At 35.9% G+C, this 144,179-nt stretch overlaps 1 non-coding gene across 1 annotated transcript; it reads left to right on the top strand.

Annotated features, from left to right (window-relative positions):
* The first annotated feature begins 111,460 nt into the window (after positions 1-111,460).
* LOC141709420 (small nucleolar RNA R71) lies at positions 111,461-111,565 on the top strand. Its single transcript, XR_012569997.1, has one exon. It is a non-coding gene; the product is annotated as a small nucleolar RNA R71 (small nucleolar RNA).
* The last annotated feature ends 32,614 nt before the right edge of the window (positions 111,566-144,179 follow it).

Genomic DNA, 144,179 nt, shown 5'->3' with positions numbered 1-144,179 from the left:
ATAAAAGCATATAAATCGTGGTAAAAATATAGGGATCGATTACTAACCTTTAATATGCGATCCAAAAGCAACGTTCAGAGATCCTTAGCAGCTGCTCCTCAAATGTGAAGCACTCTGCCGGTATCCACCAAGAAAATGACGTTAAGGAGGAGGAGGAGGTGGAGAGAATTTGGTTTTCTAAAACTTTTGGGTTTTTGGGTTCTCATAAAAATAGGGTCTATAATAGTATATTTATAGGCAAAATTTTCAGTTGAAATTTTCCCATAAATATTATTATTATTATCCCATTTATTATTCTCATTAATAATTAAAACACCTTTTAATTATTAATCCTTTTTATAAACACTTTAGAAATAATTCTCTCTCTTGATTTAATTTCCAAAAATTAAATCCTTAATTAATAATATTAAGAACTTTTCTTAATTAATTTATAATCAATTAAATCTCATTTAATCAATTATTAAATTTGCCAATTAATTATTTATTTTACAAATAAATAATTATTAGCCATTATTAATTAATTCCTCCACCATAAAATCATTCTCTTTTTATGGTGTGACCCTGTAGGTTTAATATTAAGCCGGTAGGAGAAATAAATAATAATAAAACTATTTTATCATTATTTATATAAATTCTCTAATTTATTAAATATGATTAATTAATTAATCACATTTATTCTACATCGTGAGGGATACTTCTCAGCATATCGCAACTATCTGGATAATATGAATTCACTGCTTAGAATACCAAGAACCTATTCAGTGAATAGTTACCGTACAATAAACTCCTTCTACCCTACAATGTCCCGATTAAATACAAGGCATGGATCTCGTGTCAAGCCTATCTAATTCAATCACTTGATTACCATTTACTATGCGTATTTCTATGCAAATTAGAAACTCCTTTCTAATTTCATTCACTCTGGCCAGAGATTCCTGAACTAGCATAATTGGATCAGCCTTGAACATTCGCTTCCTTCACTGGAAGGGGTAGATCCTTTATTGATCATACACTATCTTCGTGTACAAATTCCTATACCCAGTAGAGCCCTAATAATTATCCCTGGAGACTAAGAACTAATCCAAAGCATAGTTCAGTGTACACAAGATGACTATGATGACCTCAAGTCTAAGGATACTTGTACAACTATCACTATGTGAACAACTGCTGACACGTGAGTGAACTCCATCAGTTGTTCAGCTGTGCGAGTCATGTTCAGTGAACTTATTCCATAATAAACACCTACATACTAGCTATAGTGTCACCACACAAATGTCTATGAGAACAGACATCCTTCATAATGAAGCAAGCATAGTATGTACCGATCTCTGCGGATTATTAATTACCAGTTAGTAATCCTACGACCATGAACTATTTAAGTTTAGAGTTAACATCTTTTAGGTCTCACTATTATGATCTTATCATAATCCATAAAAAGCTTTACTCTAAACTATGGTATATCTTATTTAAACACTTAAATAGATAGAGCCCGTAATAAAAACAAAACAAGTCTTTTATTAATATCAATGAAATCAAAACAGATTACACAGGAAGTTATTCCTAAATCCTAATTCATGATTGGACTTAGGACATATTCCTTTCAATCTCCCACTTGTACTAAAGCCAATCACTCTGGTATCTAATACCCATCTTGTCTTTATGACGATCAAAGTGACTTTCATAAAGTAGCTTTGTGAGTGGGTCTGCTATGTTGTTAGTGTCAACTCTAATTCAATACAATATAAGAAATGTTACCGCGCTCCCACTAACCCTTTTGTAGACGCATGGTTCATCTGCGTTTTTGATAAAATCAAACTCTTTGATTGTCTCATCAAAATAAATGTTCCATCTTTCGAGAAGCTTGCTTTAAATCACATATGGTTCGCAGTAGCTTACACACTAGGATTTCATTTCCCTTGGAAAGAAAACCATCTGGCTATATGCCAGATCTCATAGTCGTAGTAAGCAGCAATCGCAAGCAAAATCCGAACTGATTTTAACAGGGCTATAGGTGAAAAGTTTCATCAAAGTCAATCCATTGCCTTTGTTTGAATCCTTTTGCCAAAAGCCTGGCCTTAAAGGTCTCCACCTGGCCATCTGCTCTAATCATTCTTACGTATACCGTATACATAGATTCCATTCCGGATTTCATGGCACTTTGCCATATCTCTGAGTCAACACTACTCATAGCCTCATTATAGGTCACAGGGTCGTCATCATCAATGATCGACAACTCATTGTCATTCTCAATGACAAGGCCATATTACCTCTCAGGTTGGCGAGACACTCTCCCTGATCTATGAATGGGCTGTTCCACAAAAGGTTGTTCAGTCAGAACATGTGTTTCCACTTGATCCGTAGTAGTTTGTGCTTCTTGAACTTCATCAAGTTCAATTTTGCTCCCACTGTTTCCTTCAAGGATAAACTCCTTTTCCAAGAAGGTAGCATGTCTGGAGACAAACACCCGATGATCGGTGTAAAAGTAATACCCTAAAGTCTCTTTAGGATATCCCACAAAACTACATTTTACGGATCGATATTCCAGCTTATCTGGGTCAACTTACTTGACATAAGCTGGACATCCCCAAATCTTAACGTGTTTAAGACTCGGTTTCCTTTCTTTCCACATCTCATACGGAGTTTGAGGAATAGATTTGGAAGGCACCTTATTCAGTAAATATGCTGAGGTTTCCAATGCATAACCCCATAGGAATACTGGAAGATTTGCATAGCTCATCATGGACCGAACTATGTCTAACAAAGTTCGATTTCTCCTTTCAGATACCAATCTGAAGGAGTCCACTGGGAGACTATACCATTTACTTTGAGATAATCTAGAAACACTCCATTAAAGTATTCACCACCTCGATCTAATCGAAGAATTATAATACTATGTTTGGTTTGTTTCTCCACTTCATACTTATACTCTTTGAACTTTTCAAAGGCTTCAGACTTGTGTTTCATCAAACACATATCCGAATCTAGATCTATCATCTATGAAAGTAATGAAGTATGAAAATCCACCCATGGCTTGCGTAGATATTGGTCCACATACATCTGTGTGTACCATTCCTAGCAAATTTGCAGCCCTCTCTCCATGTCTACTAAATGGAGACTGCAGTGCCACAATGAAGTGAGATTTTCATCATCCCTTTTCTTTTATTAGTTTGTTCAATCTGAAGTAAATTATGTCACATTTATACAGACCATTATTTAAAATACCACGTCCATAAAGAATATTATCTCTAAGAATAGAACATTCATTATTCTCAATAATAAATGAAAATCCAGCCAAGTCTAACATGGGAATAATATTCCTCACAATCGAGGGAACAAAATAACAATTATTTAAAATAATAGTCTTGCCCGTAGGCATATGTAAATGAAATGATTCTACATGTTCAGCAGCAACTCTTGCTCCATTTCCCATCAGTAGAATCACCTCCTTTTCCTCAAGAGTCCTACTTCTCCTTGGTCCCTGCAACAAATTGCAGATATGAGAACCACATGCGGTATCTAATACCCAAGTAGAAATTTCATTTAATGACATATTCACTTCTATCATGAACATACCTGAATCAGAAGCGGTAGTCTCACTACCCTTCTTCTTCTTCAATTCTGCAAGGTAAACCTTGCAGTTCCTCTTCCAGTGCCCCACCTTGTTACAGTGAAAGCAAACAACTTTGCTCTTGGGGTCTTCAGCTTTTGGTGGAACCGGCTTTTCTTCACCTACTTTCTTCTTCTGGGAAGGGTTCCTCTTCCTTTTCTTAGGATTTGAACCTTCACCAATTAGAAGAACAGGACTCTTCTTAGGGGGAAAATTCGATTCCGCAATCTTCAACATGTTGTGGAGTTCAGGCAGGCTGACATCCAACTTATTCATGTGAAAGTTCACAACAAACTGCGAGAACGAACTCGGAAGCGATTGCAAGACCAAGTCTTGGCTCAGCTCCCCATCCATGGCAAAACCAAGTTGTCCAAGACGTTCAATCAAATTGATCATCTTAAGTACATGGTCATTCATAGATGATCCCTCAGACATCCTTCAACCGAACAACTCCTTCGATATCTCATATCGAGCTGTCCTCCCCGCCACATCATACAACTCTTGTAGATGCATGAGGATAGTGTGAGCATCTATATGCTCATGTTGCTTCTGTAGCTCAATGTTCATGGAAGCTAGCATGATGCATTGAGCAATATTTACATCATCTATCCACTTACGATACACAACATGTTCATCATTATGTGCATCACTAGCAGGTTCAGTAGGCTTAGGTGAGTCAATCACGTATTCCAACTTCTCAATCCTGAGAACAATTCTCAAGTTTCGAAGCCAGTCAGCATAATTAGGACCAGTCAATTTGTGAGCATCTAGTATGCTCCTGAGTGATAGTATAGAAGACATAATGTATATTGTAAATCTGTAAATGATAAACACATAACAACACTTAGCAAATATTCGATTTCATTTTAAAACACTATATGAATCGGGTCTTTATTCATAAGTGGCTCCCACTAGTTTATCTAATTTATTCAACCCCCTACGTGAAAAATTAAGCATTCATTATGCTAGTGGGAATAGGGATCCTACATTCCATTACACAACCCCGGCTGTGGCACGAAACGCCATGTAATGTTCAATAGGCAGACAACTCTTGTCAATTACATCTAATATTATTCCCTAATCAAACTTTAGCCTCTTGAATAATTCAGTCACGGCTGTGGCACAACAAACTCAATATTCTAAGTCAAGTCTAACCCAACATTCCGTACAATTGAATCAGTCCCCAAAGGCCCACGGCTGTGGCACGTAACGACCTTTAGATTCTTATTCAATGTACACATCTCTATGTAATAGAAAAGTATTTCTTATTTTGAAATCAAAGCCCTCGGCTGTGGCACGAAACGACAATGATTCAAAAATAAGAACTACTTTTCTATCATGTTGGAAGGCTATGACCGACACAAGCCCGTTGTGTCATTGGCCAATGACTACTTGATATTATTTAATTTTAGAGGGATTATATTATGTTAAAATCATCATCATATTATAAAGAGATTCTTCCTTTTAAATTAAATATTTCAAATCAATAATCAATAATCAGATGATTCCCAGATCGGGTGGAGCATTGTCAAGAGGCGTTACTTAATAACCCTTTCTTACAGATAGAAATCTGTTGTTGACAGAATCATCCTTTCTCTCATATCGAAAATTCATATTCAATTACGTGTTTCATAAACACAAGAATCTCATGATTGTATTCATAATATTATTATTAAGGTTATGAAATAATTTCACTATACTAGGTTGTCTAACAAACGCCTTATGTTCATTAAGTTCACCTAAATCTATCATCGCATGATAAACTAAGCATATATCACATATAACAACATGAATAAACATCAAGGTAGGCATGTTATATCATCTAGCACATTAGTATAAGCATTATACATCTCTATGTATCACATGAAGCATTTAAAAGCAGTTAAAACAGTTAAAAACAGCTTTAAAACACTTTCGGAAATATAAACAGTTCAAAACTTTTATATAAACTAAAATTGATCACTCCATTAGATCTGTCTCGGAAAAACGAATCCAACGGTATATTGCACTCCTAAAACGGAGTTACGAAACTCCCAGAAAATCAATTTTAATGTGGACAGTCGGGCTGTAACGCATTACAGGAACGCGTTACAAGCCCTGTAACGCATTCTGGTGATGCGTTACAACCCTTTTTTCAATTAAAAGGTGTAATGCATTCCGTGAATGTGCCACAGGGTGTAACGCATTCCCGGAATGCGCGGCACCCCCCTTTTTTTTTATTTTAAAGCAGCTGCCGCCGCCGCCCATGGAATTCCGTGTCGCCAGACCTGCTTCTGAGTCTTCTCTTCCGTGCATTCAACAGATGTACAACAGACAACAGATGTACATATATATACTTACAAATAATATATATATATGATTATTTAATTATGAATTTTAATTGCAACAACTTCAAAAATTCATAATAAAAAATCTATACATCATAAAATTATGAAAAAAATACCCAGACGATCTACAACACTTGTAGAACCCATATTAACATTCAAAATTATTCTGAGAAAGGATTTCTAATCAGACAAAATTAATCCATGATATAACTTGTAAAAATCATAATTAATTCTTACAAGCACATAAAATTCTGAAATTTTTACCACAAATCTATATGCATACAACCTATGCTCTGATATCAATGTTGGATTTTAAACGCAGCGGGGGCATGGTAAAACACTTTTACACATATAAAATCCAAATAAAAGCATATAAATCGTGGTAAGAACATAGGGATCGATTACTAACCTTTAATATGCGATCCAAAAGCAACGTTCGGAGATCCTTAGCAGCTGCTCCTCAAACGTGAAGCACTCCACCGGTATCCACCAAGAAAACGACGTTAAGGAGGAGGAGGTGGAGAGAATTTGGTTTTCTAAAACTTTTGGGTTTTTGGGTTCTCATAAAAATAGGGTCTATAATAGTATATTTATAGGCAAAATTTTCAGCTAAAATTTTCCCATAAATATTATTATTATTATCCCATTTATTATTCTCATTAATAATTAAAACACCTTTTAATTATTAATCCTTTTTCTAAACACTTTAGAAATAATTCTCTCTCTTGATTTAATTTCCAAAAATTAAATCCTTAATTAATAATATTAAGAACTTTTCTTAATTAATTTATAATCAATTAAATCTCATTTAATCAATCATTAAATTTGCCAATTAATTATTTATTTCATAAATAAATAATTATTAGCCATTATTAATTAATTCCTCCACCATAAAATCATTCTCTTTTTATGGTGTGACCCTGTAGGTTCAATATTAAGCCGGTAGTAGAAATAAATAATAATAAAACTATTTTATCATTATTTATATAAATTCTCTAATTTATTAAATATGATTAATTAATTAATCACATTTATTCTACATCGTGAGGGATACTTCTCAGCATATCGCGACTATCCGGATAATATGAATTCACTGCTTAGAATATCAAGAACCTATTCAGTGAATAGTTACTGTACAATAAACTCCTTCTACCCTACAATGTCCCGATTAAATACAAGGCATGGATCTCGTGTCAAGCCTATCTAATTCAATCACTTGCTTACCATTTACTATGCGTATTTCTATGCAAATTAGAAACTCCTTTCTAATTTCATTCACTCTGGCCAGAGATTCCTGAACTAGCATAAGTGGATCAGCCTTGAACATTCGCTTCCTTCACTGGAAGGGGTAGATCCTTTATTGATCATACACTATCTTCGTGTACAAATTCCTATACCCAGTAGAGCCCTAATAATTGTCCCTGGAGACTAAGAACTAAACCAAAGCATAGTTCAGTGTACACAAGATGACTATGATGACCTCAAGTCTAAGGATACTTGTACAACTATCACTATGTGAACAACTACTGACACGTGAGTGAACTCCATCAGTTGTTCAGCTGTGCGAGTCATGTTCAGTGAACTTATTCCATAATAAGCACCTACATACTAGTTATAGTGTCACCACACAAATGTCTATGAGAACATACATCCTTCATAATGAAGCAAGCATAGTATGTACCGATCTCTGCGGATTATTAATTACCAGTTAGTAATCCTACGACCAAGAACTATTTAAGTTTAGAGTTATCATCTTTTAGGTCTCACTATTATGATCTCATCATAATCCATAAAAAGCTTTACTCTAAACTATGGTATATCTTATTTAAACACTTAAATAGATAGAGCCCGTAATAAAAACAAAACAAGTCTTTTATTAATATCAATGAAATCAAAACAGATTACACAGGAAGTTATTCCTAAATCCTAATTCATGATTGGACTTAGGACATATTCCTTTCAGCTATGACAGGTAATCCAGTTCAACACTCAATGACAAAGCACATCAGCATTATGTACCACTTCATAAGGGAACATGTGGATGAAGGTACAGTGGAATTGCACTTTGTTCCAACAGATCAACAACTAGCAGATATCTTCATTAAACCACTGTGTGAAGCTACTTTTACAAGATTGGTAAATGAACTTGGAATGGTTTCAGGTTCTTTCTCTAAGTCTGCTTAGTTTATGATTCTGTTTCATCAGACTTTATGATCAGTCTTTACATATATTACTATCTTTGTGCTTATAATTGAAAATTGCTTAAGTACTAATTGTTGTCTGATGTGAATTTCTAAACTCTGATAGTGAGATGAATGTTTCTGTGACTATTCAATCCAATGAGGATAACTATGCTAGATGCTGACCTAGTAGTCTTTAATATACTAAAGATCCCATGTTTAAAGTAATTGTTTATGTGGAAATCTTTTAACACAAGCAAATTCTGATATTGAGCTTAGTTAAGTTTACTTTGTCTATCTTATTACTAAGTCAAAAACTAGAATAACGCTTTTTATCTGTTAAAAACTGATGTCAGTAAATCTAGTGAATGTACTAAGTGCTGATAAGCCTCACTTATCAAAAGAAAAAGAAATAAAATCAGGTACTCCTTTGAGATCTAGAGTAAAAATGTGGAAGGGAAGACCCAAGTGCATTGCTGTATTAAGTAATATGCATCAGAAAAGCAACATAAATATTTTCTTGGTGACTTTTCACACTCTATGATTACTGGAGAAATACTCTGATAATAGCATAAATTCTGCTAAGCAGTCGTGACTCACTTACACTGAGAAGCCACTGTAAAATGGAATTTCAAAAGATGCATAAAATGAGCACAAAACAGTTGAGGTGGATTCATGCATGAACTCATTCTAAAGTAGACTTCAGAATTATGACAGATTTTGAGCAAAGTTCTTAGTTATGCCTTATTTCTAAGATGTACTGAAGTGAATCAGACTTTAATCTTTATCTGATATTTAGCTCACTGCACACACATACACTCCATATGAATTATGAAAATTACTGTGGTGATAAATATCGTTTTAGATGAATGTTTAAGTATCAGTTGCATAAATTCTGAGGACAAGTTCTGATGGAAGTTCTGATGATTAAGTTCTGAAGAGACGATATCAGAATTTGTGTGAAGAATTACAGAAATAGGCATTCACCTTTCGAGTTAAGGAATCATGTTCAGATGACTGTTAAGTTCTGATATAAGCCTAAGTTCTGATATTAAATCATGATTCTTTACTTGACTTATTTGTGGTTAAAATCTGAAACAGTCTTATTTAAAAATCAGAATATGTTTGGGTGAGATATTAACAGTCAACATAATTTGGGTTAGTGGTACTCGTCTATGCACATTAATTTTTACTTGTTTCGTTTGCGCATTAAATCCTGTTTTAAGCTTCCAATGGCTGTTATTATTCTCATCAGTCTAGGGAGATGAGGTATAATTATTTCTACCTGTAACCATTCAATTTTCCTTGCGTCTCTTGGTATTCTATTGGTTATATAAACCAACACCTCATTCCAGCCAACACATCTCTCATTTTCTCTCAAACTCATTTTTTTTACTCATAAAAAACATGGTTCATTTCAACTTAGTTCTGAACTATGACACTTTCACTATCGAGTTGAGGTGTACTGAATGGCAGTAGGAATGGCATGTCACTGCTATTCCTGATGATATCTGGGACTCAGTTTCCCAAGAGGTTCTCACAGACCTCTTATTCTTCTACATGGACTATCATCGCCATCTTGAGCGTCAGGAAGAGGAAATTAGAGAAGCTCTCCGACAGCAGGAGCGAATCATTCGTCTTGCTATTCTTTTTGTTGAGAGTAGGAAGAAGAAATAATTGTTATCTATCTGTTTCTCCTCACCGTCAGCTTTGTCTGGCTTCTTAGCTTAGGACTAAAGCTGTTGATGTTCGGATTTGTAGCTTAGGACTAACTTGTAATTTTAAGCATGTAATTTAAATTTCATGAAATGTATTTGCTCAATATATTAATGAAATTTTATATTTTTGCAAGATTTTGTCTCCGAGTCATTTCATATTCTGATAATATTATAAATCCTGATACCAACCATATTCTGATGACCTTTTTAGCTCTGATACAAATCAAGTTCTGATTCTGACGTGACAGTATTTATTTACTTGGTTTATTTATGGTCATTCTCTCATTGGTCATATTTTTACAGAATATTGGTAAAGCAGTAATAATAATTTCTTAAGTGGGAACAGTTTTCAAATTTAAAATAAAACTAAACATCCTTGATTAATGGGATTACTTGGTAAGTGGAACGGTTTTTCCTTGAAAAACTGCATGTGATAAGTAATGATTACTGAATACCCGTGCCCATTAATTATCTTTTACTGCTGCATGTCTGATAGGTGTCTCAACGGTTACTTTTTCTACCGTGTATAAGTAAAAGAATAAGTAAAAGAGAGAAAAGATTGTAAAATCTTTTATTTACTTTCATATTTTATCTCTCTCTTTTTACTTTTATTTTCTCTCATCTACTGACGATTTTTCATTCAGATATTTTCTCAAACACCTTACAGGCAATTTTCTTTCTCACGAATTCTCATGGCACCCAAGGACATAATTTTTGATGGAGCTACGTTTGTTCCTAATAACTTCTCTGCTATTCTTAGCAAGTCAGAAGCCTCATCTGAACTTCACTTCATTCAGGACTTTCTTGCTAGTTATGATATTGGGTATGCTCTGACTGAACCCGAAGCAGTCTCTGGTACTCAAGTACTGAAGTTCTGGAGAAGCGGTGTATATGATGACGGTGGTGCTCATGGGTCCCCAAGTCTTATTTTTTTCATCAGGGGAGGATGAGTATGTTGTGACATTGTCTACGGTTCGACAAGCACTGCAGCTACCTGAGAACTGTGTTTATTCTACTGTTGAAGATCCAGTTCTTCAAAACATGATGGCCAGTCTGGGATATGAGAGGACATTGGCAAAGCTGGGCCAGTTGAAGAGATCTTTCATAAGGAGGGAATGGAGTTTCTTCTTTGATTGCATAACCAAGGCTTTTGCAAACAAATGTTCCAATTTTGATGCAATTCCCATATTCAGCCAACAAATCGGGTATGCTCTTATAAATCAAACTGATTTTGACTATGCAAGTGCTGTCTTAGGTTTTATTGGGGATATAATGAATGAAGATAGATCTAATGTTTATTTTGCTAGATTCCGTCAGCTTATCTATAGTTTCTGTTGTGATAATAAGCCCCAAAATGCTAGTGAATTAATTTCATCATTCAGAATAGCTAAAAGAGCTTTTACTGACTTATTATCTACTGATAATAAGAAGGCTGTGTTACGACTCCTCTTAATTCTTTTATCTGTCAAACAAGCCTTAATAACCTATGATCCCGTTAAATACACTGCACTATATCCTGATGTCCAACCGTCTGCACCTCATCCATCAGCACCTACCACCTCTAATCAATCACCTCAAACTTCTCCACCTCAAACTTCAGAACCTACAGTGCAGCCTTCCTCTTCCAAACCTAAGAGGACTAAGAAAGTACCTCAGACACAACAGAAGAGAAGGATATTCATTATGCGAGATGAATCAGATGTTGAGGAACATGTTCCTGTATCAGAACCTGTTGTTCTAGAAGCTGAGAAGGTCTCTTCTCAGGAGGATGTTGATATTGGGAGTTCTAGGCCCCTAAAAAGGCTTACAAAGCGTAATTCTGATGATATAGCTCCTAAAGTCTCCTTAAAAGCTAAAAGATTCAAAACATTGGCAAAAAGGCCAGAAGATTCTGGTAAAGGAATGGAAGCAGTAGCTAATGAAGGGGGTCAGGAATCTCTGATCTCACAAGACCCTGTTGAAGCTCACAATTCTCCTAGTGCTGATCCAGACCTTCATGCAACTCATCAATCTCCAGTTCATGCTGATACCCAGGGGCCAAGTGATGAAACTGACATACATAACTTGTAAGTGCCTCAGGTTTTGAATCTAGAAGCTCCACCAACTCAAGTCACTCCACCAACAACACCAATTCCTGATGCTGATTTTAATCCAGAATTGCCTACAACACCTTCTCTACATCTAGATACTGAAAATCAGATTTTAGGTGAGCATCAGAATATGGCTGTTGATCCTAACTTAGTTGGAGATCAACACTTAGAGGATGATGTTGAAGCCTCCATAGCCTCTCATACTATTCTTTTATCAGAGGATGCTGAAGATGTTGACTCTGTAAGTTCTGATGCTGCAAATATTGATGATACTGGTAATGCTGCTACAAATATAGATGCTGATGCAGCTGGTCCTTCTGGACATGCACCTCTACAAGCTCCTTCAAAAGCTGAGATAGTCAAAATTTTGTTACAGGGGAAGCACCAGTACCTTGGAGTGAAACTCCTAGAGGACAGGAGTGGACTAAGGAGTGGAACACAGTTACCTTTGTTCCTACTGAAAAGATTCTTGCTGATCACTTGGCAAAAGCTGATGAGATGCTAGTTAATGATGATTTCAAAACACAGCTAAGAGTTACTGCACTTAGTACAAGGCACCTTCTAGGTCAACAATCTGTAACTCAGGCCAAGGTGGACAAGATTCAAGAAACCTTAAATCAGCAAGATACAGTTGTCAAGTTGGACAAGAAAAGGTTTTTCCAACCTTCCTTTGACAAAATTACCAACATTGAGAAAACCCAAGAGAAGCAACAATCTCAGATTGATGAAATTTTGAAGAATCAAGCTTCTCAGCAAGATCAACTCAATGAGATCAAATCCTCAGTGGAATTGCTTATCTCTCTTCTTTTACCCGCTGATTCCAAAAAGGGGGAGAAAGTAATTAAGTCCAAATGCAAACCTGATAAGTCACTGAAGGGAAAGGATGGTAATGACCCGGGAAACTCTGGAATGGGTGGAGGTCATGGTCAAGGTAAAGATCATTCATCAAGTAAAGCTGGAACTACAAGTCATAGAACAAGTTCTGATACTGAGAGAAGAATAACTTCTGATACTGATAAAAGGATAAGTTCTGATGAACTTTTGGTACTTGATGAAGAAATTTCAAGACAGTTATTTCTGAAAGAAAATCCAGGAATGGACTTTGAGAGTCTAAAGGAAGAAGAAGCTAGACTTAAGTTAGAAAAAGTCATCTCAAAATCTGAAGCTTCTGTTGTTGAAAAGAAACTTCCTACGGCTAAAGGCATTGTGATAAGAGAAATGACAAATCCTGTGGCAATCAAGGCCAAATCACAATTGCAGATAGATCCAAGGTCCAAGGGCAAAGAAAAAGTTGGTGAACCTGTAAAGGTTTATGTGCCTCCTATGGATGAAGAAATTTCTGATGAAGATGCTAATCTTACTCTGACTTCAAGGAAGATTTCTAAAACAACTTCTGACATGGCTCAAGTTGTTCAGAGTCAAGATATAGTTAGTTCTGATATAACTATGAAGCAAGCAACCTCTGACATGGCTCAAGTTGGCTTGATATCAAAAGATAAGTCAAAGGAAACCTCTGACATTGCTCATGTTAAATCCTCAAGGTTACTCCTACCAGGATTCACTAAAGCCAAACATACTCAATCTTTGAAGACTGCAGCAAGTGGTTTTGAAGCAAGAGTGGTTACTGGAAAGGAAGCAAGAGATAAATCTGGATTGGGTAGTGCTGATGAAGGAAGAGTGCAAAACACAACCAATGATCCAACTTCCTTAAGTGAACCAGGTGTTGGAGCAACTCCTGAAAGATTGAATCAACTTGAATCTGTACAAATGGTTTATCATACCTTCTTGAAAGAACACATATTGTTATTTCATGACAGATGGAAGGGTTTACTATATAAGGGAAAATGCTATACCACTAAAGTATTTTGAGGAACTAGAACATGTTTTATTCTTACTTCAAGTGAAGGACATATTAACAGAAAGTGCTACAAATTATTTGAGACTCAAATTCAGAGACAGAAGAAGCTTTATTCTGTAAAGTCTGACAGCACATACTGTCCTAAGTACAAAGATCACAAAGGTGATATTGTGGAGATGAAGCCTAACTCTGCTAATATTATAACTACCTTTCTGGGTTATAAGGTTGTGGAATTCAATCTTGAGTCTGACAAGGCATATTTGATCAGACTAGATCAGGAGTTGGGAAAAACAAAAATTAATGATCTCAGATATGCTATCTTCCAAACTGGTGAAGATACTGCAGAGCTTAAAGATGCTAAAAGGAGGATGATTGATGAACTCAGATATGCTGAGAGATGTTTGTTAAAGAACTATCTCAGAACAACTCCTGATATTGAAGAGATCAGAAAGTGAAGCCAAGTCAAGATCTACAACTGCTCAAATTCTGATGTGTGTACAGACTGAAGTTGTTATCAGAAGTTAAAGTTGGTAAAGCTTTAAGGACTGTAAGTTGTAGTTATCTAGTCAAATTCTCATGCATTTGTACTTAATGTTTTTGACATCATCAAATATCTGTTAAACTTGTATATTATGCTAATTTATAAGTTGGGGGAGATTGCTAGATATATTTGATAATGTCATGTCTAATATGATTTGTGTTTAGTTTTCAGGTCTTACTTAAACAGGACAAATAAGTACTTAACTGGATATCAACACTTATACTGAAGACAGAACTTAAGTTATCAGAACTTAAGGTTTAGGAGATATTTATCAGGAGATAATATCAGGACTTAAAGGAAACTTTCAGATAAGGAAGGCGGCTGATTAATGGAAAGAAGATCAAGACAAATGCAAGAAGAGATATGCATGAAGAAGGAATTCTATGAAGAATAGAATACTTGGAAGAAAAGATAACTGGTTGATATATTTTAGGAAGCAGAATTATATTCCATATCAATTAACGATTATCTTGTAACTGTGTAGTATATAAACACAGGCATAGGGTTTACACTATATGTGTTATCATTATCGAGAATAATATTCATTGTAACCCTAGCAGCTCTCGTGATATTTTGCTCATCACTGAGAGAGGACAGTTCTACATTGTAACAGAGTTTAATAAAGTTTATTTTCTGTTACTTGTGTTCTTTGAATTCGATTTGATTGTGCTATACACTGTATTCAACCCCCCTTCTACAGTGTGTGTGACCTAACACACTATAAGAAAATAATCAATATATAACATCTCATGTAAATCGCTGTAAAAACAACGGATGTCAAATATATTTTTAATATCAGTAAATTTGGAAATGATGTTAAGCCTTAAAAGGTATTTTATACATCAGTTGTAAATAAAATCGATGTTCAAAATAATTTTTAAAAAACTAAAAAAAGACGTGAACAGTTTCTCCCCTTGTGATAAACATACCCCCCTTAAAATTTATTTTATTCCCCCTTCCCGATATTTTTCCAATTCTCCCATGTCTCTCTTTCAAATCTTTTTTATCATCTTTCTTTCTCTCGACTTTCTCAAAATACAAACACATTCACATATATTTTTATGATATTATATATCTTTTTTATTGATAATCTGAATTTCTTACACCGAACAATAACTAATGTCTTGGTATGTATAACACATCGTTTCTATCTACATATGTGTTGTTATATAAGCCAATTAACATTTTTTTTATTTACATGTCAACACTTAACTTCTCGAGAGTGTGTTTATACTCAAAAGGAGACATACTTATAGAAATAAGAATTCATACCTGATTGGATGAGTCACCAGCTTCCTCTGATTTTGCCATTAAGGCATAGTTACCATACTCACTATCTTCATCTTCATTAGTATCATCTCAAAATTTTCTTTTACTACATAAGCTTGACTCTCATACTTATTAAGTAGTATCTAGTACTTTGCTTCTAACTCCAGATATGCCATGTCTTTCTTAACTTTCTTTGGCTTTTTGCACTCAGTGTCACAATTATTAAGTTCATTACAGTTAAAACATTTTATCTTATTTTCTACATATATTAATACATATTTATGGCCAACAAGAGGGTGACGTTGAGGGGAGATATGAGTACATATTTTCTACATATATTAATACAAAATAAATATGCTATTATGGTTAGAGCTTTACATGGGTATTTATGTCCAACAAATTGACAACATGTATTTTAAGTGAAGGTATACCAATAAATGAGTATATTGGCTATTTTATCTTATTTTATAAATGGGTTAAATATCAATATGATCACTTAACTCAAGCCAATGTATCAAAAAATACACTCTAGTTATCAGGGCCTTACTTACATCACTCTAGTTAACTATAATGGAAGCCCCGTTAGTTAGAGTCGTTGACTTGACGAGAATCGTTTAATTAATAACGGAAGGTACAACTGTTCAGACGTGGCATCATGTGGCATATTACGTGGCGTATAACTCAGCTGAAGTAAATTATAACATGGGTAAAACATAAAAAAATGGTTTAATATATTCATATCGGGGCATTTGGAGTAAATTATGGTTCCAGAGGCGATTTAGACGAAAAAACCCTAAAAGGCGAAATCGTTTAGTTGATTGGGAGATTCTGCATACATTGTGAAGAGTGCTTTCGTTTATCTTCAATTAGAGGTATATTTAAAAAGCCCTACTATTATTGAGAAGAAATGGTGTCAATTTTGTGTGTATGTATGTTGATATGTTTAGAGTAATGTAATTTATGTTTTTTGTATGAATTTACAGCATGCCTACTACTGTCTACCTTCACGATCACAGTGATTTTACACCGCCTCCTAATATTAATTATATTGGGGGAAGAACAGAGGTTATAAAAGATTTTGATTGTATATTATGTCATTTCGTGATCTTGAAGAATTTGCTGAAAAATATTCATATGATGTTAATGCTTTGGTTGATTTCAAGTGTGATGGTCTTCATTTGAAGAATGGTACTAGGTTGGTTTATAATGATAAATATGTTCTTGATTTGATAGAAATAAATAAGCCTTATGGTAGAATAAACTTGTATGTAGATCATTTTGAGCTTGATGAACTAATTGATGTACCAAACACTCCAAAACAAAATCCAAGTAAGACTGGCCTCCTGTAGATACAATGTTGGAAATTGAAACAATTACGGGAAATAAGTAGAGTGAGCCAGATAATGAGAGTGATGGTCTACTTGAGTGATGATTCAAAGGACCTTGATGATCCAGACTTTAAAAACATGAGTCACAGTGAAGATTCTGAAGAAGAGAGCTTAGTTTCTGATGATTGTGTGAGTAAGGAGGAAGAACAAGTTATAAAGCAAAATGCTAAGAAATTTAAGGATAGTATGTATAATGCTATGAATATACCCACCAAGTCCCCTAGTGAGGAGTCTGAGTTTGATTCTCAAATTATGAGGTCCCTCTCTTCTTCAAGTGAGGATGAGAATGCTAAGATTGGTTATGTAGGTCCACCCAATCCAAAAAAGGAAAAAGTTGAGAAGTAAGAAAAGTACTAGTGGTGTTCTAAAATGGGAGGTTGGTCAAAAATTTGTTAACATGGCAGAGTTTAGGGACCAAGTGAGAACATATGGAGTTGGTGAAAGAAGAGATGTGCAGTTTATAACTAATGATGCACGTAGGTGTTAAGTAAGTTGTGAGGCTAAGTGCCCTTCTATATATAGTGTAGCAGGGACAAGGATGGTCATGCTTGCACAATTAAAACACTGGTGGACACACACTTGTGCACTAAGACATACAATAACAAAATGACAAATGTTCGGTACTTAGTGGAGGTGTTTGGGGACAGAATTAGTAAGAATCCACAATGGAAATGTAAGGAGATGGCAGAAACTATCAAGAATGAATTGGAGATTGAGGTCCCTAGAATTAAGATTCTCAGATTAAGGAAAGCTGCACTTGAAGGAGTTGCAAAGAGTCTTAAGCAGCATTACTCAAGGGTTAGGGACTTTGGCCATGAGGTTTTGCTAAGTAACCCCAAAAAAACTGTGAAAATTTCAACTACAAGGCTGAATCCAGATGACCCTGTCAAATTTAAGAGAATACATGTGTGTTGAAGGCTGAATGGAAGGAAGGGTGTAGACCAGTTATTGGTTTAGATGGTTGTTTCCTCAAAACAGTCACTGGTGGGAAGCTACTAGCAGCTGTCGAAGAGATGGGAACAATCAAATGTTCCCAATATGTTATGCTATTGTAGAATCAGAAAATCCAGATTCTTGGAGATGGTTCATTGTTTTGATAACTGATGACTTAGACTTGAATGATGGGAGGGGCTTGACTATTATCAGTGACCAACAAAAAGGACTTGAAAATGTTGTGTAGGAGCTTCTACCTAGGATAACACACATATTTTGCACAAGACATCTGTGTTCCAATTTCACAAAAAGGTATAACTGACCATTTTATGGATTTTTATGTTTCAATTTTGTGATATTTTGTATAACTGACCATTTGATATTTTGTGTAGGTTCCCTAGCTCTTTGTTGAAGAGGATTTTTTGGAATATTGCTTGGGCTACACACAAGGTGGCATATACCGGATCAATAAAATAATTGGAGAAGCATTCAAAGGCTGCCTATGCACATTTATCTAAATTGGATTCAAAACAATGGTGTAAGGCATATTTTCCGCACATTCCTTGGTTGATAACACAGACAACAACATGTTAGAGAGTTTCAACTCATGGATAATCAATGAAAGGTAAATAGCATTTTATTATGTATTTCATGCATTTTATTATATATTTCATGCATTTTATAATGTATTTCATGCATTTTATAATATATTTCATGCATTTTAATATGCGTAACCATTTGTAGAAGTTATTGCCTCTGGACATACCTAAAAAGCTTAGAGGCAGGCCTAAGAAGTTGACAAGGAGAGAGGCATGGGAAGGAGGGTCAAGGAGTCAAGCAACACCATCTTAAGGTGTTATCTTACAAAGGTTTTTTAATAAAAGGGTGATGCATTGCAACAACTGCAGACAAGAAGTCCATAGAGTGTCAAAATGCCCAGGGAAAGATGAAGCTAAGGACATAGCTGGAAACAATGAAACTACAGAAAATGAAAAACAAAATTCTACTAGTAAAAGAAAGAGCACAACCACTAATCCAAAGAAGAAAACAACCAAGGAACTTAAAATATAGAAACTCACTGTGAGAAGGCCAATGAAAGGGATTAAAATCAATGAACCACAAACACAATATTCACAAACTGGGAAGAGCTAGGTCAAAGAAGCATCTTATACTGGTAAAGGCAAGGCACTAGGACTAGAATCTGAATCAGAAAATGAATCAGATCATAGTGACAATGAGGTGTGGAGACTATTTGAAGATGATTATTTCGGGCATGAAGATCAACAAGGGAAACCATTGGTAGAAGAGAAAGAGATAGATGAACCATTGGTAGTAGATGAACTAAAAGATGATGAGCCATTAACATTTTTCAAAAAAGTTCCGAGGAAGAAAATACCATTGGTGAAGGGTCAAAATGCAGATAAATGGAAGAGAAGTGGCAAAGACTATGTATATTTTAGTGACAAACTTAGGGGGCCTGTAGGCACTAAAATTGTTTTCATGCCTACACCGGGCCTGATTCCTTTTAATCCTCCTAGGGGCACACCACCAGCATCAACTCCCCAGTCAGACCTGTAACCATCAACAACTCAACCAGAAATGCACAACAAAATAACATCAGCAACACTAGAAGGATGATGGGGAATCCTCCAGCTTAGCAAAACCCTCCATCACCTCCTCCTCCTCCTCCTCCCAACAATAGGTATGGACTCAGATTGAGTAATGAGCTCAAAAGGTTGATTAGAATCAAGAACACTCCAGAAGATCCAATTAACCTAGAAGACTGAATTATCTATTAAACGATTATAAAATATCTATTTCCAGACTTCTAAATATGTAATGTTAAGTTCCTCATTCTAAGACTTATGTATTTTGGTTTTTGGTATTGTAAGACTTATCTATTTACCATCCGAATGTAAGACAGGGTATCACTTTTGCTATTTGGTATTGATGGTATTAAATGCAGTTTAATGAATTTGTTTCCATAACCATTCATTTTTTAGTAAACATTATACTTTGCCTATTTATGCAAAGTCAAAATTATGTCTACGTGACCTTTTCATTCATTGCAAAATATACCATACATTCAGTGTTACCAGCCACTACTAAATACCATTCACTACTACAACCTACCATTGCACATCAACAATTACTACACTACAACTATAACAGCATTATCACAAATGCAACCACTATCACAAATAAGAAAATGCAGATCTTCAATTGTTTTTTCATATTTGAATTGTCAGCCTCCAACTGAATTCTTGCATCAATTAACAGCCTCCTTTCCTCCTTCAAGATCTTTCTTTTTTCAACACTTTCTGCTAGATCATCTTCAACATGTTTCAACTTCTCCTCTAGATAGATTCTCATGTGATTTAAGTGAGTAATAAATTCCATTTCCCTGGGACAAAAATCTTCTTCAAACCATTAAAAGAAACGGCATCCTTCTCTGCCTACATTTACAACAAAAAAATTGCTTTTTACAATTACATAAATCTAGTTAAAAAAATAAACAATTACCTTCGTAATTGCACTAGTGTAAAAACGTCTTCTAGGATTTTTTAAGGTCCATAATACACATATTCTAGCTCGTCTCCCACATAAACACATTTGGTGATCTTCCTTTTTCATCGAAGATGAACTATCGCTGCTTCTACCCATGGGGCTTATGTGTGTCGACATGTTACCTTCAATTTTGTGCAATGAATTAAACTGATATATGATGGACTTATATTTCAACTAATTTAAGTTGATGAACCCTAATTTATACATACATACAGAGGTTGTATATCTTATATAGCCGTTGCCACATATCCACGTAGCAAAAATCGGACCGTTATGTCCACTCTGTCCAACTCATGACTGCCACGTAATATTCCCATCAAGTCAACGGCTCTGACTAACGGGGCTTCCATTATCGTCAACTAGAGTGATGCAAATGAGGCCCCGATAACTAGAGTGTATTTTTTGATACATGGGTGTAACACCCCCAAATACGGGGTCGGGGATCCGGGTCGTCACGGTTCTTTCTATGAATATCTCTTAACTTAATTAAAATAAATAACCTCATGCTGTGACCCCACAATAACACAGACCACAACACGTTATAGTCTCAGAGATGAAATTGAAATAAGTACAAGTCCTTGAATCCATAAATTAAAAGTTATTACAACCCAAAATGATTACTTAATAAGTTTATCGTTTGTTTCCATTATCCAACACAAGTTATAATTATACATAATTGATTCCCAAAAGTAGAATGTCTGGTCTACAGATAGATCTACCTCTGCAGCTATGGCAGCTATGATATCAACGGGAAGACGCGAGACGCTTCCCACGCTCTTGCGCTGGGTCTGCTTGAGTCCAGCCATCCTTCCTAACTGTTGTTGTGTGATGAAGAAATGAAGCAAGAGTGAGCATCACATCTCACAAGATATTATATAGTTTTATTCAATAATGCAAGTATCTGGGTTGATAACTTACTGAAAATCTTTATCAAGTGTAAGATAATTACTTACTGGATATAAGCTTAAAAGAAGATGAAGTTACAAAATACTTTAATATACTTATATCATTTTAGAAAACTACTTGAACTACCACTGTTCAAAGTATAATAAGTTTTCAAAGGTTCATCTCATAGACGAGACTACAAGATAAGACTTGAATAGATTCAATCTTTGAAATATCATTTGAAAAGAAATGAAGTTATGAGATACTTTATTAAATCCTGATATATATATACACCTATATATATACATCTCATACACTCTTCTGCTATAAAAAGTATAAGCAGAGTTGTCATTCCCAAGAATTTTGGAAAGAAGAAACTTTGGCATAAACCTGATATCTTGTTGATCAGGCAAAGATACCAATTAAGTCACCTTTTCTACTAGTAGATGGATGAATTCCCCACTGGTCATCACCCTGGACATATTAGGACCTTATGCTGGACTGCCACTCAGCCACTTACGCTTAGATGGACTGCCACTCAGCCAGTTATACTTTGATGGACTCCCTCTGAGCCCATGCCGCTTATGCTGAATCATTTCGATTGGGCTTACTTCCCGAATATTGGGAAAGTAATCAAACTCTTTTATCAAATTAGTAACTTCGTTGCGCCAAAAATACACCACGGAGACAGATCCCTTCGGTTTTGAGCGAGTATTTAAATCCCCTTCAAAAGGAAGATATTAAATTTTATAAAAATGAGTTTTGGGATCCGCTCTAACTTTTTAAAATCATTTTGAAGACTCGAAAACATTTTTAAGAATGTTTGAAGTAATGTTGATTTAATAAAATAAATCAGTCCTGATATGTTAGAAAATATCTGAATATTATTATTTAAATTATATTCCCATAAAGGATAATCTTTATAAAAATAAGCGAAGTAGAAGTTTTAAAACTCATACTTGAAACGTATAATAAATATCGAAAGATATACTTATACGAAAGTAAGATCTTTATTTGAATAACCGAAAATAAGTTTGATTATTATTCAAAACCATCGAATATACCTTATTCGATTAATAGTTATAGAAAACTATATAATATATACTCGGGAACCTCGCCTCTGGGTTTTAGGAAAATATTCAACTTTGGGTCCGCTATACTAAGGGTATATGCAAATAATGCCTATCTGTAGCATAGGTATTATGCAGTTTATAACAATTGAATCGATAATAAAATATCAAGATTATGAAATAGGCATGCATATATATATATATATATATCTTATCATATCAGCATGCTTCAATATATCGCAAGACTTGCTAATAACAACCATTCATTTATCTCAAGATAATGCATAAATATATTTATATCACAACAACAGTATACGGGTAGAAAACTTGCCTGAGTGACTGGGGGTGGTAAAAGGCCTGGGGTGAGTCTGGTAGCCTATAAACAATATATAAGTTGGAATTACACCACGGTCGCTTAAAAAACTAGACTTTAACCAATTAGACCCTAACATTCGCCTTTGCGCTTAACGATTCACATAAGTCGCTCGAGTACCCTCGGCTCCACCATTTTTATAAAATTAACTGTTTAACTTTTTAAGGCGACTCTTTCGCGAATACTCTACGAACTGACCAATTAATCTTACATAATTGTTTCGTATTCCAATTAGTCATTTAAGGACCTTAACCAAGATTTCAAAGTAAAGCGAGGGGTAATAGTTCGCTTGCGAAAAGTCGTTACTTAAAACGGTCGTTTCTCCTAAACCGTACATCAGATCTAAGAAAACCACATACCAAAATGAAGCTTACGACATGATCTAGCTAAACATGATAAAATTACATATTTGTCAGTGAGATTTCTGTCCCGAACACTAAGTACATGCAGTTGAATGAAAATGGGCATTACAACGGCTATGTTTACACGATTACTAATTTTAAACTACACTAACTCCTTACCAATTCACTACAAACCACCAACCATCAACAATACATAAAACACAACTTAGATCAAGGCAAAGTCAGTCCATAATCTCAAGGTTTTCCAACTCATTCAACCACAAACATGATCTACTAACCATAACTTAAGATTCATTAATCATTAACCAAGATTCATATCCAAAATCACTACAAATCCAACCAAACTTCTATCATACATGGATATTGCTATATACACATGGATTTTTCCATATATACATGGATTTTTCTATATATACATTAATCCATTCATAAACTCATCAAAACTCAAAGTTCAAACTATAAGTTAAAGGTGAGAGTTGTTTATACCTCCTTGAAGCTTCCTAACACAACCCAAGAGCTTTGAATGCCTAAAAGAACCTTGATACTTGCTTGTATAACCTTAACATTTCATAAAAATCAAGAAAACTAACATTAGTTCTTGAAAGTTACTATTCATCATCACTTTTGATGATTTGTTTTCCTAGGTTAAGAATGGAATTTGGCTTCCAAACTTCTACCATGCATTCACTAGTAGGTAAGGAAGCTATGGTAATTACCTTGTGATTTTAGAGCAAGAGAAGCTAAGATTTTCTTCTTGAAAAAAACCAGCTGAGAGTTTATGTGGGGAAGAAGAAGAGAGCTTGCTTGATTCTTGAATGCTAAAGTTTGTGAAATGATTTGCTTGGCTAGGATTAATCCTTGATAAATATCTTCCTTTAACTTTAATAAAGTGATGACATCACCTCCATTACATCATTACAAGGACACTTGTCAAAACCTTATGGTTGGATGATGTCACAACCCACTAATCCCCTCTGATTAGTACTTAATTACTTGGCTAATGGCCGCTTATCTATTTTACAGTTCGCTTAACTTTCGTTCTCGTTATCCATTTGAGGGATCATATCCAGGATCTCATTATTTGAGTTTCCCTAAATCTTTCTCAATATTTTATATTCCTTTAATGATCCTCTCTCATAATCCTTCAATTTAAATCCTTTTAATCATGTTACCTTATACTTAATTCTTTCGGTATCTGGTGGATTTTCGGGAAAAATCAAAGTGTTTGAATTTGAATTCTGGTGATCTTTACATACACTCATATACTCTATGGAGTACTAATAAGATCTCAGAATATTAATAAAATAAATCCTACATAGTGTGGCATGAAAAATTTCCTTAATCAGCAAAATCAGCAAAATCACTATTCATAAGGATTACAAAAAGTCCAAAATTTTTGGGGTTATTACAGTCTCCCCTCCTTAAAAGGATTCCATCCCAGAATCAGATAGAAAACAAATGGGGGTACTTTTCTAGCATTGCGCTCTCTAGTTCCCAACTTAACTCCTCTACATTATGATTCTGCCATAGTACTCTGACTAGCTTGATCACTTTGTTCTGAAGCACTTGCTACTATTTATCCATTATCTTCACTGGTTGCTCCACGTAAGTCAGGTCTGGTTTCATGTCCATGTGCTCGTATTCCACTATGTGCCTGGCATCCCGATGATAATCCCTTAGCATTGACATGTGGAACACATTATGAACTTGTTGTAGGTTCGGGGGTAGGGTTAGCTCGTAAGCTAACTTCCCAATCCGTCTTAGTATCTCAAAAGGTCCAATGTATCTTGGGCTTAGTTTTTCTTTCTTTTCGAACCTCATCAATCCTTTCCAAGGGGATACCTTTAGCAGTACTAGGTCCCCTACTTCATACTCCTTGTCCTTTCGGGCTAAATCTGCATACCTCTCCTGTCGGTCTTGGGCTACTACAAGCCGTCCTCTGATTAGATCCACTATGTCTTTGGTCCTTTGGACCACTTCGGGTCCGAGCATCTTGCGCTCTCCCACTTCATCCCAGTATAAGGGAGATCGACATTCTTCCGTACAAGGCCTCATAAGGCGGCATTCCGATGCTGCCATGAAAACTATTGTTATAAGAAAACTCGATCAACGGAAAGTGATCATCCCAACTTCCTTTAAAGTCTATTGCACAGACTCTCAACATATCCTCTAGTGTCTGGATGGTCCTTTCACTTTGCCCGTCCGTCTGGGGATGGTAAGCGGTACTTATGTTTAATTTGGTTCCCACACATTCTTGAAAGCTCCTCCAAAATATGGAGTTGAATCTGGGGTCTCGGTCTGAAACAATGGACGCTGGGACTCCGTGTCGCGTCACTATTTCCTTAAGGTAAATGTCCACCAGTCTATCGACTGTGTATCTCCCATTGATTGGAATGAAGTGAGCTGACTTTGTTAGTCGGTCTATAATTACCCATATGGCATCGTGATTGGCTTTCGTCCTTGGTAAGCCTACAATAAAATCCATGGATATTTGTTCCCATTTCCATTCGGGAATCTCCAGGGGTCGTAAAAGTCCACTGGGTCTCTGGTGCTCCGCCTTTACTCTTTGGCAAGTCAAACATTTGCTTACCCATTCTGCTACGTCCCTCTTCATGTTGGGCCACCAATAATATTCCTTCAAATCCCTATACATCTTGGTGCTCCCTGGGTGAATGGAATACCTTGAACTATGGCTTTCATCCAAAATCTCGTCTTTAAGCTCTTGGACATTCGGAACCCGAATCCTGTAGGAATACCTCATTATCCCCTTATCATCTCTATCGGTATGGATCTCTTCTCCAGTCATTGACTCTATGCCTTCATTCATCACTTTTTCTTGGCACAATCTGATCTTTTCCAATAACTCTGGCTGCATCGCGATCTCAAACATCTTTGGCATACAACTGTTCTAAAAAATGTACTTCATTCCGCCAGAATTCACACTTCGAGAATTTGGCATACAACTGTTCTTCTTTGAGTATTTGTAGAGCTATCCTCAAATGCTCTGCATGTTCTGCCTCGGTCCTTGAGTAGATTAAAATATCATCAATAAAAACTATCACACACTTGTCCAAGTACTTCTTGAATACTTTATTCATTAAATCCATGAAAGCCGCTGAGGTGTTGGTTAATCCAAATGACATTACCAAGAAGTCATAGTGCCCATACCTAATACGAAACACAGTCTTTGGAATATCTTCGGGTTTAAACTTTAGTTGGTGATATCCAGTTCTTAGGTCAATCTTGAAAAAGTAGACATCATCCTTTAGCTTGTCGAATAGATCGTCTATTCTGGGTAACGGGTACCTGTTCTTTATGGTTAGCTTGTTCAACTCTCGATAGTCGATGCACAACCTCATGCTCCCATCTTTCTTTTTAACAAATAATACTGGTGCTCCCCAAGGAGACACACTAGGTCTTATCATACCCTTATCCAAAAGTTCCTGTAATTGGGTAGCTAATTCCTTCATTTCTAACGGGGCTAACAGGTAGGGTGCCTTTGAAACTGGCGCCGTCCCTGGGGCCAACTCAATAGCAAATTCAATCACTCTCTCAGGTAGTAGTCCTGGAAGGTCTTGTGGGAATACATCTTCAAATTCGTTGACTACCGGAATGTCTTGCAAGTTGGGCACTTCCTTCTGCGTGTCCACCACATAGGCTAAGTAAGCCTCATTTCCTTTTCGTAGCCTCTTATTGGCCTGGGCCATTGTCAAAAAATTCCGCGTCTATCTCTTCCCTCTAAATATGACTCCTTTCTTCCCTGGGATATTTAACTTAACTTTCTTTCCTTTACAGTCTATCTGAGCATCATTGCTAGATAGCCAGTCCATTCCCAAAATTACGTCAAATTCCCTTAATTTAAAAGGAATTAGATTAACACTAAAAGATTGTTCCCCTAGGCCTAACTCACAGGCGGGGTGAATCTGGTTAACATGGATAACTTCATGGTTGGCTATTTTTACTTGTAAGGGTTCTATCAAAGGTTCAACTGTAAGTCTTCATTTCTGTGCAAAGTCCCTCGATATATAAGATTTAGTTGCTCCCGAATCAAATAAAATATTTGCATTTACTGAATTTAGAGAAAGGGTACCTGCTATCACATCTTAATCTTTCATAGCATCTTGAACTATCATGTTGAAAGTCCTTGCAGTAGGTGGCTTATTGGAGGAAACCCTGCTTGCTCCTGAAGCTGCTGGTTTGTTCATTGGGCATTCCCTCTTCTAATGACCCGGGCGTTCACACTGATGACAAGTGGTGGTTGGAATGATGGCGGGGGTTGACGAAGGGCACTTGGTTGAATAGTGACCCTCTCTAGCACACTTAAAGCAGGTTACTGGCTTCCCTTTACACTCCCCTGAATGCATCCCTCCACAAGTGTTACATGTTGGTAATGGGGGTTGAGACTGGTTGGAATGGGACATTCCTGATTTCTGGCCGCTCTGGCTCACATTCACACTTATCGGTCGCCTAAACCCAGTACTCCTCCCTGGGAGGGACACTGCTCCTCGGTTAAACCTATTTGGGAAGTTCCCTTCTGTAGAACCTCCACCCATACTTGTGCTCTTCATTTTTATCCCTTTTTTCTCTCTTTCCTTGTGCATCTGTTCACTTCCGGCTTTTGAAATTGTTGCCTTATGCACTAGAGTGGCATAGTCTGTAAGCTCAAGGATTGCCACCCTATTCTGAATCAACTGTTTCAGTCCCTGCTGAAACCTCCTAGCTTTCTTCTCCTCGATATTCACAAACTCTGAAACAAACCTTGATAACTCAGTAAATTTAGCTTCGTACTATGCTACAGATAAGTTATTCTGCTTTAGCTCCAAGAACTTGAGCTCCATCTAATTCTCCATAAACCTCGGGAAATATTTTCTTAAAAACAACTGACTGAACCTCTCCCAGGTTATGATAGCATCCGTCTCCATATTTTTCTTGGCCTCCCACCAGTAGTTGGCCTCTCCCTTCAGAAGGTATGTAGCAAATACCGTCTTCTGTCCCTCATCGGTACTCAGAATCTCAAAGGATTTCTCCATTTCCTTTAGCCATGCTCTTGCCTCAACTGGGTAGGCTGATCCGTGGAACTTAGGGGGCTTAAGGGACTTGAAAGCCCTAAAAGAGTTTTTCACAACATTATTATTTCCTTGAGGGAGTGGGTTTGGTTGACGTTCCAAGTTCTGCATTAGTAGTTGCATGAACTGCCCCATGGGATCCATTTCTGGGTTTGCTACCTGTTGCTCAACCTCAATTTCTCCTTCTTCAACCTCTATTTCAAATCCTCCAACATCAAATGTTTTCTCCTCCGCTCCATACTGGGAGTCATCCTGTTCAACATAATCCTCATCTTCCTCTTCACTGTGCTCTTGGTTTCTACCATCTTGGTTATGGCTTCCTTGGTCCTCAAATCCAGGGTTCACCTGTAATAACCCCAATTTTTGGAATTTTTGCAACCCTTATGAATAGTGATTTTGCTGATTATGCTGAATAAGAAAACTTTTCATACCACACTATATAGGGGTTCTTTTATTGATCTTCTGAGATATTATTAGTACTCTATGTGGTATATAAGTGTATGTAAAGATCGTCGGAATCCAAATCCGAACACTTTGATTTTTCCCGAAAATCCACCAGATACCGAAAGAATTGAGTATAAGGTAACATGATTAAAAGGATTTAAATTCAAGGATTATAAGAGAGGATCATAAAAGGAATATAATGTATTGAGAAAGGTTAAGGGAACCCAAGTAATAAGATCCCGGGTATGATCCCTCAAACGATAAACGAGAACGAAAGTTAAGCGAACCGTATAACAGATTAATGGTCATTAGCCAAGTGATTAGGAGTTAATCAAAGAATTAGTGGAGGGTGATGTCATTTCACCAACAAGAAGAGGACAAGTGTGGGATGATGACATAAGAGGATGACATGAGTAAAACAAAAAGGGAAGGAAGTGTTGGTTGATTCTAAACCACACAAAATTCACCATGGTTAAAAGTAATTAATCAAAACAAAGCAACCAACCAAGGCAAGCAAAACAAATCACAAAAACACAACTTGACTTCCTTTTCTTCAAGAAAGCTCTCGGCTTTTCCATGGAAATCAAGGGAATTTTTTTCAAAACTTAAGCTACACACCTTCAGAATTCAAGAGGTTTGTTTCTTTAGCTTCCATAATTCATAACTTAGATGAGCCATAACTTTAAGCTCAAGATTCCATGATTATCATAGCTAATCAATTCATCAAAGTTCTTGGTGAATAGTGTTTTTCAAGAACTTGAAATTTTGATCTTGTGTTTTTGTTTAGATATAACTTTGGTAAGGATTTTCAAGGGTGATTCCAAGCTCCCTAGTTACTTTTACTCACCAAGGAAGGTATAATATCATACCCTAGCCCTACTTTTGTATAAATTAGAGTTAGTATGTTTGGTATGGTTCATGAGAGGCATGGTTATTGTGTATTTAGAGATTGGTTGGTTTTGTGATGTTTTTGGAATGGTAAATCTTGGTAATTAGTTAATGAACTTAAGTAAACTTTTAGTTCATGATTGAGAAGTAGTATAAAGTGGAAACCTTGAGATATTGGGGCTGTTGTAGTAGTTTATGGATGAAGTTTGGTTGTAACAATGATTGTGGGTTGATTGTGGATTGAATTGGAGTAGTATAAAATTTGGTAATCGCGTATACATAGCCGTCGTAATTCCCGATTTACTTTAGACTGTTTTTGTTCTTAACATCAGGACCCGTGAACTCACTGTTAGGTTTTGACCATTTCCATGATTAGATAGTTCATGTTACGAGCTTCGTTTTGATATGTGGTTCGTTTGAATCCGATGTACGGTTTAGGAGAAACGACCGTTTTAAGTAACGGCGCTTCGCGACCGAACCATTACCCCTCGCCTTACTTTGAAACCTTGGTTAAGGACCTTAAATGACTAATTGGAGTATGAAATAATTATGTAAAGTGGATTAGACAGTTGGTAGGGTACTCGCGAAAGAATCGCCTTAAAATTCTTAATGGTTAATTTATTAAATATGGTGGAGCCGAGGGTACTCGAATGACTTATGTGATTCGTTAGGCGTAGAAGTGACCATAAGCGAACGTTAGTGTTCAATTGGTTAAAGTCTAGTTTCTTAAGCGACCGGGGTTTAATTCTTACTTATGTTGTTGTTCATAGGTTATCGGACCCACTCTAAGCTTAAGTCTATCCGGGAACACTCAGGCAAGTTTTCTACCCGTTATACTGTTGTTGTGATGTAAATATATGTATATGCATTATCTTGTGATAAGTGCATGATTGTTATTAGCAAATTTTACGATATATTGGAGCATGCTGATATGGTATATATGCATGTCTGTTTCGTAATCTTGATATCTAATTGTTGATTCAATTGCTTATAAGTTACATAATACATATGCTAGAGATAAACAGTAGTTGCATATACCCTTAGTATAGGGGACCCAAAGGTGAACATTTTTCTAAACCGGGAGTCGATGTTCCCGAGTATAATATATATATATTTATATATATATATGAATAGTTTTCAAAACCATTAATCGAATAAGGTTTATTCGATAACTTTATTATAATTAATGAATATTACTTTGAATATTCATTCGAGGACTTATGATTCAGTTTATATTATTTAATGAATATTATTTTGAATATTCATTCGAGGAGTTATGACTCCGATTATTTACTAAATAATATTCTTTATTTTATTAAAGAATAATGTTTCGATAATCAAACTTATTTTCGATTATTCAAATAAAGATAGTACTTTCGTATAAGTATATCTTTGGTAATTTAATATTCATTTCAAGTATGAGTTTTAAAAACTTCTACTTCAAATTATTTAAATAGAGATTATCCTTATGGGAATATTATTTAAATAATAATATTCAGATATTTTCTAATATATCGGGACTGATTTATGTCATTAAATCAGCATTACTCCAAACATTCTTAAAAATGTTTTCGAGTCTTCAAAATGATTTTAAAAGTTAGAGCGGATCCCAAAACTCATTTTTATATTTAAGATCTTCCTTTTAAAGGGGATTTAAATACTCGCTCAAAACTTGAGGGATCCGGCTCTGTGGTGTATTTTATAGTCGCAACAAGGTTGCTGTTTTGGTAAATGAATTGATTACTTACCCAACGTTCGGGAAGTAAGTCCATCTATTGAGTCGGCATAAGCAACATGGGCTCAGTGGGCGTCCATGAAAGTGTAAGTGGCTCAGTGGGAGTCCATCAAATGCGTAAGTGGCTGAGTGGCAGTCCAGCATAAGGTCCTATTACGGCCAGGGTGATGACCAGTGGGGAATTCGTCCATCTACTAGTAGAAAAGGTTACTTATTGGTATCTTTGCCTGATCAGCAAGATATCAGGTTTATGCCAAGGTTTTCTCCTTTCCAAATTCATTGGATATTGCAACTCTGTTTATAATTTTCATAACAGAGGTTTTCAAGGAGTGTATGAAATGTATATATATATAGGTGCATATATATATCGGGACTTAATGAAGTATCTCGTAACTTCATTCTTTCAAATGATATTTCAAAGGTTGAATCTATTCAAGTCTTATCTTGTGGTCTCATCTATGGGACGAACTTTTGAAACTAATTCTTACTTGAACGATGGTAGTTCAAGTAGTAATCAGAAAAGATATAAGTATATTGGAGTATCTTGTAACTTCATCTTTGAACTTATATCTAGTAAATGATTATCTTATGCATATCAAAGGTTTTCAGAAAAACTTTGAGACAAGGTTAGATATATGAGATCACCTTACAACGATTTTTTTATACAGTTATAAACTGAAACTTTGTGAATATTTTACATGTCAGAGGATTTCAAAGATAGTGAAAAGTATATATATATATATATATATATAATATTTTGCGACGTGGTCGCATTAAGATATCAGCTTGGTTCATTTCTTCTTGACCAAGACTTTCATGAGTACTATGAGAATGCTCATATATTGTTAATTATTATATATATTATTTCGGTGGGCTTGTTGCTCACCCTTGCTTTCTTCTTTCATCACACAACAATAGATAGAAAAGATGAACAGGACCAATCTCCCAATTCGCAAGCGGTTAGGAAACGTTCCGCAGTTTTCTGGAGGCGTTGATGCCGCAGTAGCTGAGGTAGGAATTACCAATAGGCTAGGCTTTCAACTATTGATGAACCAGACTTATGTATATTATGAATTGTAATAATGGCAAAGAAAATGTAAATTTATTCAGAAACCCTTTTAAGGCGTAATGACATATAATTGTGGAATAAAATGACTCGTGTTATTTTTGGATATTCATCTCTGAGACTATAACTTGTGGTGTGTGTGTTTATTGTGGGGTCACAGTACGGAGTAGTTGATTGTTAATTAAGATTGGGTGTTAATAAGGGAAATGGAACTCGTGACAACCCGGATCCCCGACCCCGGATTTGGGGGTGTTACATCACCCTAGTTCCACTCCTTCTTGGTGGCATGATACTGATAAAATTTGGAGAATTCAACATTAGGTCACAATCATACACATAAGATTGTACCCCGTACATTTACTATAATGGGGAGAACGTATCTCAAAGTTCTATTATAATATGACAGTTCTAATCACAAGAAGTGCAGTAATAATAAAGATAAAAAAACAGTGATCTCGTCACCAAGGAACTGAACTGAAAGGAAAAAAAATATACATAATGCGAGAAATACATAGTTCGATCTGGTCAAAAGTACAATAGTGCTACAATCATCTGCCCAAAAGTGAAATACATGAGTCTATCTGTCTAGTCAAAGAAAGGGATACTATATACAAGTCAACTATCCCGGAAAACTGGCCCTTACTATGGCCTCAACTAAGTAGACGACTAGACTACCACATCACTGATCCTGAATCAATCATGAGAGCGGGTCAACTCCCACACTCTCTCTATCATACGACGGAAAATGTAATCAGCCTGCCTTCTGGATATCCTGTCATGTCTGTCTCCATGAAGTGATCGGAGTCTCGCACGGGCCATAAGCTCTATCCCAGTTAGCTCTCTCCTCAGAGATCGGGGTATGGTAGCTCTAGCCTCATGAGCCCGTGCACGTCTACCAACTCTCTCTGCATCTAACTCTCTCTTAGTCTCATCCAACCGGGCCTCAGCAACAGCCAATCGTGTCCTCAGAACATCTTAAACATAGCCGCGAGCTAACAAAGACTGCCTATGGGCAGGGTCGAGGGGTGGTGAATCTGGATCCGCTGGAGGTGCCTCCTCGGTCTGCCTGGGCTCGAGAGTATGGGTCTCAGAGCCGTCATCATAGGGGCTCCAAGGTAGTGGTGGAGGGGTAGGAGCTCTGTGTTAGTGTTTGTGCCCTAGAGACAACACTATTATGTTTATATTATGAAACATTTGGATTATTAATTCTGATTATATGGATTACTCTTTAGTAATTTATTATATCTTTATTTTCTGCGATAAGATGTTAGATTAATAAATGTCCTTGGAATATGATATATAATTTTATATCTCTAAGTACGTGACTTAAAAATGAGATTATGAGAATAATATCGATATTCCTAAAGATCCCTAGTCAAGTATTATTATTAAGGGATAATAATAATGCATTAAGACTAGTGTGAATGTTGACTGATGATCACATCTCATTGATCATAGGTATAGTGATACTAAAGTCAAAAAATAGGCACATGTATTATATACATGGTACTGGAAGACCCAATATGAGATTCTACATGTCTGTTGTGTCATAAGTAATTCTCACAGTGATAATGATGTATTGGTCCTTAGACTTGAAATCATTATATTTCTATATGAGAATTAATATACTATGGTTGCATTGAAAGTTACCTTTGATTGGGTGATGATAAAAGTGTATATTGGGTATATTATGAATCATACGAGAAATATGAATGATCTAGAAAGGATTTAACCCTCCTATTTTAGGAGTGATATTATTGTCCTCTTGTTTGAGTTAGACTATGAAATGCATGGCCATGCTCAAATGTTGATTTGATGTTATAGTCTACTCATCGATCAAGGAAACCTGTATTAAATTATGAAGAGGATGACACATAACATGCCTCAAGTTTAATCTATAATATATGGTTAAAAGGATTATAGTACATTGTACATTATATACAAAAGGTTTAATCGATCACCGATTTAATTATTATTACTTGGGTAACAATGATGTATTACTAGATGCCGCTCATTGTTTATGATTTTAAATTAGATTTAAAATTGTTGCCAATGTAATAATAACCTAAAGGGTCGCACAGAGAATGATTGGAGGATTATTTAATTTAAATTCGGATTTAAATTAAATGTAAGTAATTCGAATTATTTGTTATTAATTAAGTGTGACTTAATTAATTAAATAAATAGGAAATTCGAATTTAATATTAAATCCGAAATTAAGTTATTGGATGATTAAGTGAGACTTAATAATATAATAATCAGAATTTCGAATTTAATAATAATAATAAGTCTAAAATTAAGTTTAGGGTTGGAGGCCCATTAGCTCTTGCCTATATAATATCTTTTTCTAATAGAATTAGGGTTACATATTTTATTTGATAAAACTTAAACCCTAGCAGCTTGAAGAAAGATAGAGAGAGCAATAAGGCGGCCTCTAGAACATGCTAGTACACACCCATCCTCCGGGCGATCATTCGTGTGGATACCTTCAAGGCGTAGATCGTTCCAGCGATGGGCTACGTGGTGATCATTCAAGACCTCCATCTTTCCATTAACGTAAAGCTTCTTAAGGTAAACATATTGAACTACGAATTAAATATTATTTTCGCATGGATCCTGCGGAGGGTTTCGATTTTTTAAGAATTAAATTTACGTTTTTGTTGCGTTTATGTGCTAAAAACCCTTCAATGGAATTAGAGCTACTTGCGAAAAGTTTTTAATTCGTTTATGTGTTTAACCGTTTTCGATATATGAGCATGTACGTGATTCGCCATGATTTGATGTTGATATAATATGCTTGTATATTTATGATTTTGAATATATGATATTCATGTGAGTTGTATAATCATAAGATGATTATGTAATCTGTATATATACTGATATATACATGATTTATGTTTGTTCTAATTATGAGAATCATATTAGATACGGACTCTGAATTGGCTGCTGCAGATTTGCTGAAATCTGGGCCTGGTATCCGATTTATGCAAACGAATACCCTATTCGATAGGTAAACGAGCGTCTGAACAAAACTGATAGCAAAGCCTATCAACGACTCGTCTGTAAGGCGTTTGACGTTATTTACTGCCCGTAAACAGTGATTCTTGTTTTTCTGAACTGATTCTGATTTTTCTGATTTTTGTCATATTTTTTTTATGATTAGATCATGGATAATATGATATGTTAAGATCAGATTATGTTTTTTAACATGCTTTTATGTGTTGTATGAGCATGGTGGATGGTTATGGCCTTTCGACCTTAGTGTAATGGTTTTGGTTTTGGTTTTAAATACGACTTACATGTCGTCAATCTTTGTAATCATAAATCTCGAATGTAACTCGAGTTATTCTTGTAAGTTCATTAGATTAGTTTTACTTTCAATCATGTAATGTAATTGAAGACTCAAGAAGGCTATCCAATGGAGGTGATTCAAAGAAGAAGACGAGGCATACAAGAAGTCTAAACAAAGAAGAAGACTTATGTAATAAGTAGTTGTATTTATTTCCATCACCACATTAGATTGACCTTGATCTTTATCATGAGCTTGATAAAGATCACATAGGATGGGGCCATAACCAAACACATTTACTTTATTGTACTTTACATATTGATGTATGAATGTATGTATAGAATAGTTAATGATGCATACTTTAATTAGATCAATCATGCATAAATGTATGTATTAGATACGTCACCCATGCCATGCCTAAACAAGATAAAATCTGTAACGACTCAAGATTTTAAAATTTACAAACGATTATGAGATTCTCGTGTTTATGAAACACAGAATGAAATACGAATCTTCTTTATTTCGGACATGGGGCGATTTTGTCAACAACGGGTACATAGAACTTGTAAGGCTGTGGGTTTTAAGCAAGACCGATGTGACTCCTCCACTACCTGGAAATCAAACCATTGACGAGTATTAATTTGAAGTATTTTATTGAAGGAAAAATTGGGAATCTCTTTATGATGGGATCATGATTGTTATAATACTAACAAAACCCTAATGTTTATATTAAGTTATTTAGATGGCTTCCAATATGTCCAATGCGTTAACCCCTAGATCGATAAGGAGTGGGTTCGCCAGAGCGAAGTACTCCCATCTATCGTAGGATGGTGTGTTGAAGTATACGATACTTTTTAGACCTTTGGGTTTTAACTTAACTAAGTTACCATAATAGGATTGTGAACTTAGAGGCATAGAGTTTGGTGAGATTTATTGGATAAATAAGAATAAATGTTGTTCCACTAAACTATCCAAGAGTTATATAGTTGATATAATTGACAAATATTGTCTACCTTATTGAATCATGTTTTAGGAGTAATGCCAAAGCTGAACTAAAACGTTGTGAAAATTTGGATCTTGGCTCACTAGAATGTATATAGAAGATACTCTTTCCGTATTAATAGTTAGGGCTATTAACTTGATAAAATAGTGGGAGATATATATGAATAATCACTTGAACATAATTTAATAATCCTCTGTAAACTAATTTATCTTATGCATTTTAAACATTGTAGATATCAAATGGCAATCAATTCAAACAACTTCTCTGTGCGATCAGTCCTTGAGAAGGACAAGCTGACAGGAACAAACTTCCTTGACTGGAAGAGGAACTCGAGGATTGTCCTCAAATAAGAGCGCAAGCTCTATGTCATAGATATCCCTCGCCCTGCACCTCTCACTGAAGGAGCATCCCGTGCTCAACATAATGTTTATCAGAAACATATCGATGATGACACGAATGTTCAATGTCTTATGTTAGCGACCATGAGTGCTGAACTTCAGAAACAACATGAGAATATGGATTCTTATGATATGATTGAGCACCTTAAACGTATGTTTGAAGGATAGGCTCGTCAAGAGAGGTTTGATACTTTCAAATCATTGCATGCATGTAAGCAGGGAGAACGTGATCCGGTTGGACCGCATGTTCTAAGGATGATTGGGTATATTGAGTACCTTGCCAAGTTGGGTGCCCCGATTGCTGTGGAGCACCAGATTGACCTAATTTTGCAATCTTTAAACAACAATTATTCTCAATTTGTGATAAATTACAATATGAATGAGATAGATAAGAACCCCACCGAACTGTTGGCTATGTTGAAAACTGCTGAGACCAACGTTCAGAGGACATCCCCTGCTCCCATGTTGATGGTGAATAAGGGGAAGGCCAAAGGAAAGGGTAAATGGAAAGGCAAGAGGAAGATGGGATCTATATCGAATGCCAATCCGAAACCTGATCCGACCAAGGCTTTGAAGCCTAAAGGTGGTGTTCCAAAGGTTGGTGATTGTCACTATTGCAAGAAACCAGGTCATTGGAAGAGGAACTGTCATTATTATTTGGAGGATCTGAAGAAGAAGAAGAAGGCTGTTGTTACTGCTTCTGATTCAGGTATTTATGTTATTGAAGTCAATTTGTCTACTTTTACATCTTGGGTATTAGATACTGGATGTGGTTGTCACATTTGTATAAATGTGCAGGAACTGCAGGGAAGTAGGACACCGGCGAAGGGAGAAGTCGACCTACGAGTTGGAAATGGAGCAAAGGTTGCTACTTTAGCTGTAGGGACTTATCATTTATCGTTGCCCACTAGGCTTGTTTTAGAACTAGATAACTGTTTTTATGTGCCTGCGATTTGCAGAAACATTATTTTGGTTTCTTGTTTAGACAAGAAAGGTTTTTCATTTTTGATTCAGAACAATAGTTGTTCCTTTTCGTTCAATAATGTTACCTACGGGATTACACGTTTGTTTAATGGTTTATATGTTCTTGATATAGATACTCCTGTCTATAACATAAATAATGATAATAAACGTATTAAGATGAAAGACTCAAATCAAACTTACCTTTGGCATTGTCGTTTAGGTCACATAAATGAGAAACGCATTTCCAAATTACATAAAGATGGTTACTTGGATAAGTTTGATTTTGAATCATACGAAGAATGCAAATCTTGTCTCATTGGCAAAATGGCTAAAGCTCCTTTTACCGGACAAGGTGAAAGGCCACCGAACGATTAGGACTTATACATAGTGATGTATGTGGTCCAATGCATATGATGGCAAGAGGTGGCTTTTACTACTTCATTACTTTTACTGATGATTTCAGTAGATATGGATATGTGTATCTTTTGAAGAACAAATCCGATTCTTTTGAAAAGTTCAAAGAATACAAGGCTGAAGTAGAAAAGCAAACAGGGGAAAGTATAAAAGTTCTACGATCAGATCGTGGAGGAGAATACTTAAGCCTCGAGTTTAAAGGTTTCTTGAAGGAGCGTGGTATCGTATCACAACTTACTCCTCCTGGAACGCCTCAATGGAATGGAGTTTTGAGAGGAGAAATCGTACCTTGTTGGACATGGTGCGATCGATGATGAGTCTAGCAGATCTTCCAATAAGTTTCTGGGGTTATGCTCTAGAAACGGCTGCATATACACTTAACCGATGTAATAACCCCAATTTTTGGAATTTTTGAAACACTGATGAATAGTAACTTTTTGCTGATGATGCTGATTAAGGAAAATTATCAGACCACGCTATATAGGAGTACTGTTATGGAAATTCTAAGATCGTATTAGTATTTCATAAAGTAAATGAGTGTATGTAAAGATCGTCAGAATCAAAATTCGAACACTTTGATTTTTCCCGAAAATCCACCAGATACCGAAAGAATTAAGTATAAGATAACATGATTAAAAGGATTTAAATTCAAGGATTATAAGAGAGGATCATAAAAGAAATATAAAAGATTGTAAAAGGTTCAGGGGAACCCAAGTAATGAGATCCCGGATATGATCCTTCAAACGATTAATGTGAACGAGAGTTAAGCGAACCGTAAAACAAATAAACGACCAAGGAACAAGTACATACAAGTAGAATGAGTAGGAAGCTTCCAAGAGAAGCTAAAATATGTGGTTAAAAGAGAAGGTGACATCATCACACCATAAGATTTGGATATGTGGCATAGAAGTGATGTCATCTAGGTGATGCAAGCATTTTAATAAAGTAAAATCTAGATAGTTTAGCAAGGATCAATTGCAACCAAGCATTCTTTCACACATTTTAAGAAAAAGCCAAGGGAAAAACTCATCTTCCTCACCCAACCAAAAAGCTCTCGGCCAAAACAAACCCAGCAACTTCAAACTGTCATATCTCCTTTAATACTCACTCAAATGTTATGTTCTATAGCTCGTTGGAAAGGTATTGAGATGGCCTACAACTCTTGTTCACAAGTCTCGTCCAAATAAGTATGGTAAGACCCTCACTTTTACAGTTCTTTCAATCGTACTTTTAGAAACTTCAAAGCCTAACTTTGTGTTCTTTATTTCTTTGGAAAGATCAAGCTTGTAGGAGGCTCCCTAAGGCTTCCTAGCAACTTAACACCTCCCAAGGAAGGTATAAACTTCAAACCCTAGCCTTTAATTTGATTATTAGTGAGTTTGATGGTTAGTTTTCTAAATGAGAATCATGATCTTTGATTATTAGTAGTTTGATTTGAATTTGGAGTGATTTGGTGAATGAATCTTGTAATAGTTAATAGAACTTGATTGTGGTTGGTTGAGATGAAGAATCTAGAGAATAAGGACTGGTATAGTATTATTTAGTTGAGGTTTTGATGTGTTAATAATTGTGGGTTGTTTGGTGAGGTTTTGGTGTAGTGAGAAACTTGGAAAACTCGTAAACATAGCCGTCGTAATGCCCGTTTTCCTTAGACGGTTATACATGAATCTCGGACCCGATATGTAATAACCCCCAAAATTTTGAACTTTTTGTAACCCTTATGAATAGTATTTTTGCTGAATGAGAAAACTTTTCATGCCACACTATGTAGGGGTTCTGTTATGGATATTCTGAGATTTTATTAGTACTCTATATGGTGTATAAGTGTATGTAAAGATCGTCAGAATCCAATTCCGAACACTTTGATTTTTCCCGAAAATCCACTAGATACGGAAAAAATTGAGTATAAGGTAACAGGATAAAAAGGATTTAAATAAAAGGATTATAAGAGAGGATCATAAAAGGAATATAATGTATTGAGAAAGGTTAAGGAAACCCAAGTAATAAGATCCCGGGTATGATCCCTCAAACGATAAACGAAAACGAAAGTTAAGCGAACCGTATAACAGATCAGCGGTCATTAGGCAAACAATTAGGAAGTTAATCAAGGAGGTTAGGGATGATGAGGTCATCCAACCAATAAGGAGAGGGCAAGTAAGAGATGATGACACAATAAGGTGATGCAAGCATGACATAGGGAAGGAGGAGGTGTGGTTGGTTTATAACCACACAAATATAAGGTTAATAAGGTAATTAACCAAAAAATCAAAACAAAACCAACCAAGCTAAGCTAAACAAATCACAAACACAAAAATCTCTCTTTCTTCCAAGCTTGCTCTCGGCTTTTCCCCATTTTCAAGAAGAAGAATTTCAAAATTCAAGTTCCAAGCTTCCTTAATTGGTAAGATAATTATCTAGTACTCCTTATGCATAGATATAGCTATTCCATGAGTTTAAGCTTCAAATTCCTTCACAATCTCTTCCAATAATTCAAGGAAGAAGATGGTGAATAGTAACTTTCAAAGAAATAACTTTAGTTTCTTGAATTTTTATGAAAGTTTAAGGTTATACAAGCAAGGATCAAGGTTCTTTAGGCATTCAAAGCTCTTGTGTTGTGTTAAGAAGCTTCAAGAAGGTATAAACTCCAAACCCGCTTTCGTTTTGAGTATTTAGGAATGGTTATGATTGATATAGTATATGTGAAGCATGAAGCTTGTTTGTTTAGAGTTTGGGTTGGAGTGGTAGTGAAATGAATGTTGAATCTTGTTGATTTGTTAAAGGAATTAAGTATAGTTTAAATTCATGATGAGAATAACATAAATTGGAAGAACTTGAGGTGTTGGGACTGTTGTAGTGTGTTTTGGATGGATGTTGGTTGTATGAATGAATTGGGATTGATTGGTGGTCGATTTGAGATGGTATAAAATTGGGAAATCGCGTAAACATAGCCGTCGTAATGCCCGATTTACTTTAGACTGTTTTTATTCTTAACATTAGGACCCGGGAACTCACCGCTAGGTTTTGACCATTACCATGTTTATATAGTTCATGTTACGAGCTTCGTTTTGATATATGGTTCGTTTGATTCCGATGTACGGTTTAGGAGAAACGGCCGTTTTAAGTAACGACGTTTCGCAAACGAATCATTACCCCTCACCTTACTTTGAAACATAGGTTAAAGACCTTAAAGGACTAATTGAAGTATGAAACATTTATGTAAGGTGTAATAGGCAGTTGGTAAGACACTTGCGAAAGAATCGCCTTAAAACTCGTAATGGTTTATTTATTAAAAATGGTGGAGCCAAGGGTACTCGAGCGACTTAAGTGAATCGTTAAGCCCGAAAGCGAACATTAGGACTCTAAATGGTTAAAGTCTAGTTTCTTAAGCGACCGGGGTCTAATTCCGACTTATGTTGTTATTCATAGGTTATCGGACACACTCTAAGCTTAAGTCTATCCGGGAGTACTCAGGCAAGTTTTCTACCCGTATAACTGTTGTTGTGATGTATATGTGTATATGCATGGTCTTGCGATAAATGCATATTTGTTATTAGCAAATTCTTGCGATATATTGTAGCATGTGATTTGGTATATATGCATGCCTGTTTCATATTCTTGAATTATATATCTGTTGGTACAAATGCTTATTAGTTGCATAATACCTATGCTAGAGATAAGCAGTAGTTGCGTATACCCTTAGTATAGGGGAGCAAAAAGTGAACTTTTTCTAAAACCGGGAGGCGAGGCTCCCGAGTATAATATATATATATATGAATAGTTTTTAAAAATTATTAATCGAATAAGGTTTATTCGTTAAATTTATATTATTTAATGAATATTACTTGAATATTCATTCGAGGACTTATGACTCTTTTATATTATTTATTGAATATTATTTCGAATATTCATTCGAGGGCTTATGACTCAGTTTATTTTATTATTTGAATATTCATTCGAGGGCTTATGACTCAGTTTATTTTATTATTTGAATATTATTTGAATATTCATTCGAGGGCTTATGACTCAGTTTATTTTATTAAATGAATATTATTTGAATATTCATTTGAGGATCTATGACTCCGATTATTTGCTGAGATATATCCTTTATTTTATTAAAGAATAAGGTGTCGATAATCAAACTTAATTTTGATTATTCAAATAAAGATAGTACTTTCGTATAAGTACATCTTTGGTTATCTAATACTCATTTCAAGTATAAGTCTTACAACTTCTACTTCAATTATTCGTATAAAGATTATTTTTTATGGGAATATTATTTAAATAATAATATTCAGATATTTTCTAATATATTGGGACTGATTTACTTGATTAAATCAGCACTATTCCAAACACTCTTTAAAGTTTTTCGAGACTTAAAAATGATTTTTAAAAGTTAGAGCGGACCCCAAAACTCATTTTAATATTTAAGATCTTCCTTTTAAAGGGGATTAAAATACTCGCTCAAAACCTGAGGGATCCGGCTCTGTGGTGTATTTTATATTCGCAACGAGGTTGCTGTTTTGGTAAATAAATTGATTACTTACCCAACGTTCGGGAAGTAAGTCCATCTATCGAGTCGGCATAAGCAACATGGGCTCAGTGGTCGTCCATGAAAGTGTAAGTGGCTCAGTGGGAGTCCATCAAATGCGTAAGTGGCTGAGTGGCTGTCCAGCATAAGGTCCTATTGCGGCCAGGGTGATGACCAGTGGGGAATTCGTCCATCTACTAGTAGAAATGGTTACTTATTGGTATCTTTGCCTGATCAGCAAGATATCGGGTTTATGCCAAAATTCTTTCCTTTCCAAATTTATGGAATATTGCAACTCTGTTCATACTTTACATGACAGAGGTTTTCAGGAAATGTATGGGAGATATATATGAATATATTTATATATCGGGACTTAATGAAGCATCTCGTAACTTCATTATTTATAATGATATTTCAAGGATTGAATCTATTTAAGTCTTATCTTGTAGTCTCATCTGGGTGATGAACTTTTGAAACTGATTATAACTTGAACGGTGGTAGTTCAAGTAGTATTCGGATATAAGTATATTGGAGTATCTTGTAACTTCATCTTTTAAACTTATATCTAGTAAATGATTATCTTGTGCATGTCAAAGATTTTCGGAAAAATGTTGAGACAAGGTTAGATATATGAGATCACCTTGCAACGATATTTTTATACAGTTATAAACTGGAACTCTGTGTATATTATACATGTCAGAGGATTTCAAAGATTGTGAAAAGTATATATGTACATATACTGAATATTTTGCGACTTCATCGCATTAAGATATCAAACTTGGTTCATTTCTTTTGACCAAGACTTTCATGAGTACTATGAGAAGGCTCATATATTTTTAATCATTATACATATTATTTTGGTGGGCTTGCTGCTCACCCTTGCTTTCTTCTTTCATCACACAACATCAGATAGACAAGATGAACAGGACCAAGCTCCCAATTTGCGAGCGGATAGGAAACGTTCCGCAGTTTCCTATAGGCGTTGATGTCGCTGTAGCTGAGGTAGGAACTACCAATAGGCTAGGCTTTCAACTTTTGATGTACCAGACTTATGTATCTTTATCAATTGTAATAATGGCAAAGAAATGTAAATTTATTCAGAAACCCTTTTAAGGTGTAATGGCATATAATTTTGGAATAAAATGACTCGTGTTATTTTTGGATATTCATCTCTGAGACTATAACTTGTGGTGTGTGTGTTTATTGTGGGGTCACAGTACAGAGTAGTTGATTGTTTATTAAGATTGGGTGTTATTAAGGGAAATGGAACTCGTGACAACCTGGATCCCCGACCCCGGATTTGGGGGTGTTACAGAAATGGTATCAGAGCCAAGCGTTATAAACCTCAGAGATGATGTGGCGTTAAGATAATAAGCTCACTAAGATAATAAGAACTCTTGCCAAGTTCATAGTCGGGCCACCTAACGTAGTACTGACAGTTAAAACCCTTATGGGAACCCTTATAAATATCGTGATAGAGGCGTAGTTCGTTATCGTATATGGTAGCGGGACTCCGAACCTTGAGGTTGAGGAGCAACAGCGCGATGATGTTTTATTACTAATTGGAGATCGGATTGTGGATCCGATGGAGCGTCCTAACGCAGGACAGGATGATGTTCATATTTAGGATGTAGCGGTTGAGGATGTTGTCCCAGAAGGGATTGTTGTTGAGAAGGATCTCGTGGAGGATCCTAACAAGAATGAAGAGATGACCGCTGAGGAATTGATAACCATGGTTAGGGCGACTACCAGAGGTAGGATTGGCCGGTCACTGCCGGAGGTTCGTTCGAGTTTGTAAAGATAGTAGCCCCTTTAACGCGGCTTACTCGTAAGGCTGAGAAGTTTGAATGGACAGAGAAATGCGAGAACGGCTTTCAAGAACTGAAGCAAAGATTGGTGATGGCCCCTATGTTGGCATTGCCGGATGGAAAAAAGGAGATTTTGTGATTTGTATTGATGCTTCGCATAAGGAATTAGGGTGCTCTTATACAGCACAACAAGGTACTCGCGTACGCGTCAAGAAAATTAAGGGAATATAAAATTCGATATCCCCACCCATGAGCTTGGGCTCATGGCAATAGTTTTGCCCTAAAGATTGGAGGCACTACTTGTATGGAGAGAAGTGCGAGAATTACCTAAGCCATAAGTGCTCTAGTACATTTTCACGTAGAAAGAGCTCAACATATACCAGAGGAGGCGGTTAGAGCTAATCAAGAATATTGATTGGGAGATTCTTTATCATTCGGGGAAAGCCAATGTGGTGGCTGATGCCCTTAGTAAAAGGGAGAAACTGAAGATGATAATGTCTTTGGGAGAGTTTATAAGAGATTTTGAGAAAATGGAAATAGACGTGAAGGTAACCGGAGCCGGTACCGAAAAGCTGTTTGAGATTGCAATACAGCCCGAATTATTGGAAAAGAACATATTGTGCCAGAAAAAGTGATGAATGAAGGCAGAGAGCCAACAATTAGATAAAAGATTTATACCGAGAAAGATGATAAGGGAATAATGAGGTATTCCTACAGAATTTGGGTTCCAAATGTTCAAGAGCTTAAAGATGAGATCTTAGATGAAAGCTAGTTTGAGGAATAAGATTTAGAGCAAAACCTGAACGTGATAGTCAGGGAGGTTGACATCAAGATAAAAGGAACCCATAGCATAATAAAGTGGAAAATAAGGATTTTAACGTATAAGATAACCCCAAGTATGGGAGAAGGATGAAACATTTTATGCTAAGGAAACAGAAAGTCGAGTAAGGAAAGGAGACCCGAGACGGTATTCCTATATGGTAATTCATGGACCTGTCTAAAAAGAACTTAGACTATTATCCCCAACCACCACCTTGAGGAAACAATACGGTAGGAAATTCTTTCATGACCTTTAAATCGCTAAGCTCTCAGAGTTCCAAGGAACAGGTTGACCCAGTCGAGGAAAGAGCCTGGCTAAAGGAAATATAGGAATCATTTGAGATTCTAAATGATTGACGAATCATAAAAGACTGTTTGTCACTTACCCTCCTAAGAGAGAGGCCACCCGCTGGTGAAAGACCAAGAAAGGCACGGAGCCAAAGGTTAGAATAAACTGATTAAAAGTTAGTCAAGTATTTTCAGGAAAGTACTTCCCAAGGTTATGTAGATAGTGTAAAAGCTTTAGAGCCAGCACAAAGGCAGAAGAGTATGATGAATTATGAATCTAAGTTATAAAAGTTGTCAAGATTCGTTATGAGGACACGAATCCAGAATGACGGGATGTATGAAATCAATGCTTATGTTTTGTTGGTTCATGAAATAATGATAAGAGAAAGGAAAATAAAAAGAAACTGAAGTGGAAAGGAATATAAAGGCAATAGAGTTTGAGGAATGATAAGGGAGTCGGGTATGAGGAAACCCTAAAGACTCGTAGCAATAGAAATAGAAAAGTATATGATCATCAGGATGAGGATGATTTACCATGAGTTAAAGTTGATGGTTGAAGGCATAAGAGATATATATGTTGTACCCCTTCAAGTTGGAAGGATTCGGGGAAACCTTGAGATAGTTCGAAGGATAAATAATGAGACGCGGATAGACTAAGGAGACATGAAAGTAGGAAATTAGGAAAATTAGATGAAGGGAGTGACCTTCAGGAATGTGAAGTGTAAGACCGGTGGCATGATACCCAGAAAGGGAGACGCCAGGCATGAAAGACATCCCAACATTGAGATGACTGTTGAGATAAACAACAAAAGTAAATGAGGAATTATTAAGAAGAAGTTCACGTTGAACACGACCAATATCTTCCAGAACATCCCTGTTGTCATTGCCAAATTAGGAAAGAAAAGCGGGTAACCATTGTTATCTTTTGAAGGCCATATGGGTTGACCTCAGTTTGAATAAGGATGCTATCGTGAAATTGGTATAAACTATCGAGGTGGGAATGATTGAATAAGATAATCTATCAAGGATATAAGACTTGATTTATCAATGGAAGGATGCAAATACCTTTTTAAAGGTGGAATTAAGGATAGAACATCGGTAACTTAAAATGAATCCTAGGGGAATGCATAAAGGTTGGCATTTCACCCTTAATAGGGATAGTATGAGTTTTGACAATATGAATTGGAAAGGATTAAGGTAATAACAACCTGTAAGAATCAGTGGAGAAATTTTTCAGAAGTATATAGACAATGATTCTGGTATTAATAAATGGTATCTTGGTATCCCTGTATCTAGGGAATACAGGAGGAACGATTCAAGGATAACCTTAGAGGTTTTACAAGGAGAAAGGTAATATTCAAAATTCTCAAGAATAGAAATGTTGATAAAGGAAATATGACGTAATTATAATGATGCCAAGTGGGGCACGTGTTCAACCACGAGAAAGTATGGATCGAACCAGTAATGGTCGAAATTGTTCAGGGCAATTAGGACTTAAGATAAAAGATGTTCTAAGTATGATTGAGAGTCAGTCGTGACAGTGATTAACCTCTAAAGACTGAGGCAATAACTTATGGAAAAATGGTGATTTTTTTTTACTCATCAGATTTAAAGAAAAACATCTTCACATAAGCTGTGATTGAAATGAGGTAGAAAATTTATTTGGAGGTGGTTAAAATGACATTGACTGTAAGGAAATTTTACTATCAGGAAAGTCCAAAGAGGTGGCCGACACTTTAAAGGTAAGAGGATAATTATAGGCGCTTGTGCCAAAGGAATACAGCGATGATGGTTAAAGCTATGAAGGTTGTATTATGGTTTGGAAGATTGACATTCCTTCTGATGACTGTGCAATACCCAACCGTAATAGTAGTTGGTAAAGGTTTAATTCGTGTAATCGCCATGAGCGGGCTACCTATCTCAGAAGATACTATCTTGAGATAAGCCAGGACCATGTTTCAAAAAGGACTAGACGAACCCTTGAGTTAAATCTTCTATTTAAGGCATACGATTAAGAATGGTATTAACCTGCTATCGTTGCTTTGACTGAAACTCTTCTGCAATTTTATCTACTTCATGTCATGAAAGTACGTCAGAGTTTGGAGTGTTCTTCATGAATTATGATTGGTGATTATGTTAACTCCTTAGAAGTATTCTATACGACATGTATGGACTCCGTATGGTTAGATATTAAGATTTCATGGAAAGTGAATGATGAAAATAGGTCAGTGGTGGACCATAGTAATGCAGCAATGATTCTGCAAGTAATGAGCTGATTACAACCGTGAGAGTTGTATTGGAATGGATGTTGAGATTGAGTACCACTAATCGGGTCGTGGTAGTGTATAAGTTATCATTGATAGACTAATTAAGTAGAGTATCTACCTATTGAATATTTATTCCCTCTTATGAAAAGAGAGTTGTATTACTATATGAGGAAGGTTGCGGTGCAAGCATAGAATTCTAGTAACGATGATGTCTAGAATGAGATCCCAGATTCGATTTTCGATATCGAGGGAGTTTCAAAGGTAATTGTGTATAAGCTCGAGGAAGAGCATGGGTCCATAGAATGATGGACGGAATAGCAAAAATATTTAGGCATGTGAAATACGATGCTATAATACTTGATGTTGATATAAATACATATATGTTTTGTTCTCCTATGATAAACCTCTATAGTTCAGAGGTAGATTCCAAGCCAGATATTTTGTGGCAGTATATTTTATATATACAATTATCTTCAGTTCGTCCTTTTCTCTTCTTTTCATTTCATGTAAGCTGAGAAGAACAACCCTTCCAGAAGGGGCGGTATTGCCGAATGACTATCTATCTGTGTGATAGAAGCCTAGTAGGATACCACATGTTGTTTAATTGTTTGTCAAGTACTAAAGGCCGACCACCTTTTGTACTAACTATGCAATGAAACAAGTGTTCATGATCATAGTGATCTCTCAATAAATTCCTTTACTTCTATATGATTGATCAAACTTTGGGAAATAGAAACAGCTGAAAAGGAGTAGTAAAGTTGTGGTGGTATTCGGAATGGAAACACATTCGTGATACTAAGGTTGATGTGGTTATTAAAAGGTTATAAAACGCTAACGAGCAAAAGTATAACCAGTATAATATTAGGAACGGAAGGTAGTAGCGATTACGAACTGGAAAAGAATGGGTATTGATAAGTAAAAGCTCTAATGCTAAAAGTTATAATGAGAGTCTGTGCAATACACTTGAAAGAATTTGGAATGATCACTTAACACAAATTGAGTTTTCTTACGACAATAGATCATATGTCAGTATTGAGATGTCGCCTTATGAGATCCTTGAGGGAAGACAATGTCGATCTCCCTTATGTTAGGATGAAGTTGTAGAGCGCAAGATGCTCGGACACGCAGTAGTCCAAATGACCAGGGATGTAATAAGATCTAATCAGAGGACGGTTGGTAGTAGCCCAAGATGGACATAAGAAGTATGCTGATTTGACAATGAAAGGACAAAGAGTATGAAGGAGGGAACCTTGTATTGTTAAAAGTATTCCCTTAAAAAAAAGAATTGATGAGGGTTGGAAAGAAAGGAAAGTATAAGTCCATGAATTGTTGGACCCTTGGATATATTAAGACATATTGGGAAGTTAGCCTATGAGCTAGCCCTACCCCGAACTTGTAGCAAGTTCATAACGTGTTCCACGTATCAATGTTAAGGAAGTGTAATTCGGATGCCAGATAAATAGGGGCATATGAGCGCATAGACATGCAACCCGACGTAACCTATATGGAGCAACCAGGAAGGGTTATAGAGTGAAAAGGAACAAGTGCTTAGGAGAAGGGTTATCAAACTAGGCAGAGTTTGGTGGTAGGACCACAATGTGGGAAAATTTACTCGAGAATTAGAAAGTGCAATGCTAAGAGAGTATCCCTATTCATTTTCTATCTGATTCCGGGACGGAATCCTTTTAAGGAGGGGAGACTGTAATAACCCCCAAAATTTTGAACTTTTTGTAACCCTTATGAATAGTGTTTTTGCTGAATGAGAAAACTTTTCATGCCACACTATGTAGGGGTTCTGTTATGGATATTCTGAGATTTTATTAGTACTCTATATGGTGTATAAGTGTATGTAAAGATCGTCAGAATCCAATTCCGAACACTTTGATTTTTCCCGAAAATCCACTAGATACGGAAAGAATTGAGTATAAGGTAACAGGGTAAAAAGGATTTAAATAAAAGGATTATAAGAGAGGATCATAAAAGGAATATAATGTATTGAGAAAGGTTAAGGAAACCCAAGTAATAAGATCCCGGGTATGATCCCTCAAACGATAAACGAAAACGAAAGTTAAGCGAACCGTATAACAGATCGACGGTCATTAGGCAAACAATTAGGAAGTTAATCAAGGAGGTTAGGGATGATGAGGTCATCCAACCAATAAGGAGAGGGCAAGTAAGAGATGATGACACAATAAGGTGATGCAATCATGACATAGGGAAGGAGGAGGTGTGGTTGGTTTATAACCACACAAATATAAGGTTAATAAGGTAATTAACCAAAAAATCAAAACAAAACCAAGCAAGCTAAGCTAAACAAATCACAAACACAAAAATCTCTCTTTCTTCCAAGCTTGTTCTCCGCTTTTCCCCATTTTCAAGAAGAAGAATTTCAAAATTCAAGTTCCAAGCTTCCTTAATTGGTAAGATAATTATCTAGTACTCCTTATGCATAGATATAACTATTCCATGAGTTTAAGCTTCAAATTCCTTCACAATCTCTTCCAATAATTCAAGGAAGAAGATGGTGAATAGTATATTTCAAAGAAATAACTTTAGTTTCTTGAATTTTTATGAAAGTTTAAGGTTATACAAGCAAGGATCAAGGTTCTTTAGGCATTCAAAGCTCTTGTGTTGTGTTAAGAAGCTTCAAGAAGGTATAAACTCCAAACCCTAGCTTTAGTTTTGAGTATTTAGGAATGGTTATGATTGATATAGTATATGTGAAGCATGAAGCTTGTTTGTTTAGAGTTTGGGTTGGAGTGGTAGTGAAATGAATGTTGAATCTTATTGATTTGTTAAAGGAATTAAGTATAGTTTAAATTCATGATGAGAATAACATTAATTGGAAGAACTTGAGGTGTTGGGACTGTTGTAGTGTGTTTTGGATGGATGTTGGTTGTATGAATGAATTGGGATTGATTGGTGGTCGATTTGAGATGGTATAAAATTGGGAAATCGCGTAAACATAGCCGTCGTAATGCCTGATTTACTTTAGACTGTTTTTATTCTTAACATTAGGACCCGGGAACTCACTGCTAGGTTTCGACCATTGCCATGTTTAGATAGTTCATGTTACGAGCTTCGTTTTGATATGTGGTTCGTTTGATTCCGATGTACGGTTTAGGAGAAATGGCCGTTTTAAGTAACGACGTTTCGCGAACGAATCATTACCCCTCGCCTTACTTTGAAACATAGGTTAAAGACCTTAAAGGACTAATTGAAGTATGAAACATTTATGTAAGGTGTAATAGGCAGTTGGTAAGACACTTGCGAAAGAATCGCCTTAAAACTCGTAATGGTTAATTTATTAAAAATGGTGGAGCCAAGGGTACTCGAGCGACTTAAGTGAATCGTTAAGCGCGAAAGCGAACATTAGGACTCTAAATGGTTAAAGTCTAGTTTCTTAAGCGACCGGGGTCTAATTCCGATGTATGTTGTTATTCATAGGTTATCGGACCCACTCTAAGCTTAAGTCTATCCGGGAGTACTCAGGCAAGTTTTCTACCCGTATAACTGTTGTTGTGATGTATATGTGTATATGCATGATCTTGCGATAAATGCATACTTGTTATTAGCAAATTCTTGCGATATATTGTAGCATGTGATTTGGTATATATGCATGCCTGTTTCATATTCTTGAATTATATATCTGTTGGTTCAAATGCTTATTAGTTGCATAATACCTATGCTAGAGATAAGCAGTAGTTGCGTATACCCTTAGTATAGGGGAGCAAAAGGTGAACTTTTTCTAAAACCGGGAGGCGAGGCTCCCGAGTATAATAGATATATATATATATATATATGAATAGTTTTTAAAAACTATTAATCGAATAAGGTTTATTCGATAACTTTATATTATTTAATGAATATTACTTGAATATTCATTCGAGGACTTATGACTCCTTTATATTATTTATTGAATATTATTTCGAATATTCATTCGAGGGCTTATGACTCAGTTTATTTTATTATTTAAATATTATTTGAATATTCATTCGAGGGCTTATGACTCAGTTTATTTTATTATTTGAATATTATTTGAATATTCATTCGAGGGCTTATGACTCAGTTTATTTTATTAAATGAATATTATTTGAATATTCATTTGAGGATCTATGACTCCGATTATTTGCTGAGATATATCCTTTATTTTATTAAAGAATAAGGTGTCGATAATCAAACTTATTTTTGATTATTCAAATAAAGATAGTACTTTCGTATAAGTATATCTTTAGTTATCTAATACTCATTTCAAGTATAAGTCTTACAACTTCTACTTCAATTATTCATATAAAGATTATTCTTTATGGGAATATTATTTAAATAATAATATTCAGATATTTTCTAATATATTGGGACAGATTTACTTTATTAAATTAGCATTATTCCAAACACTCTTTAAAGTGTTTTCGAGTCTTAAAAATGATTTTTAAAAGTTAGAGCGGACCCCAAAACTCATTTTTATATTTAAGATCTTCCTTTTAAAGGGGATTTAAATACTCGCTCAAAACCTGAGGGATTCGGCTCTGTGGTGTATTTTATATTCGCAACGAGGTTGTTGTTTTGGTAAATGAATTGATTACTTACCCAACGTTCGGGAAGTAAGTCCATTTATCGAGTCGGCATAAGCAACATGGGCTCAGTGGGCGTCCATGAAAGTGTAAGTGGCTCAGTGGGAGTCCATCAAATGCGTAAGTGGCTGAGTGGCAGTCCAGCATAAGGTCCTATTACGGCCAGGGTGATGACCAGTGGGGAATTCGTCCATCTACTAGTAGAAAAGGTTACTTATTGGTATCTTTGCCTGATCAGCAAGATATCGGGTTTATGCCAAAATTCTTTCCTTTCCAAATTTATGGAATATTGCAACTCTGTTCATACTTTACATGACAGAGGTTTTCAGGAAATGTATGGGAGATATATATGAATATATTTATATATCGGGACTTAATGAAGCATCTCGTAACTTCATTATTTATAATGATATTTCAAGGATTGAATCTATTCAAGTCTTATCTTGTAGTCTCATCTGGGTGATGAACTTTTGAAACTGATTATAACTTGAACGGTGGTAGTTCAAGTAGTATTCGGATATAAGTATATTGGAGTATCTTGTAACTTCATCTTTGAAACTTATATCTAGTAAATGATTATCTTGTGCATGTCAAAGATTTTCGGAAAAATGTTGAGACAAGGTTAGATATATGAGATCACCTTGCAATGATATTTTTATACAGTTATAAACTGGAACTCTGTGTATATTATACATGTCAGAGGATTTCAAAGATTGTGAAAAGTATATATGTACATATACTGAATATTTTGTGACTTTATCGCATTAAGATATCAAACTTGGTTCATTTCTTTTGACCAAGACTTTCATGAGTACTATGAGAAGGCTCATATATTGTTAATCATTATACATATTATTTTGGTGGGCTTGCTGCTCACCCTTACTTTCTTCTTTCATCACACAACATCAGATAGACAAGATGAACAGGACCAAGCTCCCAATTTGCGAGCGGATAGGAAACGTTCCGCAGTTTCCTAAAGGCGTTGATGTCGTTGTAGCTGAGGTAGGAACTACCAATAGGCTAGGCTTTCAACTTTTGATGTACTAGACTTATGTATCTTTATCAATTGTAATGTCAAAGAAATGTAAATTTATTCAGAAACCCTTTTAAGGTGTAATGGCATATAATTTTGGAATAAAATGACTTGTGTTATTTTTGGATATTCATCAATGAGACTATAACTTGTGGTGTGTGTGTTTATTGTGGGGTCACAGTACAGAGTAGTTGATTGTTTATTAAGATTGGGTGTTATTAAGGGAAATGGAACTCCTGACAACCCGGATCCCCGACCCCGGATTTGGGGGTGTTACAAGATAACTCACTGAACAATCTGTAACTTTGCCATGTTTAGCTATATTGTGTCGTAAGCATTTTTTTGGTATGTGGTTCGCTTAGATCCGATGTACGGTTTAGGAGAAACGACCGTTTTAAGTTACGGCATTTCGCGAATGAACCTTTACCCCTCGCTTAACTTTAAAACTTTGTTAAGGCCCCTAAAAGACTAATTGGATTAAGAAACAATTATGTAAGGTGGATTAGGAAGTTGGTAAAGTACTCGCGAAAGAGTCGCCTTAAAATTCGTAACGGCTAATTTATTAAAATTAGTAGAGCCGAGGGTACGCGAGCAATTAACGCAAATCATTAAGCGTATAAGCGACCGTTAGGGTATGAGTGAGTTTTGACTAGTTTCTTAAGAGACCGTGGTCTAATTCCAGCTTATGTTGTTGTTCATAGGTTACCGGACCCACTCTAAGCTTAAGTCTACCCCGGAACACTCAGGCAAGTTTTCTACCCATTATACTGTTGTTGTGATGTAAGTATATTGACGCATTATCTTGAGATAAGTGCATGGTTGTTATTAGAAAATCTTGTGATATATTGGATCATGTTGATATGGTATATATATGCATGTTGTGAAATCTTGATATTTTATTATCAATTCAAATGCTTATAAAGTGCATAATACCTATGCTAGAGATAAGCAGTAGTTGCGTATACCCTTAGTATAGGGGACCCAAATGTTAACATTTTTCTAAACCGGGAGGCGATGTTCCCGAGTATATTATATATATATATATATATATAGTTTTCAAAACTATTAATCGAATAAGGTTTATTCGATAGTTTTATATTATAAGTGAATATTATTTTTGAAATATTCATATAAGATTCCTATTATGATCAAAGACTAGTTTAAATATTTGAATAGAGTTTCTACTTATGAAACTTATTCTATATTATTTTATTAAATAAAAATTAGTCTGAATATTCATTGAAGGACTTATGACTCCGCTTATTTTATTAAATAAATATTAGTTTGAATATTCATTCGAGGACTTATGACTCCGCTTATTTTATTAAATGAATATTAGTTTGAATATTCATTCGAGGACTTATGACCCCGCTTATTTTATTAAATAATATTCTTTATTTTCTTAAAGAATAATATTTCGATATTTGCCAAGTATTCGGAAAATAATTGATACTATCAAATCATTCTTACTTTAAATATTTCCAGAGATTATTTTAAAACTTTATCAAAACTATTTTTGGAAAGTTAGAGCGGATCCCAAAACTCGTTTTCAAATTTAAGATCTTCCTTTCGAAGGGGATTTAAATACTCGCTCAAAAATCTGAGGGATCCGGCTCTGTGATGTATTTTTAAAGTCGCAACAAGGTTGCTGTTTTGATAAAAGAGTTTTTGATTACTTACCCAACACTCGGGAAGTAAAATTCTTGGAATAAGTTAATCCATTAACATGCATCGCCTGGGAAATATCGGTGAGTTTTCCTTTCCATCTAGATACGACATCTTGGTGGAGCCGTATCAACAAGTTTCTACTTGGGGAAAGGGGGGACGAGCTTTACGTTTCGGAGTCATGGATTTCATCTGAACTAGGAGTGGCATAAGTGGTCGAGTGGCGCCGGCCCAGCCTTATTATATTGGACCAAATTGCCCGGAAGTTCCGCTAAGATGGTCCATTCCTTAGGAGTCCAGCGTTCGGTCGACAAGTAAATCCGACTGTTCTCCTCTACTTGTAGAAAATGGTGGGTTTGCACTACTGCGACTGATCATCGTGAGTGGTCTTCCTGGCGCGGCAAACTCTTGTAATGAGTTCATCATCCAGTTGGATATTTCTGCAACACTACCCAGAGCACTTCGATAGAAAGGCTACGGCTGGGCGATTGTTGAGTGTTGGCAGGGTCGAGTTTTCAAAATGATGTTTTCATCAAATGAAGTATCTTGTAACTTCATTTCATTTTGATGATATTTCAAAGATTGATTCTATACAAGTTTTGTCTTGTAGCTTCATCTATGGCATGAACTAATTATACCTTGAACGGTGGTAGTTCAAGTAGTATTCAAAAAAAGATATAAGTATATTGGAGTATCTTGTAACTTCATCTTTTCAACTTATATTTAGTAAATGATTATCTTATGCATGACAAAGTTTTTTAGAAAAACGTTGAGACAAGGTTAGATATATGAGATCACCTTGTAACGATATTTTTATATAGTTATAAACTGGAACTCTGTGTATAATATACATGTCAGAGGATTTCAAAGGTTTTGAAAAGTATATATATACATATATACTGATATTTTGCGACTTTGTCACATTAAGATATTAAACTTGGTTCATATCTGCTTGACCAAGACTTTCATGAGTACTATGAGAATGCTCATATATTGTTAATTATTGTACATATTATTTCGGTGGGCTTGTTGCTCACCCTTGCTTTCTTCTTTCATCACATAAAAATAGATAGACAAGATGAACAGGACCAAGCTCCCAATTCGCGAGCGGATAGGAAACGTTCCGCAGTTTCCTGTAGGCGTGGATGCTGCTGTAGCCGAGGTAGTAACTACCAATAGGCTAGGTTTTCAACTGTTGATGTACCAGACTTATGTATATTTATGAATTGTAATAATGGCAAAGAATATATAAATTTATTCAGAAACCCTTTTGAGGTGTAATGACTTATAATTGTGGAATAAAATGACTTGTGTTATTTTTGGTATTCATCTCTGAGACTATAACTTGTGGTGTGTGTGTGTATATTGTGGGGTCACAGTACGTAGTAGTTGGGTGTTTATTAAGATTAAGTGTTAGTAATGGAAATGGAGCTCGTGACAACCCATATCCCCAACCCCAGATTTGGGGGTGTTACAACCGAGTTCCAACTAAATCGGTTCAAAAGACTCTATATGAGATATGGACTGAGAAACGTCACAGCATGTCTTTTATGAAAGTATGGGGATGCGAAGCGTATGTGAAATGCTTGGTGTCTGACAAGCTGGGACCAAAATCGGATAAATATTATTTTGTGGGATATCCTGAAGAAACTAAAGGGTATAGTTTCTATAATCCTACCGAGAACAAAGTGTTTGTTGCTCGAACCGCTGTATTTCTTGAAAGAGATTTACTTTCAAAGAAAATTAGTGGGAGGACTATAGATCTCGATGAAGATCGAGTTGTACAAAATAATATTGAACCAGAGTTGGAAAATGGGCAGGAAGTACATCAAGATGTTCCTGCTCCGGAAACACAGGTTATTCGTAGATCTAGTAGGGCTCGTCATGAGCCAGAGAGATATTATGGATTTCTTTTAACTCAAGATGATGATGTAAACCTATAGGGTGCAAGTGGGTTTTTAAGAAGAAAACTGACATGGATGGTAAAGTACAGACCTATAAAGCGCGACTGGTGGCAAAAGGTTTCAAACAAGTTCATGGTATAGACTATGATGAGACCTTTTCACCAGTTGCTATGGTCAAGTCCATCAGGATTTTTCTAGCAATAGCTGCTTACTATGACTATGAGATTTGGCAAATGGATGTCAAAACCGCTTTCTTAAATGGGAGCCTTGAAGAGGATGTATACATGATACAACCTGAGGGTTTTATCGATCCCAAGTTTGCTAAGATGGTCTGTAAGTTGCTTCGATCTATTTATGGATTGAAGCAAGCCTCAAGGAGATGGAATCGTCGTTTTGATGAAACAGTCAAAGAATTTGGCTTTATTCAAAATGAAGATGAACCATGTGTTTACAAGAAGGTTAGTGGGAGCCACGTGGCATTCCTAGTACTATATATAGATGACATATTACTAATAGGGAATGACATACCTTCTCTACAGGCTGTTAAGACTTGGTTGGGAAATAGTTTCTCGATGAAGGACTTAGGTGATGCTACCTATATATTAGGGATCAAGATCTATAGAGATAGATCAAGGAAATTAATCGGCCTAAGTCAGAGTACATACATTGACAAAGTATTGCATCGGTTCGGGATGCAAGAAGCAAAAAGAGGATATGTCCCAATGTCTCATGGGATATTGATCTCAAAAGACAACTGCCCTAAATCATTAAATGATAAGGGCCGTATGAGCAAAGTTCCATATGCTTCGACAATTGGATTTATAATGTATGCGATGATATGTACTCGACCTGATGTTTTGTATGCCTTGAGCATAACGAGAAGATACCAGTCTAATCCTGGCGAGGGTCACTGGACAACAGTCAAGAATATTCTTAAGTACTTGAAAAGGACTAAAGATTCATTCTTGGTGTATGGAGGAGATGATAAGTTGGTTGTAAAGGGTTACACTGACGCTAGCTTTCAGACAGACAGAGACGATTCAGTATCTCAGTCAGGTTTTGTGTTTTGCCTTAATGGAGGTGTTGTAAGCTGGAAGAGTTCAAAGTAAGAGACAGTAGATGATTCTACAATGGAAGCTGAGTATATTGCTGCCAGTGAAGCAGCCAAAGAGGCTGTTTGGATACGGAAATTCATAACGGGACTTGGTGTGGTTCCATCGATCACAGATCCAGTTGATCTTTACTGTGATAATAATGGAGCCATTGCGCAGGCTAAAGAACCAAGGTCCCATTCTCGCACAAAGCATATACTTAGGAGATATCACCTCCTTCGAGAGATTAATAAAAGAGGAGATATACATATATGTAAAGTGCATACTGATGATAATGTTGCAGACCCACTGACTAAGGCTTTGTCACAGCAAAAGCACGAAGGTCATACTAGTTCCATGGGTATTAGATACATGGGTGATTGGCTCTAGTGCAAGTGGGAGATTGTTAGTGTTTGTGCCCTAGAGACAACACTATTATGTTTATATTATGAAACATTTGGATTATTAATTCTGATTATATGGATTATTCTTTAGTAATTTATTATATCTTTATTTTATGTAATAAGATGTTAGATTAATAAATGTCCTTGGAATATTATATGTAATTTTATATCTCTAAGTACGTGACTTAGAAATGAGATTATGAGAATAGTATCGATATTCATAAAGATCCCTAGTCGAGTATTATTATTAAGGGACAATAATAATGCATTAAGACTAGTGTGAATGTTGACTGATGATCACATCTCATTGATCATAGGTATAGTGCTACTAAAGTCAAAACACAGGCACATGTATTATATACATGGTGCTGGAAGACCCAATGTGAGATTCTACATGTCTGTTGTGTCATAAGTAATTCTCACAGTGATAATGATGTATTGGTCCTTAGACTTGAAATCATTATATTTCTATATGAGAATTAATATATTTTGGTTGCATTCAAAGTTACCTTTGACTGGGTGATGATAAAAGTGTATATTGGGTATATTATGAATCATACGAGAAATATGAATGATCTAGAAAGGACTTAACCCTCCTATTTTAGGAGTGATATTATTGGCCTCTTGTTTGAATTAGACTATGAAATGCATGGCCATGCTCAAATGTTGATTTGATGTTATAGTCTACTCATCGATCAAGCAAACCTGGATTAAATTATGAAGAGGATGACACATAACATGCCTCGAGTTTAATCTATAATATATGTTTAAAAGGATTATAGTACATTGTACATTATACACAAAAGGTTTAATCGATCACCGATTTAATTATTATTACTTGGGTAACAATGATGTATTACTAGATGCCACTCATTGTTTATGATTTTAAATTAGATTTAAAATTGTTGCCAACGTAATAATAACCTAAAGGGTCGCACAAAGAATGATTGGAGGATTATTTAATTTAAATTCGGATTTAAATTAAATGTAAGTAATTCGAATTATTTGTTATTAAGTAAGTGTGATTTAATTAAATAAATAAATAGGAAATTTGAATTTAATATTAAATCCGAAATTAAGTTATTGGATGATTAAGTGAGACTTAATAATACAATAATTAGAATTTTGAATTTAATAATAATAATAACTCTAAAATTAAGTTTAGGGTTGGAGGCCCATTAGCTCTTGCCTATATAATATCTTTTTCTAATAGACTTAGGGTTACATGTTTTATTTGATAAAACATAAACCCTAGCAGCTTGAAGAGATATAGAGAGAGCAAGAAGGCGGCCTCAAGAACATGCTAGTACACACCCATCCTCCGGGCGATCATTCGTGTGGATACCTTCAAGGCGTAGATCGTTCCAGCGATGGGCTACATGGTGATCATTCAAGACCTCCATCTTTCCATTAACGTAAAGCTTCTTAAGGTAAACATACTGAACTATGAATTAAATATTATTTTTCGCATGGATCCTGCGGAGGGTTTTGATTTTTTAAGAATTAAATTTACATTTTCGTTGCGTTTATTTGCTAAAAACCCTTCACTCTGATCACGTGGAGTGAGGGTAGGTGGGTACCAGTATACTCCACGATAGCACCAACATGCTCCTCAGCAGGGGCCACAACCTCCTCACCATTTCTGTAACACCCCCAGATCCGGGGTCGGGGATCCGGGTCGTCACGGTATTTCTTTCCATGAATATCTCTTAACTTAATTAAAATAAATAACCTCATGCTGTGACCCACAATAACACACACCATAACATGTTATAGTCTCAAAGATGAAATTGAAATAAGTACAAGTCCTTGAATCCATAAATTATAAGTTATTACAACCCAAAATGATTACTTAATAAGTTTACCGTTTATTTCCATTATCCAACACAAGTTATAATTATACATAATTGATTCCCAAAAGTAGAATGCCTGGTCTACAGATAGATCTACCTCTGCAGCTATGGCAGCTATGATATCAACGGAAAGACGCGGGATGCTTCCCACGCTCTTGCGCTGGGTCTGCTTGAGTCTGGCCATCCTTCCTAACTGTTGTTGTGTGATGAAGAAATAAAGCAAGAGTGAGCATTAATGCTCGCAAGATAATATATAGTTTTAATTAATAATGCAAGTATCTGGGTTGATAACTTACTGAAAATCTTTATCACATGTAAGATAATTACTTACTGGATATAAGCTTAAAAGAAGATGAAGTTACAAAATACTTCAATATACTTATATCATTTTAGAAAACTACTTGAACTACAACTGTTCAAAGTATAATAGGTTTTCAAAGGTTCATCACATAGATGAGACTACAAGATAAGACTTGAATAGATTCAATCTTTGAAATATCATTTGAAAGAAATGAAGTTACGAGATACTTCATTAAATCCCGATATATATATACACCTATATATACATCTCATACACTCTTATGCTATGAAAAGTTTAAGCAGAGTTTTCATTCCCAAGAATTTTGGAAAGAAGAAACTTTGGCATAAACCTGATATCTTGCTGATCAGGAAAAGATACCAATTAAGTCACCTTTTCTACTAGTAGATGGATGAATTCCCCACTGGTCATCACCCTGGACGCATTAGGACCTTATGCTGGACTGCCACTCAGCCACTTATTCTTAGATGGACTGCCACTCAGCCACTTACACATTGATGGACTCCTACTGAGCCCATGCCGTTTATGCCGACACATTTCTATTGGGCTTACTTCCCGAATATTGGGCAAGTAATCAAACTCTTTTATCAAATTAGCAACTTCGTTGCGCCAAAAATACACCACGGAGCTGGATCCCTTAGGTTTTGAGCGAGTATTTAAATCCCCTTTGAAAGGAAGATCTTAAATTTAAAAAAAATGAGTTTTGGGATCCGCTCTAACTTTTTAAAATCATTTTGAAAACTCAAAAACATTTTTAAGAATGTTTGGAGTAATGATGATTTAATAAAATAAATCAGTCTCGATATATTAGAAAATATCTGAATATTATTATTTAAATAATATTCCCATAAAGGATAATCTTTATAAAAATAAGCGAAGTAGAAGTTTTAAAACTCATACTTGAAACGTATAATAAATATCGAAAGATATACTTATATGAAAGTAAGATCTTTATTTGAATAATCGAAAATAAGTTTGATTATTATTCAAAACCATCGAATATACCTTATTCGATTAATAGTTATAGAAAACTATATAATATATACTCGGGAACCTCGCCTCCTGGTTTTAGGAAAATGTTTAACTTTGGGTCCCCTATACTTAGGGTATACACAAATAATGCCTATCTCTAGCATAGGTATTATGCAGTTTATAACAATTGAATCGACAATGAAATATCAAGATTACGAAACATGCATGCATATATATATATATATATCATATCATATCAGCATGCTTCAATATATCGCAAGACTTACTAATAACAACCATGCATTTATCTCAAGAAAATGCATAAATATATTTACATCTCAACAACAGTATACGGGTAGAAAACTTGCCTGGGCGACTGGGGGTGGTAAAAGGCCTGGGGCTAGTCTGGTAACCTATAAGCAACATATAAGTTGGAATTACACCGCGGTCTCTTAAGAAACTAGACTTAACCAATTAGACCCTAACGTTCGCCTTTGCGCTTAACGATTCACATAAGTCGCTCGAGTACCCTCGGCTCCACCATTTTTATAAAATTAACCGTTTAACTTTTTAAGGCGACTCTTTCGCGAATACTCTACCAACTGACCAATTAATCTTACATAATTGTTTCGTATTCCAATTAGTCATTTAAGGACCTTAATCAAGGTTTCAAAGTAAAGCGAGGGGTAATGGTTCGCTCGCGAAACGCTGTTACTTAAAACAGTTGTTTCTCTTAAACCGTACATCGGATCTAAGCGAACCACATACCAAAATGAAGATTACGACATGATCTAGCTAAACATGGAAAAGTTACAGATTGGTCAGTGAGCTTTCTGTCCCGAACACTAAGTACAAGTAGTTGAATGAAAATGGACATTACGACGGCTATGTTTACGCGATTACCAATTTTAAACTACACTAACTGCTTACCAATTCAATACAAACCACCAACCATCAATAATACATCAAACACAACTTAGATCAAGGCAAAGTCAGTCCATAATCTCAAGGTTTTCCAACTCATTCAACCACAAACATGATCTACTAACCATAACATAAGATTCATTAACCATTAACCAAGATTCATATCCAAAATCACTACAAATCCAACCAAACTTCTAACATACATGGATCTTGCTATATACACATGAATTTTGCCATATATACATGGATTTTTCTATATATACATTAATCCATCCATAAACTCATCAAAACTCAAAGTTCAAACTATAAGTTAAAGGTGAGAGTTGTTTATACCTCCTTGAAGCTTCCTAACACATCCCAAGAGCTTTGAATGCCTAAAAGAACCTTGATCCTTGCTTGTATAACCTTAACATTTCATAAAAATCAAGAAAGTTCTTGAAAGTTACTATTCATCATCACTTTTGATGATTTGTTTGCCTAGGTTAAGAATGAAATTTGGCTTCCAAACTTCTACCATGCATTCACTAGTAGGTAAGGAAGCTTTGGTAATTACCTTGTGATTTTAGAGCAAGAGAAGCTAAGATTTTTTTCTTGAAAAAAACCAGCCGAGAGTTTAGGCGGGGAAGAAGAAGAGAGCTTGCTTGATTTTAGAATGCTAAAGTTTGTGAAATGATTTGCTTTGCTAGGATTAATCCTTGATAAATATCTTCCTTTAACTTTAATAAAGTGATGACATCACCTCCATTACATCATCACAAGGACATTTGTCCAAACTTTATGGTTGGATGATGTCATAACCCACTAATCCCCTCTGATTAGTGCTTAATTACTTGGCTGATGGTCGCTTATCTGTTTTACGGTTCGCTTAACTTTCGTTCTCGTTATCCGTTTGAGGGATCATATCCGGGATCTCATTATTTGAGCTTCCCTAAATCTTTCTCAATATTTATATTCCTTTAATGATCCTCTCTTATAATCCTTGAATTTAAATCCTTTTAATCATGTTACCTTATACTCAATTCTTTCGATATCTGGTGGATTTTCGGGAAAAATCAAAGTGTTTGAATTTGAATTCTGGTGATCTTTACATACACTCATATACTCTATGGAGTACTAATAAGATCTCAGAATATTAATAAAAGAACTCCTACATAGTGTGGCATGAAAAATTTCCTTAATCAGCAAAATCATTAAAATCACTATTCATAAGGATTATAAAAAGTCCAAAAATTTTGGGGTTATTACAATGGGCTTGAGTTAAGTGACCATATTGATATTTAACCCTTTTATAAATAAGTGACAATACAATTAAATGATTATAGAGTTTATTATTACAAAAATATTGTTGTTTGTCATCAATTTCAATGATCGTCACACCCTATCAATGATAATTTATCACACGATTGATGATATATACCGTATATTATATTAATATTAATATTTAGATCCACTATACAGATTTATGAATTAAATATTAAAAAAATATCAACTAAAAAAGTATGTATTAAGCATGCATGTGCACTGCAACCATTATAACCTCTTATTAAAAAAATTATATATAAACATATCATACTTTAGTGGCATTAAATGCTACATAACTCATCAATCACATTTTAACACAGAAACAAACAAAATAATTCCTATCACATTTCTTACATACAAACAAAAATATAATTTTCAACAAATCAGTATTTTATGTATATGTAGATTATTGACATGAATCACATTGGCTAAACATAACACTTCGTCTAACCAGTGAACCTCCATAATTTATTTTTATTTTCCTCTTATCGCCTATATCAATTAGTGCACCATTCGCTTTCCTAAGTGTTGTAACTTATTTTTTTTAAATACATGGTAGGAAATGAATATGTGTGTTTTTGTGTGTGTATGTGTATGATATAGCTTATAGTATTCATAAAATATACGATTATTGTGATTTATATTGGTGTCCGAATGCGTCCTTACATGCCACAATGTGAATGAATGGTATCGATTAAAATGAATAATTATGGTAAAGTTTCTGTTTCAAATGCAACTATGAGGCACATAACATTCTAGAGCTGTGTATTTGTTAATATTGAATGAGGGAGGGGGAGATTTATTAAGGTCAAGAATAAAAATTCAAGAAGGCTTAAATTCAAATAACAATTGTAAAATAAAAGTATATGTGAATAAACTACTATATTATGCAGTAGTTCAAACAACCATTGACATTTTTGCAACAACCCATATGAATCATCCAATGGACAATAAGAAATACAATTACAAATGTTATTTCAGCTTAATATAAATTACCAGCGAACATATTCTACACTGATGTCAATATACCTCAAAAACTACTCATTATATACACAAACAATTAAATCATCTATCCATCGGGAGATAACATGAATATACAATCAACATCTGTAGTTAAAATAATATATTCGTACAATTTAGAACATGTCCGTGCATTGCACCGGTTATGGATCTAGTAAATATATTAAACTCCAACATAACTTACGAGCTTAACTCCTGAGCAAATTAATCTTACCTATCAAACCTCAACTCCTGAGCCAATTTATTAAAAATCTTACAGGCCTGTTTCCGAACCTAATTAATGATTCTTTCATAAAAAAGGTTTTTTGGTTGTTAATAGGAATTGAACCCATAACCACAAGTAACTCAACCCAAGCTCACAACCGACTAACTTAGGAGAACATTTTGCCTTAAGTTATAATTCATTACCTAGGTACATAAAGATTTCTTCGTTAATTTATAATCTCCTTAATAAATATTATACTATTCATTTAAGATACAATAGTTGTAAACTATTGCATGATAATTTGCATATATTGTTTTATTATATGTAAATATATGTAAACCTATACCTATATATACAGTCATTTTGACAATTTATTTTTCTTATAAAATTAGAAAAATTAATTATTATTTTGAGATGTATTATTTTGATCAATTAAAATATACATACTAAGAAAATATAAAAATTTAGATTTTTAAAAAATAATATTTAAATAAATTATGAATTACATATTGATTGTCTTTTAATAATTACATAGAATATGTAGTTCAATAATAAGATGACATTATAAAAAACTTCTAAACACTAAAAAAATATAAAAATCAATAGTAAGAAAAATATGTAACTTTAAATTTTTTTCAGAAATGATTATAAATGAGATTCAGTCTCTTTATATGTTACCGGTTACATATTACATAATTAGATATAAAATTGTATTATAATCAAGATTGTGGATAGTATACAGTAATATATTAAAATTAGAAATATAAAAATTTTAGTGTAAGATGAAAATTTTAATATAATATTTAAAATTGTATATTATGACAAGAGGTATAATAACTTATTAGTAGAAATCGAGAAGTAGTAAAACTAGTTGGTATTGAAAATAAGCTCATTAAAATAAAACAAAAGATTCAATATACAAATTATCTGAATGTTTGGTCAAAATATGCCTTTTGAAAAAAGGATTATATGTAATGTATATTATACAATTTTTTTTAATCGTAGAGAACCCGCAGCCGCTACCCTTCGGGTGCGCACTTGGTAAACCACACGGGCTCACGCAATAGCCTGCAAATCACGTGAACCAAGGTAAACCGCATTTAAGCAACAACCTTTGGCTTAAGAGGCATAATCATTAATTCTCCTCCCGTGGGATTCGAACCTGTGACCAAGATGATAGTTATCCGTTCTTTAACCAACCGAGTCAACCATTGCGGGCTATTATACGATTTATAGTCGTGTCTCACAAAATACACATGAGTCATACATAGTATATGACTTTCGGAACTTGTATAATAGAATACAAAATGTAGAATAGTATGTATTACAACAACGTGTAAAATATCGAATTTAGGATAGTAGATAGCATTTAACGACAAGAGATAATAATATTGAATAGTATATTATATAATTTTAGAATTTAGGATAATATGAAAAAAGGAATTTTTCTATATATTAAAAGTTTATTAATGTGGAAGTTGAGCTACTGATGTTTGATCGCGCAACCAGCTTTAGTCTTGATCAATTTAAAATATACGGTTAAATCTCGATCAATGAATGCCCTTAAGAGCGATTATAATATTTCACTTATTGATATTATTCTTCTATTAATTAAGAATAAAATATATTTCACTACTATATCTGAAACCATACAAATTGTTTATGCAAGTTATTCATTTGATGAAATTATAATTTTATGAACATTCGTTTACCAAGATTGATTTGATAAATTGGTAAACTTAGAAAATTAAAACAAAATGTAAATTAAAAAATTTGTAAATAAGTTTTAGAAAAAAGTTGGGCTAAAGGCCCGGATATCGCACAATATTTTAATAACTAAAAATAATAATGTGCATATACAAAGCTTATTATAGTAAGAATATTGCCAGATGTACGAAAATCGGTACCAAAATAACTTTAGAAAAATTTATGGCATGTTTTAATTGGTGGGATTCATATTAACACATGTGAGTCTATTTTATTTAAGAGAAAATAACCAATAGAAAAGCGACGTCTCATTTTTTTAAAAATTTAAAAAATATATTTTTGGACCTCTCGAATTACTTTTACAGTATATACAAACTCATATCAATGGTTGGTCTATCTATTCACTCCTGTTAGTGAAATACTTCTGTGAATGAAGTTATAATTGATTAAAAAATGAATGCATTTATTATCTAAGGATAGGTAAGACACATGAGCAATTTTAACTTATGATGATGAAAACACAAAAATTGTTTATCAAGTCATAATTGATTAATCTCAAGTCCAGAGGTCGAAAGATGATCATCCTGTAACACAACATAGATCCATTCAAATAATTACTCAAAATTAAATCACTTAACGTCGTGAAAGATATTAAGATATGTAAAAAGAAAGAAAGATAAAAAATATTTAAAAATATTAGAAATTAGTAGAAAAAATAATACGAAATGATTATGAAGAAAGTCTTCAAATATGAGAGCACAAGGATTGAGTAGAGTTTCAAAGATTTTTAAAGATTTTTGAATAAAACTAAAACTAGAACTTAAACTTTTAGGACGTGACATTTGTAAACTATTCAAATTTTATCAGGAAGATTGTTGTTGAGTTAAAATTTATTTAACATCATTCTTGAAGAATTGGAAGTAAGTTATGAGTATAAATATTCTGAAAAATCATCTTATTTAGATGACACCCAAAAAACACTATAATTATATTCACAAATCATGACAAAGTTAAAGAATTTTGTGCACGCTATCAGTACTACTCATATCAGATTCCAAATTACAAACTTCTTTAAATAATATTGTTCATACATAATTTTATTTAACACACATAATTTAAGTTACTGGCCCGTGCCTAGCACGGGCTTTTATGCTAGTATCTTTTCTTATCTTTTAGAGATGAAGTAGTTGAATCGGAATGTTAATCAGATTAAAATCGGCTATAATTTAATATCATTTTTAATATATATAAAATTTTATCTTGATGTTTGCGAGGGGAAGAACCCCAAATAGAAAAAAGCTAATTAGATATTAAACAAGGTCACGAGACTCTAACTAGATCTTCATGTATACTATACCCAACTTTTGATGTGGCACTTGAGTCATTTATAATTTTGCAGTTTAAATTACTTCATGTTTTTTTTGACAAACAGATAAGCAGTTTTCATTAAATAAAACTTAACACATCCAGGACAAATCCTCAACTGTCGATACAACCATGTTAAAAAATAAATAATGTACTAAAAACAATTAGATGACTTGTTTCTGATCGTTTAATACACAGAATTTAAAAATGCTTAAATTAATAAAACTTAACACATACAACCAGTTTCATTAAATAAAGCTTAACACAGCCGGGATAAACTCCCAACTGTCGATACAACCAGTTAAAAAGAAATAACATATTAAAAACAATTAGATGATTTATTTTCTGATCATTTAATACATAAAATTTAAAATTTCTTGAAGTTAAAAAACAAAATCAATGATATCCCAAATGATCCAAATTGCACCAACATCCCTGAAAGCAACAATATCACAATTGACCTTATCACGTAAAAATCATTGTGTAATAACCCAATTTTTTGGGACTTTGTAAAACATTCGATGAATAGTAACCCTAACGATCGGGGAAAACTTTTTAGCCCACACTATGTTATGCATAGAATATTTAGTTTCCGAGTCGATATTGTGATTATACGTACCGAATGAGTGTATGTAAAAGTCATTAGTTTTTGAAGAAAACGAACTTTGTAAAATGACCTTATCTTACGAACCATCAAGGACTACGAGAATCACGTTATAAACATGAATCTGGGATTCTACAAATTAAAATCCAAGAACAAGGTTTCAAAACATAAAGGACTTATAAGAAATGAATTTACCCCGCGAATCACTTAAAAAGATTTATCACGAAAACGAATAAGCGACCAAGCGAATACGTAAGCGAATAAATAAACGTATCAATCCCATGAAACTTCCCATACAAGAAATACAAACTAATTAGTAAGTATTCAACCAAGAGTTAGTAATCAAATAGTGATCAACCAAGGAGCATAATAACCTAGCTAAGATAAATTGTAACAAGCATGTAGGTTGTAGTACTTGGCTAGTAGATTAGATTTGAGAATTGGACATACTAGAAGATATGTACTAAGATTTTCATATATAAATATATCACAAATCCACCACACTTGTCCAAAATCACCCAACCAAGCAAGCAACAAAGAAAATTTCTCTTCTCTCTCCCCCTTGAAGTCATTCGGCCTTTTCAAAGAAAAGGAAGAACCAAAACTCAAACCTCAACTTCTAGCCATATATAAATGCTACAATTAATTCCCAAGATTCCTCAATATCAAAATAAGGTAATATAAATCTTTCATACCATTTTCTTAAGGTTGAGATGGTTAAAAAAATTCATGAAAGTGATAATGAATAATGTCAAATAGTGATTTTTCTTGATTTCTTAATTTTCATGGAAAGATCTAGGATTCTTAAGCACACAAAAACCAAGCATCATCCATCAAGAATAGAACCTTACAAGATACCAATAAAGGTATAAATATTTAATCAAACTTTGTTTAAGGTTTAAGTTTTAAGAAAAGTATGGATCTTGGTTATAAACATAGTTTTGATGGTTGTTATGTTAATTTCTTGAATGTTAGTTAGTTAGATGCTAAGGTTGATGTTGCGGATTCAAGAACTTGATGTTATTGAGAGGATTAAGTATTAATATGGTGATATTATAATTTTTGGGTAGTGATTAGTAGTTTAGAGCGAAAACGAAACTCGAATCGTAAGCGTAACGTTGATAAAACGGTCGAATCGTAACTTTAATTTTTATGCAGACGTACAGAAAGTATAAACTGTGAATTCTTTAAAAGTAATACTTGCAAATGATAGATCATGTTGTAATGTTCGTTTAGGCGCTTGAATCGCTTGATTTTGATTTACGGTTCAAAAGTTAGGTTCGTTTTAGTGAAAACGATTTACGCGATAAAAACTATTACGAAATACGAACTTTGAAAGTATAAATGACCCACTTAAAAGTATTCTAAAATTATGAAATTTTTACAGAGAGTAAGAAATGGAGTATATTAATTTCTATAAACATTTCAAGTAAAAATATGGATTTTTCAATTTTATAAAAATATCGGAGCTGAAATCGTGCGAGTAGAAATCCTTAAGAATCGCGAGTGGAGCCGAGTGACAAAAGTAAAAGAGATTAATGGACATAAAAGATCATGAAAAGAAAATGAAGTTAACGAGTACTCATACTTTATTAAAATGATGAAAGTAAAGCAAGTCGTGTAAATTGATTATAAGTATTGCGTAGTTACCAAGTGAAGATAAATACGATTAAAATCTAACGGAACAATATTGTTCTTGTTTTTAGAATTTCGGACGAACTCTAGAGCACCATCCACCTCAAAACACCCAGGAAAGTTTACGAACCCAACTCCATATACTATTGTGTTGTGAAGATTATTTTACCGACTTTTGTAAAAATGTCATGTTTGACATGATAGTAAAATACGAGTTTTTACGTATCGATAATGATTAAGTTTACGATGCATATATCGTAGATTATATTTACGCTATTGAATAGCGTGATGTATAAGTTATAAGACTGAGGGTCGGTTGGTTTTTTGATAAAATATAAACCCGAGAATCATCACGAAGATGTTTCGGACTTTTAAAGATCCGTAACTTTTATTCCAAGGGACTCGATGTCCTTTTGCGAAATATTAAATTACCTCGAATTTATTTAAAATAATTTCCAAAGATCGTATTCCCTCAACTATTTTTAATTACTTGAACAATAAATATTATTTCAGATATTTATTTAAATAGGAGATATATTCTCCAACGATTATTTTATTTTAAATTCAATTATTTATTATTATTATAAATCAATTTAAAGTCTGAAACATACAATTAGTTGAGAAATAATATTTCAAATTTACTTTTAAAATAGAATAATTTGAGGTTTAATTATTTAATAATAATTATTTAATTAATAATATTTACTGAATGATTTAATATGATTTAAAAATCATGAAACCTATTTTAAATTTTTTTCTATTTTTGAATAAAAATATAATGTTTAAACTTTTATTCAGAAAAAAAAACTTTTTAAAAAAATTATAAAACTATATTTTTATTCATCTTAATATGCGTGTCAGACAATCTCTTAGAAACGATAACAATTGGGAGGGACGGAGGGAATATGACTGATATAAGGTAGTAATGAAGAAACATATAATTGGCCGCCAGTCAATAACGGTTACACCCGTGGTAAGACTTAATTACTTAATTAGACCCGTGGTAAGACTTAATTACTTTTGGTTTGTGATAATCATCACCTTACAAATTTAATAACTCTATTAATGCATTGTTCGTTTCCAAGACAATAACTTGTAGTGTGTGTGTGTTGATAAGTGTGGGGTTGTAGATATGTGAGTATATATATAATATTGTGCAAAGATAAGAGTTTCAACATGATTCAAGATGACGTGGCCTCCTACATCCTTGACCCCGGATTTGGGGCGTCACATAAATGGTATCAAAGCCTTAGGTTATCAAATCTTGAAATGATAGGAGATAAAATATGTAGACATAATAATAATAATAATAATAATAATAATAATAATAATCAATTAGAACTCAAATCGAGTTCGTCGTCAGACTACATGGTATAGTCTTGATAGTTTTACCCATCAAGGGAATCCCGACTCTAAGTTAGTAACACCTTACATTTGTGTCAGGTACTAGTGGAGCCTATAGGGGAGGTCGACCCTGTTGAGGACATTATGCCATTTGAGCGCGGCCCTACTCCCGAGCCGGAGGACCCACCTATTGATGACTCAGAGGATGACCCTATCGAGTATCCCCCGAAGGATGAGACTAACTTCTAGCAGATGAGACGGAGGAGCCTCAGGACGCTGGTGTAGACTGGAAAGACATAGAGATGTACCCTCTTCTGAATGTTCGCCCTCCCACCCCTCACCCAGGGATACTGAGCCCCTTACCCGCCGCTGATGAGGATGAGGATGACGATATGGAGGCACAGACTTACGAGACCCATGACATATCCTCCAGTGACCCGGACTCGCCCCTGCCACCCCCAACGATCATCCATGTAGCAGTGCATGACTGGATTCTGGCTTAGCTGAATGCTGAGATCACCACGACATCTGCCCGCATTGTTGAGCTACGTCAGGCATTCTTAGCCGAAAGAGATACTAGACTTGAGTACCTTGGGGACTTTAGGGATGATTCCCTGGCCATAGCTCGCCGAGAGTATAACGACTCGTATATTTTAATATTATTTACATGTGTGTTTATGGAATTATTAAATAAATAAATTATGTGTATAGCTTCTGTTAACTATGTGTTGTTTTATTATTATCCATTGGTGATTTGTGGTGTACAGGGTTGTTCGCGTAATTAATTATTGAGCCGTATTATTTTTGTTTTACTTTTAAAAGTGGTTTTATTACAGTTTTATTTTCCATAAATATTTGGATTGTCTCTAAAATTATTTTTATGGTTTTATAATAACAATAATTATTTTTGAGATTTTATAAAATTTAGAAATCAATATTTCATTAATTATTTAGCCCTGTATGATTTTTGTTGGGAATATGTTGTGAACTTGATGATTTCATTAACAAAACACCTTAGTAGATTCAACTTAGTGTATTTTGTAGCATTCGACGGATAAGCAAATATAGTCCCAACGGATGACTCAATACAGCCCCGACGATTGATGATTTGACATCTATCGAGTGAGTAGCTTATGTAATAATAAGTCATGTATGGTTGCTTTCAGTCATATCTATGTCTTTTTCCTTTGTCCTCCCTGTATCATTAATTCTTTGACTTTGAAATTCCATTTGATAATCCCTGGTAGAGAATTTATCAGTGACTTCTGTAATTAGATGGCCTTGGTTGTGGATATAAATGAAAGTTGACTGTCTGGAGAAATGAAAGTCTTATATCAAGTTGTTATTTAAGAATAATGGCGGCAATGAGGATTCAAGATCTAATGACGAAGTTGTAACTTCGGAAAAGCAATTCAGTGGTTGGCGGATCCCTTGCAAGTGATAGGAAATCATTTATAGAGGAATGGTTGATTGAAACTCGGACTAGCGCGTCAGCCAAGTTTGTGATTCCTTAAGTTTGACTTGACTTATCAATTTACCCTATTTGGTTGGTGACTAGTATAGTCCATCTACTTTCACGGTATATCGAATTGTTAATGCTGTATTTTTATTGCTGCTGGGAGGTTGATTAATTGTTGTGATATTAAGAAGGCATGCTATAATGTTTAGTACCTTTATATTCCATTTTTCTGCACTGTTGTTGATTCTGCTACTATTACCGTTGCTATTGTTGCTAATCTAGATATCTTTTATAAATGGATCCTAAGAATAAAGACATGGGTGCTTTGATTGGGCAGCATTTTCCTGACACAGGTGCACCGTTTGAACGGTGATATTTTTGTTATACATTCTCGTTATGTTTTTGAATAAATTTCCTGTTATATTTCAGGAAAATGCCACCCAAGAAAGCTACCCAGTCTAATGAAAATAGTAGTAGTTTGGCGGAGGGTCCAGTTATAAATGAAATTCAAGACTTGTTGCGCCAGCAGCAACAACAACAGTTGTAACTAATCCAACAGATTCAGCAGTAACAATATCAACAAGGAGAGTTAAACCAAACTACTAGTTTTAAATCCTTTCAGTCTGTTAAGCCCCCAGAGTTTAAGGGCGAAGTGGACCCTCTTGTTGCCAGAAATTGGCTTAAGGAAATGGAAAAGGCATTTACGCTCACACAAGTAAGTAATGATCTGAAGACAGACTATGCGAGCTACTTTTTGAAGAATGAAGCAAATTATTGGTGGGAATCTACTTGTGTGTTGGAAGGGGAAGGCCCTATTTCTTGGACAAGATTTACAGAATTGTTCTTGGAGAAGTATTTTCCAGATTGTCTAAGGAATCAGTTGGAAGTCAAAATTTTAAAACGGAAACAAGGTGAAAGAAGTGTGTTGGAGTATGAGGCCAAGTTTACAGAATTGGCCCGATTAGTTCCTGAGTATGTAAGTACGGAGATCCAAAAGGCAAAGAGGTTTCAACAAGGGTTGAAGCCTGAAATTCGCAGAGGAGTTGTGGCATTGCAACTCAAGACATACTCTTCTGTAGTTCAGGCCGCCCTGGTAATGGAAAGTGACCAGAAGTTGGTCGTTAAGGAAGAGGGTGATAAGAAAAGGAAGTCTGAGTGTATTATAGACAAGGCAGACCAAGGAGAATCCAGTCAGGAGTTTCAGAATCGGTTTGGCCGAAATAGGAGTAAGAGATTCCGGAGACAGAGTTTCTCTCAAACAGGTCTAGCGCTACTTCAGTTGCTTCCACTCCAGCCCAGTCAGTCAAGTCAGCAGTGGATTGCAAGTCCAGTGACAAGGGACACCGTGGTTCGTGCAAAAAGAATGTTTAGTGTTTCAAATGTGGTCATAAGGGTCATTATGCGTCGGAATACAATCCAGAAAATCCAGGAGTTACTTGTTACAACTGTGGGACGGTTGGACATATTGCAAGGAGTTGTGGTATGGCTACACAAGGTATAACATCCCAAGGGCCAACATCCAACACAGCTAGAGGTATAACCTTCAAAGAGACCAAGGGATCGAACGCTTAGGATTCGGATGTAGTTGCAGGTGCATTTTCTCTCAACTTCATACCTATTAAAGTATTATTTGATTCAGAAGTGTTTAAGCCTTTTAAACCAAAGATGCATGAGTAAAACGAATTTGATATTAGAAGACTTAGCCGAGCCCTTAACCATAAGGATGGTCAATCAAGATGGACTTTCGATGAATCACCTCCGTCTTAATTGCCCGTTAAAACCTACGCGTATTCTTTTTCAACCGATTTGACACCCTTCAAGGTAGAAGAGTCCAATGTGATTCTAGGAACGGGTTGGTTGTCCTGTCATAGGATAAAGACTGATTTCCCGAAGAAGCAAATCATAAAGTGTGTAGAAGCCAATAATAAGATAAGTTTCTAAGGATAGAAACAAGATGAGAAGTTCTTCCAATTATACGAGGAAAGGAGTTATTAATCCAAAGATATAAGGTAGATCCCCCAGATGTAGAGATACGAAGAAGAAAGTACCTAAGCTGGAAAAAGTTCGAGTAATAAATGAATGCCCAGGAGTTTCTTCAGAGGCCAGTGGAAATGAAGGAATTAGATAAGTAATTGCAGAAATTATTAAAAAGGAAGGTGATCATACCAGATATATCTCCGTGGAGTGTACCAGTGATGTTATTGGAGGAAGGGAATGAAATTATGAAATTATGTACTATTTATCGAGAGATTAACAAAACGACAAATATGTATCGAAGACTGCGGTTAAAACAAAATATGAGCATTACAATTTCTGGTAATGTTATTTGGATTAACAAGTGTATTAGTCAGTGAACATGATGTATAAGGAGTGCTTGGATAAGCATGATTGTATTTATTGATAACATCCTCAACTATTCAAAGACTAAGGACGTCTATGTGGAACGCCCAAGGATTTTCTTATGAGGATTAGACGGGAAAAAACTATACGTTAGGATCTCAACCATGAATTTTGGTCGAGATTGGAAAATGATTCTGATTATTCCATCAACAACCACCTAAGCAAAGCCAGTGTGATAACAAGTGTCTTATGCAGAAAGAAAGGATTGAATATAACTAAGATCACTGAGGAATTAATAAAAAAATTGGAAATAGTGGAAGTTGAAGTTCAAATGCTTGAAGGTTGAACGAAGTGAATATATATAGTACTTTCCAGCATTACCTAACTGAAATGACTAAGAGGTGTTCAAATGTTTGGGAACTAAGTTAAAAGTGAGTACCATCTATTATCTTTAGATAAAAGGTCAAAGTAAGAGGACGATTTAGAAGATATAAAATATATTGAAAGTATATATTTTAGGGTTAAAAGGAAACTGAGATAATCACCTACCATTTATTGAGGTTTTTTTTTCTAATTGCATCATGCTAGTAGGGGAACGCTACCTCGCGAAGCCTTGTATGGACATAAGTGTAGGTCCCCACACTAGTGAGAGAAAGTGGGAGAAAAGAAGATGTCAAGTCTTGAGTTAATTCAGCACACCAAGGATGTAATGGTGTTGATTTGGAAAAGAATTGAAGCAACTCGGGTTAGACAAAGAAAGAAGGCAGATTGCATCGAAAGAGTGTGGATATAGAAATAGGATCGTGGGTATTGTCAAAAGTTTCATCTTGGAAAAGATTGGGTAGGTTTGATTAGAAGGGGCGAGTTGAGTCCCAAATATATGGAACCGTTCGAGGTATCGAGGAAGATAAATAAAGTTGCTTATGAGTTAGTATTGCGGCCGCAGTTGCAGCAAATTTATAGTGTGTTCTGCGTGTCAATGTTAAAGTGATATGTTTTGATTTGAACCAAGTCATTGATTAGGAGTCAATGGGCTCTCATCCAAATTTGTTCTGAATAGAACGATCGATCCAAATCCTAAGTCGTTAAAAGCGAGTCCTTAGGAATGAGTTATTCATATAAATAAAGTATTTGGAGAAATCCTCGAATAGAAGAGTCCACTTGGGAGTTAGAGTCAGATATGCTTGACAAATATCCTCACTTGTTTAGTTAGATCAGATTCTGAGGACAGAATCTTTTTAAGGGGGAAAGGATATAACGACTCGTATATTTTCATATTATTTAAATGTGTGTTTATGGAATTATTAAATAAATAAATTATATGTATAGCTTCTGTTAGCTATGTGTTATTTTATTATTATTCATTGGTGATTTGTGGTGTACAAGGTTGTTTGCGTAATTAATTATTGAGCCGTATTGTTTTTTTTACTTTAAAAGTGGTTTTATTGCAGTTTTATTTTCCATAAATATTTGAATTGTCTCTAAAATTATTTTTATGGTTTTAAAATTACAATAATTATTTTTGGGATTTTATAAAATTTAGAAATCAATATTTCATTAATTATTTAGCCCTGTATGATTTTCTGATTATAATTAAGTGTAAATTCAGTATTAAATTCAGAAATATATCAAAAATTACGAAACTCATATTTATGTAAGTTTAGAATATTCTGAGAATTTTAAAAATTATTTTGGGAATTTTTGGGATTAATTTTACCCGCACGTTGATTCGTTTAATTGATAAAAGCGGGTATAAATTGTATTTCAGAAATTATTTTAAAATTACAAAATTCATGTTTTATAAACTTCGGGATATTTGCAACATTTTAAGACTATTTTCGTGATTTTCTGAATTTATCTTAAGTGCAGCACGATTCCTTAATTGTGAATTACGGGTACGAGTTGCGTTTCAAAAAAAATACTTTAAAAATTAAGAAAATTTTATTTTATTAGTTTTAAAATGTTCGGGGAATTTTAAAATTAGTTCGGAAATTTTTGGGTGTTATTTACCCGCGCAGTTAGTCCTTAAAATTGCGAAGTGCGGGCTAGCAACCGAAATTCAGGACGCTTATCAATTTCGTGATACGTGTCTAATTTGCACAAATTGTAGTACACGTGTCCTGCAACAATTTGGATAGCAGATTAAAAAAAACAAAAACATTAGTCTCTCTCTGCTATCTTATCTCTCCGTCCTTGTTCTACTCCCTCTTTCTCTCGATCGGGTTCTTTCCCGAAGTCCTGCTTCCTTCTTCCCCTTTCTTGTTCCGGCTGCCTTCTTATTTCTCTTTTAATTTTCGGTTCTTCCCATTTTATTCCAGTAAGTTATTGCCGCCGCCGCCTGAATCTCTCTTTCCGATTCGTTTTCCGGCGAATCGTCGGGTTTGTCCCTGTTTATATGATATATACGTGTTGTATATATTGGTGTTGTATTTCTGTGGTTGGTGATCGGATCGTGTTGCGATGGCCGGTTTATTTTTCCGGTCGTTGCTCCCTGTCCAGTTACCTGGTTTAATTCCCGTTTGGGCTGTTCGCGTGTTGACTGTATTTTTATGTTCTGCAGATTGTTTGTGATGGAAATCCATTGATAATTGCTTAGAATTATTCGTATTCATTTATAAAAGAATTCGAATGAATTTGTTGCAGTTATTTCAGATTATTGGATTATTGAATAACTCGCAGTTTATTATCGGTGGAATTGTCTGGACACCTGAATTTTTCGGGCACCGACAAATTTCGCTGCCGAAAGCGATTAATTTCGATGAGCTGACGGTGGACTATGATGAATATTTCTGAGTCCTACGAATAAATTATATAAAAAAATTATGAAAAAAATATATAAAATACGAGTAATACTAATAATTAATTGGTTTGAATCGGTGGTTGGGAATATGTGAGATTTGGATTGTGTAATCGGTTGGATTGTGATTGTGACTGTTAGTTAGCGTTGTTGTGAATTGGGACGTCGATTTATGTTTCGACGGGTAGGCCGGTAAACAGAGGAGGTGCTGCCCGATTTTTGGGAAAATTAAATTCGAAAAATACGAGGACACATCCTGTGATTATCGGGATTACTAGTTGAACGTATATATGTATATAATTATAAACAAAATATTTTATAATTATTTGGCAACCCTATTTTCTGAAATGATAGTGTTTGTATTTTCCGAATATGATCATTAGACTGAAATCCAATTTTGTGTGAACCCTAGTTGTTTCGTGTATTATAATAATATATACAAATACGAGTCAGAATGTACTATCGAATGGGTAGAATTGTTAGTGAGGATCTGTTAAGCACAATCAAATGTCTAAATTAGGGTATTTTGACTTTGTAGGTTATAGTCGGAAGGCCCGAGAGTTGACGTTGGACTAAAAAGATAACCTAGTGATCAGTCGACAAGCGCAGCGAGGTTCCAAGCGAAGGACCTGAGCGTTGAAGTCAGAGCCAGGATAGTCTGCTAATTAGGTCATAAGCCGAACGTCCGAGTCGATCCAAAATCAGTCAGTGATAGTTGTAAAGCTCTGCAAGGCAAGTACCCAGACCATTCTTTTATGGTTCAGTACGTATGAATAGCTAATATTTTAATCCTGTAATGGAACATAAATATTTTAAGTTATGTATCCCCTGTAGTTATAAATCACTGTTTAAACCTGTTTTGGGGAAAAGTAACTTCTAAAAGTACCTATCTCTAAAATGTGATTAAAATGAAAGGAAGTTTCGAATAGTGTTCTGTGACATAATTGATTTTAACAAGAGATAGGTAAAAGTGATTTTGAAACTGGATAAAATGAATCAGATATTGGATAACGTTGCGTAAGTGGCTAATTCGGTTGCACGCAATTCATAACCGATTAGTCCAGCATAGTTAATTAGAGACCTAGCTAGTCTCTGTGAATTCGGTTATTTTGTGTGAAAGCCCGATCAGCTTTCCTAGACATTTTGTGTGATAGCCCGGCCAACTATCCTAGATAATTTGTGTGGAGGCCTGATCAGCCATCCCTAGATAACATCCAATACATATCTGATTGTGTTTGTGGTTCCGGTAACAGAACAAACGGTTTTGGGTCCCCGTAACAGGACAAATGGTTTTGTGGTTCTTGTAATGGAACGGAAGATTTGGAAATGAAAATAGCATGCTAAAATTAAACTCTGGTATTTATGCACATCACACGACCGTTAATTTTATCATTTTACAGAGCATGCTAGTTTTGAATATCCAGTTCATGAATATTTACTCTGCTTTTGTGAACGAGCTATAATTTCTATTCCTGTCACTGTTTCATCATAAACTATTTTACTTGTTATTCATATAGTGGTGCTGCTGAGCAATTGATTGCTCACCCTTGCAGAACTTTTTGTGTATATGTATTGCAGATGCTTAGAAGATTCCTTCGTCGTAGTCAGGGCAGAGTTCCAGTTCCCTTCCATGCCAGGCTCCTCTGAGGTAGTTGTGTTGGACCAAGGATGGTCTGTTGAGTTACTGTATTAAGTTAGTTGCGTCAGGATGGTCTGTTGTAAATCGGTTTTGTAATAGTTGTAACCTAAATCATACTTAAACCTGGAAAAGTTCTTGGTAAAGGGGTCGTGGTTATGTATAATTAGTGAAATGGATTATATTATGATTATTATTATTTTTGTTCGTGACGTCAACTCCTGACCTCGGGGTTGTGGCCGTCACAGAGAGATTGACAGGATTGAGCTCCTTACTCGGGCGCAGATGAGGATGACTGCGATGGGAGGATACATTCCGGTAGTTGATGCCGAGTTAATGTTGGTTGGAGCGATGAGGAGGGTCCAAGACCTCACGCGCAGTGACTCAGACTGAGGGGAGTAGTGGTTGTATATGGACCTAGTAAGGGCTGGGTGACTTGTCACCGATTTTGTTAGGATAGCTAATAGTAGATAGCATTCCTAGCCCTTCAGGGTGCCCGGTTTATGTATTTGTTATTCAGTATTCAGGGATGTAGTTGGTAAATTGTATTTAGAAATGTGTATGGATTTGGATGGATGTTATTGTCCCCAAGACATAGTCTGGGAGACCATATTTTATATTATCTGTCAGTTATTAAGAAATCGTCTTACCTTATTATTGCACCTCGATAAAAGTATGCCAAATATTTAAATACATGCGTACATACAAATGAATTAACCAAAATATAAATACATGCAACTGTATTAACACCATTTTCATTATCAGAGCGATGCCACCCCATAGAAGAGGAACTAGGGCTCATCCCATAGAATCTGTTAATCAAAGACAGGACAAACCTGACCATGTTGTAAATGAGGAAAGTGAAGAAGACTTAGACTTTATTGAATTTGATGAAAAAGAATATATGGAGGAAGAGGCTGAGAATACCCACCAAGGGGGAAATCCCATGAATGAATTTATGGATCTTTTAAGGGCAAATTTGAACCAACAACCCCTTCCACCACCGCCACATGCTACTCAACAAACTGTTGCTACCGCCTTCAGGGTGTTTAAATCCCTCAAACCCCCGAAGTTTATAGGATCTTCCGACCCCGTGGAGGTACAGACCTGACTTAAGGAAAGAGAGAAGTCTTTCGAGATACTAGGTATCGAAGAGCGACACAAGACCATCTTCGCCTCCAACATGCTGAAGGGGGAAGCTAACTATTGGTGGGAGTCCAAGCATAACCTTGAGACTGATACAGTGATCCCATGGGATAGATTCACCCAGTTGTTCTTAGACAAGTACTTCCCTAGGTTTATGGAGACTCAAATGGAGATCAAGTTTCTAAAGTTGAAACAGGAGAGAATGACAGTGGTGGAGTACGAGGCCAAGTTTACTGAGTTGTCACGGTTTGTACCGGAATTCATGAATATGGAAGAGAAGAAGGCGCGAAGGTTTCAGCTTGGGCTGAAACAAAGGATTCAGAATCGAGTGGTGATGTTAGAGCTGACAGATTATGCCACCTTAGTATAGAAGGCCTCAATTGTTGAAGTAGGCAGTGAGAAGAGTTTGAAAGAGAAGGAAAGTAGTAAACCGAAGATAAGAAGTCAAGAAGGAGGAGTAACCGAGAATAGGAGCACTCCGAATAGGTTTGTCAGGGGAGTGGTGTCCTTATCTACGAGAGGCCCCTGGTCTAGAAAGTCCACAAGTGAGAGTGTTTGCCAGGGCGGTGGACAATCTAGAGCGACATTTCACAGTCAATCTCGCACCCCTATACCAGAGTGTCGAACATGCGTAAAGAGACACCTCGAAGTGTGTGTCCGGGAAAGAGCCCCTCTGAAGTGCTTCAAATGTAACCAACCAGGACACCTTGCCCCAAGTTTCCCACAACCAAGAATGATATGTTTCCGGTGTGGAAAGATATGGCACGTAAGAAAAGGATTTCCCCACAACATAGCCTTCAGCCTCAAGGATGAGCATAGCTACTTCCAACCGGCCCCCAACTGCTAGGACTTTCAACATAACCGTTCAGGATGCTATCCGGAACACTGATTTGATAGCAGGTACCCTTCTGTTAAATTCTGAATGTGTAAAAGTCTTATTTAATTCTAGTGCGACCAAGTCATTTATATCTCAAAATTTTTCTAAGAAAATAAATCTTAATGTTGTATCTTTAAGAGAGGAATTACAAGTAGAAATAGTGAACCGAGAGATCATTCCTGTTAACAAAATACATCCTAGATGCGAACTGAAAATTGAAGAGAAAGTATTTAAGGTTGACTTAATCCCATTTACGTTAGGAGAATTGGATGTGATCCTTGGAATGGACAGGTTATCCAATAACAGAGCATACTGTTCGCACTAAAACACACGCGAAAATACACGCAAGAGTACGTGATCACAAGTAGTATAAAATTTAAGTCGAGTTCATTCCCACAGAGACTGGTTTAGGTTAAGTTCAGATTATGCACTTATGCAACAATGTATGATTATCATTTACAGCTACTAGCATGCATTAACTAAGAGATTAAAAGTTAATTACTTATATGAGAATAAAACTTGGGATTCTAACTTCATTAAATACTTCATTCAAAGTTTATGTCTTTATCAATAGTATGCGATGGTGATGATAACTAATCAGATAACACGAAATTAGTATATGTTATCTTTCGATATACATATACCTTACTACTGAGCATCCACAATCAAGATAGAAGCCAAATAGACACCAATTATGCTTAGACCCTATATGTCTATAGAATTTGAAAATATAACGGTTTAAGAACAAGTTATCTATTATGATTACATAGGGTGTGTAAGATGGTTAAAATTACTCCACGAATTATGCATGTCAATTCATACATAAACCTATGCTAGCATGGCAAGTTCTAAACCTCTATATTCACTGTCGCTTCAATAGAGATTAACAAACAATCTTAGATGTTAGCTACGTATCAAAGATGAATAAGCAAAACCAAACTAGGAAATAATGAATCACCAAACACTAAAGATGTAAAATAATCAACTATTGTAATCCATAAATAAATCCACTAGAAACCCATGATAATGATTAGTTCATGATCGAACACATCGTCACCATGGGTTCCAATGAAAACATGGTAATAAATAAGTTCAGAATACTACGCAAGAATATAGAAGTACTAGGGTTTAGAAAAAGAACAAAATAAACATCCAAAAGTATCGCCTAATTTGAAGAATACAAAAGTGAAAACTAAATCTTCTTCTCCTTAGCCGTCTCATGTGCTCTAGGTCTTCTTAATGTCCTCCCTTGCTTCTTTGTTATTAAAAACGTCTTCTTGTCTTTATATATAGGCTCATGGATGATCAAGACTCTCGCAATAACCAAATTGTACTAGAAACAGGATTCTGTAGCAATTGACTGGCACCGGCATGCTCCTTCCTATCGTGGGCGCGCTCTATCTCTGTTTATATGGGCATGGGCGCGCTCCTTCCTAGCGCGGGCGCACCTGCTCTCTGGAATTTTTCCTGTAATTTCTTCTTTTGGCACTCCATTCTCCGTGCGATCTTCCACAACCCCATTCCTGACCACTTATTAGCATAGAATCATTGTAAAGCTCATATCCACCTCCGACTAGTGCCCAGCAATGACTCAACACAAAAACACATAAAAAATACCAAATACTTGAGTCCAAAACACCAAATTAAGCCGATATGAAGCGGTCCAAGTGGATATAAATTCCACTTATCACACCCCCAAACTTAAATCGATGCTTGTCCACCGACATAAACAAACTCAATAATAAAAACACAACTAATTAATGAAATGCATGAACGCAACTAATATGAATATGCAACTAAATGATAATACAATGATCCCCTCGAAATAATCATAACCAATCAACAAGCAAATGTCGCTAAGAATGCAATTACTCGAAAAAAGCTCAATTAAATCCCATAAACCAACTTACAAACTAGAAACGTGCGTGTGTGCGACGCTTATCAGATATACTCCCAACACTAGATCATTAATCATATCCTGTTATCTTGCCAAAACAATCACAAGTTTATAAATAGAATAGACGTTAAACTCATAATGACTCACAACACCTCGATTTTACTAGAGTTAGACAAGGATTCATGCTATTACAATAAACATATCAAACATAAATGCTTATTTGAACGTGCAATGAATGAGGTCCCAAAAGACTTATACAATAATACCCATATAGCGAGCATTAGGTTAGCGGATCCCAGACTATACAAGCCTTAGGTCACTAGGCACAAAGTCCCCTAGAACTTCATAACTCGAGTATTAAAGAGCTCACTCGTGATCAATTCTGCATATATTACACAATTTTTTCTTTTCTTTTCTTTTTTTTCTTTCTTGCTTTTTTTCTTTTTTTTTTCTCAATGATTCTGAATGAGTGCGTTTCGCTCCATCTCATTCAACCGTAGACTACTCATAAAAATATGAGCCGGCTACTAGCCATTTAACGCCTAGCTTTATTCACAACAAGCAATGAAATCCATGATTTCCCCTAGTTTAAAAATCAATGTTCCTACGTCATTACGAAAATAGCAAAAATTCTAAATATAACCAAGTGATTAAATTCCAACAAACAAACTAGTATGATCATGATCTAGTTCAAAAGCAACCTATAAGACTTGTGAAAAAAAACTTTGTTTCTGGGCATGCAAATCAATTCATTAGGACTTAATCATCCCTCTTATTCTCCATCACTACACTCAAATTAACATCAATCAATCAATCAGATATAGCTCAACCTACGGGATCATGTTATATACATACGAATGCAACTAAATGGACTCACATAACACGAACAAATATGCAAACAAATATGACCTATATGAACAATCATGCAAAAATATGAATAAACTACACTAAAAATGCAATATGAATTCATATGAACACAACACACATTACTAATCCTTACATTATAACACCCAAACTTAAAATTTTTAATGTCCTCATTGAAGGTAATAATAAGGATACAAGGCATACCTAGTCATCGGTAGAATCACCCTCCTCGAATGGAGTATCAGGTGGCGGGTACACAGAATCAGCTCCAAATACAGGCCAATCGACCTCGACACCAGAGGCTCGGAAAGCAATATCCAAAGCCTGTGTCAAATCCGTAGCAAAATGACTGTGAATATCGTGCGCATCCATGCGCCGCTATAGGGCATGGGCATGCCGTTCTTCTGGAAAAAAATTATTTTCTTAATTATTTTCTTTTTTTTTCAAAGCTACTCTTCAAAAAATCACGGGTTGCCTCCCACGAAGCGCTTGGTTTACGTCGCTAGCTTAACGTGAACCTTCAAAATCAAGTCCTCGTAAGAACAGCGCTCACCACCTCACGGTTCGCCATATCACCATAGTAATGCTTCAACCTCTGACCATTTACTTTAAATGTTTGGTCCAGATGCTTATCAAAAATCTCTACAACTCCATGTGGAAACACAATTTTGACAATGAATGGACTTGATCACCTTGACTTAAGCTTTCCTGGAAAAAGATGAAGACGAGAGTTGAACAATATAACTTGTCGACCAGGCACAAATGACTTATACACTAACCTCCTATCATGCCATCTCTTGACCTTCGCCTTGTATAATTTATTGTTCTCATAAGCCTGTAGTCGGAACTCATCGAGTTCATTCAGTTGGTGCATTCTCTTCTCTCCAACAGCCACCATGTCCAGATCAGTTTCTTCAAAACCTAATATGCTTTGTGCTCTAACTCCGCAGGCAAATGACACGCTTTCCCATACACCAAATAGAAAGAAGACATGACTAGAGGAGTCTTGAATGCTGTTATGTAGGCCCCAACAGCTTCATCGAGCTTCATAGACCAATCTTTCCTTGACGAACTCACAACCTTCTCCAAGATTCGCTTAATCTCTCGATTAAAGACTTCAACTTACCCATTAGTTTGAGGATGATAAGCTGTAGCCACACGATGATTCACATGATACTTTTCTATCAATGCAGTAAATTTGCGATTACAGAAATGCGATCCCTCATCACTAATTATGACCCTTGGAGTACCAAAATGTGTGAATATCTGCTTATGAAGAAAATTGATCACCACCTTAGCATCGTTGGTTGCCAAAGCTTTAACCTCAACCCATTTAGACACATAATCCACCGCTAAAAGAATATTGATTATTGCATGACGAGACAAATGCCCCATGAAGTTGATTCCCTAAACATCGAAAATCTCAACTTCAAGAAGAACATTGAGAGGCATCTCGTCTCTCTTGGACATATTTCCAACCCTTTGGCAGCGATCACATCTTAACATGAACTGATGAGCATGTTTAAATAACGTAGGCCAGAAAAATCCCGCTTGAAGAATACATGCAACTATCTTCTCTCCACCATAATGGCCACTATACACAGTAGAATGACAGTCTCTCAAGATACTCTCCGTCTCGCTATATGGAATGCATCTCCTGATAATCTGATCTGCCCCCTATCTAAACAAGAATGGCTCATCACATCGATACCACTTCACCTCATATAGAAACTTCTTCCTTTGAGCATAAGAGAGTTCCGGGGGAATGACATTACTCACAAGATAGTTCACAATATCTGCAAATCATGGTTCATCTTCTTCTACCCAAAAAGTTGCTCATCGGGAAAAGATTCATTGATTAACGTCTTATTTTGGGAAGCTTTTCCTTGATCTTCCAAACGTGAAAGATGATTCGCTACCTGATTTTATGTACCTTTTCTGTCCTTGATATCCTGCTCGAATTCCTGAATCAATAGAATCCATCGAATCAAGCTAGGTTTTGAATCTTTCATCGAGACTAGATATCGAATAGCGGCATGATCAGTGAAAACTGTTTCTTTTGTTCCAAGTAAGTAAGATCAGAATTTCTCGAAACCGTAGACAATTGTAAAGAGCTCCTTCTCTGTGGTAGTGTAGTTCAGCTGAGCACCATTAATGGTTTTACTAGCATAGTAAGCCATATGGAAAATGTTCTTCTTACTCTGGCCAAGAACAGCTCCAACTGTAAAATCACTAGCATCACACATCATCTCGAAGGGCTCATTCCAATCAGGTGCAATAATAACAGGTGCTGTAGTTGTAACACCCCCAAATCCGGGGTCGGGGATCCGGGTTGCCACGAGTTCCATTTCCCTTAATAACACCCAATCTAAATAAACAACCAACTACTGCGTACTGTGACCCCACAATAAACACACACACCACAAGTTATAGTCTCATAGATGAACATCCAAAAATAACACAAGTCATTTTATTCCACAATTATAAGCCATTACACCTCAAAAGGGTTTCTGAATAAATTTACATTTTTTTGCCATTATTACAATTCATAAATATACATAGGTTTGGTATATCAAAAGTTGAAAGCCTAGCCTATTGGTAATTCCTACCTCAGCTACTGCGGCATCAACGCCTCCAGAAAATTGCGGAACGTTTCCTATCCGCTCGCAAATTGGGAGCTTGGTCATGTTCATCTTGTCTATCTGATGTTGTGTGATGAAAGAAGAAAGCAAGGGTGAGCAACAAGCTCACTGAAATAATATGTATAATGATTAAAAATATATGAGCATTCTCATAGTACTCATGAAAGTCTTGGTCAAGTAAAAAAAATGAACCAAGTTTGATATCTTACCGTGACCAAGTCGTAAAATATTCAGTATATATGTATATATACTTTCAAAATCTTGGAAGTCCTCTTCCATGCATAATATACACAGAGTTCCAGTTAATAATTGTATAAAAATATTGTTGCAAGGTGATCTCATATATCTAACCTTGTCTCAACATTTTTGTGAAAATCTTTGTCATGCATAAGATAATCATTAACCAGATATAAGTTGAAAATATAAAGTTACAAGATACTCCAATATACTTATATCTTTTCCGGATACTACTTGAATTACCACCGTTCAAGGTATCATCAGTTTCAAAAGTTCATCACATAGATGAGACTACAAGAAAAGACTTGAATAGATTCAATCTTTGAAATATCCTCAAAATGAAATGAAGTTACGAGATACTTTATTTGATGAAAACATCATTTTGAAAACTCGACCCTGCCAACACTCAACAATCGCCCAACCGTAGCCTTTCTATCGAAGTGCTCTGGGTAGTGTTGTAGAAATATCCGATTGGATGATGAACTCATTACGGGAGTTTGCGGCGCCAAGAAGACCACTCACGATGATCAGTCGCAGTAGTGCAACCCCACCATTTTCTACATGTAGAGGAGAACCTGTCGGATTTACTTGTCAACCGAACACTGGACTCCTAAGGAATGGACCGTCTTAGCGGAACTTCCAGGCCATTTGGGCCAATATAATAAGGCTGGGCCGACGCCACTCGACCACTTACGCCACTCCTAGTTCAGATGAAATACATGACTCTGAAACGTAAAGCTCGTCCCCCTTTCCCCAAGTAGAAACTTGTTGATACGGCTCCACCAAGAAGCCGTATCTAGTTGGAAAGGAAAACTCACCGATATTTCCCAGGGGATGCCTGTTAATGGATTAACTTGTTCCAAGAATTTTACTTCCCGAGTGTTGGGTAAGTAATCAAAAACTCTTTTATCAAAACAGCAACCTTATTGCGAATATAAAAATACATTACGGAGCCGGATCCCTCAGATTTTTGAGCGAGTATTTAAATCCCCTTCGAAAGGAAGATCTTAAATTTGAAAACGAGTTTTGGGATCCGCTCTAACTTTTAAAATCATTTTGAAGACTCGAAAACATTTTTAAGAATGTTTGGAGTAATGCTGATTTAATGAAATAAATCAGTCCCGATATATTAGAAAATATCTAAATATTATTATTTAAATAATATCCCCTTAAGGATAATCCTTATAACAATAATTGAAGTAGAAGTTTTAAAACTCATATTTGAAATGAATATTAAATAACCAAAGATATACTTATACGAAAGTACTATCTTTATTTGAATAATCGAAAATAAGTTTGATTATCGAAACATTATTCTTTAATAAAATAAAGGATATTATTTAATAAAAGGAGCGGAGTCATAAGCCCTCGAATGAATATTCAAAATAATATTCATTATATGAAATCAAGTTATCGAATAAACCTTATTCGAATAATAGTTTTGAAAACTATTTATATAAATATATATAAATAAATATATATATATAATATACTCGGGAACATCGTCTCCCGGTTTAGAAAATATGTTCACCTTTGGGTCCCCTATACTAACGGTATACGTAACTACTGCTTATCTCTAGCATAGGTATTATGCAACTTATAAGCATTTGAATCAACAATTAGATATCAAGATTACAAAACAGACATGCATATATACCATATCAGCGTGCTCCAATATATCACAAGATTTGCTAATAACAATCATGCACTTATCACAAGATAATGCATATACATATATACATCACAACAACAGTATAACGGGTAGAAAACTTGCCTGAGTGCTCCGGGGTAGACTTAAGCTTAGAGTGGGTCTGGTAACCTATGAACAACAACATAAGCTGGAATTAAACCACGGTCACTTAAGAAACTAGACTTTAACCAATTGAACCCTAACGTTTGCTTATGGTCATTTCTACGCTTAACAAATCACATAAGTCGTTCGAGTACCCTTGGCTCCACCATTTTTAATAAATTAACCGTTACGAATTTTAAGGCGACGCTTTCGCTAATATCCTACCAACTGCCTAGTCCACTTTACATAATTGTTTCATACTCCAATTAGTCCTTTAAGGACCTTAACCAAGGTTTCAAAGTAAGGCGAGGGGTAATGGTTCGTTCGCGAAACGCCGTTACTTAAAACGGTCGTTTCTCCTAAACCGTACATCAAATTCAAGCGAACCACGTATCAAAACGAAGCTCGTAACATGAGCTATCTAAACATGGCAATGGTCAGAATCTAACAGTGAGTGCACGGGTCCTGAAGTTAAGAACAAAAACAGTCTAAGGAAAATTGGGCATTACGATGTCTATAACTTAGCAATTCCCAAATTTTTACCCAATCAATTCAATATTAAACCATCACCAATACAACAATATTCAACCATAATACTACAAACTCAGTCCCCAACTCCAAGTTTTACCAATTTATCCAACCAATCAAAGACCCAATATTCAAAACCAATACAAATCCACCAAAACTACTTATAATCGAAGATCATGCCTTAATACTAACAATGCTTCAATAAAACTTAATGGAATCATAAAATCAAAGCTAGCGTTTGAAGTTGATACCTTCCTTGGTAGGTGTTAAGTTGCTAGGAAGCCTTAGGGAGCCTTAATCTAACCTCCTACAAGCTTGATCTTTCCAAAGAAATCAAGAACACAAAGTTAGGTTTTAAAGTTTCTAAAAGTCCGATTTAAAGAACTGTAAAAATTAGGGTCTTACCATGCTTATTTGGACGACACTTGTGAACAAGAGTTGTAGGCCATCTCAATACCTTTCCAACGAGCTATAGAACACAATATTTGAGTGAGTATTGAAGGAGATATGGCAGTTTGAAGTTGCTGGGTTTGTTTTGGCCGAGAGCTTTGTTCTTGGAAGCAAAAGTCAACTATCCTTCAGTTTGTTTTATGAAATAATGCTTGGTTGCTTCTCTTTTTGTCTTAGCAAATGATTTAAATTTTTTACCAAGGTTAATTTTGCATGGTCCAAAATCAACCAACAAAACAAAATCCCTTTTGTCATGCTTATGTCATCAAGCTTGTGTCATCTTTTTACACTTGTCTTCCCTTTGTGGTATGATGACATCATCACCCACTAACCTCTTTGATTAACCCTTAATTACTTGGCTAATGACCGCTTATTTGTTATACGGTTCGTTTAACTTTCATTCTCATTCGTCGTATGAGGGATCATATCCGGGATCTTATTACTTGGGTTCCCCTAAATTTTTCTCAATATTTTATATTCCTTTTTTTGATCCTCTCTTATAATCCTTGAATTTAAATCTTTTTAATCATGTTACCTTATACTCAATTCTTTCGGTATCTGGTGGATTTTCGGGAAAAAATCAAAGTGTCCGGATTCGAATTATAACGACCTTTACATACACTCATTACTTTATGGAATACCAATACGATCTCAGAATTTCCATAACAGTACTCCTATATAGTGTTGTCTGATAATTTTCCTTAATCAGCATCATCAGCAAAAAGTTACTATTCATTAGTGTTATAAAAATTCCACAAATCGGGGTTATTACAGTCTCCCCTCCTTAAAAGGATTCCGTCCCAGAATCAAATAGAAAATGAATAGGGATACTTTCTTAGCATTGTACTTTCTAACTCTCAAGTCAATTTTCCACATTGTGGTTCTACCACCAAACTCTGACTAGTTTGATAACCCTTCTCCTAAGCACTTGTTCCTTTTCGATTTATAACCCTTACTAGTTGCTCCATATAGGTCAACTCTGGTTGCATGTCTATGCGCTCATATTCTCCTATGTGTCCGACATTCGGATTATGCTTCCTTAATATTGATACGTGGAACATGTTATGAACTTGCTGCAGGTTCGGGGGTAGGGCTAGTTCATTTGATAACTTCCCAATACATCATAATATATCCAAGGGTCCAACAAATCGTGGACTTAGCTTTCCTTTCTTTCCGAACCTCATCAATCCTTTCCAAGGTTTTCCAAGGGGATACCTTTAACAACACTAGGTCCCCTATTTCATACTCTTTGTCCTTTCGAGTCAAATTAACATACTTCTTTTGTCCAACCTGGGGTTGCTACCAGCCGTCCTCTAATTAGATCTATTATATCCTTGGTCCTTTGGACTACTACTGGTCCGAGCATCTCGCGCTCTACAACTTCATCCTAACATAAGGGAGATCAACATTGTCTTCCCTCAAGGATCTCATAAGGCGACATCTCGATACCTGACATACGATCTATTGTCGTGAGAAAAATCAATCCGCGTTAAGTGATCATTCCAAATTCTTTTAAGTCTATTGCACAGACTCTCATCATAGCTTCTAGCATTATAGCTTTTGCTCCTCAATACCCATTCTTTTCCACTTCATAATCACTATTATCTTCCGTTCCTAATATTATACTGGTTATACTTTTGCTCGTTAGCGTTCTATAACCTTTTAATAATCGCGTCAACCTTAGTATCATGAACGCATTAGAATCGGAATACCACCATACTTGGTACCACTTCATTTCTAGCTGCCTCCATCTTTGAAAGCTTGGTCCTTGGTATAGAAGTAAAAGAATTTATTGAGAGATCACTATGATCATGAACACTTGTTCTATTGCATAGTTAGTACAGAAGGTGGCCAGCCTTTAGTACTTGACAAGCAATTAAACAATAGATGGTATCCTACTAGGCTTCTATCACACAGATAGATAGTCATTCGACAATACCTCCCCTTCTGGAAAGGTTATTCTTCTCAGCTTACATGAAATGAAAAGAAGATTAAAGAACGAACTGAAGAGAATTGTATATATGTAAAAAAATACTACCACAAAATATCTGGCTTGGAATCTACCTCTGAACTATAGAGGTTTGTCATAGGAGAACAAAACATATACGTATATATATCAACATCAAGTATTATAGCATCACAATTCACGTGCTTGAATATCTACTATTCCGTCCATCATTCTATGGACCCATGCTCTTGCTCGAGCTTATAAACAATCACCTTTGAAACTCCCTCGACATCGAAAATCAAATCCGGGATTTCATTCTAGACATCATCGTTACTAGAATTCTATGCTTGCACCACAACCTTCCTCATATAGTAATACGACTCTCTATTGATAAGAAGGAATAAGTATTCAATAGGTAGACAATCTACTTAATTAGTCTATCAATGATAACTTATACACCCCCACGACCCGATTAGTGGTACTCAATCTCAATATCCATTCCAATACCACTCTCACGGTTGTAAGTAATCGGTTCATTACTCGTAGAATCATTCCAGCATTACTATGGTCCACCGTTGACCTACTGTAGTCATTCGCTTTTTATGAAGTCTTAATAGCTAACCATACAGAGTCCATATATATCGTATTGAATTCTTTTAAGGAGGTAACATGATCACCGTTCATGATTCATGAAGGACATCTCCTGAACTTGATGTATATATGACATGAAGTAGATAAAATTGCAGAAGAATATCAATCAAAGCAACAATAGCAGGTTATTACTGTTAGTAATCATATGTCCTCAATAAGAGACTGGAAACTCAAGGGTTCATTTAGTCCTTTCATAATATGGCCCTGGCTTATCTCAAGATATGACCTTCTAAGATAGATAGCCCTCTTACGGCGGTTGCATAAATTAAATCTTTACCAAACTACTATTACGGTTGAGTATCGCACAATCATCAAAAGGAATGTCAATCTTTCATACCATAATACAACCTTCACGGCTTTAACCATCATCGCTGCATTCCTTTGGCACGAGCGCCTATAATTGTCCTCTTACACTTAAAGTGTCGGCCACCTCTTTGGCCTTTCCTGATAGTAAAATTTCATTACAATCAATGTCATTTTAACCCCCTCCAACTAAATTTTCTACCTCATTTCAATCACTGCTTATGTGAAAATGCTTTTCTTAAGTCCTGGTGAGAAAAAAAAATCACCATTTTTCCATAAGTCATTGCCTTAGTCTTTAGATGTGAACATTGCCATGACTGACTCTCGATCATACTTAGGACGTCTCTTATCTTGGGTCATTCTTGTTTTCACCAATCTCGACCCTCATTGGATCGATCTATACCTTCTTATGGTTCAACACGTGCCCCACCTGGCATTATTATAATTACGTCATATTTCCTTCATCAAAATTTCTATTCTTGAGAACTTTGAATATTACCTTTCTCCTTGTAAAACCTCTAAAGTTATCCTTAAATCCTTCATCAGGTACACCCTAGGCACAGGGCATATCAAGATACCATTTACTAATACCAGAATCATTGTCTATATACTTCTGAAAAATTTCTCCACTGATCCTTAAAGGTTTTTGTTACCTTAATCCTTTCCAATTCATATTGTCAAAACTCATGTTGTCCCTATTAAGGGTGAAATGCCAACCTTTATGCATTCCCCTAGGATTCATTTTAAGTTATCGGGGTTTTATCCTTAATTCCACCTTTAAAAGATACTTACACTCTTCCATGGATAAATCAAGTCATATATACTTGATAGATTACCTTATTCAATCATTCTCACTTCGATAGTCTATACTTAATTTCACAATAGCATCCTTATTCAAACTAAGGTCAATCCATATGGCCTCCAAAAGATAACAAAGGTTTTTTTCTCTTTGTTTGCCTAATTTGGTAATGACAACAGGGATGTTCTGGGAGATATTGGTCGTGTTCAACGTGAACTTCTTCTTAATAATTCCTTATTTACTTTTGTTGCTTATCTCAACAGTCATTTCAATGTTGAGATATCTTTCATACCTGGCGTCTCCCTTTCTGGGTATCAAGCCACCGGTCTTACACTTCACATTCTTGAAGGTCACTTCCTTAATCCAATTTTCCTAATTTCTTACTTCCTTGTCTCCTCAGTCTATCCGCGTCTCATTATTTATCCTTCGAACTATCTCAAGGTTTCCTCGAATCCTCCCAACTTACAGGGGATAAAATATATGTATCTCTTATGCCTTCAACAGTCAATTTTAACTCATGGTGAATCACCCTCATCCTGATGATTACATACTTTTCTAATTCTATTGCTACGAGTCTTTAGGGTTTCCTCATACCCAACTCCCTTATCATTCGTCAAACTCTATTGCCTTTATATTCCTTTCCACTTCAGTTTCTTTTTATTTTCCTTTCTCTTATCATTATTTCATGAACCAACACAACATAAGCATTGATTTCAAACATCCCATCATTCTGGATTCGTGTTCTCAGAACGAATCTTGACAACTTTTACAACTTAGATTCATAATTCATCATACTCGTCTGCCTTTGTTCTAGCTCTAAAGCTTTTACACTATCTCCATAACCTTGAAAATTACTTTCCCGAAAACAATTGACAGAACTTTAATCGGTTTATTATAACCTCTAGCCCCGTATCTTTCTTGGCCTTTCACCAGCGGGTGGCCTCTCTCTTAGGAGGGTAAGTAACAAAAACAGTCTTTTGTGATTCGTCAATCATTTAGAATCTCAAATGATTCCTATATTTCCTCTAGCCAGGCTCTTGCCTCGACTGGGTTAGCTTGTTCCTTGGAACTCTGAGAGCTTAGCAACTTAAAGGTCTTGAAAGAATTTCTCACCACATTGTTTCCTCAGGGTGGTGGTTGGGGATAATAGTCTAAGTTCTGTCTAGAAAGGTCCATAAATTATTGTATAGGAGTACCGTCTTGGGTCTCCTTTCCTTACTCGACTTTTGTTTCCTTAGTCTAAACGTTCCCTCCTCCTCCCCGTAATCAGGTCATCCTACATGTTTTAAATCCTCATTTTCCACTTCATTATGTTATAGGTTCCATCTATCTTGATGGTGACCTCCCTGACTATCACGTTCAGGGTTTGCTCTAAATCTTATTCCTCAAACTAGTTTTCATCTAAGATCTCATCTTTAAGCTCTTGAACATTTGGAACCCAAATTCTGTAGGAATACCTCATTATTCCCTTATCATCTTTCTCGGTATTAATCTCTTATCTATTTGTTGGCTCTCTCCCTTGATTCATCACTTTTTCTGGCACAATATGTTCTTTTCCAATAATTCGGGCTGTATTTCAATCTCAAACAGCTTTTCGGTACCGGCTCCGGTTACCTTCACTTCTATTTCCATTTTCTCAAAATCTCTTATCAACTCTCCCAAAGACATTTTCATCTTGAGTCTCTCCTTTATACTAAGGGCATTAGCCACCATTTTGGCTTTCCCTGGATGATAAAGAATCTCATAATCGTAATCCTTGATTAGCTCTAACCACCTCCTCTGGCGCATGTTGAGCTCTTTCTGCGTGAAAATGCACTAGAGCACTTATAGCTTGTGTAAATCTCGCACTTCTCTCCATACAAGTAGTGCCTCCAATCTTTAGGGCAAAACTATTGCCACGAGCCCAAGCTCATGGGTGGGGATATCGAATTTTATATTCCCTTAATTGTCTTGACGTGTACGCGATTACCTTGTTGTGCTGTATAAGAAGCACCCTAATTCCTTATGTGAAACGTCACTACAAATCACAAAATCTCCTTTTCCATCTGGCAACACCAACATAGGAGCCGTCACCAACTTTTGCTTCAGTTCTTGAAAGTTGTTCTCGCATTTCACTGTCCATTCGAACTTCTCAGTCTTATGAGTAAGCCGCGTTAAAGGGGCTACTATCTTTATGAACTTGAACGAACCTCCGGTAGTGACCGACCAATCCTACCTCTGGTAGTTTCCCTAACCAAGGTTATCAATTCATCAGTGGTCCTTTATTCATTCTTTTCAGGATCCTCCACGGGATTCTTCTCAACAACAATCCCTTCTAGGACAACATCCTCAACCGCTACATCCTCAATATGAACATCATCCGGTCCCGCTTTAGGACGCTCTATCGGATCCATAATCTGATCTCCAATAAGTAATAAAACATCATCGCGTTGTTGCTCCTCAACCTCAGGGTTCGGAGTCCCGCTACCATATAAGATAACGAACTACGCTTCTATCACGATATTTATAAGGGTTCCCATAAGGGTTTTAACTATCAGTACTACGTTAGGTAGTCCGACTATGAACCTGGCAAGAGTTTTTATTATCTTCGTGAACTTATTATTTTAACGTCATATCATCTCTGAGGTTTATAACGCTTAGCTCTGATACCATTTCTGTAACACCCCCAAATCCGGGGTCGGGGATCCGGGTTGTCACGAGTTCCATTTCCTTTAATAACACCCAATCTTAATAAACAACCAACTGCTGCGTACTGTGACCCCACAATAAACACACACACCACAAGTTATAGTCTCAGAGATGAACATCCAAAAATAACACAAGTCATTTTATTCCACAATTATAAGCCATTACACCTCAAAAGGGTTTCTGAATAAATTTACATTTCTTTGCCATTATTACAATTCATAAATATACATAGGTCTGGTATATCAAAAGTTGAAAGCCTAGCCTATTGGTAATTCCTACCTCAGCTACTGCGGCATCAACGCCTCTAGAAAACTGCGGAACGTTTCCTATCCGCTCGCAAATTGGGAGCTTGGTCCTGTTCATCTTGTCTATCTGATGTTGTGTGATTAAAGAAGAAAGCAAGGGTGAGCAACAAGCTCACCGAAATAATATGTATAATGATTAAAAATATATGAGCATTCTCATAGTACTCATGAAAGTCTTGGTCAAGTAAAAAAAATGAACCAAGTTTGATATCTTATCGCGACCAAGTCACAAAATATTCAGTATATATGTATATATACTTTTCTAAATCTTGGAAGTCCTCTTCCATGCATAATATACACAGAGTTCCAATTGATAACTGTATAAAAATATCGTTGCAAGGTGATTTCATATATCTAACCTTGTCTCAACGTTTTTGTGAAAATCTTTGTCATGCATAAGATAATCATTAACCAGATATAAGTTGAAAAGATGAAGTTACAAGATACTCCAATATACTTATATCTTTTCTGGATACTACTTGAATTACCACCGTTCAAGGTATCATCAGTTTCAAAAGTTCATCACATAGATGAGACTACAAGAAAAGATTTGAATAGATTCAATCTTGAAATATCCTCAAAATGAAATGAAGTTACGAGATACTTCATTTGATGAAAACATCATTTTGAAAACTCGACCCTGTCAACACTCAACAATCGCCCAACCGTAGATTTTCTATCGAAGTGCTCTGGGTAGTGTTGTAGAAATATCCAATTGGATGATGAACTCATTACGGGAGTTTGCCGCGCCAGGATGACCACTCACGATGATCAGTCGCAGTAGTGCAACCCCACCATTTTCTACATGTAGAGGAGAACCTGTCGGATTTACTTGTCAACCGAACACTGGACTCCTAAGGAATGGACCGTCTTAGCGGAACTTCCAGGCCATTTGGGCCAATATAATAAGGCTGGGCCGGCGCCACTCGACCACTTACGCCACTCCTAGTTCAGATGAAATCCATGACTCTGAAACGTAAAGCTCGTCCCCCCTTTCCCCAAGTAGAAACTTGTTGATACGGGTCCACCAAAAAGCCGTATCTAGTTGGAAAGGAAAACTCACCGATATTTCCCAGGCGATGCCTGTTAATGGATTAACTTGTTCCAAGAATTTTACTTCCCGAGTGTTGGGTAAGTAATCAATGTAATAACCCCAATTTTTGGAAATTTTTGAAACCCTTATGAATAGTGATTTTGCAGATTATGCTGAATGAGAAAACTTTTCATGCCACACTATGTAGGGGTTCTGTTATTGATCTTCTGGGATATTATTAGTACTCTATGTGGTATATAAGTGTATGTAAAGATCGTCAGAATCCAATTCCGAACACTTTGATTTTTCCCGGAAATCCACTAGATACGGAAAGAATTGAGTATAAGGTAACAGGATAAAAAGGATTTAAATTAAAGGATTATAAGAGAGGATCATAAAAGGAATATAATGTATTGAGAAAGGTTAAGGAAACCCAAGTAATAAGATCCCGGGTATGATCCCTCAAACGATAAACGAAAATGAAAGTTAACCGAACCGTATAACAGATCAGCGGTCATTAGGCAAACAATTAGGAAGTCAATCAAGGAGGTTAGGTATGATGAGGTCATCCAACCAATAAGGAGAGGACAAGTAAGGGATGATGACACAATAAGGTGATGTAAGCATGACATAGGAGGGAAGGAGGTGTGGATGAATGATAACCACACAAAGTTCAAGGTTATTAAGGTAATTAACCAAAATCTAAACAAAAACAACCAACCAAAAAACAAATCAAAGCAAAAAAACACAAAAATCTCTCTTTCTCCAAGCTTGCTCTCGGCTTTTCTTCTTTTTGAAAGAAGAAATTTTCAAAAATCAAGTTCCAAGCATTGTTAAATCACAAGGTAATTATCTAAGGTTCCTTGTACATATATATGGATGTCCTATACGTTTAAGCTTCTAATTCCTTCACAATCTCTTCCAATAAATCAAGGAAGAAGATGGTGAATAGTAACCTTCAAGAAATAACTTTGGTTTTCTTGATTTTTTATGAAAGTTCAAGGTAGCTTAAGCATAGATCAAGGCTTCCATGGGCATTCCAAGGATCTTTCATTGATTAAAAGCTCCAAGGAAGGTATAAACTCCAAACCCTAGCTTTAGTTTTGAGTAATTAGGAATGAATATGATTGATATAGTATATATGAAGCATGATGCTTGTTTGTTTAGAGTTTGGTTGAGTTTGTAGAGATTAGTTGGTTTTGTGGTGTTTTTGGAGTTGTAAATCTTGTTAATTAGTTAAAGAACTTAAGTAAAGCTTTTAGTTCATGTGGGGAATAAGTATAAATTGCTAATGTTGAGTTGTTGGGGCTGTTATGATGTAGTATGGATGGAGTTTTTATTTGGTTGTGATTGTGGATTGATTGGTGGTTGAATTGGAATGGTATAAAATTGGGAAATCGCGTAAACATAGACGTCGTAATGTCCAATTTACTTTAGACTGCTTTTGTTCATAACATTAGGACCCGAGAACTCCCTGCTAGGTTTTGACCATTGCCATGCTTAGATAGTTCATGTTACGAGCTCCGTTTTGATATGTGGTTCGTTTGATTCCGATGAACGGTTTAGAAGAAACGGCCGTTTTAAGTAACGATGTTTCGCGAACGAAACATTACCCCTCGCCTTACTTTGAAACATAGGTTAAAGACCTTAAAGGACTAATTGAAGTATGAAACATTTATGTAGGGTGTAATAGGCAGTTGGTAAGACACTTGCGAAAGAATCGCCATAAAACTCGTAATGGTTAATTTATTAAAAATGGGGGAGCCGAGGGTACTCGAGCGACTTAAGTAAATCGTTAAGCGCGAAAGCGAACGTTAGGACTCTAAATGGTTAAAGTCTAGTTTCTTAAGCGACCGGGGTTTAATTCCGACTTATGTTGTTGTTCATACGTTATCGGACCCATTCTAAGCTTAAGTCTATCCGGGAGCACTCAGGCAAGTTTTCTATCCGTTATACTGTTGTTGTGATGTATACACTTGTATATGCATTATCTTGTGATAGATGCATGATGGTTAAATTAGCAAATTCTTGCGATATATTGTAGCATGTGATATGGTACATATGCATACCTGTTTCGTATTCTTGCCATATATATCTGTTGGTTCAGTTGATAATACCTATGCTAGAGAATAGCGGTAATTTGCATACACCCTTAGTATAGGGACCCAAAGGTGAAAACATTTTCCAAAACCGGGAGTCGAGGATCCCGAGTAGATTTTATATATATATATTTATATATATATATGGTTATAGTTTTCAAAACTATTAATCGAATAAGGTTTATTCGATAACTTTATATTATTTATTGAATATTACTTGAATATTCATTCGAGGACTTATGACTCATTTATATTATTTATTGAATATTACTTGAATATTCATTCGAGGACTTATGACTCCTTTATATTATTTATTGAATATTATTTGAATATTTATTCGAGGACTTATGACTCCTTTATATTATTTATTGAATATTATTTGAATATTCATTCGAGGGCTTATGACTCAGTTCATATTATTTGATGAATATTATTTAAATATTCATTTGAGGATGTATGACTCCGTTATTTTATTTAATGAATATTATTTATAATATTCATTCGAGGTATTATGACTCCGCTTATTATTTAATAATATTCTTTATTTTATTAAAGAATAATGTGTCGATAATCAAACTTACTTTTGATTATTCAAATAAAGATATTACTTTCGTATAAGTATATCTTTGGTTATTTAAGAGTCATTTCAAGTATAAGTTTTACAACATCTACTTCAATTATTTTTATAAAGATTATTCTTTATGGGAATATTATTTAAATAATAATATTCAGATATTTTTATTAAATCAGCATCACTCCAAACATTCTTAAAAATATTTTCGAGTCTTCAAAATGATTTTTAAAAGTTAGAGCGGATCCCAAAACTCATTTTTATATTTAAGATCCTCCTTTCGAAGGGGATTTAAATACTCGCTCAAAACCTGAGGGATCCGGCTCTGTGGTGTATTTTATATTCGCAACAAGGTTGCTATTCTGATAAAAGAGTTTTTGATTACTTACCCAACACTCAGGAAGTAAAATTCTTGGAACAAGTTAATCCATTAACAGGCATCGCCTGGGAAATATTGGTGAGTTTTCCTTTCCAACTAGATATGACTTCTTGGTGGAGCCGTACCAACAAGTTTCTACTTGGGGAAAGGGGGGACGAGCTTTACGTTTCAGAGTCATGGATTTCATCTGAACTAGGAGTGGCGTAAGTGGTCGAGTAGCGCCGGCCCAGCCTTATTATATTGGCCAAATGGCCCGGAAGTTCCGCTAAGGCGGTCCATTCCTTAGGAGTTCAGTGTTCGGTTGACAAGTAAATCCGACAGGTTCTCCTCTACATGTAAAAAATGGTGGGGTTGTACTACTACGACTGATCATCGTAAGTGGTCTTCCTGGAGCGGCAAACTCCCGTAATGAGTTCATCATCCAATTGGATATTTCTGCAACACTACCCAGAGCACTTCGATAGAAAGGCTACGATTGGGCGATTGTTGAGTGTTGGCAGGGTCGAGTTTTCAAAATGATGTTTGCATCAAATGAAGTATCTCGTAACTTCATTTTATTTTGATGATATTGTAAAGATTGATTCTATACAAGTTTTGTCTTGTAGCTTAATCTATGGGATGGACTAATTATAACTTGAACGGTGGTAGTTCAAGTAGTATTCGGAAAAGATATAAGTATATTGGAGTATCTTGTAACTTCATCTTTTAAACTTATATCTAGTAAATGATTATCTTATGCATGTCAAGGATTTTCAGAAAAACGTTGAGACAAGGTTAGACATATGAGATCACCTTGCAACGATATTTTTATATAGTTATAAACTGGAACTCTGTGTATATTATACATGTTAGAGGATTTCAAAGATTGTGAAAAGTATATATGTATGTATACTGAATATTTTGCGACTTCATCGCATTAAGATATCAAACTTGGTTCATTTCTTTTGACCAAGACTTTCATGAGTACTATGAGAAGGCTCATATATTGTTAATCATTATACATATTATTTTGGTGGGCTTGCTGCTCACCCTTGCTTTCTTCTTTCATCACACAACAACAGATAGAAAAGATGAACACGACCAAGCTCCCAATTCGTGAGCGGATAGGAAACGTTCCGCAGTTTCCTATAGGCATTGATGTCGCTGTAGCTGAGATAGGAACTACCAATAGGCTAGGCTTCTACTTTTGATGTACCAGATTTATGTATATTTATGAATTGTAATAATGGCAAAGAAATGTAAATTTATTCAGAAACCCTTTTAAGGTGTATTGGCATATATTGGTGGAATAAAATGACTTGTGATTATTTTTGGATATTCATCTCTGAGACTATAACTTGTGGTGTGTGTATTTATTGTGGGGTCACAGTACAGAGTAGTTGATTATTTATTAAGATTGGGTGTTATTAAGGGAAATGGAACTCGTGACAACCCGGATCCCCGACCCCGGATTTGGGGGTGTTACAATCAAAAACTCTTTTATCAAAACAGCAACCTTGTTGCGAATATAAAAATACATCACGGAGCCGGATCCCTCAGATTTTTGAGCGAGTATTTAAATCCCCTTCGAAAGGAAGATCTTAAATTTGAAAACGAGTTTTGGGATCCGCTCTAACTTTTAAAATCATTTTGAAGACTCAAAAATATTTTTAAGAATGTTTGGAGTAATGCTGATTTAATGAAATAAATCAGTCCCGATATATTAGAAAATATCTAAATATTATTATTTAAATAATATCCCCTTAAGGATAATCCTTATAAAAATAATTGAAGTAGAAGTTTTAAGACTCATACTTGAAATGAATAATAAATAACCAAAGATATACGTATATGAAAGTACTATCTTTATTTGAATAATCGAAAATAAGTTTGATTATCGAAACATTATTCTTTAATAAAATAAAGGATATTATTTAATAAAAGGAGCTGAGTCATAAGCCCTCGAATGAATATTCAAAATAATATTCATTAAATGAAATAAAGTTATCGAATAAACCTTATTCGAATAATAGTTTTGAAAACTATTTATATATATATATAAATATATATATATAATATACTCGGGAACATCGTCTCCCGGTTTAGAAAATATGTTCACCTTTGGGTCCCCTATACGAAGGGTATACGCAACTACTGCTTATCTCTAGCATAGGTATTATACAACTTATAAGCATTTGAATCAACAATTAGATATCAAGATTACGAAACAGACATGCATATATACCATATCAGCATGCTCCAATATATCGCAAGATTTGCTAATAACAATCATGCATTTATCACAAGATAATGCATATACATATATACATCACAACAACAGTATAACGGGTAGAAAACTTGCCTGAGTGCTCCGGGGTAGACTTAAGCTTAGAGTGGGTCCAGTAACCTATGAACAATAACATAAGCCGAAATTAAACCACGGTCGCTTAAGAAACTAGACTTTAACCAATTGAACCCTAACGTTTGCTTATGGTCATTTCTACGCTTAACAAATCACATAAGTAGTTCGAGTACCCTTGGCTCCACCATTTTTAGTAAATTAACCGTTACGAATTTTAAGGCGACGCTTTCGCGAATACCCTACCAACTGCCTAGTCCACTTTACAGAATTGTTTCATACTCCAATTAGTCATTTAAGGACCTTAACCAAGGTTTCAAAGTAAGGCGAGGGGTAATGGTTTATTCGCGAAACGTCGTTACTTAAAATGGTCGTTTCTCCTAAACCGTACATCGGATTCAAGAGAACCCCATATCAAAACGAAGCTCATAACATGACCTATCTAAACATGGCAATGGTAAAAATCTAACAGTGAGTGCACGGGTACTGAAGTTAAGAACAAAAACAGTCTAAGGAAAATTGGGCATTACGACGGCTATAACTTAGCAATTCCCAAATATTTACCCAATCAATTCAATATTAAACCACCACCAATACAACAATATTCAACCATCATACTACAAACTCAGTCCCCAACTCCAAGTTTTACCAATTTATCCAACCAATCAAAGACCCAATATTCAAAACCAATACAAATCCACCGAAACTACTTATAATCAAAGATCAAGCCTTAATACTAACAATGCTTCAATAAAACTTAATGGAATCATAAAATCAAAGCTAGGATTTGAAGTTGATACCTTCCTTGGTAGGTGTTAAGTTACTAGGAAGCCTTAGGGAGCCTTAATCTAACCTCCTACAAGCTTGATCTTTCCAAAGAAATCAAGAACACAAAGTTAGGTTTTAAAGTTTTTAAAAGTCCGATTTAAAGAACTGTAAAAATGAGGGTCTTACCTTGCTTATTTAGACGAGACTTGTGAACAAGAGTTGTAGGCCATCTCAATACCTTTCCAACGAGATATAGAACACAACATTTGAGTGAGTATTGAAGGAGATATGACAGTTTGAAGTTGCTGGGTTTGTTTTGGCCGAGAGCTTTATTCTTGGAAGCAAAAGTAACTCTCCTTCTTTTTGTTTTATGAAATAATGCTTGGTTGCTTCTCTTTTTGTCTTAGCAAATGATTTAAATTTTTTACCATGGTTAATTTTGCATGGTCCAAAATCAACCAACAAAATAAAATCCCTTTTGTCATGCTTATGTCATCAAGCTTGTGTCATCTTTTTACACTTGTCTTCCCTTTGTGGTATGATGACGTCATCACCCACTAACCTCTTTGATTAACCCTTAATTACTTGGCTAATGGCCGCTTATCTGTTATACGGTTCGCTTAACTTTCATTCTCGTTCGGCGTATGAGGGATCATATCCGGGATCTTATTACTTGGGTTCCCCTAAATCTTTCTCAATATTTTATATTCCTTTTTTTGATCCTCTCTTATAATTCTTGAATTTAAATTTTTTAATCATATTACCTTATACTCAATTCTTTCAGTATCTGGTGGATTTTCGGGAAAAAATCAAAGTGTCCGGATTCGAATTATAACGACCTTTACATACACTCATTTACTTTATGGAATACCAATACGATCTCAGAATTTCCATAACAGTACTCCTATATAGTGTTGTCTGATAATTTTCCTTAATCAGCATCATCAGCAAAAAGTTGCTATTCATCAGTGTTTCAAAAATTCCAAAAATCAAGGTTATTACAGTAGTCAAACTCTTCTTCAAGCTCTCAAAAGTAGCTAGACATTCTTCATCAAATTTGAAGGGAACATCCTTCTCTAACAGATTGCACAAGGGTTTAGAGATTTTGGAGAAATCTTTGATGAATCGTTGATAAAAACCCACATGACCAAGAAAACTGCGGATTCCTTTAACTGAGATTGGTGTAGGAAGATTTTCAATAACCCCCACCTTGGCCTTATCCACTTCAAGACCTTTGCTTGATACCTTGTGCCCAAGAATGATACCCTGTTGCACCATGAAGTGACATTTTTCCCAGTTGAGCACCAGATTGCTCTCAACACATCTTTTCAGCACCAAACCAAAATTATGCAAGCACTCGTCATACGAAGTCCCGAACACAGAGAAGTCATCCATAAACACCTCCATATTAGTAACAATCATATCAGAGAATATGGCCATCATGCATCTCTAAAAAGTAGTAGGTGCACCACAAAGTCCGAAAGAAACTCGACGGAAAGCGAAAGTGCCAAAAGGACAAGTAAAAGTGGTCTTCTGTTGATCTTCTGGGGAAATGCAAATTTGATTATAGCCCGAATACCCATCCAGAAGACAATAATACTCATGGCCAGCCAACCTGTCAAGCATTTGATCAATTAATGAAAGACGGAAGTGATCCTTCCTGGTGGCTTTATTCAGCTTCCGATAATCCATGCATACTCTCCACCCTGTGACTGTCCGAGTAGGAATGAGCCCGTTCTTCTCATTAGAAACAACTGTAATGCCTCCTTTCTTAGGCACACACTGTATCGGGCTCACCCATGAACTGTCAGAAATCGGATAGATGATCCCTGCATCCAGCCATTTAAGAATTTCCTTCTTCACAACCTCTTTCATGATAGGATTGAGTCTTCTTTGTTGTTCAATTGTTGGCTTACTTCCTTCCTAAAGCAGAATTTTATACATGTAGTAAGAAGGGCTGATTCCCTTGATATCTGCTATAGTCCAACCAATCGCTGATTTAAACTCTCTCAGAACTCGCAAGAGCTTGTCTTCATCACTACCTGAAAGGTCAGATGCAATAATAACAGGCAAAGTAGATGCATCACCTAAAAAAGCATGCCTCAAGTGATCAGGCAGTGGTTTCAGCTCAAGTGTAGGAGCTTCCTCAATAGATCGCTTAAGACGCTCCTGAGAATTTTTAAGCTCTGATAATCCAAGAGACTCGAATGGCAAGTCCACTCTCCTTTTCCATGACAAAGCATTCAAATACTGCAGCTGCTCTACCCCCTCTTCATCTTCACTATCAAATTCCCCTGTTAAGTCTCTCTCTAAGACATCAGTCTTTAGCAATTGATCAAGCTTCAAAGTGACTACAGAGTCGACCAACTCTATTTTAAATCACTCCTCTTCATCAGTAGGGAATTTCATTACATTAAAGACATTTAAGGTAACGTCCTGACCCTGAACCCTCATAGTAAGCTCACCCTTCTACACATCGATCATAGTTCGGCCTGTAGCTAAGAATGGACTTCCCAAGATAATGGGAATCTTCTTATCTTCCTTGAAGTCCAGGATGACAAAATCAGCAGGGAAGATGAGTTTATCCACCTTAACCGAAACATCTTCCACTACCCATCACGATTAAGTGATGGAACGGTCAGCCAATTGCAAGGACATGTTTACCGGTTTTGGATCAGGCAGACCAAGTTTCTTGAAGACGGACAAGGGCATTAGATTGATGTTAGCTCCCAAGTCACACAAACACCTGTCTAAAGATAGATTGCCAATGGTACATGGTATCATGAAGCTTCCTATATCTTTAAGCTTATGAGGAAGTTTTCGTTATAGCTGTTAGGAATATGTTGTGAACTTGATGATAAGTTAAACAAAACACCTTAGTAGATTTTGTTAGGTCCCGAATTATCATAGATGGGGGTTAAATATGATAATCACTAAATTAAAAATTCTTTCGAATCTTTAGCGGATAAAATATTTAGTGCTCGGTTAGTGGTTTCGTGTTCTTGAGAGAAATATTGTTTGGAATGATAAAAATAAGGAACACAAGATATTCGGGGAAATATATATTCGTATATAAATCCTTGAGGGTGTTGCTACACTCCGGTAAATAAATTAACCGGCTACAATCTAAGAACAACAGAGTTCCTAGCTACTACAATGATTTACAAATCAAATCCTATACAATAATCTATCTTTTGTTTGTATTAGGATTTAATTACCGTGTAACGATTAGAATGCCCCTAAGAATATACAAGAGTTAAATTGGGCATTATAACATTACTCCGGTGAGAAGTTAAATGGATATTCAAGGTGTCGGAGCTTCTCTATAAATCTTTGCTTCTTGTTTTATCAGCTCTCCTTTTTGTTGGAGACGAAGATAAACAAAACTTCTTCAGATCTGCTGTAAAGTGTAGTCTTTATACAATAAAATGTGTGGCTGAGAATTCTTTGGCGACCGGGTACAATTCTTGTTCTGTGGTGACAAGGGAGCTCTGTGGCGACAGGGGGAGGTGCTTACTACTTAAACAAAAATGAGGCAACACATCATGTGGCGACCAAGTACTAAACAAGTACTCCCTGTGGTTTCCTTTGTTTTTTTCTTTTTTTTCTTTTTTCTTTTTTTGTTTTGTTTTCTTTTTGTTTTGTTTCATTTTATCTTTTTCTTTTGTTTTGTTTTTCCTTTTTTTTGTTTTGTTTTTCTTTTTTTTTTGTTTTCTTTTTTTTTGGTTTTCTTTTTGTTTTTCTTTTTAAGTTTAAATTATAATTAAATTAATTTATAAAATAAACTTAAATATAACTTATATAAATAAACTAATTTAGATTTATAAAATAAACTTATTTAATGTTTATAAGATAAATCATTTTAAGTTTATTAAATAAATTATATTAAAGTCCACTAAATAAATTTATTTAATTTAACAATTAAACTCCGAGCTTCGCCAGTCCCCTGAGTTGTTTAGCAGTATACCCTGCGCACCTCTTCTCGTACTTTAACATATAAACGTTCAATCCAAGTACGTTCCTTAACTTAACAATTCTTCTATAAATAATACCCGGATTCCTTTCACGAGCTGTTGACGCCTAGTGCAACTGGTCTGGTTCACGAACGACTAACTCCGATTCAGATCTTCGTATTATAGCCTTGATTACATTGTTAAGCTTGCCTCAACTTTATTGCTTCAGACACTGACTGTCAATAAACAACTGTACTTTCACTTGAATCCTTTATGGTACTTTAGACAACGTCTTCATTAACCTCTGTCTATACCCTGTCTTCAATTTTTCAGATTCCTATGCTTCGAACACTGTCTATCTTCAATCAATTCCAATACACTGAAATCTTCCGATAGCACTTGTATACTGAATCTTCAACATTTCTGAAACCCTGAAAGTCTTTAACCTTTGTTCTTCACTGAGGCATGATCATATTAATGAACTTCTTTCAGTGACCTGTAGAGAGACTTCAGGCCTTCTTATAATATTCTGATTCTTTGTATTTGCCTTGTCTTCATTCTTTCTGATTTGTTATGTAGACGTAGTATTATTAACCTGTCATGTTCTATTGTTTTTATTGTGTTGAGTTATCACGTAACTGTTCATACAGCTACGCAGTCTCACCAATAGATTTAACTTAGTGAATTTGTAGCTCTCGGCGGATGTTCTAAATAATCCCGACGGATTAACTTTACAGTCCCGACAGATGACAACTGAACATCCATCGAGAGTGTAGCTTATGTAATAATAAGTATTGTAGCACATTTCTGCAAACAACATATTTTAGTTGAGTAGATGTTGTAGGATTCTATAAGTCATGATGACTGCTAGATTGATGTACAGAATAGGTTGGCTAATTGTAAATATAAGATGTCTTGTAATCCTATACAAGTGAAACAGAGTCAAGTGGCAGAAAGACTCCCAACGGATAATCTACAAAGGCTCCCGACGGATGATCACCAAGGCTCCCGAGAGATAACCAACTTAGTCCCGACGGATGATCATATTCAAAATAGCTGTTGATAGTGACAACACAGTCACATGGTCGGGTGTTTGCAAAAGGAATGTGGCAGTCTGTTAAGCCGGATTTTGAGAACAAAGAAGCATTACCATTTCCATGCAAATGTGAAGATGTTCAAAGATGCTGGATAGAGTAATGTATCAACATGATATTAGACTAGATTCATTTTGTTTTATTGTCTTGTCTTATTATCATGTAACTTGGTGATATATAAACCAAGAGTAGCAAGTAGAACAGAGTAACTAAGAAAGCTTAATTTTTCAGAGAAATAGATAAGGCTGTATCTGCTAAGATTTTCTCTGTAAGTTTGTTTGTTCACTTGTAAAGCAGCTGTGTGCTATTCAAAGCATCACAAAGTTCTCAATCTGTTATATATATATATTTGGTGAATAAATTCAAATCTACCAGAAAGTTTTAAAGTTTTGTGTTTTATTACTTAGTGTTTTGATTTCTATTATTCTTCCATTCCGCATTATTGCAAATCAAACACTGTTATATATATTAAGTTAGAAATTTTTTAAAATCTCAAAAAGAATCCAGAATTACATTCAACTCCCCTTCTGTAATTCTTGTTGTATTGTTTGGGAATAACAACAGCACTGCACTCTTCCGTTAGAGCAACAGTTTCCAACTCCTCAAATTTTAGCTTCCGAGATAGAATACCCTTTATGAACTTAACATAGCTCGACATCTGTTCTAGAGCTTTCGCAAAAGGTATGTTAATGTGTAACTTCTTGAAAATCTCCAGAAACTTAGCAAATTGCTTGTCGAACTTCTGCTTCTGAAGCCTTTTAGGATATGGAGGAGGTGGATAGACTTGTTTACCCTGTATTATGCTCAAGAGTGGTGTTTTCAGTAGCATTTTTCTTTGGTTCCACCTCGCCATCCTTCTGCGAAGCCGTTTCAATAGAATTCTCACTTTCTGGAAAAGGGCAGGGCGCAAGCGCGCTTGGTATGGGCGCGGGCACGCCTACCTTTTGGAAGAATTTTTCAGAATTTGTGTTTTGATGATTTTGGGGGCTCGCGACCTTTCCAGACCTCAGGGTGATTGCCTTAAGCTGTTTTTTGACTTTCCTCTTGCCTGGATTAGCTTCCGTATCACTCTAAAGAGTTCCTTGTGGACAGTTCAATAAGGCGTTAGAAATTCACCCTATTTGATTCTCTGGAGTTTTAATTGAAACCGCTTGGATCTTGTACATAAGCCTCAACTCTTCCAATTCATATTTTTCATTCGAAGATTGGCCGGCACCTCCATGAGATTGTTGTTACATTCCATGTGGCTGAAATTGCTGCCTTGGTGCATGTTGTTGTTAAAAATCAGGGGGATTGAATTGCTTGTTTTCAAACTGGTGGTAAGGCTGTTGTGGCTGTTGCATACCACCCTGATTATTGCTCCAGCTAAAGTTAGGATGGTTGCGGTTGTTAGGATGATAAGTGGAAGGAACTGGTTGCTGCGACCTCTGAAAGTTGCTTACAAACTGAGCTGATTCACTAGATATAGCACATTGCTCCGTCACATACGATCCTGCACAAAGCTCACAAACACTAGTTATCTGATGAACACCATAGTTGATCAGAGAATTGACCTTCATCGTCAATGCCTTTAGCTGAGCAGTGATAGCCGTAGCTGTATCCACCTCCAGAATTTCTGCTACCTTGCCTTGTGGTAGTCTTTAAGTTGGATTCTGATATTTATTCGCAGCCATTATCTCAATTAGCTCATAAGCTTCCTCATAGCTCCTAGCCCATAAAGCTCCACCTGATGCTGCATCGAGCATAGGTCTTGATTGTGCTCCCTAACCATTATAAAAGCAATTGATCACCATCCAGTCAGGCATTCCATAATGAGGACACTTCCTAAGCATCTCCTTATAACGCTCCCAAGCTTCACATAAAGATTCTCCCGATTGCTGCGGAAACTGAGTAGGAGTATTCCAGATTGCAGCTATCTTTGCCATAGGGAAGAATTTAGTAAGGAATTTTTGAGCAAGATCCTCCCATGTCGCAATAGAACCTGGTGGTAAAGAGTGCAACCAGCTCTTAGCTTTATCCCTCAGAGAGAATGGGAAAATTCTCAGTTTCCCCGCATCTTCAGAAATATTATTGAACTTGAAGGTGTCGCAGATCTCGATGAAATCCCTAATATGCATATTACGATCTTCCGTTGGAGCACCCCCAAACTGGACTGAATTATGCACCATTTGAATCGTGTCAGGCTTGATCTCAAAGGTATTAGCTACGATGGCTGGCCTGGCAATGCTAGATTGAATGTCATTGATCTTTGGTTGAGAATAATCCATCAACTCTTTCGTTGTTGCTGCTGGTTCTCCCATTATAATGGTCACTTCTTCTTCTACTTTTTCAACTTCTTCAAAAACTTCTTTTTCCTCTTCTACAACTTTGTCTAGTGTTTCCTTACAAGATTGAGAACGTGTCCGCATACACGCTCCCTAGAGTATCTGAAACACAAAAACAAATAAACCTTGTAAGTAAAGTAATCTGAGTCAGTGAACTTTAACGACCACTGATGTCAAGCACATAAACTAAAAATTAACACTGAGTCCCCGGCAGTGGCGCCAAAAACTGGTTCGCACTAAAACATACGCGAAAATACACGCAAGCGTACGTGATCACTAGTTGTATACGATTTAAGTCGAGTTCGTTCCCACAGAGACCGATTTAGGTTAAGTTCAGATTATGCACTTATGCAACAATGTATCATTATCGTTCACAGCTAAGACAAGTAACAAATTTGAATTGATTAACTCCTAAGAGATTATACTAGCATGCATTAACTAAGAGATTAAAAATGAATTACTTATATAAGAATAAAACATGGGATTCTAACTTCATTAAATATTTTATTCAAAGTTTATTTCTTTATCAATAGTATGCGATGGTGGTGATAACTAATCTAGATAACATGAAATTAGTATATGTTATCTTTCGATATACGTATACCCTAGTACTGAGCATCCACTATCAAGATAGAAACCAAATAGACACCAATTATGTTTAGACCCTATATGTCTATAGAATTTGAAAATATAACGGTTTAAGAACAAGTTATCTATTATGATTACATAGGGTGTGTAAGATGGTTAAAATTACTCCACGAAATATGCATGTCAATTCATACATAAACCTATGCTAGCATGGCAAGTTCTAAACCTCTATATTCATTGTCGCTTAAATGGATATTAACAAAAAATCTTAGATATTAGCTACACATCAAAGACGAATAAGCACAACCAAATTAGGAAATCATGAATCACCACACACTAAAGATGTAAAATAATCAACTATTGAAATCCATAAATAGATCCGCTAGAACCTCATGACAACGATTAGTTCATGATCGAACACATTGGCACCATGGGTTCCAATGAAAACATGGTAATAAATAAGTTCAGAATACTATGCAAGAATATAAAAGTACTAGGGTTTAAAACAAGAACAAAACAAGCATTCAAAAGTATCGCCTAATTCGAAGAATGCAAAAGTGAAAACTAAATCTTCTTCTCCTTAGCCGTCTCGTGTACTCTAGGTCTTCTTAATGTCCTCCCTTGCTTCCTTATTATTAAAAATATATTCTTGTCTTTATATATAGGCTCCTGGATGATCTGGGCTCTCGCAATAACCAAATTGTACTAGAAACAGGATTCTGTAGCAATTGACAGGCGCGGGCACGCTCCTTCCTAGCGCGGGCGCGCTCTATCACTGTCCATATAGGCGCGGGCGCGCTCCTTCCTAGCGCGGGCGCGCCTGCTCTCTGGAATTTTTCCTACAGTTTCTTCTTTCGGCACTCCATTCTTTGTGCGATCTTCTGCAACTCCATTCCTGACCTCTTATTAGCATAGAATCATTGTAAAGCTCATATCCACCTCCGACTAATGCCCTGCAACGACTCAACATAAAAACACATCAAAAAACCAAATACTTGAGTCCAAAACACCAACTTAAGCCGATATGAACCGCTCCAAGTGGATATAAATTCCACTTATCACGTAGATAGATTGTGAGAGAAAGAGAATAAAAATAAGAGTGCAAGATGGGAAGGGGATAGTATTTAAAGATCAACGAAAGACCCAGAAATTTCTAACCTTGGTCTAGGCCAAGAGATTGTTAAATAAAGGTAATGGCGCCTATTTGGCCTACGTAATGGACACTAAGAAGGAAGTTTCACTGACATACGTGACATACTCATAGTGAACTAATTTGAGGATTTTTTCCCGTAGGACTTACCAAGATTGCCACCCGACAGAGAAATAGAGTTTGCTATAGAATTAGCACCAGGAACGACACCAATATCTAAGGCCCCATATAGACTAGCCCCAGTCGAGATGAAGGAACTAGCTTCTCAACTACAAGAATTGTTAGACAACGAAATGATAATACCAAGTGTGTCACCATAGGGTGCACCAGTGCTGTTTGTAAAGAAGAAGGATGGTAGCATGAGGCTATGCATATACTATCGAGAGTTGAACACTTTGACCATCAAGAATAGGTAACCTTTCCCTAGGATTGATGACCTATTCGACCACTTAAGGGTGATGTGCACTTTTCCAAAATAGACTTAAGGGCATCATATCACCAGTTAAAAATCAAGATTGAAGATATACCAAAGACTGCCTTTTGCACTAGGTATGGACACTATGAGTTCTTAGTCATGTCATTTGGGTTAACCAATGCACCCGCAACCCTTATAGATTTGATTAACAAAGTGTTCAAGAAGTACCTAGACATATGTGTCATAGTCTTTATAGATGATATTCTAATCTACTCAAAGACAGAGCAAGAACACGCGAAACATTTGAAGATAGTCTTAGAAATCTTGAGGAAATGAGAAGTTGTATGTCAAGTTCTCAAAATGTGAATTTTGGTTAAAGAAAGTTTAGTTTGTAGGACATGTAGTAAGTAGTGAAGGATTTCTGGTCGATCCCGCCAAAATAGAGGCGGTATCGAATTGGGAAAGACCGACTACCCCAAGCAAGGTTAGGAGTTTTGCAGGCTTAGCAGGATATTACTGAAGATTTGTGCAAGACTTTGCCAAGATAGCCGGCCCATTGACTAGGCTTACCCGAAAGACGGATGAGTTTGTGTAAACGGAGAAGTGTGAAGAGAGCTTTCAGGAGTTGAAAAAGATACTGGTGTCGGCACCAGTACTCGCTCTTCCTGATGGAAAGGGAGAGTTCATGATATACAGTGATGCCTCGCACAAGGGGTTAGGATGTGTGCTTATGCAGCATGAAAAAGTGATTGCGTAAGACTCTCGGCAGTTGAAGGAATATGAGATAAGGTACCATACCCATGATCTAGAGTTAACAGCCATAGTGTTTTCTCTAAAAATCTGGAGGCACTACCTGAATGGGGAAAAGTGCGAGATTTTCACAAACCATAATAGCCTCAAGTATATGTTCACCCAGAAGGAATTGAACATGAGACAAAGGAGATGGCTAGAGCTGATTAAGGACTATTATTGTGAAATTCTGTACCACCCGGGTAAAGCCAATGTGGTGGCTGATGCCCTTAGTAGGAAAGAAAGACTTAAAATGATAATGACATCCGAGGAGTTGTTTAAGGAATTTGAAAAGATGGAAATTAAAGTGAGGATAATCGGTGAAGGATCTGAAGGACTATTTGAAATCAGGTTATTACCGGAACTAGCCGAGAAAATATGAGTGTGTAAGGAGAAGAAAATAAATGAAGAGAGAGAGACATTGACCGGTGAAGAGGTCAGACGCGAGAAGGATGAGAGAGGGATCATGAGGTATGCATCCCAAATTTGGGTTCTGAATGTGTAAGAACTGAAAGATGAGCTGTTGTACGAAGGGCACAACTCCAGGTATTTCATCCACCCAGGAAGTACAAAGATGTACCGTAGCCTAAAAGATTATTATTGGTGGCCTAACATGAAGAGAGATGTAGTAAAGTGGGTCAGCAAGTGCTTAACTTGTTAGATAGTAAAGGCTGGACATCAGTGACCGAGTGGACTATTACGGCCCCTGGAAATCCGGAATGGAAATGGGAGCATATAGCCATGGATTTTTTGATAGGCCTACCAAGGACTAAAACCAATCATGATTCCATATGGGTCATCACATATAGACTAACCAAATCTGCATACTTCCTGCCAATTAACGAAAGGTACACCATAGACAAACTAGTGGATATTTACCCTGAAAGAGATCGTAGTAAGGCATGAGGTTCCCGTTACTATAGTGTCAAATAGGGATCCAAGGTTTACCTCCCAATTTTGGAGAAGTTTTAAAGAATGTGTAGGCACCATACTGGACATGAGTATAGCTTAACACCCCCAAATGGAAGGGAAAAGTGAAAGGACCATTCAGACCATGGAGGATATGCTCAGGGTCTGTGCCATTGAATTTGAAGGAAGTTGGAATGACCACTTACCCCTGATTGAGTTTGCCTACAACAATAGCTATCACGCTAGCATAGGAATGCCCCGTATAAAGCTCTTTACGGAAGAAGATGTTGCTCTCCCTCATGTTGGAATGAAGTTGGAGAACATAAGATTCTAGGGCCCGAGTTGGTCCAGCAGACCCGAGAAACGGTGGGACTCATCAGAAAGAGTCTAGTAGCGGCTCAAGATAGACAGAAGAAGTACGCCGACCAGACCAGAAAAGATAGAGAGTATGAAGTGGGAGATTCAGTGTTGTTGAAAGTATCTCTGTGGAAAGGAGTGATGAGATTCGGAAAGAAAGGAAAACTAAGTCCCATATTTATTGGACCCTTTGAGATCCGGAGGAGGATAGGACCTCTAGTTTACGAGCACCGTAGACAAACTAGTGGATATTTACCTGAAAGAGATCGTAGTAAGGCATGAGGTTCCCGTTACTATAGTATCAAATAGGGATCCAAGGTTTAACTCCCGATTTTAGAGAAGTTTTCAAGAATGTGTAGGCACCAGACTGGACATGAGTATAACTTACCACCCCCAAATGGACTGGAAAAGTGAAAGGACCATTCAGACCATGGAGGATATGCTCAGGGTCTGGGCCATTGACTTTGAAGGAAGTTGGAATGACCACTTACCCCTGATTGAGTTTGCCTACAATAATAGCTATCATGCTAGCATAGTAATGCCCCATATAAAGCTCTTTATGGAAGAAGATGCTGCTCTCCCTCATGTTGGAATGAAGTTGGAGAACATAAGATTCTAGGGCCCGAGTTGGTCCAGCAGACCCGAGAAACGGTGGGACTCATCAGAAAGAGTCTGGTAGCGGCTCAAGATAGACAGAAGAAGTACGCCGACCAGACCAAAAAAGATAGAGAGTATGAAGTGGAAGATTCAGTGTTGTTGAAAGTATCTCTGTGGAAAGGAGTGATGAGATTCGGAAAGAAAGGAAAATTAACTCCCAGATTCATTGGACCCTTTGAGATCCGGAGGAGGATAGGACCTCTAGTTTACGAGCTCGCCTTGCCTCCTAACTTGCAATAAGTGCACAATGTTTTCCATGTGTCAATGCTAAGGAAATACCATGACGATGTGCAATACGTGATAGAATAGACTTTCAACCGGACCTGACCTACATTGAGCAACCGGTGAGAGAGATGGATCTGAAAGAACAAGTGTTGAAGAACAAAAATTTTAAGCTGGTCAGAATCTTGTGGAGAAACCAGAATATCAAAGAGTCAACTTGGGAACTAGAGGATGTGATGAAGGAAAGATATCCCCACCCGTTTTCTATTTGATTCCAGGATGGAATCCTTTTTCGAGGGGAAGACTGTAATAACCCAAATTTTTGGGACTTTATAAAATATTCGATGAATAGTAACCCTGATGATCGGGGAAATCTTTTTAGCTCACACTATGTTATGCATGGAAAATTTAGTTTCTGAGTTGATTTTGTGATTATACGTATCAAATGAGTGTATTTAAAAGCTATTAGTTTTCGAAGAAAATGAACTTTGTAAAATGACCTTATCTTACGAACCATCAAGGAATACGAGAATCACGTTACAAACCTGAATCTATGGTTCTACAAATTAAAACTCAAGAACAAGGTTTCAAAGCATAAAGGACTTATAAGATATGAATTTACCTCACGAATCGCTTACGAAGATTTATCATGAAAATGAATAAGCGACCAAGCGAATATGTAAGCGAATAAATAAATGTATCAAGACCATGCAAATTCCCATGAAATCCATTCAAAATAATTAGTAAGAATGCAACCAAGAATTATTAATCAAATAGTGATCAAACAAGGAGCATAGTGACCTAGCTAAGATGAATAGTAACAAGCATGTAGGTTGTAGTACTTGGCTAGTAGATTAGCTTTGACAATTGGCCATAATAGAAGATATGTACTAAGATTTTTATATCTAAATATATCACAAATCCGCCACACTTATCCAAAATCACCCAACCAAGCAAGCAACAAAAAAAATTTCTCTTCTCTCTCTCCATTAAAGTCATTCGGCTTTTTTAAAGAAAAGGAAGAACCAAAACTCAAACCTCAACTTCTAGCCATGGACAAATGCTACAATTAATTCCAAAGCTTAATAAATATCAAAATAAGGTAAGATAAATCTTTCATATAATTTACTTAAGGTTTGGATGGTAAATAAATTAATGAAAGTGATGATGAATAGTGTCAAATAGTGACTTTTATTGATTTCTTGATTTTGATGGAAAGATCTAGGACTCTTAAGCACACCCAAGCCTTACCAAGAATTATCCATCAAGAAGAGAACCTCCCAAGCTACCAAGAAAGGTATAAATATTTACCCAAACTTTTTTAAGGTTTAAGTTTCAAGAAAAGTACGGATCTTGGTTATAAACATAGTTTTGATGGTTGTTATGTTAATTTCTTGAATGTTAGTTAGTTAGATACTAAGGTTGATATTGTGGCCTCAAGAACTTGATGTTATTGAGAGTATTAAGTATTAATATGGTGATATGATGATTTTTGGTTAGTGATTAGTAGTTTAGAGCGAAAATAAAACTCGAATTGTAAGCGTAACGTCGATAAAACGGTCGAATCGTAATTTTAAGTTTTCTGCAAAAGTACAGAAAGTATAAACTGTGATTTCTTGAAAAGTAAGACTTGAAAATGATATAGCATATTGTAAGGATCGTTTAGGCGCTTCAATTGCTTGATTTTGGTTTATGGTCCAAAATTTAGGTCCGTTTTAGTGAAAATGATTTACGCGATAAAAACTGCTATGAGTTACGAACTTTGGACGTATAAATGACCGACTTAAAAGTATTCAAAAATTATGAAATTTTTACAGAGAGTAATAATTTGAGTATATTAATTTCCATAAACATTTCAAGTAAAAATATGTATTTTTCAATTTTATAAAAATATCGGAGCTGAGATCACGCGAGTAGAAATCCTTAAGAATCGCGAGTGGAGCCGATGGCAATAAAGGATCATGAAAAGAAAATGAAGTTAACGAGTACTCGTACTTTATTAAAATGACAAAATTAAAGCGAGTCGTGTAAATTGATTATAAGTATTGCATAGTTACTAAGTGAAGATAGATACGATTAGAATCTAACAGAACAATAATGTTCTTAATTTTAGATTTTCGGACGAACTCTAGAGCGCCCTCCACCTCGAAACACCCAGGCAAGTTTACGAACCCGTCTCCATATACTATAACATCCTCCAAACCCGGGTCAGAAGTTTGGGACCACAACACACACACACACCTTATTTAAACCTGTTTATGAATACAATAATATATAGCAATGACCCTACTTACCATTATCCACTTATCGAAGTAGTTAAAAGTATGCGCACAAGCTATCACCTTATTTATATTACAAACATTCCAAATCCCAGTTTATTTATCGCACAACGGAAGTAACTTTATTACAAACTATCAACACAAACTAAGCCACACATCCTCTACTAGCTTATTCCATCTCAACCTGGAAACCTAACTCGCACACTTCTCTGGGGATCCTCGCTACCACCAGTTTCCTTTTTCACTGGAAAATAATATAAACAGATTTACAAGAGTGAGCTAACTAGCTCAACAAGTCACAAATGACAGTCACTGAGATTAACAATGATAAATTGAGATGATATAAGGAACCAAGTTTACTGATAAGCAATGATTAGAATTGGATATTCACTTTTATTTTAAAAATTAAGGTTAGGTTGCTGATCAGTCACACACTGACCCCGAGAAAGGCTCTCAGCTTTGCTCTATATACTGGATCCAAGGCACACATTGGCCTATTATGACCACAAATCTGGCCCGACCACGAATCTGGTCCATATTTAAAAACAATCCAATTCTAGAATCACAATATGATAAGCAATGTAAATCAATAGTTGAATCATAAACAACATTTATGTTGAAGCATAGAATGATTTGTAATTCCATGAAATAACAAGTAAATCATAAAGGTTGGGTTTCAATCAAGGAAAGAATCTGAAAGCTGAAGACCCAAGGGTTCAAGAGTTATAATAATTGGTATTTTGTTACAGAAGATATAATGGATGGTATGTTAAGAAATATCATATCAGGAATCAGTATGTGGTAGATATGTATTTGTGGAGTAGTATCGTATAGGTGTGGTTTGTATCTGAGGACTCAACAATCAACGGTTTATGAAGAATCAGGCTTATTGCTCAAGATCAATAAGAATCAGGGTTTGGGTTAAGTACTTCAAAGTACTTGCAATATAGAATAAGAACTGTTTGGAATAGTTGTAACATAATGAAAAGAATTCAAAATACTTGTAATACCATAAAAAAGAATTGGAACACTTGCCTTATCAATCCGCTTTTACTTTACTAACACTTGTCAGTTGGTTCCCACTCGTCAATCACTTGTTTTCCCTTTCTAAGTCTCTCTTCCTATGTTAAACATCACATTTATTTATCAATACTCATTCTCATCTCGTTCTATTAGTTACAAGCTTCTACCCTCCCTTCGTTTCACCCTAATCCAACGTACGGATTGAAAGTTATGAATAAAACAGTCAAACAATGCACGTACAGTCATTTTATATATCAATCAGATCACATATGGCACATAGCACGTAAGATATTCAATCCAAATAATTTTTCAAAGAAGATTCGGTGTTAACATGATTTTCCAGGTATTTAATATGAATTTTTGAACATTTTTCGGAATTTAAACGGGACTCCAAATTATTTTATAATTAAGTAACAGGGTTCTAATACCCGAATCTAACTTTAAAATAATTTTATAATAATTATCGAACCTTGAAAATAATTTTAAATAATATTTTAAAGCTAGAAACTATTTTTCGGAATTTTTAAATCAAAATGGTTAATTAAATCTAATTAATTAATCAATTAAAATAATTAAATAACTAATTAAATCAATTAATCAATTAATAATTAAATTAATTGATTAATTAAATAATTAATTATCACTTAAAAATAATTAATTAAATTGATAGGAAATAAAATAAGACCTGAGTATGTAATTAATGTCGCATTAATTATATCAGAATTGGGCTGAAAGTTAGGCCCATTTGAGAGGGCCCAAAACCCTGAATATTAATTAATTTCGTAATTAATTACTAAGGGATAAGTCAGGTGATAAGATGAGTCCTAGTGGGGAAATAAATCATTGTAGATTGGCCTCCAAGGAACCTCGTGGGATAAGGAATCAGTTTCTTACCTCTTAGGACTCCAAAGTCCATTCTAATTCTGAGACTTGCCCATCAAGTCTCCTAACCCGAGTCCAATTCAAGGACCCAACATCTATATAAGGGGTCTCACCCTACAGATCAGAACTACGTTTTTTGACTTGATCCTTGGCAATCATCAAGGTACGTAGGCATCTTGTTAAGGCAGATCGAGTCACGAGACACAAGAGCAGTCAAATCCAGCCTCGAAGCTCACGTACCCTAATAATATATACAGAAATTAATATACCTTAGTTTTTAATCCATAACATTTGGCGCCATCTGTGGGAAGGCACAACAACAACCATGGCGAGAACACGGAGAGGAAGCAGCTCCCTAGAAGGAGGAACACCGGCGGGGATGACCCAAACGGTTTCATCAACAGTGGAGGTACCTCCGCATTCAACCTATGCCACCACCCAAGGAGGAGCCCAGGTAGGGGCAACTAAACCTCAACCTCAAGGGACGATTCCCTGGCTCCTCAAGGGACGAATCCCCAACTTCAACAGCTACATACACCTGTGAATTCTCGACCCATTGGGTATGAGTATTCAACTATCGTGACCACCCTTATGGGATGCCCCTTTACCCCGAGGTTGGAGAAAGTAGACATGCTAGCCGGAGTGAAGCACAGGGACAAACACCCCCTACATACAAGGTTTGGCTCCTATCCCGGAGGATCAGGAATTTTCTGGTCCTTATACTGAGAGAGACTCCGAATCTTCGGATGATGAAGTGGCCCCAAGAAGGAGACAGGCTGGCAAAGAGCTGATGCCTGATGGTAACCAACGTCCCAGGAGCACCCGAGGGACGAATCCCCAAAAAGTGCAGGAGAGAATCAGGGCTCATGAAGCTGAGATTCAAAGGCTGAAGCGCGAATTGGAGGCGCACCAGGCCTCTAGACCCCCACTACTACCTAGGGGGAGAAATCTTCCTCCAATAATAGACCTGGATGGTCCATCACAAAGAAGGACTATAGTCCCAAGAGCTGATCTAAGCAATCTTCTTCCCCTTGGAGATCCTGATGATCCTACTCCACCATTCACTGAAGAGATAATGAGTGCACATATCTCAAGGAAGTTCAAGATGCCCACTATCAAAGCCTATGATGGCACTGGAGATCCCGCTAATCATGTCAGGACATTCTCTAATGCACTGTTATTGCAGCCCGTGAATGACGCTATTAAGTGTCGGGCCTTTCCTCAAACCCTGTCGGGAATGGCTCAAAGATGGTATAGTCGTTTGCCCCCGGACTCTATTGGGTCCTTAAGAGAATTAAGTCAGGATTTTATTAAGCAATTCATCAGCGGGAGACTGCATGAGAAAAGTTCAGCATCCCTTATGAGCATTGTGCAGGGAGCGAAGGAATCCTTGAGAGACTACCTGAATCGTTTCACAAAGGAAGCTTTAAAAGTCCCGGACCTTGATGATAAGGTACCTATGATAGCACTGCAACAGGGAACTAGGGACGAGTTCTTCAAGATGTCCCTGGCCAAGCGCCCCCCTGAAAGCATGTTGCAGCTCCAAGATAGGGACGGGAAGTACATTAAAGTGGAGGAGAGCATGAGGACGACAGTAGTAAGTAACGAGCCCGCTGGGGGCAAGAAGCGGAAAACTGATATGGAATATATCGCTAAGGACAAGTATCCTAGAACAGATCAAAACCCTGATTCAACCCCAAAGAAGGGAGGACCTGGGCAAAAGTTCACTGAATATGCTAAGCTGAATGTTCCTAGAAGCCAGATCTTGATGGAAATCGAAAAAGATCGAGATATTCGTTGGCCTAAACCCTTGAAGGCTGATCCTACCAAGCTAGATAAGAGCAAATATTGCAGATTTCAAAAGGATGCTGGTCATGACACCGATGAGTGTAGGAAATTGAAAGATGAAATAGAGTTCCTCATTCAAAAAGGAAGATTGAGCAAGTACACTGGGGAAGGAGGAGATAGGAATAACAATGGGAGAAAGAACTTTGAAGATCGTAGGAGGGACCAAGATGATCAGGGGTGGAATCCCCAGCCTAGGGGACCGGTGATAAATACAATCTTTGGAGGGCCACGACCTCGAGGGCCTGTGATAAACACAATTTTTTGAGGACCAACTGTTGCTGGATTATCCAGGAACTCCAGGAAAGCATATACTAGAGAGGTTATGCATATTGTTGGGGAAGCCCCAAAGAGGGCCAAGACATGAGTGACAATGACATTCGATGATTCTGACTTAGAGGGTGTAAAATTTTCTCATGATAACCCGCTGGTCATAACACCTATAATAGGGAACAACCCGGTAAAGAGGGTCCTTATAGATAATGGTGCTTCAGTGGATATCTTGCTCCATGACACCTTTTTAAGGATGGGTTATAATGATTCTCAATTGACCCCAACCGATATGTCGATATATGGATTTGTAGGAGTGGAATACCCCATGGAAGGGATAATTAAGTTGCCAACAACCATAGGACAGGAACTAAGGCAAGCGACACAAATGTTGGACTTTGTAGTGGTGAAGGCTAGTTCAACTTATAACGCGATCATGGGAAGAACAGAGATACATGCCTTCAAGGCAGTCCCTTCTTCCTACCATTCAGTTATGAAATTTCCCACCCGGAATGGGATTGGAGAAGAGAGAGGAGATCAAAAAATGGCAAGAAGTTGTTATGTGGCCTCCCTGAGGGCAGATGGAGTTGGGGGGCAGGTTCTGCCTATTGAAGATCTGGATATCCATGAGAATGATGAGGAAAGAGGGAAGCCAGCAGAAGACTTGGTTTTAATTCCTTTAGCTCCCGAGAATCCTGAGAAAGTGACTTTCGTTGGAGCCACGCTAGAGGAGCCCCTTAGAGGGAAGTTGGTGAAATTTTTGCAAAAAAATAGTGATGTGTTTGCATGGTCAGCAGCTGATATGCCAGGCATAGACCCAGAACTGATTACTCACAAGCTGAATTGGATCCGAATCGGAAGACAGTGAAGCAAAAGAAAAGAAGTTTTGCTCTAGAGAGGCAAGAAGCTATAAAATAGGAAGTAGAGAGGCTTTTAGAGGCTGGTTTAATCAAGGAGATACAATTTCCAGAATGGTTAGCAAACCCTGTGATGGTAAAGAAAGCTAATGGAAAATGGAGGATGTGTGTGGATTTCACCGATTTGAATGACGCATGCCCCAAGGACTATTTCCCATTGCCAAGGATAGATACATTAATAGATGCTACTGCTGGACATGAGATATTGAGCTTCATGGATGGATTCAGTGGATACAATCAAATCAAGATGCATAAGGACGACATCCCAAAGGTATCACTCATCACTGACTTTGGTGTTTATTGTTATCTTGTTGTGGCATTTGGTCTCAAGAATGCAGGAGCCACCTATCAAAGGTTGGTAAATAAGATTTTTAAGGATCTTATTGGCAAGACCATGGAAGTTTATGTCGATGACATGTTAGTCAAGAGTCTAGTAAAGACTGACTATATAACCCATTTGAGGGAAGATTTTGAGAGATACCACAAGATGATGTTAAATCATGTAAAGTGTGCTTTCGGAGTAGGATCTGGAAAGTTTTTGGGATTGATGGTCTCCAAGAGAGGAATCGAGGCCAATCCCGATAAAATAAAGGCAATTCTGGAAGGGTTGTTGCATTGGGGCGATTCATCTCCAAGTCTGGGGACAAGTGCTTGTCGTTCTTCAAGTCCTTGAAGAGGGTTAAGGATTTTATATGGAGTGAGGAAATCCAAAAGGCATTCGAAAAATTAAAGAAATTTATGGCCCAGGCCCCGTTGTTGGCCAAGCCAGCTCTGAATGAAGTTTTATACTTGTACTTGGCCGTTTCAGAAAATGCCTTGAGCGCTGTATTGGTTAAAGAGGAAATTAAAGTCCAAAAACCCTTATACTATGTTAGCAAAATTCTGCATGGAGCTGAGATGAATTATTCAATTATTGAGAAGTTTGTTTTAGCCTTGGTAATGGCTTCAAGAAAGTTGTGTCCTTACTTTCAGGCTCATCAAGTTGAGGTGCTAACAAATCAGCCCCTGAGAAATATTATTCATAGTCCCAAGGCTAGTGGGAGGTTGATCAAGTGGGCAATAGATGTAACACCCCCAGATCCGGGGTCGGGGATCCGGGTCGTCACGGTCTTTCTTTCCACAATATCACTTCACTTAATTAATAAATAACCTTATGCTGTGACCCCACACTAACACACACCACAACCCGTTATAGTCTCAGAGATGAAATTTAAATAAGTACAAGTCTTTGAATCCACAATTTAAAAGTTATTACAACCCAAAATGATTACTTGATAAATTTACAGTTAATTGCCATTATCTGCCACAAGTTATAATTATACATAATTGATTCTCAAAAGTAGATGGTCTGATCTACAATAGATCTACCTCTGCAGCTATAGCAGCTACAACATCAACGGGAAGACACAGGACGCTTCCCACGTGCTTGCGCTGGGTCTGCTGGAGTCTGGCCATCTTTCCTAACTGTTGTTGTGTGATAAAGAAATAAAGCAAGGGTGAGCAGCAAGCCCACCAAAATAATATGTATAATGATTTACAATATATGAGCCTACTCATAATACTCATGAAAGTCTTGGTCAAAAGAAATGAACCAAGTTGATATCTTAATGCGATGAAGTCGCAAAATATTCAGTATATATATATATATATACATATATACTTTTCAAAATATTGGAAGTCCTCTTCCATGCATAATACACACAGAATTCCAGTGTATAACTGTATAAAAATATCGTTGCAAGGTGATCTCATATATCTAACCTTGTCTCAACGTTTTTCTGAAAATCTTTGTCATGCATAAGATAATCATTTACTAGATATAAGTTTAAAAGATGAAGTTACAAAATACTCCAATATACTTATATCTTTTCCAAATACTACTTGAACTACCATCATTCAAGTTATAATTAGTTTCCAAAGTTCATCACATAGACGAGACTACAAGATAATACTTGAATAGATTCAACCTTTAAAATATCATCAAAATAAAATGAAGTTATGAGATACTTCATTTGATGCAAACATTATTTTGAAAACTTGACCCTGCCAACACTCAACAATCGCCCAACCGTAGCCTTTCTATCGAAGTGCTTTGGGTAGTGTTGCAGAAATATCCAATTGGATGATGAACTCATTACGGGAGTTTACCGCGCCAGGAAGACCACTTACGATGATCAGTCATAGTAGTACAACCCCACCATTTTCTACATGTAGAGGAGAACCTGTCGGATTTACTTGTCAACCGAACACTGAACTCCTAAGGAATGGACCGCCTTAGCGGAACTTCCAGGCCATTTGGGCCAATATAATAAGGCTGGGCCGGCGCTACTCGACCACTTACGCCACTCCTAGTTCAGATGAAATCCATGACTCTGAAACGTAAAGTTTGTTTCCCCCTTTCCCCAAGTAGAAACTTGTTGATACGGCTCCACCAAGAAGTCGTACCTAGTTGGAAAGGAAAACTCACCGATATTTCCCAGGCGATGCCTGTTAATGGATTAACTTGTTCCAAGAATTTTACTTCCCGAATATTGGGTAAGTAATCAAAAACTCTTTTACCAAGACAGCAACCTTGTTGCGAATATAAAACACACCACCGAGCCGGATCCCCCAGGTTTTGAGCGAGTATTTAAATCCCCTTTTTAAAAGGAAGATCTTAAATATAAAAATAGTTTTGGGATCCGCTCTAACTTTTGAAAATCATTTTAAAGACTCGAAAACACTTTAAAGGGTGTTTGGAGTAAAACTGATTTAATGAAGTAAATCAGTCCCCAGAATATTTAGAAAATGTCTGAATATTATTATTTAAATAATATTCCCATAAAAAATAATCTTTATAAAATAGTTGAAGTAGAAGTATTAAAACTTATACTTGAAATGAATAGCAAATAATCAAAGATATACTTATACGAAAGTAATATCTTTATTTGAATAATCAAAAATAAGTTTGATTATCGACACCTTATTCTTTAATAAAATAAAGAATATAACTCAGCAAATAATCGGAGTCATAGATCCTCAAATGAATATTCAAATAATATTCAATAAATAAAATAAGCTGAGTCATAATACCTCGAATGAATATTATAAATAATATTCATTAAATAAAATAAAGGAGTCATACATCCTCAAATGAATGTCCAAGTAATATCCAATAAATAATGTAAAGGAGTCATACGCCTTCGAATAATATTCGAAATAATATTCAATAATAAAATAAAGTTAAAGTTATCGAATAAACCTTATTCGATTAATAGTTTTAAAAACTATATCCATATATATATATATAAATATATATATATATATATAATATACTCGGGAACATCGACTCCCGGTTTAGAAATATGTTCACCTTTTATCCCCTATACTAAGGGTATACGCAACTACTTGCTTATTTCTAGCATAGGTATTATGCAACTATAAGCATTGAAATCAACAGATAGATAACCAGATTACGAAACAGACATGCATATATACCATATTAGCATGCTCCAATATATCGCAAAATTTGCTAATAACAATCATGCAATATCACAAGATAATGCATATACACATATTTACATCACAACAACAGTATAACGGGTAGAAAACTTGCCTGAGCGACTGGGGTTACGAATGGCTCGGGACGAGTCTGGTAACCTATAAACAACAAGTAAGTTGGAATTAAACCAAAATCACTTGTAAATCTATACTTTAACTAACTTAGACTCTAACGCTTGATTTGCGCTCACTGATTTGCTTAAGTCACTCGGGTACCCTCGGCTCCACCATTTTTAATAATTTAACCTTTACGAGTTTTAAAGCGATTCCTTCGCGAGTGTCTTACCAACTGCCTAACACACTTACCATAAATGTTTCATACATTAATTAACCCTTTTTGGTCTTTAACCTATGTTTTAAAGTAAGGCGAGGGAAAAAGTTTCGTTCGCGAAACGCCGTTACTTGAAACGGTCGTTTCTCCTAAACCGTGCATCGGAATCGAACGAACTACATATCAAAACGAAGCTCGTAACATGAGCTATCTAAAAATGGCAGTGGTCATAATCTAGCAGGGGGTTCTCGGGTCCTAATGCTATGCACAAAAACAGTCCAAAGAAAATCGGACGTTACGACGGCTATGTTTACGCGTTTTCCCAATTTTAAACCATTCAATACCAACCACAAATCAACCCCAAATCAATCATACAACCAATATCCCTCCAAACCACATCATAACAGCCCCAACAAATCCACATTAACCATTTATACTTATTCCTCACATGAACTAAAAGCTTTACTTAGGTTCTTTAACTAATTACCAAGATTTACAACTCCAACAATGCAACAAAACCAACTAATCTCTACAAACTCAACCAAACTTCAACCAATCAAGCATCATGCTTCACATATGCTATATCAAACACATTCAATCCTAATTACTCAAAACTAAAGCTAGGGTTTGTAGTTTATACCTTCCTTGGAGGGTGGAGAATCAAGAGAATGGCTTGGAATCACCTTTAAAGCCCTTATCCAAGCTTAATCTAAACAAAACTTCAAGAACACAAATTTTAGTTCTTGAAAACACTATTCACCATCTTCTTTCATGATTTATAGAAAAAGATTGGCTTGGAATTAGAAGCTTAAACTTATAGGAAGTATGTAACTATCCATGGGGAAGCTTAGATAATTACCTTGCTAAATAGTAAGTGGAGGAGCTTGGACTTCCATTTTTTAAGAAAAAACCCGAGAGCTTGAAGAAGAAGAAGAGATATTTTTGTGTTTTTTTCTTGGTGAAATGAAATGATTTGCTTGGTTGGTTGATTTTTGTTGTTTGCTTTAGTGAATTACCTAGTTGCCCTTGGTCTTTGTGTGGTTAAAAAGTCACCACATCTCCTTCCTTTCTTGTCATGCCTATGTCATCCTCATGATGTCATTCTCCCTTCCTTGTCCTCTTTCTATTGGTTGGATGACATCATTCCCACTAATCCCTTTGATTATCTTCCTAATCGTTTGCCTAATGACCGCTGATCTGTTATACGGTTCGCTTAACTTTCGTTTTCGTTTATCGTTTGAGGGATCATACCCGGGATCTTATTACTTAGGTTCCCTTAACCTTTCTCAATATATTATATTCCTTTTATGATCCTCTCCTATAATCCTTTTATTTAAATCCTTTTTATCCTGTTACCTTATACTCAATTCTCTCCGTATCTTGTGGATTTCCGGGAAAAACCAAAGTGTTCGGAATTGGATTCTGACGATCTTTACATACACTTATATACTTCATAGAGTACTAATAATATCCCATAAGATCAATAACAGAACCCCTACATAGCGTGGCATGAAAAGTTTTCTCGTTCAGCAAAAACACTATTCATAAGGGTTTCAAAATTTCTCAAAAATTGGGGTTATTACAGCCTCCCCTCCTTAAAAGGATTCCGTCCCGGAATCGGATAGAAATAAATAGGGATACTTTCTTAGTATTGCACTTTCTAACTCTCAAGTCAATTTTCCCACATTGTGGTTCTACCATCAAACTCTTACTAGTTTGATAACCCTTCTCCTAAGCACTCGTTCCTTTTCACTCTATAACCCTTCCTGGTTGCTCCATATAGGTTATGTCGGGTTGCATATCTATGCGCTCATATGCCTCTATTTATCTGGCATCTGAATTACACTTCCTTAACATTGATACGTGAAACACGTTACGACCTGCTACATGTTCGGGGTTAGGGCTAGCTCATATGCTAACTTCCCAAACGTCTTAATATATCCAAGGGTCCAACGAATTGTAGACTTAGTTTTCCTTTCTTTCCGAACCTCATCAATCCTTTCCAAGGGATACCTATATCATTACTAGGTCCCCTATTTCATACTGTTTATCCTTTCGTGTCAAATCAACATACTTATCATGTCCATCTTGGGCTACTACCAGCCGTCCTCTGATTAGATCTATCATATCCTTGGTCCTTTGGACTACTGCGGGTCCGAGCATCTTGCGCTCTACAACTTCATCCTAACATAAGGGAGATCGACATTGTCTTCCCTCAAGGATCTCATAAGGCGACATCTCGATAATGACATATGATCTATTTTCGTAAGATAACTCAATCCGAATTAAGTGATCATTCCAAATTCTTTCAAGTCTATTACACAGACTCTCATTATTGCTTTTAACATTAGAGCTTCTACTTCTCAATACCCATTCTTTTCCAGTTCGTAATCGCTACTACCTTCCGTTCCTAATATTATACTGGTTATACTTTTGCTCGTTAGCGTTCTATAACCTTTTAATAACCACGTCAACCTTAGTATCACGAATGTGTTCCCATTCCGCATACTACCACCACTTTATTACTCCTTTTTCAGCTGCTTCTATCTTTGGAAGCTTGATCAATCATATAGAAGTAAAGGAATTTGTTGAGAGATCACTATGATCATGAACACTTGTTATATTGCATAGTTAGTACAGAAGGTGGCCAGCCTTTAGTACTTGACAAGCAATTAAACAATAGATGGTATCCTACTAGGCTTCTATCACACAGATAGATAGTCATTCGGCAATACCTCCCCTTCTGGAAGGGTTGTTCTTCTCAGATTACATGAAATGAAAAGAAGAGAAAAGAACGAACTGAAGAGAATTGTATATATAAAAAATATATATATATACTGCCACAAAATATCTGGCTTGGAACCTACCTCTGAATTATAGAGGTTTGTCATAGGAGAACAAAACATAAACGTATTTATATCAGCATCAAGTATTATAGCATCGTATTTCACGTGCCTAAATATTTTCGTTATCCCGTCCATCATTCTATAGACCCATGCTCTTCCTCGAGCTTATACACAATTACCTTTGAAACTCCCTCGATATCGAAAATCGAATCTGGGATCTCATTCTAGACATCATCGTTACTCGAATTCTATGCTTGCATCGCAACCTTCCTCGTATAATAATACGACTCTCTATTGATAAGAAAGAATAATAATTCACTATGTAGATACTCTACTTAATTAGTCTATCAATGATAACTTATACACTACCACTACCCGATTAGTGGTATTCAATCTCAATATCCATTCCAATACAACTCTCACGGTTATAATCAGCTCACTACTCGCAGAATCATTGCTGCCTTACTATGGTCCACCACTGACCCACTGGCATCATTCACTTTCCATGAAATCTTAATAGCTAACCATACGGAGTCCATACATCTCGTATCTAATTCTCCTAAGGAGTTAACATAACCACCAATCACAATTCATGAAGAACACTCCAAACTCTGACGTACTTTCATGACATGAAGTAGATAAAATTGCAGAAGAGTTTCAATCAAAGCAACGATAGCAGGTTAATACCATTCTTAATCATATGCCTTAAATAGAAGACTTAGCTCAAAGGTTCATCTAGTCCTTTTTGAAACATGGTCCTGGCTTATCTCAAGATAGGACCTTCTAAGATAGATAGCCCGTTCATTGGCGATTACACGAATTAAACTTTTACCAACTACTATTACGGTTGGGTATTGCACAGTCATCAGAAGGAATGTCAATCTTCCAAACCATAATACAACCTTCACAGTTTTAACCATCATCACTGTATTCCTCTGGCACAAGCGCCTATAATTATCCTCTTACCTTTAAAGTGTCGGCCACCTCTTTGGCCTTTCCTGATATTAAAATTTTCTTACAGTCAATGTCATTTTAACCATCTCCAAATAAATTTTCTACCTTATTTCAATCACTGCTTTTGTGAAGATGTATTCCTTAAAATCTGATGAGTAAAAAAAATATCACCATTTTTCCATAAGTTATTGCCTCAGTCTTTAGAGGTTAATCACTGTCACGACTGACTCTCAATCATACTTAGAACATCTTTTATCTTAAGTCTTAATTGCCCTGAATAATTTCGACCTTTACTGGTTCGATCCATACTTTCTCGTGGTTTAACACGTGCCCTACTTGGCATCATTATAATTACGTCATATTTCCTTTATCAACATTTCTATTCTTGAGAATTTTGAATATTACCTTTCTCCTTGTAAAACCTCTAAGGTTATCCTTCAATCGTTCCTCCTGTATTCCCTAGATACAGGGCATATCAAAATACCATTTACTAATACTAGAACCATTGTCTATATACTTCTGAAAAATTTCTCCACTGATTCTTAAAGGTTGTTGCTACCTTAACCCTTTCCCAATCATACTGTCAAAACTCATACTGTCCCTATTAAGGGTGAAATGCCAACCTTTATGCATTCCCCAAGGATTCATTTTAAGTTACCGATGTTCTATCCTTAATTCCACCTTTAAAAGGTACCTGCATCCTTCCATGGATAAATCAAGTCATATATCCCTGATAAGGGTGTCTTATTCAATCATTCCCACCTCAATAGTATATGCCTAATTTCACAATAACATTTGTATTCAAAATGAGGTCAATCAATATGGCCTCCAAAAGATAACAACGGTTATCCACTTTTCTTGCCTAATTTGGTAATGATAACAAGGATGTTCTGGAAGATATTGGTCGTGTTCAACGTGAACTTCTTCTTAATAATTCCTTATTTACTTTTGTTGTTTATCCCAACAGTCATCTCAATGTTGGGATATCTCTCATACCTGGAATCTCCCTTTCTGGGTATCGAGCCACCGGTCTTACATTTCACATTCCTGAAGGTCACTTCCTTCATCTAATTTTCCTAATTTCTTACTTCCTTGTCTCCTCAGTCTATCCGCGTCTCATTATTTATCCTTCGAATTACCTCAAGGTTTCCTCGAATCCTCCCAACTTACAGGGGATAAAATATATGTATCTCTTATGCCTTCAACCAGCAATTTTAACTCATGGAGAATCACCCTCATCCTGACGATTACATACTTTTCTATTTCTATTGCTACGAGTCTTTAGGGTTTCCTCATACCCAATTCCTTTATCATTCCTCAAACTCTATTGCCTTTATATTCCTTTCCACTTCAGTTTTTTTTTTCCTTTCTCTTATCATTATTTCATGAACCAACACAACTTAAGCATTGATTTCAAACATCCCGTCATTCTGGATTCGTGTCCTTAGAACGAATCTTGACAACTTTTACAACTTAGACTCATAATTTATCATACTCGTCTGCCTTTGTTCTGGCTCTAAAGCTTTTACACTATCTCCTTATCTTTGGGAATTACTTTCCCGAAAACAATTGACTGAACTTAAATCAGTTTATTATAATCTCTTGCTCCGTGCTTTCCTTGGCCTTTCACCGGCGGGTGGCCTCTCTCTTAGGAGGGTAAGTGATAAAAACAGTCTTTTGTGATTCGTCAATCATTTAGAATCTCAAATGATTCCTATATTTCCTTTAGCCAGGCTCTTGCCTCGACTGGGTCAGCTTGTTCCTTGGAACTCTGAGAGCTTAGCGATTTAAAGGTCCTGAAAGAATTTCTCACCGCACTGTCTCCTCAGGGTGGTGGTTGGGGATAATAGTCTAAGTTCTTTCTAGATAGGTCCATGAATTGCCGTATAGGAGTACCGTCTCGGTTCTCCTTTCCTTACTCGACTTTCTGTTTCCTTAGTATGAAATGTTTCATCCTACTCCCCATAATTGGGGTCATCTTTTAATTTAAAATCCTCATTTTCCTCTCCATTATGTCATGGGTTCCTTCTATCTTGATGGCGACCTCCCTGACTATCACGTTCAGGGTTTGCTCTAAATCTTATTCCTCAAACTATGGTTCTCATCTAAGTTCTCATCCTTACGCTCTTGAACTTTCGAAACCCAAATTCTATAGGAATACCTCATTATTCCCTTATCCTCTTTCTCGGTATTAATCTCATATTTATTTGTTGGCTCTCTGCCTTCATTCATCACCTTTCTCTGGCACAATATGCTCTTTTCCGATAATTCGGACTGTATTGCAATCTCAAACAGCTTTTCGGTACCGGCTCCGGTTACCTTCATATCTATTTCCATTTTTTTTTTTTTCAAAATCTCTTATCAACTTTCCCAAAGACATTAACCTCTTAAGTCTCTCCTTCTTACTAAGGGCATCAGCCACCACATTGGCTTTCCCCGAATGATAAAGAATCTCCCAATCATAATTCTTGATTAGCTCTAACCGCCTCCTCGGGCATATGTTGAGCTCTCTCTATGGGAAAATGTACTAGAGTACTTATGGTTTGTGAATCTCATACTTCTCTCCATACAAGTAGTGCCTCAAACCTTTAGGGCAAAACTATTGCCACGAGCCTAAGCTCATGGGCGGGGATATCGAATTTCATATTACCTTAATTGTCTTGACATGTACGCGATTACCTTACCGTGCTGCATAAGCACGCACCCTAAGCCCTAGTGCGAAGCGTCACTATACTTCACAAAATCTCCTTTTCCATCCGGCAACGCCAGCATAGGGGCCATCACCAATCTTTGCTTCAGTTCTTGAAAGCTGTTCTCGCATTTCTCTGTCCATTCAAACTTCTCAGTCTTACGAGTAAGCCGCGTTAAAGGGGCTACTATCTTTACAACTTGAACGAACCTCCGGTAGTGACCGGCCAATCCTACCTCTGGTAGTCGACCAACCCATGGTCATCAATTCATCAGTGGTCCTTTATCCAATCCTGTCAGGATCCTCCATGGGATCCTCCTCAACAACTATCCCTTCTAGGACAACATCCTCAACCGCTAAATCCTCAATATCAACATCATCCGGTCCTGCATTAGGACACTCTATCGGATCCACAATCCGATCTCCAATTAGTAATAAAATATCATCGCGATGTTGCTCCTCAACATCAGGGTTCGGAGTCCCGCTACCATATACGATAACGAACTACGCTCCTATCACGATATTTATAAGGGTTCCCATAAGGGTTTTAACTGTCAGTACTACGTTAGGTAGCCCGACTATGAACTTGGCAAGAGTTCTTATTATCTTTGTGAACTTATTATCTTAACGTCCCATCATCTCTGAGGTTTATAACGCTTAGCTCTGATACCAATTCTGTAACACCCCCAGATCCGGGGTCGGGGATCCGGGTCGTCACGGTCTTTCTTTCCACAATATCACTTCACTTAATTAATAAATAACCTTATGCTGTGACCCCACACTAACACACACCACAACCCGTTATAGTCTCAGAGATGAAATTTAAATAAGTACAAGTCTTTGAATCCACAATTTAAAAGTTATTACAACCCAAAATGATTACTTGATAAATTTACAGTTAATTGCCATTATCTGCCACAAGTTATAATTATACATAATTGATTCTCAAAAGTAGATGGTCTGATCTACAATAGATCTACCTCTGCAGCTATAGCAGCTACAACATCAACGGGAAGACACGGGACGCTTCCCACGTGCTTGCGCTGGGTCTGCTGGAGTCTGGCCATCTTTCCTAACTGTTGTTGTGTGATGAAGAAATAAAGCAAGGGTGAGCAGCAAGCCCACCAAAATAATATGTATAATGATTTACAATATATGAGCCTACTCATAATACTCATGAAAGTCTTGGTCAAAAGAAATGAACCAAGTTGATATCTTAATGCGATGAAGTCGTAAAATATTCAGTATATATATATACATATATACTTTTCAAAATATTGGAAGTCCTCTTCCATGCATAATACACACAGAATTCCAGTGTATAACTGTATAAAAATATCGTTGCAAGGTGATCTCATATATCTAACCTTGTCTCAACGTTTTTCTGAAAATCTTTGTCATGCATAAGATAATCATTTACTAGATATAAGTTTAAAAGATGAAGTTACAAAATACTCCAATATACTTATATCTTTTCCAAATACTACTTGAACTACCATCATTCAAGTTATAATTAGTTTCCAAAGTTCATCACATAGACGAGACTACAAGATAATACTTGAATAGATTCAACCTTTAAAATATCATCAAAATAAAATGAAGTTATGAGATACTTCATTTGATGCAAACATTATTTTGAAAACTTGACCCTGCCAACACTCAACAATCGCCCAACCGTAGCCTTTCTATCGAAGTGCTTTGGGTAGTGTTGCAGAAATATCCAATTGGATGATGAACTCATTACGGGAGTTTACCGCGCCAGGAAGACCACTTACGATGATCAGTCGTAGTAGTACAACCCCACCATTTTCTACATGTAGAGGAGAACCTGTCGGATTTACTTGTCAACCGAACACTGAACTCCTAAGGAATGGACCGCCTTAGCGGAACTTCCAGGCCATTTGGGCCAATATAATAAGGCTGGGCCGGCGCTACTCGACCACTTACGCCACTCCTAGTTCAGATGAAATCCATGACTCTGAAACGTAAAGTTCGTTTCCCCCTTTCCCCAAGTAGAAACTTGTTGATACGGCTCCACCAAGAAGTCGTACCTAGTTGGAAAGGAAAACTCACCGATATTTCCCAGGCGATGCCTGTTAATGGATTAACTTATTCCAAGAATTTTACTTCCCGAATATTGGGTAAGTAATCAAAAACTCTTTTACCAAGACAGCAACCTTGTTGCGAATATAAAACACACCACCGAGCCGGATCCCCCAGGTTTTGAGCGAGTATTTAAATCCCCTTTTTAAAAGGAAGATCTTAAATATAAAAATAGTTTTGGGATCCGCTCTAACTTTTGAAAATCATTTTAAAGACTCGAAAACACTTTAAAGGGTGTTTGGAGTAAAACTGATTTAATGAAGTAAATCAGTCCCCAGAATATTTAGAAAATGTCTGAATATTATTATTTAAATAATATTCCCATAAAAAATAATCTTTATAAAATAGTTGAAGTAGAAGTATTAAAACTTATACTTGAAATGAATAGCAAATAATCAAAGATATACTTATACGAAAGTAATATCTTTATTTGAATAATCAAAAATAAGTTTGATTATCGACACCTTATTCTTTAATAAAATAAAGAATATAACTCAGCAAATAATCGGAGTCATAGATCCTCAAATGAATATTCAAATAATATTCAATAAATAAAATAAGCTGAGTCATAATACCTCGAATGAATATTATAAATAATATTCATTAAATAAAATAAAGGAGTCATACATCCTCAAATGAATGTCCAAGTAATATCCAATAAATAATGTAAAGGAGTCATACGCCTTCGAATAATATTCGAAATAATATTCAATAATAAAATAAAGTTAAAGTTATCGAATAAACCTTATTCGATTAATAGTTTTAAAAACTATATCCATATATATATATATAAATATATATATATATATATAATATACTCGGGAACATCGACTCCCGGTTTAGAAATATGTTCACCTTTTATCCCCTATACTAAGGGTATACGCAACTACTTGCTTATTTCTAGCATAGGTATTATGCAACTATAAGCATTGAAATCAACAGATAGATAACCAGATTACGAAACAGACATGCATATATACCATATTAGCATGCTCCAATATATCGCAAAATTTGCTAATAACAATCATGCAATATCACAAGATAATGCATATACACATATTTACATCACAACAACAGTATAACGGGTAGAAAACTTGCCTGAGCGACTGGGGTTACGAATGGCTCGGGACGAGTCTGGTAACCTATAAACAACAAGTAAGTTGGAATTAAACCAAAATCACTTGTAAATCTATACTTTAACTAACTTAGACTCTAACGCTTGATTTGCGCTCACTGATTTGCTTAAGTCACTCGGGTACCCTCGGCTCCACCATTTTTAATAATTTAACCTTTACGAGTTTTAAAGCGATTCCTTCGCGAGTGTCTTACCAACTGCCTAACACACTTACCATAAATGTTTCATACATTAATTAACCCTTTTTGGTCTTTAACCTATGTTTTAAAGTAAGGCGAGGGAAAAAGTTTCGTTCGCGAAACGCCGTTACTTGAAACGGTCGTTTCTCCTAAACCGTGCATCGGAATCGAACGAACTACATATCAAAACGAAGCTCGTAACATGAGCTATCTAAAAATGGCAGTGGTCATAATCTAGCAGGGGGTTCTCGGGTCCTAATGCTATGCACAAAAACAGTCCAAAGAAAATCGGACGTTACGACGGCTATGTTTACGCGTTTTCCCAATTTTAAACCATTCAATACCAACCACAAATCAACCCCAAATCAATCATACAACCAATATCCCTCCAAACCACATCATAACAGCCCCAACAAATCCACATTAACCATTTATACTTATTCCTCGCATGAACTAAAAGCTTTACTTAGGTTCTTTAACTAATTACCAAGATTTACAACTCCAACAATGCAACAAAACCAACTAATCTCTACAAACTCAACCAAACTTCAACCAATCAAGCATCATGCTTCACATATGTTATATCAAACACATTCAATCCTAATTACTCAAAACTAAAGCTAGGGTTTGTAGTTTATACCTTCCTTGGAGGGTGGAGAATCAAGAGAATGGCTTGGAATCACCTTTAAAGCCCTTATCCAAGCTTAATCTAAACAAAACTTCAAGAACACAAATTTTAGTTCTTGAAAACACTATTCACCATCTTCTTTCATGATTTATAGAAAAAGATTGGCTTGGAATTAGAAGCTTAAACTTATAGGAAGTATGTAACTATCCATGGGGAAGCTTAGATAATTACCTTGCTAAATAGTAAGTGGAGGAGCTTGGACTTCCATTTTTTAAGAAAAAACCCGAGAGCTTGAAGAAGAAGAAGAGATATTTTTGTGTTTTTTTCTTGGTGAAATGAAATGATTTGCTTGGTTGGTTGATTTTTGTTGTTTGCTTTAGTGAATTACCTAGTTGCCCTTGGTTTTTGTGTGGTTAAAAAGTCACCACATCTCCTTCCTTTCTTGTCATGCCTATGTCATCCTCATGATGTCATTCTCCCTTCCTTGTCCTCTTTCTATTGGTTGGATGACATCATTCCCACTAATCCCTTTGATTATCTTCCTAATCGTTTGCCTAATGACCGCTGATCTGTTATACGGTTCGCTTAACTTTCGTTTTCGTTTATCGTTTGAGGGATCATACCCGGGATCTTATTACTTAGGTTCCCTTAACCTTTCTCAATATATTATATTCCTTTTATGATCCTCTCCTATAATCCTTTTATTTAAATCCTTTTTATCCTGTTACCTTATACTCAATTCTCTCCGTATCTTGTGGATTTCCGGGAAAAACCAAAGTGTTCGGAATTGGATTCCGACGATCTTTACATACACTTATATACTTCATAGAGTACTAATAATATCCCATAAGATCAATAACAGAACCCCTACATAGCGTGGCATGAAAAGTTTTCTCGTTCAGCAAAAACACTATTCATAAGGGTTTCAAAATTTCTCAAAAATTGGGGTTATTACAATAGAGTTGGGAGAATTTGACATAAAGTACAAGCCAGGAACGGCTATAAAAGCCCAGGCATTGGCTAACTTCGTGGTGGAATGTACCATACCCAACCAAGAAGTCGGGGGGCAGGAAGATACTATACCTCCAAACACAGAAGGTGATAAAGGGGACAAAAAAAGGATGATCCAAACACAGAAGGTGATAAAAGGGACAAAGAAAAAGAGAAGGAATATTGGGTTCTCTATTTTGATGGAGCATCAAAAACAAATTCAAGTGGAGCAGGGTTAGTTTTACAAAGCCCCGACGGGTTCTTGATTGAATATGCTATGAAGTTAGATTTCCCAACCACAAACAATGAAGTAGAATATGAGGCTTTGATAGCTGGCCTCGGCCTAGCAGGGACACTAAGAGTCAAGAACCCGAAGGTCTGTGGAGACTCAAAGTTGGTCATATCCCAGATGAAGGGACAGTTTGAGGGAAGGGATGATACGATGGCTAAGTATGTTCACCTAGTAAGAGCTGTGATGACTCAATTCGATGACTGCAATGTTGAGCACATCCCAAGGGAGGAAAATGCTAAGGCAGATGCATTGTCAAAGTTTGCTTCATCTGAGATAGAGGTGAAAGAGATATGTCCTAAGTCCAATCATGTATGAGGATTTAGGAATAACTTTTATGTAATTTGTTTTGATTTCATTGATATTAATAAAAGACTTGTTTCGTTTTTATTGCGGGCTCTATCTATTTAAATGTTTAAATTAGATATACCACAGTTTAGAGTAAAGCTTTTTATGAATTGTGATGAGATCATAATAATGAGACCTAAAAGATGATAACTCTAAACTTAAATAGTTCCTGGTCGTAGGATTATTAACTGGTAATTAATAATCCACAAAGATCGGTACATACTATGCTTGCTTCATTATGAAGGATGTCTGTTCTCATAGACATTTGTGTGGTTACACTATAGCTAGTATGTAGGTGCTTATTATAGAATAAGTTCACTGAACATGACTCACACAGCTGAACAACTGATGGAGTTCACTCACGTGTCAGCAGTTGTTCACATAGTGATAGTTGTACAAGTATCCTTAGACTTGAGGTCGTCATAGTCATCTTGTGTACACTGAACTATACTTTGGTTTAGTTCTTAGTCTCCAGGGATAATTATAAGGGCTCTACTAGGTATAGGAATTTGTACACGAAGATAGTGTATGATCAATAAAGGATCTACCCCTTCCAGTGAAGGAAGAGAATGTTCAATGTTGATCCACTTATGCTAGTTCAGGAATCTCTGGCCAGAGTGAATGAAATTAGAAAGGAGTTTCTAATTTACATTAAATAGAACTAAGCATAGTGAATGGGAAAGCAAGTGATTAAATAAGATAGGCTTGACACAAGTTCCATGCCTTGTATTTAATCGTGACATTGCAGGGTAGAAGGAATTAATTTTACGGTAACTACTCACTAAATAGGTTCTTGGTATTCTAAGCAGTGAATTCGTATTATCCGGATAGTCGCGATATGCTGGGAAGTATCCCTCACGATGTAGAATAAATATGATTAATTAATTAATCATATTTAATGAATTAGAGAATTTATATAAATAATGATAAAATAGTTTTATTATTATTTACTTCTACTACCGGCTTAATATTGAACCTACAGGGTCATACCATAAAAGAGAATGATTTAATGGTGGAGGAATTAATTAATAATGGCTGATAATTATTTATTTATGAAATAAATAATTAATTGGCAAATTTAATAATTGATTAAATGAGATTTAATTGATTATAAATTAATTAAGAAAAGGTTCTTAATATTATTAATTAAGAATTTAATTTTTGGAAATTAAATCAAGAGAGAGAATTATTTCTAAAGTGTTTAGAAAAAGGATTAATAATTAAACGGTGTTTTAATTATTAATGAGAATAATAAAGGATTAATAATAATAATATTTTATGGGAAAATTTTCAGCTGAAAATTTTGCCTATAAATATACTATTATAAACCCTATTTTTGCCTCAACCCAAAGATTTACAGAAGCCTAATTCTCTCCACCTCCCCCTCCTTCATTACATCATTTTCTTGGTGGATACCGGTGGAGTGCTTCACACTTGAGGAGCAGCTGCTAAGGATCTCCGCTCGTGGTTTTTGGATCGCTATTAAAGACCTCCATCTTTCCATTAACGTAAAGCTTCTTAAGGTAAAGATACTGAACAACGAATTAAATATTATTTTTCGCATGGATCCTGCGGAGGGTTTTGGTTTTTTTTAAGGTTTAAATTTATGTTTTCGCTGCATTTATGTGCTAAAAACCCTTCAATGGAATCAGAGCTACTTGCGAAAAGTTTTTAATTCGTTTATGTGTTTTACTGTTTTCGATATATGAGCATGTACGTGATTCGTCATGATTTGATGTTGATATAATATGCTTATATATGTATGGTTTTGAATATATGATATTAATGTGAGTTGTATAATCATAAGATGATTATGTAATCTGTATATATACTGATATATACATGATTTATGTTTGTTCTAATTATGAGAATCATATTAGATACGGATTCTGAATTGGCTGCTGCAGATTTGCTGAAATCTGGGTCTGGTGTCCAATTTACGCAAATGAATACCCTATTTCATAGGTAAACGAGCGTCTGAACAAAACTTTTGCTAAAGCAATCAACGACTCGTCTGTAAGGCGTTTGACGTCGTTTACTGCCCGTAAACAGTGATTCTCGTTTTTCTGATTTGATTCTGATTTTTCTGATTTTTGTCATATTTTCTTTTTATGATTAGATCATGGATAATATGATATGTTAAGATCAGATTATGTGTTTTAACATGCTGTTATGTGTTGTATGAGCATGGTGGATGGTTATGGCCTTTCGACCTTAGTGTAATGGTTTTGGTTTTGGTTTTGGTTTTAAATACGACTTGCATGTCGTCAATCTTTGTAATCATAAATCTCGAATGTAACTCGAGTTATTCTTGTAAGTTCATTAGATTAGTTTTAATTTCAATAATGTAATGTAATTGAAGACTCAAGAAGGTTATCCAATGGAGTGATACAAAGAAGAAGACGAGGCATACAAGATGTCTAAACAAAGAAGAAGACTTGTGTAATAAGTAGTTGTATTTATTTCCATCACCATATTAGATTCACCTTGATCTTTATCATGAGCTTGATAAAGATCACATAGGATGGGGCCATAACCAAACACATTTACTTTATTGCACTTTACATTTACTTGTTTATTTAATTTTATATATTAGATATATGCCTATGTTTACCATGCGATGATAGATTTAGGTGAACTTAAATCAATATAAGGCGTGCTCTAGAATATCTGGAATAGGAATCATTTCTTGCCTTAACAATAAATATTATGAATACGATCATGCGATTCTTGTGTTTATGAAACACGTAATTGAATATGAATTTTCAATATTGAGAGAAAGGATAATTCTGTCAACAACAGATTTCTGTCTGTAGGAAAGGGTTATTAAGTGACGCCTCTTGACAATGCTCCACCCGATCTGGGAATCATCTGATTATCGATTATTGATTTGAAATATTTAATTTAAAAGGAAGAATCTCTTTATAATATGATTATAATTGTAACGTAATATAATCCCTCTAAAATTAAATAATATCAAGTAGTAATTGGCCAATGACACAACGGGCTTGTGTCGGTCATAGCCTTCCAACATGGTAGAAAGTGGTTCTTATTTTTAAATCATTGTCGTTTCGTGCTACAGCCGAGGGCTTTGATTTCGAAATAAGAAATACTTGTCTATTACATAGAGATGTGTACATTGAATTAGAATCTAAAGGTCGGTACGTGCTACAGCCATGGGCCGTTGGAGACTGATTCAATTGTACGAAATATTGGGTTAGACTTGACTTAGAATATTGAGTTTGTCGTGCCACAGCCGTGACTCATTTATTCAAGAGGCTAAACTTATATTAGGGAATAACATAAGATGTAATTGACAAGAGTTGTCTGCCTATTGAACATCACATGACGTTTCGTGCCACAGCCGATGTTGTGTGATGGAATGTAGGATCCCTATTTCCACTAGCATTATAAATGCTTAATTTTCACTTAGGGGGTTGAAAAAATTAGATAAACTAGTGGGAGAAACTTATGAATAAAGACCCGATTCATATAGTGTTTTGAAATGAAATTGAATATTTGCTGAGTGTTGTTATGTGTTTATCATTTACAGATTTACTATATTCGTCATGTCTTCTGCACTATCACTCCGGAGCATACTAGATGCTCACAAGTTGATTGGTCCTAATTTAGCTTTTTGTTTTCACTGTAACAAGTTGGGGCACTGGAAGAGGAACTGCAAGGTTTACCTTGCAGAATTGAAGAAGAAGAAGAAGGGTAGTAAGACTACCGCTTCTGATTCAGGCATGTTCATGATCGAAGTTAATATGTCACTAGGTCAAATTTCTACTTGGGTATTAGATACCACCTGTGGTTCTCATATTTGCAATTCGTTGCAAGGACTAAAGGGAAGTAGGACTCTTGAAAAAGATGAGGTGATTCTACGTATGGGCAATGGAGCAAGGGTTGCGGCCATATCTGTA

This window comes from Apium graveolens, chromosome 2 (genome assembly GCF_009905375.1).
Source record: "Apium graveolens cultivar Ventura chromosome 2, ASM990537v1, whole genome shotgun sequence".
Taxonomy (NCBI): Eukaryota; Viridiplantae; Streptophyta; class Magnoliopsida; order Apiales; family Apiaceae; genus Apium; species Apium graveolens.
The sequence above is the reverse complement of the archived record's forward strand: the minus strand, read 5'-3'. Positions and strand labels throughout refer to the sequence as shown.